Raw genomic sequence first — 127,517 nt, forward strand, 5'->3', positions numbered from 1 at the left:
AATCTGGCAATAAAAACGACATTAACAATTACAGACCCATTTCAATCTTACCAGCTCTTAGTAAGGTCTTTGAAAAAATTATATTAAATCAACTTTTGAATCACTTCAATGTAAATAACTTACTACATCCGGAGCAGTACGGTTTTACTAAAGGTCGTAGCACCACGGATGCAGGCGCTAAACTTTTAAAACATGTGTACGATGCCTGGGAACGTTCGCAGAATGCCATTGGTGTTTTTTGTGATCTATCCAAAGCATTCGATTGTGTCGATCATAAAACCTTGCTTCTTAAACTAGCCCATTATGGTATCAAAAACGTTGCACTAAATTTGGTTGCCTCTTATCTCAGTGACAGAACCCAAAGGGTTTGCATAAAAGACATTAAGTCGCAGGGGTCGGCTACGTCAATGGGTGTCCCACAGGGTTCAATCTTGGGTCCCTTTCTATTTTTGGTGTATATAAATGATCTACCACACCATGTCAGTGAAACCTGTGACATTGTACTGTTTGCTGATGATACATCTCTAATTTTTAAAACTGATAGAGGTAGAGACAACTCTGACGATGTAAGCCGTGCTATGTCGCATGTGTCGCACTGGTTTACTGTCAATAATTTACTTTTAAATGCAAAAAAAACTAAGTGTGTGGAATTTATTTTACCAAATGTAAAGAAAGTTAATAAAAATATAATAATAAATGGAGAATCACTAAAAATGGAAGATTCCACGGTTTTTCTGGGCATGACCTTGGATTGTAAGCTTCAGTGGGGTACCCATATAGATACACTAGCAGGTAAACTAAGCTCGGCTGCCTACGCCGTCAGGAAAATTAGACAGATTACTGACGTAGAAACAGCAAGACTTGTTTACTTCGCGTACTTTCATAGTGTGATGTCTTACGGGATCTTATTATGGGGCAAAGCTGCTGATATTGAAACTATATTCATATTGCAGAAAAGAGCTGTACGGTCAATATATAAACTTAAATCACGTGAATCGCTCCGTGAAAAATTTAAAGAAATTGGTATACTTACGGTAGCCTCACAATACATTTATAACAATATAGTATTTGTAAGACAACATATTAGTCTTTATAAACAAAAAGTGGATATAAACAGTCGACTTACAAGAAATGGTCATAAATTGGTGACATCTGCATATCGTCTGCGAAAGGTGCAGAAGTCATTTGTGGGATTGAGTATACGCTTTTATAATATGATTCCTAAGGTAATTTTGGACCTACCAATCCATAAGTTTAAAGAATGTGTTAAAACACATTTATTACAGCGAGGTTATTATACAATTGATGAGTTTCTTAATGACAAGGTTGCTTGGAAGCACCCGGCTCCGCTTTCATCTCTCACAAGATAGAAAAATGAATGTTAAAATATAAAATGTAAATTTTTGATGTTGGAAAAGAGCAACTGCTGAGTTTCTTGCCGGCTTCTTCTCGGTAGAATCTGCCTTCCGAACCGGTGGTAGAGTCACTACACACGGACAGACTTGACGTTTCAAAAGTGCTTGTATTAGGCCTACTTGAAATAAATGAATTTTGAATTTTGAATTTTGAAAACAAAGAGAAAAAAATCAAGAGCTTTTTTGTTTTGGGACGTCACCACCCACCCCTGTTTCATTCTCCTTTTACCTCATGTCATCGCCTTACTTAGGAATAATACTTTTCAGCGCCTGTTAAAGCGTAGTACATTATATTTTCTATTCGAATATATCTTATGAATAAATTATTTATTATTTAAGTAGATTTTTATATAAATATATTTTAAATTCTAAAGAATATCTTATTTAAACAAAACATTATACAACAAAAGCGGATTTTACCTCAATCGTAATCTCACAACTTCAGATTAGACTACTTACTTATTTTTTTACTACTTATACATTATAAAGATTATTTCCGAACGGTTCAAAAAGTAAAAAAAAAATATCGAGACACTCAAAATAAAGTTGACCCTTTTTTTAAGGTTCGAGTTATTTTGAACTTTTACATCGACCGCTCCTACAGTGGAAAGTATTTTGGATAAATATCAATAGTAAGTATGATATTCTAAACCGAGGATCATTAAACAGAGAAATATTAAATATGCTTGAGAAAGGATAAAGGCGTCGATGAATATTAAGGTGAGATGGATTGTTTGCCTGAAAGAGAATCTGCATTTTAAAATGGACGTCTGATAGAAATGAGTGTAAGAAGACATTGTTTCGACGATGTAATTCTTAGTATAAATAAACGATTACGATCTCGTATAGCGGGTACACTACTGCAATCCATCTTAATATTATACAAAACTGACGTTTAGTAGTTATACTTCTTTAGAGGCGTTAGGAAAAAACTTTTTTTAACTGACAGGGCAGCAGTTTTATTAAAAAAAAACAAATATCCCACGATGTTGGCAACTTCGATTACTTGTGGAATGTAAAGGAATTATCCAAAAATAAGTCTCTACCTATAATAAAATAGCAACTTTTTTTCTCTATGCCAAATCAATAAAGGTCAGTAAACAGGCAAAGGCAGACTGACACATTTCTGGATGTGTTCCGGAAACCTTACAAATAAATATTTTTACTTATTGAGCAGATTGTTCGGTGTAGAGATGATCCCAATGTTCGGGACAGTGTAAGAAGTACTTCCGGCAGGCATTACAGAAACGACGCTTGTACTGTTCTGGTGACACCACGGTGGGTTGACCAGAGCCGAGGTTCTTCTTCACAAGATGCTCCAGTTTTTTGTCCCACGTGAATGTGCGTATGTAATCTGTGAACAATGAACCTGGTGATCAAAAGGTTGGCAACTTCCGCTGCGCCGATTCAGGATGTTTGCAGATGTCCAATGCAAACATTTAAAAAATGTGTAAAAACGCATCTAGTACAGCGAGGTTACTTTACATTTGATAAATTCCTCAATGACAAGGTAGATTGGAAGCAGCCAGCCTCGCTCTCATCTCCCGCAAGATAGCAAAATGATTGTAAATGTTGATGTTGGAAAAGAGCAACTACTGAGTTTCTTGCCGGCACTTCTCGGAAGAATCTGCTTTCCGAACCGGTGGTAGAGTCACTACAAACATACATACTTGACGTTTCAAAAGTGCTTATAAAGTAGGCCTACTTGAAATAAATTAATTTTAAATTTGTCGGACTAACTCCAACGGCCTTTTCGAGGTCTTTTAACCGCTGTTTTTAAATTCTTGTTTTTTTTTTATTCCTTGTTATCTAGTTAAAGTTAGCCCTTCACTGCAATTTCTCTTGGTGCTAAGTGATGCAGTCTAAGATGGTAGCGGGCTAACCTGTTAGGGAGTATGGTAGTCATACCCTAATCGGTTTCTACGCAACATCGCACCGGAACACGAAATCGCTTAGCGGCACGGTGTCGGTAACTAGCCATGGCCAAAGCCAGACCAGACCAAATACATTAAAAACGCACACATACAGTAAACTTGAATTTACACAAACATTGTTATGCAAAGGCGGTCTTATTGCTGAAGCAATTTCTTCCAGAACCCTTGGGGAAAGTAAATCAGATGATAGCAAACCATAGATACATAAATAATTTTTCCTGCGGTGAAAGCGCATAGGGTAGGAGCTCGACTTCCCTTTCGGAGGCCCGAGTTTTAATCCCAGCAAGCTTCTCTAATTTTTCTTAGTTATTTGCCTTTTAAGTAATTAAAAATGTCGTGAGGAAACCTGCATGCCTACAGCCTGATAGTTCTACATAATGTTCTCAAAGGTGTGTGGAGTCACCAATCCGCACTGGGCCAGCGTGGTGGACTACGGCCTTAACCCCTTGTCATTGCTGATCTAGGTAAATAGGTTTTACAGGAAAAAAAAAATATATGCAAATCTTAACTGTACCACGCCATATTGGCATGCAAGTTGTTGTCAGGGTAGTGTTTAAAATTTGATTTTGTTACTACTAGGTACAATTAAGATATTGGCAATTACACTACCAATAATAACGCGCAGTATGTCAAACGCCCAACTCATTATTCCCCAAAGTAACAATCTGTACGGAAGGCAGACCCTGGATTGTCTAGTGCCGACTTTGCTTAACAGCTTGCCTTATAAACTAAAGCAGGAAATAAACGCTAAAAACATAAAGGAGAAACTTAAAACATTTTTCTTTCAAACTAATAAATGTAATAATAAATAGCTGGAACATCCTGTGTAAAGTTTACTCAAACGATAAAGTGCGATATGTGGAACTGGTTGAAACGCGATCATTATTTTTTATATTTTTTTAGAACTACCCGTCATATTTTGTATGTAGCTTTAAAATACTTTACCTACTTATAATTCCGAGCGCTTAACGATGAATACCGGTGTACGGATAAACCCGACTGGGTTTTTATTACGCCGTAACAGATATTGTTATGTTAACATAAAAAATGTATATTTTTCATTAAATAAATGACAATGTTTATAATAACATAATACAATTAATAAAATAATAAATTTCAATTAAGTTTGTATGGGCACAAGTCAAAGAATACAAATAAATTAATAATTACTAACAAATGTCATTTTAAATATTCATCAATAGTATAAAAAGAATGTCTATTTAAATATTGAAATAACTTATCTTTTAAACATTTCATGTAACTTATTAGTGGCTTCATTTCGTCAGGTAATTTATTGAATATTTTTATCGCCATAATATCAAAAACTATTGTTATACAGAGCGGTTTTATGTGCGGGGTATCTTAATCTATTTGTATGACGTTTATACGTCTAAAGAATTATTATTTAACACTGTAAGTTTTATTATTATATTCCACATTTTCTTTCTTTCCGGATAACATTATTATATATACTTTTAATATTAGTTATTTTACCATATAGTATTTTATTTTATTTTATGTATGTACTGTTTTTGTAATTTTTGTAATTATTAATATGTATGTATATTCTTAGAGTTTTGCGCACTACTATAAGGATTCATATGTGAGCCAATTCATGGTTGCCTGGAAGAAATTACTATAAGTGATAAGGCCGCCTTTGTTACACAAATTTAATTGTACCTTTGTTGTTTTTGTCTCTTTTTTTTTTTTCTTGTGTGCAATAAAGTATTTTTGATTGATTTATTTTCAAATTCGGTAAACATTATTTTGTTGGCGGCCACAAATAAGGCTGATGTACTTCCGTAATCGAGGATTCAACTCACCAATAATGCCAAGCACGAGCGTGCGTCCGCGTATGCCCAGCAGCAGCGAGTAGTCCATAACCGCATTGTCCGCCAGGAAACGCGTGTCCCGCTCCACGCCCGCCCACAGTGCGCGAGCGCCCTTTCCCCCTATGTGCAACTGTTGCTCCCAACGCACTGCAAAGTCAAAGTCAAAGTCAAAAATTATCTTAATTCAAGTAGGCCCATAGATTAAAATTATAGGTTTAAACACATTTATTCCGATGAAAAGACCTAAGTCATAGGAAAGTTAATTTACTATAATAAATTAATACACTTCGCCATTAGACTAAGCTAAATTCAATTTTACCATTATCTACTCATTCAATGTATTCGTCTTTGAATTTATTAGTATTACTTAATATATATACGAGTTTACATTTTTTATAGTTATAGGTATTTTATTATAAAATTTGGCGCCTCCAAAGGTAAGGTACAATTATAATGCGTACATTGCATGAGAAAAGTGTAGTGAGATGTTGGCGATAACCATATTCGTGAACTTAAAACTAAATCTACCAAGGGTTCCAAACGCGTCCCGGTCTAAATAGAAGCCCACAACAAAATTAGCCGGGTGTTCTTTTTTGTTATCACCATCACACAGTGGCTTTTCAAATTATTGGAAGAGCAACCTGGTTAGTGTAATAGCTCACACAAAAACTTTTTTATTGTTCTTTATATTATAATAAGAATTTTCAATTAGCTTACGTTTAATACAAACTTTTGAGCAAGATGCAAATAAGTAGTTTATTGTAAAATTGTATGCGATTTTACTTTAAACGAATTATATTATAGTATGTGGAGGATATCAGAAGTAAGAATAAACTTGCACTGCAAAGTTTATTCTTATTTCTAATGTTCACATTATTGTAGTCACTGAATAAATAAATAAATATACTACGACAATACACACATCGCCATCTAGCCCCAAAGTAAGCATAGCTTGTGTTATGGGTACTAAGATGACTGATGAATAATTATAATATGAATAATATACATAAATACTTAGAATATACACATAAACACCCAGACACTGAAAAACATTCATGTTCATCACACTTGTGGGAATCGAACCCACGGCCTTGGCTCAGAAAGCAGGGTCGCTGCCCACTGCGCCAATCGGTCGTCAAAATGCATGACAATACATGGCTGTACGGTGATACACCTTTGCCTTTTTCCTATGGGAAAAGAAAAGTTAATTTTTATTTAAATTTCGAAATAGCTTGCGAATAGACTCTTTATGTAAAAATAACAAATGGACACGCGGGGAAAATGATTGTTGATCGTTCTTAGTCATTGATCGCGGCAATATCAACCCGTGCGAAGTCGGGGCGGGTCGCTGGTGTGTGGGGTGCGAGTGGGGTTTTACTCACGCCTCAGCAAGTTCTCGTCGACGAGCACGGCGGTGGTGGGCGGTGCCGCGGCCGCGCCGGCGGCGAGGCGCTGTCGGCTGGCACCCTTGAGGTCGAATCGCTGCTCAACCGCAGCGCCACCCGACCCGTACCTGCCGCCACAGAAGCAACATCGCAGTCCCAAAACGACATTGACGTGTGTGTGTGTGTTTTTTTTTGTGTCGCGTTTATCACTCAAATCACCAAATTGTACTCTCTTGCTATGTATTTATATCTCTTTAACAACTTTTTTTCTTTAGTGTACAATCAAAGTTTATCCATTCATTCATTTATCATGCAATCAGTCGGTGGACTATGAGCAGATGTTTTGTAAGTGGCTATGGCGATAAGGTAAGATTGCTTGCCCATTGGGAAGATCCCCCATATGGTTATCTAATATATGCCGTATTTTTAATCTGCGACACACACACACATAAAACATGTCTTTGTCATATGGAGGGTAGAGGTAAGGAGAGTCATCTGTGTATATGAAAAAGTGTCGTCAAAATGTCTTAAATTAGGATGGCGCCACATTTGCATCAGGGTAACTCTTAAAAGAAGCGCCAAATATAAATATTGTTAGAGTAGGCTTGAAAAATAAACAAGGAAGTATGGAGATACAAGGAAGTAAGGTTATATTTACCACAATATTTTGTACAACGTAAGTTGTTGAAATTCTCAATAATTTAGTCGATAATGACATTAAATTTTTTAACTCGGCATACTTCAATTCATCTACGATTGCTACATTCATACCATACCCTGTGCATCCACCAGCGCCATTGTGGAGGATTTTTGAACTGTTATTTAGCGCAACAACTGGACACTTTTTCAACTTTTCTCCCATATAAGATGACTCTCCTTACCTCTACCCTCCATACTTTGTCATCGTATTTCCCGAACGGATGCCATTTTGATTTAGACGATGATGGCCGCCGCCACAAAATGGCGGATTACATATTTTTTCACAACACCCTCAATATGGGTATTAATTGGTAGAATACACTGACAAACTTCTATTGCCACCATCCCAGAAAATATCAAAATAGAAAAAGTGAATTATAACGTGTTTATATAAATCCTTAAAAAAATATTTAAATTACAAAACTTATAACACTGTTAACGATGTTTTAAAATATTTAAATTCTAACAGCGTTTTAAACACAATTGCTTTTGATACTTTATTATGAACAATGTATGAGTAATATAATGTGAAATGCAAATAAATTAATAATCATAATAAATATACTACGATACTTCGGTGACCGGATATACTTCGGTGAGTGTGCTCAGGAACTTCACAATCTTGTTCCCCCTTCCCCGTTTTACCACAGAACAGCGAGACACCGAGAGCGGTGGCATCCTTATGTGGTTGATATCCCATCAACACGCACGAAACGTTTTTTATCCACGTTTCTGATACGTGCCGCTAAGATGTAGAACGCCCTCCCGGTAACTGTGTTTCCTGCCACGTATAATTTAAGTACCTTCAAGGCTAGAGTGAATAGGCTTTTTCTAGGCCATCGTGCTCCAACCTAGACCTCATCATTGCTTTCTAACGGGCATGATTGTCGTCAAACGCTGGCCTATCGTTAATAAAAAAAAAAAAAAAAGACAATACACACATCACCATCTAGTCCCAAAATTAGCGTAGCTTGTGTTATGGGTACTAAGATGACTGTTATTGATTGACTGATTATTGATGAATATTATTATGAATAATACACATAAATACTTATAATATACATATCAACACCCAGACAGAAAAACATTCACGTTCATCACACGAAAGTTTTTCAGTTGCTCTTTATAAACGAAAAGTGGATATAAACAACCGCCTTACTCTTAATAGAATTAAGTTATTGACATCTATATTATCGTTTGGGAAAGGTGCAAAAGTAATTTGTGGGATTGAGTGTTAGCTTTTATAATCTGATTCCCAAGGTAATTTTGAACCTGCCAATGCATAAGTTTAAAAAATGTGTTAAAACTGTTACTATACGATTGATGAATTTCTTTACGTCAAGCACTTGGAAGCAGGCTCCGCTCTCATCTCTCACAAGATAGATTTTCTATATATATATTTTTTTCATTGTAAACTGTAAAATGATTTTGGAAAAGAGCAATCTGCTGAGTTTCTTGCCGGAGGTGGTAGAGTCACTACAATCAGACTGACTTGACGTTTCAAAAGAGCTTATAAACTGGGCCTACTTGAAATAAATGATTTTTTAATTTTTGAGTTGTGGGAATCGAACACACGGCCTTGGACTCAGAAAGCAGGGTCGCTGCCCACTGCGCCAATCGGCCATCAAATTGAAATTGAAAATTGATAAGAGAAGCACGGTAATTAACTCACCACACATTCTCCATAACTAAAACCCCGCTTCCCGCGCCGCCCACGCTGAACACACCCAGGATGCGTGCTAGAAATAAAGAACGAATAAACTTTCATTACTTAAAACGCACATAACTTAGAAAAGTTAGAGGTGCGTGCTGAGTTCGAACCATTAATGTACTGAATTCAATTATTATAACACGCATTTGTTTTTTTTCGATCCCTTCTGCGCAAAGGGTTTACTCAACAGACAGCCACATTCTTACTGCTGTAAGAAATTAAAAAAAAAGAACAAGTCCTACTGAACGCTGAAGGTATCCTTTTACAAATATATAGTTGGATGAGATGGGCGGTTCTCAGGTTCCCTCTCCGAAAATTTTATCTTACTGACTACTGACTTAACTGTGCAGTCGGTAACTTATCCGAGAAATAAGTGATCGGCGCGCCTGGTAGTGTCAAAGTCAAATATCTCTTTATTTGAATAAAGAGGTATTTAGGCATAGGCACATATATGACACTTTTGATGCGTACATTACATGTAAAATAAAACATAGAATTGAGTTGATGGCGATAACTAAATTCGTCAACTTAAAACTAAAGCTACGAGGGTTCCAAACGCGCCCTGGTCCAAGAAGAAGCCTTACAAAAAATATTAAATTAAAATGAATGTTTAAAATGAAATAAAAAAATGTTTAAAATATTAAATTGTCATCGAGTCAATCCGACGTTTTGAAGGTCAAAATCCTGTTCAAAGATTCCGTTACATACTAACATACATATGCTGAAGCTAATAAAAACTATCGAGGTAGAAAATCTTACACTTGGCACTCTGACCGGCTCGTATAGTGTATAGGTCGTATATTTGAAACCATACTAAACTAAATTTACTCGGACGCGAGATGGCCGCCTGTGTTTGGTTTTGCCTTAAGTGTACAGATATAAATTGGACTGACAGTCCTGTTGATTCGGTTGTACAAACAATCCTACATGGACGGCACATGAAGTACCATCCTTATCCAACAGTTTAGTCGAATGTGAATTGGCACCAATGTTTGCAATTCAATTAACACTGCAAAAGGGAAAAGTATCGTCGGCCACAAATACTCTCTAGTCTGTACTCGTTAAAAAAGTATGTCCTTACATCCGTTCACTTACGTAAATGAAATTAAATATAATTAAAGTTTTACATACCAAGCAAACTGGGCGATCTTCTGTGTCGACAATTTGTGACGTAGTGGAAATAGTGTGGTGCGAACTCCAAAAACTGTTGCCATTCCGGTTTTGTCATCTCTTTTAATACGTATCTGTCATCTGGGAACCGTAAAAGATCATTTTACACAGAAGCCTATGCCTGAAGGAGTGATGCCCGTTTTCACTAAACCAGGGCATCGCCTAAATTGAATGCCTAATGTGGTGATGAAGGGACTTCGGAGAGGACGAAGACCCAGAAATTTCTAGGACTGACCTTCACGCGTCCCTACGATGTTTCGGCAGCCTTTTTCAATCCTCTACACATTTTATTAGGTTAAGAATAGGTAGGATTTAGGAGTATTATTTACGATAATTATTTTAATATTTTAATAATTTTTTTTTATTTATATAAAAAAAAAATATTAACATCGTGTCCCAAATATTGGTCTCGACGTCTGGTGACCCAAGAGCTGGCGCTTATTTAGCCCAACGGCTAAGTCTAGCCATTCAAAGGGGCAATAGCGCCAGCATTTTGGGTACCATGCCCATAAGTGAACAGTTAGACGGCTTATATTTATTGTAAATATTAATTTTAGTTTGTAATTATTATTAATTATAGCTTAAAGTCTGATTTTGAATTAAATTGCTTAAATCGAAATAATTCTTATGTTTTAAGTTGATGAATTCTAATATTTTTCTTTTTTTTTAGTTTTAAGTTGACATATTTTAGTATTTAAATCAATTGCAAAAAAAAATATATTAAATTTAGTAAAGGAATATAAATAATTGTGACAAATTTTATTGGAATGCCCCGGCGCGGCGGGGCGTCATGTCTCCTTTGTATGTACATGATGCAATTACAACAAACAATAAACAATATTTGCGTGGGTCGACCCGAATAAGGCGGTTTAGCGGAACAAGTGATAAGCGAGCGGCGTTTTTCTATCAACGGCGGCGGCGACGGGCGATTAGTCTTCTTCACTGCTTATGTGAGAGAGGGACAGGCAGTTTGGAAGGATATACATACCATGTTATCGCATGTGCGTGTATGACCATATTAATAAATTAAATGGCGTAAACATAATGTAATATATCATGGATTTCCGCAAAGTAACGCCTGCTTCTATACAATATGTAAACAAAATGATTTGGGCGATGTCAATAGGAAAAAAACGTTTCACCAACTCTTAGGTGATAACTATTGGTGAAAGGCTTATGTATGCCTAGGAATCTCCTTTGATTAGGAGTAACTTATAACGGCATTGCCTTGTTCCTCGTTCGTAAAATCGGGGATTTTTTTCCTAGGAACAGTATTTTGTCAACCATAGGAAGTACTGGATAGAAGCGACTTGATGACTTTTATTGATAATTTTTGTCTGATGGGCTTCGGTCGTGGCCAGTCACCACCTCAAGCGATTAAGAGTTCCGGTACGATTTCTCTTACAGGTTAGCCCGCTTCCATCTTAGCATCATGAATTACCACCAGTAGCTTTAGTGCAAGATTTGCTCGCTCACAATAGAGGGGTCGTTTTTGCGTATCAAAATCTGTGTCGTCATAGTGAAATGGACCTAATATCACTCGAATTAGAGTCGCAAATCCTGTGTGTGTGTGTTTCCCAACAGTTCTGTCGAAAGACCGAGCTAAATAATTGTAGGGAAATTAGAACTTTAATGCATTTAAAAATAAGACCAATTTTACTTCGATGTTCAAGTGTTTCCATACTTGAAAACGACTAATCTATTCAGTGGTTGAAGGGTCACTTACCATTAGTTTTGCAGAAAGTGGAGCCAGATTTTCCACCTCTAGCTGCCCATGGTACGCAGTGTGCCAATGACCTTATGAATCCTTCTTCTATCTCACACAAGCCTTTGTCTGAAAACATATTCGTTATAATGCAATGACAGGTTTAAAATTACTTACAAGTTTATGATTACAAAAGCGTTTACTCAAAAGATTTCCGTTCTTTTTGGAAAATATATGGCAGACATTATTAAATAATAAATAAATATACTACGACAATACACACATCGCCATCTAGACCCAAAGTAGCTTGTGTTATGGGTACTAAGGTGACTGATGGATATTTTTTTGAATAATCTATATAAATACTTATAAAATACAGATAATACACATAGACACTAAAAACATTCATGTGCATAACACAAACATTTACTAGTCGTGGGAATCGAACCCACGGCCTTGGAATCAGAAAGCAGGGCCGTCAATATTAATAGTTATTTATGCAACTGTTGTATAATATGGGGTATTAAAACACGAGTTTGGGTTCACCACGTGTGACTATAATAGTTTCACACAAGTGTTTTAAAATCTAATTATCAACAGTACACAAGATATTACCTTCTCCCATAGGATAAAACCTCTATAAGAGATTCTGAAACGATAAGCTAACAATTAAAGATTTTAAACTAAGATTTTAGTGGTTAATAAACATTTCTTCGCGGATCGTGGTCACGACGGGACTACGATCCATGCAACTGGATCGAAATATCGACAAATCCAAAATATTATCGTGGTATGTACCCGTTGGACTATACTTAAGAAAAGTAAGCTAACACTAAAATAGCCAGTTAGGGTAGTACGCTAATCCATTACTGAGTATTTACAAATTAAGTGAGTGTTATCGAAAGAATTGGTAGTGAACACACATTTTGGTATAGTGCAATTATTAAAATTCACTGCCGATGTACTCGGCGGAACATTTATATTTAATCTTCATCACCGTCATCATCATCCTATTAAATTCAAATTTCATTTATTCCAATAGGCCTATTTAATAAGCACTTTAGGAACGTCAAGTCAGTCTGTTTGTAGTGACTCTACCACCGGTTCGGAAGGCAGATTCCACTGAGAAGAGCCGGCAAGAAACTCAGATCAGATAAGGCCTTTAGCGATAAGGCCGCCAAATTGTACGTTCTACCTTATTGTGCTGTTGTATTTGTATCTCTGTAAATTTTCTCTGTGGTGTACAATAAAAGTGTGTTCATTCATTCATTCATTCATTCATTCTTTCATTCATTCATTCATTCATTCATCAGATATCAACCCATTAGTGGCCCCCTTCAGGGTCTCCTCCCAGGTCGGACTGGCGGACTCCAAATACCTTTGAGAACACTCAGGCATGCAGGTTTACTCACGATGTTTTCCTTCACCGTTGATGCAAGTGATGTTTTAATGACTTAAAAACGCACATAACTCAGAAAAGTCACGGATGCGTGCTGGGATTCGAACTCGGCCACACCGAAAGTGAAGTCGAGCTCCCTCCCACTCTGCTATTACCGCTTTTGTATTTACTAATTGTTTTCTCGATGTAAGTGAACTATTGTGTTCTTTTTGAGAAATAAATGCCTCCAAACCGAAAACAGCCAGTCACCTAATAATATCCATCACTGATTATATACAAATAAACTGACTGTTATTGAAATAATTGTTTATTTTAGAAGTACACACAAAAGTTCACATTTTCATCATATGAACGATACATAAACTTAAATGTTGGAAGGTTCCGATCCCGATGTACTCGGCGGAATATTTCGATTTTTATTTTCAACCACTTCACTATTTTTATTTTCTACATTAACACAGTTGCATAAAGTATTAAAAACAACCAAAAGCACTCACTGTCCTTGTCTTTGAGATCGTCACAGCATTTGGCGTCCTCCCAGAACTGCTTGTTCTCTTCATCACAGTCCAGCGGCGATAGCAGCATGTGACGTAGCTTGTGGAACTGACACGCGTAGTACACGCGGCATAGCAAGCCATCCTGTCATAAACAGCGCTTAGTCATTAAGAAGCGGTGACAGCCTGGTGGGTAAGGCTTCGGCTTTCCTTTCGTAGAGACCGAGTTTGAGCCCCGGCACGCACCACTGACTTTTCGGAGTTATGTGCGTTTTTAATTTAATAAATAAATAAATATAGTACGACAATACACACATCGTCATACAGCCCCAAAGTAAGCGTAGCTTAGCTAATATAAGAATAATAAACATAAATACTTATAAAATACAGATAAACATCCAGACACTAAAAAACATTCATGTTCATCACACAAACATTTTCCAGTTGTGGGAATCGAACCCACGGCCTTGGACTCAGAAAGCAGGGTCACTGACTATACGCCAATCGGCCGTCAATTTAGTCCATTTAAATATCACTTGATTTAAACGGTGAAGGACAACATCGTGAGGAAACCTGCATGCCTGATTTTGGACCTGTCAATGCATAAGTTTAAACAATGTGTTAAAACAGATTCAATAAATCGTGGTTACTATACGATTGATGAATTTCTTTACGTCAAGGCTGCTTGGAAGCAGGCTCCGCCCACATCTATCACAAAGTATTATTATTATTAAACTCTTTATTTGTATACATACGTATAACATTAACATATATAAAATATAACAAAAACAGAAACATATAGAAAGAAGTAGTAATACAAAAGGCGGCCTTATCGCTTAATAGCGATCTCTGCCAGGCAACCTTTGAATTAGGAAAAAAACAGAAGAGGAAAATAGACTGCTGGTGGTACAACTATTAAAATACATACATGCGAACATGCTAATACATAAACTAGTGTACACAAATAGATCAAAAGCAAATAATATATGTAATTAATAAATAAATATAAAAATAAACTAATATATATAATAACAACACTTACATATTTATATATTTTAACATACAATAATTGAGTAAGTAACAAAGTAGTGAATTTAAAAGATTGTAAGCGGCAAGAAACTTAGACGGTCGCACTTTTTCAACATCATTATGTTGAAAAAGAGTGACCGTCTGAGTTTCTTGCCGGCTCTTCTCGGTGGAATCTGCCTTCCGAACCGGTGGTAGAGTCACCACAAACAGACTGACTTGACGTTTCAAAGGTGCTTATAAACTGGGCCTACTTGAAATAAATGAATGTTGAATTATGAATTTTAAATTTGAGAGTCCTCCATAATTTTCTCAATAGTGTGGTAAGTCTGCCAATCCGCTCATGGCCAGCGTGGTGGAATAGAAGCACTAGTTGTCAGAGATGAAAGCGGAGCCGGATGTTTCTGCAACCTTGTCATTAAGAAATTTATCAATTGTATATATTGTTATGCATTGGTAGGTCCAAAATTACTTTAGGAATCATATTACCCAATCCCACAGATGACTTCTGTAGTGACAATTATTTCTGATCGTCTGCGAAAGGTCACAGACGATATGCAGATGTCACTAATTTATGACCATTTCTTGTAAGTCTACTGTTTATATCCACTTTTTGTTTATATAGACTAATATGTTGTCTTACAAATACTATATTATTAATATAGTGTACTATAAAGATACTCTGCTTAAATCAAATGCCTTTCAATATTCTAAGAACACCTCAACAATTCACGGAACAATGCAATTGAATGACGTCAATGAACGCGGTATGGGTGTCATGATATGATATTAGCTGATGCACACCACGACACACCTATTATCTTCAACTAAAGGATCCTACAAATCTCATACCTTTAACAGAACTTCGATATGTTCGTTTGCTTTAGCTTTGGCTTTGTCCGTCTCGCTTTTCTCTTTGACGGAACTCGTATTCTCTCCATCCTCGAATTCATTTTGACTTCTGAAATATTATTCATAATTTGTACAAGTTCTACTCATAATAACGAGAATTTCTTCCTTTTCACAACAGGTAACTTTCAAAACAGAGCTGTGAACATAGAGTCCCTCAGGGGCCTTTATTAGCACCTTTTTTATTTCTTACTTACATTAATGACCCTTCTTGCGTTTTTGACTACAATAGCAGTTTAGTTTCTTGTTCTTGTTTGCTAAAGATACATAACCGATCGATATCATGTTCAAACTTTTACTCATGAAAGATAGAATTTCTTCGTTTACACAGCTGGAAACTGGAATTATAGGAGTTACCACATGGTAACTCTCATAATAGAGCTGTGAAAATAGAGTCCCTCAGGGACCTTTATTAGCACCTTTTCTATTTCTTACTTCCATTAATGACCCTTCTTGCGTTTTTGACTACAATTGCAGCTTAGTCTTGTTTGCTAAAGATACATAAACTCAGCTTCATAGATGCAACTAAGATAATACGCACGTGTGTCGTTGTTGCTGCAGAGATTTTTGATATGTAACTGACGCAAGTGTGGCCGCTATGACGGAGCCTATTTCACCAGCTTTCACCACCACGGGAACCAGTCCGCTAGATATTATCATACCGCCCTACGAAATAAAATCACTTTTATAAGCTTTGTACAACAAAACTCGTCGCCATTATCACAACACAACATATTGGGTAATCCAGAATCAAAATATGATTGTTAGAAAAGACGAATAAAAGTTAATTAAAGTGAGAAATGGATATGATTCATTCGATTAAAAAAAAATAAGAGCTTTTAAATTTGATACAGCAATTTAATCTGAAACATCTAAGATCTTTCTTTTTAATTGGATATGTCTGGATATAGACTACTTGGTAAAATTCTCATTTGTTGAAGAGTTTGTCCAACAAAAGAAATCGAGACGGAGGACCGACCAAAGGTAATTACTAGATTTCATAGCTCTAAATTAATAATAATAATTACTTTTATTCATTATTTAAGTTTTATTAATCGTTAAGTAAACTATAACTTTTAGAAATTCAAGTAAGTGAGTCGTGTTATCACCTGATTTGAAGGTTGATTATTGGAAAGCAATTGCGACAGTATTTGTTTGACAGTTTTTTTATCCCCCTTTTCTTCGTCTTCTTCAGCTCCTGCAAAGATATTATTATCTAGGTATTAGCTTAGTTGTACTGGTTAGATTAAACTATTTGCCTAGCTTCGCATTTAATATATTCTTTCTGTTGTCGTAGCCTGAAGAAATGCCCTTTTTAACCTTGGCACCATAAAATCACTAAATCCCTGAGAACAGCTAGCCTAACTGGTTTTTGGCAGAGTTCCGATCCTTCATCAAAAACTCTCCTGGCGTCCAAACTAATTAAGCTTTTAGTATATAGGCATAAGTCATAACGTAGGATTAGTTTTAGCTTGTGATTAGCTGTAGTTAGTTTGTAATGTCTCTGTAATTAAATGTTTTATAGATGAAGTGTCTCAGTGTCTCATTTTAAGTAAACCCGTAACAATATGATAGCTTAAATTTACCTGCATTAAGCTTAACTTGCTTTAAACCAAGACAACCGGATGAAACAGAACGGTGTAGTTTACAACTTCTTTATTTTTATATGCCGCACCAATTGATCAGAACACGTCAGTTTTATAGTGATTTCAAATTGCAAAAGCACCGCGTTTATTCCCACAAGACTATTCTAATTAATTCCGAGTTCCTTTAAGCCCATTTTCGTCAGAACGTTGTATTTTCTTTGTTGGTCCGTTTCAGTATTTTTAAATAAAAATGTGAGATAGTGATATCAAAAATAACACCCGGCTTAGTTTTTTTGTAGGCTTCTGAGACCTGGGCCCGTTTGGAATCCTCGTAGCTTTAGTTTAAAGATAAACAATGAAGTTTTCACCCTCATCTCACTAACATGCACAATTTTTTTCTGTAACGCATTCAAAGTGCCCTTTATACTTATATTTGAATAAATAAATATTTGACTTTGACTTTAAGTATGAGGCGATCATTCCGGAAATACTATACGCACCTGCATGTTCCTTATCAGAATCCCTGATGAGAGTTTCTGTAAATGAAATATTAAATGATATGTTATGTATATGGTAAAAATAAATGTATTAGTGGTATAATATTAAATATATCAATGGAAAACATATCAAGCAATTAATTTCTACTGACCTGTAAGATCGTTGTTCGCATCAACTGTCTCTTCCAAATCCGCTTTATCATCCGCTGTAATGAGAAATATATGTTAACGAGCGCGATTTGATCAGATTCGATTAGAGAAACGTTACGCTCGAGCGTATCACCATAGCTCCCGTACATTGAGGACCCCGACGTAGTTTTTGAAAACTGTAAAAATCTTAATAGATATAAAGAAAAAAATATTTAATCCTTACTATTGAGAAATGAGAAAAGTTTTAAGCACAGAAGCAACGCCACACGGTGCACCTCTGTACAGATAGAAATATAGATGGAAAGTATTTATTGCACATACAGAAAAAAAAAGTTCATCATTAGATTATATGCGCAAAAGGGGGCCTTATCGCCTTTGATTGATGAAGCGTGTCTAATTGCGCGAATCTACACTCGCAGCTAACTTCCGCGACGACATCAAGTATGAATCGAAATATACTTTCTACGGCGCCCCGGGATACCGCGGTGCCCAGGTGTGAAAGGCCTGATACAGTGAGTTAAAAGGTCGGAGAGCAACAAAGGCTACGTTTCATCCCGAATAAAAACGTTTCCCACGAGATTTGTAAAAGAAACCTTAATAAACGCGGACTAAAACGACAATTTTCTATTTGTTGCACATATGTACCTACTTATTTTTAATTATAAAACCCTTAAACTATATTTGTAATATTATAGTAATGATCTACATTTACCTTTATTTTATTTAGTTATTTTTTATTACACAAACTACTAAAATTATTATTCTTCGCATCCTGAAACTTACATGAGTTTATTTGGACGCTGCACATTCCTCTTAAATCTCATAAGTTTAAATATATACAATATCATATATTAACCATTAAAAAGCAATAAAGTATACAGCAGGTAGTACACTAATAAATCCAGTGTAGGTAATTCTGTACTGCGAGCCATCGCGTCGCTTAGTAGATACGAGCGACCGGTTTGGCGCTGCCCCGAATACCTAAGTTCATATATTAAAACACATTGAATCAATCGTGGTAACTACCCGATTGATGAATTCCTTCACGACAGAGCTGCTTGGAAGCATTTCGCTTTCATCTCTCACAAGATAGAAAAATTCTAAAGATTGTTAAACAATAAAGTGATGTTGGAAAAGAGCAATCTGCTGAGTTTCTTGCCGGCTCTTCTCGGTAGAATATCCTTTCCGAACCGGTGCTAGACTCACTACAAACAGACTAGCTTAACGTTTCGAAAGTGCTTATAAACGAGGCCTGCCTACTTGAAATAAATGAATTATTTTTTTTTACTTGAATTTTGCATTTATGCTTAGATATTGGATAAAAGCAGGCGTTTACTTTGCGGAAATCCATGATATATTATGAAATTTAAGCTTAATTTGATATACTCCGCGCAAAGCAGAAGAATCTGTATGGTGTAATTCATAATTTCTCCAATCCTTATACTTCACACCAAACAGATCCTCGGCAATATACCCTCTACGCACGTGTCGCTCTGAAACCGGAGCATCCTCAGGAGATGTTGATTTGACAATGAATAATTGTTAAGACAACATCTCCGGGATACTACACATTAAAATTAATGGATATAAAATTGTTATGAATGCGAAAGTTACTGCGTGAAAGGACCAAAAGTTTATATGTTACGTATGACTTACATGTGGTGTCAGTTTGCGGGCGAGGTTTGTGAGTGGCGCGTATATCGTGCGCGTCCCGTAGCATCTTCTCTCCGGTTATGATATTGTCGTATACGCTCCACAGTTTGCGCACGCGCTCTGCCGAGGTACATAATAAAAAGATATCGGAATAGGTAGAGCAATTTGGCCATCATAAACCCATACCGGCCCACTATACAATTGATGAATTTCTTAATGACAAGGTCGCTTGGAAGCATCCGGCTACGCTTTCATCATCACAAGATAGAAATAAATAAAATAAATATACTACGACTATACACACATCGCCATCTAGCCCCAAAGTAAGCGTAGTTTGTGTTATGGGAACTAAGATGACTGATAAATATTTTTATTGAATAATATACATAAATACTTATAATATACATATACTAACATTTTCCAGTTGTGAGAATCGAACCAACGGCCTTGGACTCAAAAAACAGGGTCGCTGCCCACTGCGCCAATCGACCTTCAAAACTGAATGTTAAAATGTAAATAGTTGATGCTGGAGAAGAGTATCTGCCGAGTTTCTTGCCGGCTCCTTCTCGGTAGAATCTGCCTACCGAACCGGTGGTAGAGTCACTACACACAGACATACTTGACGTTTGACGTTTCACTGCTTATATTAGGCCTACTTGAAATAAATGAATTGCTAAATTTTGAATTTAATATCATGTCTTTTATAATGTCCATCTTTTATCTTATAGTTATCCATGGAGTTTGTATAAGTGGCCCTGCCGTACTAACAAAATGTAAAATAAATAAATAAATAAATAATGATGCTAAATTGAATTTTGAAATAAATAAATGCTCACCGGCCAGCGAGGCTTGCTCGTGGGTAGAGGTGAGTGCTAGATGTATCAGCTCCATGTGCTGTTTGAACGCCGCGTACTCCTTCTCCATATCCACTTCCGTTGCGTTGCTGAATGTCTCGTGACCTGGTGGATGGGGATGGGACGGCCGTCATCAAGAGAGTCAAGAGAGTCATCTTGGCCCCAGGGACTCGGGCAGACCTTGTCCAGCATAAAGCGGCACAATACCGTGCACGTTTAAAATCTCCACATAACACATAATATACAACGTGTAACAGAACAACGAAATAATGTTGAAGGATGCATAAGTATGTTATAAGTATATTAGTATTTGTTACTAACATTTATTTTATATTTATTTTAATACTTGTTTCGTATTGTTATTATTTTTAATTTAATTTGTGCTTCTTTTTATGTTATTTTTTTTAAATGTTAAGTGCACTGCATATGGGCTATGCGTGAAATAAAATTTGTTATTATTATTATATTACATAAGGAATCACCCTATAATTTTTTTAAATCAAAATAAGCATACAAATTTGTCCAAACAAAATTATTCATAACATTCCAAGTGTTTACTTATGACAACCCTATTGAAGATAAAAGACCGACACGCGCATAGTACCTACGCTACGCGACGCGTACCTAATAAAGTGATTGGAGTCACTTGATTTTAATGCTGTGATGTTAGTGCTGTATCTGATTTCTTTCAGTAAAAACGAATGCAGTGATCCTCTCCTAAGATTTTTACAACTACAAATGTCTTCCTGCTTTATACATACTCAAAAGCTTTGTACACGCTGCCGTCTATGGGACTGTTGAATAAAAAAATATTTGACTTTGACTTTGAGTACCTTTGAGCATGAGTTCGTTGAGATGCGCAATAAGGGCGTCTCGCATTTTCTTGGTGTCGTAGTTGATAGCGATCACATCGGGTGGCAGTTGGATCTCGTACATCGGGATTTTATTGTATCTGGCAAGAAAAATAATATTCAAACTTCAAACATTTTGAATGATACTTTCATTCAATCCTTCACGAAATGTTTGAATGAATGAGTGAAGTTATGAGTGTATGAATTAACCTATAACGTGAGCTCTCTATTGGTCCTGCTCTCGACCGTACTTCGACCGGAACATCTCGAATTGTACATTGCTTATTACACTCTCGGCTTCCTTATTGCCTAATACCGCCTCGACTGGAAGCTGCCATGTTCCGAACAAGTGCGTACATACCTAAAACAGGCAGTGGTGAGCCTGCTGACGAAGGCGTGCGAGTGCGCGTTGAGCGCGTGCGCACACTGCGCGCGCGCGTACCGCGGCGCGGACAGTCGCGTGCGCACGTACTGTGCTAGCGACAGCGACAGCGCCGTCCGCGACAGGCGCGACCCGCGCGACACCGCGCCGCACTGCTCGCAGCGCGACCAGAACATCACCTGGCGACACGGACGGCGGACGGCAGATAAGAATACTGCTGTACCCACACCTCCTCTTCCCGCGGTTGGCGAAGAGGCCTATGGCAAAAACGGGCAGCAGAGTCCCCTGTGCTACTACTGCTTTACTGCGATCAGCAAACCATCTTTATTTTTCGGATTGTGTATGATTTTAACAGTCTAACGCGGGCTAATTGGCGTATTTTTTTTTGTTTTTCTTCCTTTTTTCCTCTCACATGGTGATCGGACAGTGCCTTAGGTCAGCACTATAGTTGCCTTTTTATACCTGTTTATTCTTTATCTTTTGGACTACATGATACTTACTATATTTAGTGCAGTGCGTCCGGGCCATCAGGGTTATTTATTAATTACCATCATTTATCGTTACAAATAACATCTGCTAGATAACATAAGTTTTCTTTGTTTTTTTGTTTCTTTTCTCTCCTTTTCGCATTTTTTCCCCTAGGGCTCGAAGAAGCGTAGGAATCGTAGGCCTGCGTGTGCCGCATGTGAGACCGAACCTCGATTCGAATGCGTTCTCGATCGGAGTGAAAGACGAAGACATTTATTGCATTTAGCGTAATTCAACACCACTACCGATATAGATATGATATGAAAAAGATCTTTGATATTCAATAAAGGTATGAGACTTCCTATCACTACCTACTAGTTTTATAGCTTTTATGTCGCCCAGTTTTAGATTTCTACAGACATAGTATTTTCCGTAGTCGGTTATCAATTTTATGAACTGCATGTTATTGAGTGCTCATGTGTTCATTCTATCTCGTTTATTATTGCTATCTCACTTCGGCGAATGATTGTGATGAATCTCTTTCACTCTCCAGTCGGGCTGGGATGCGAGAGAATTTTGCCTATGGATTATCTCGTCAAACTCTATAGAAAAAATACTAGTTACTAGTAGAGATAAGTATCTCGTGGTGCACATGCTAGCCATATAGAACCAAAATAATAGATAGATAGATAGACACTTTATTGCATACAAATTACAAAAACACACACATACAACAAAATTTGGTGCTCGATGGCGATGTGTGTATTGTTGTAGTATATTTATTTATTTAACATACAGTAAACTAAAAATTCTGGAAACATTGGTATGCAAAGGCGGTCTTATTGCTAAAGCAATGTCTTCCAGACAAACCTTGGGGAAAATAAATCTAATTTTAAAGGGTAGGGTCGCAAAATACAAAATATACTGTAATCATAATATAACTACTACTATTAATATGATATTTAGATACTAATTTATTATACATACAAAAATACTTTATATGTATACACTATACACTAATCTATATATATAAAAGAAAGTTGTGTTAGTTACACCATTTATAACTCAAGAACGGTTGGACCAATTTTTATGATATTTGATTTTTTGGATTCCTCTTAGACCGAAATAGGATAATAAGTATTAAAATATAACATTCAACAAAAAAAAAAATGTTCCGCGGTACGAAGTTCGCCGGGACAGCTGGTATGTAATAAAATAATTTATAACAATATAAATAAAATGGGTTATGTACCTGTTTGTTCTGTTCCTCTTTGGCCTTATCCACGCTGCTATGGCCGATCGTATTGCAGGTGATCGTGATGCAGACGTCATCGTGTACGAATCTAAACAGATTATTTATTTTTGGCTAAAGTTTTTATCAACATATTATGTCTTCGTCATCTTAAGAGTCTTGCTTGGCACAAACATAAATACTTGATGTTGTTATGTTTATTATGTCCATTTCTTTAATTATGTACACCGACCTACGTCAGTGATCATGTAGAAATATTTTTTTTGATATTTAAATAAACTTTATTTAACTAGATAGTAAAACTTTATGGGTATTTAATATATTGAAAGTTATATCTAGTTAACTAGATAAAACTTTCAATGTATTAACCTATATACCTCTTTTCTATTGCTGGTGTCGTTTTTTTCTACAACCGTAGTAAGGCGAAAGATAGAATTTTTGAAAAGATTTTTATTCTGTATGTATAACTTCTAACGTGTGTACATAAATACACACACTTTTTTTTTCTCTACATATCACCCAAATAATTGGACATCCGATTTAAGCGTTTCCTAGGTTTCGTGAAAACGGAAAAATTCATTACACTTTAGTTTAGGAGGCGACGGTATAAAAATACTAACTTCCTGATATGCTGGTTCATCGGTATATGGCAGTTGGACGCGGGGCACTTGTGTTCGCTGTTAAAGCAGTACTTCTCCAGGAAACCACCCAGAGAAATGTCGTGACGGCCGTACATCTCCATTGTCACTATCCTGGAAACAACACTCTATTACAAAACCTATACTAATACCCTTCCAAACTCCATGAAAATTTACATCTTGGAGATGTCTCTTAAAAAGTTCAAAGTTTGTATTAAACGTAAGCTTATAGAAAAGTCCTATTATAGTATAAAGGACTACGTAAACGATAAAAAAGCTTGGGTGTAAATTATTGCTCTAACCAGGTTGCTCTTCTAATATTTTAAAATGGCATTGTGAGATGGTGATAACAAAAAAATAGAAACACCCGGCTAAGTTTGTTGTGGGCTTCTTCTTAGACCGGGACGCGTTTGGAACCCTCGTAGCTTTAGTTTTAAGTTTACGAATGTGGTTATCGCCATCATCTCACTACCGTGTAATTCTTATGTACGCATCAAAAGTGCCACCTGTGGGCCTACTTGAATAAAGATATTTTTGACTTTGACTTTGACATCCTGAGTGACCTCAAGAAATTCCACACTACTTAGTAGATTAAAATTTTCAGTAATAATTATTAAAAGTGTGTAAATTTTATAGTTTTAGTTTATCTATGTGTATAGGAAGAACAGCCTGGCCGATGTATCAAATCACAGCAGGGCTGTACTTTTCTTTTTCAAAAATTCTATCTTACGAAACTGTTAATTATAAGCATATAAAATAAGATAATGTAAGAAAACTAAATCAATAAAAAAAAAACCTTACCACATATCTATATGTATTAAAATCTACTTTTATATATTACGTATATTTATTTAAATTATCTATGTATAAGTATCTATATATTTTAGTATTTATCTATATATTACAACACTCTTAGCACTATCCCGTTCTTTTGCTCTAAGTCCTTTCTACAAAGGTTGCCTGTAAGAGATTGCTTGCAGCAATAAGGCCGCTTTTGCATGACTACATTGTTTACTGTTTCATTAATGTTGCTTTTCCTATATAAATGTTTACAATAAAGTGTTTCTTCTTCTTCTATATTCTAAACATGTATTTTTACATCATTGGTTGCCTGAAAGAGATCGCTTGTAGCGATAAAGCCGCCAAATTGTATACGTAGTGTTGAGACTGATTTTCCTGTTTCATAAATGAATGTATGGAATGAATGAATGAATGAATACACTTTTATAGTGCCCCATAGAGAAAATAGTGGTCAGAACTTCGACTTCACTTTCGGGGTGCCGAGTTCGAATCCCAGCACGAACATCTAATTTTTCTAAGCTATGTGCGTGCAAGTAATTAAAATATCACTTGCTTCAACGGTGAAGGAAAATATCGCGAGTAAACCTGAGAGTTCTACATAATGCTCCCAAAAGACGTGGTGGAGCCTTAACCCTTTCTCACTGTGGGAGGACACCCATGGCCTGTAGCGGGTGGATATAATACGATAAATAATTGGATTTACGCTTTTATAATATGATTCCTAAGGTAATTTTGGACCTACCAATGCATAAGTTTAAAGAATGTGTTAAAACACATTTATTACAGCGAGGTTATTATACAATTGATGAGTTTCTTAATGACAAGGTTGCTTGGAAGCATCCGGCTCCGCTTTCATCTCTTACAAGATAGAAAAATGAATGTTAAAATATAAAATGTAAATTTTTGATGTTGGAAAAGAGCAACTGCTGAGTTTCTCGCCGGCTTCTTCTCGGTAGAATCTGCCTTCCGAACCGGTGGTAGAGTCACTACACACGGACAGACTTGACGTTTCAAAAGTGCTTGTATTAGGCCTACTTGAAATAAATGAATTTTGAATTTTGAATTTTTTTTGAATTTTGATACTGTTTCTCACCAGGGGTTTACACAGAAGTCCGGGACGTTGGGAGATTTATTGCAGTAACTGTACAGTAAGAGACTCAGTCGCTGGTGATTCTCCGGTGACAGCACATCTAGGGGCTCCGTCTCCGTGGGCTTGTTCGTATCAGCTTCTGGTTCCGTACATTTGATTACGGACACTTTATAGCGTGGGCATTCCGCTGAAAGACAAATGGGTTTTAGCTTTTCACTTCTATTGCCCCCCGCTTTTAATTGCGATACCGAGGATACAATAATGTTAACTTAATAATAAATTTGTGAGATGGTGATAGCAAAAAAAAAACCCGGCGCGTTTGGAACTCTACTGGCTTTAAGTTTAAGTAAACGAACGTAGTTATCACCATCACGTGATAAAGACGCGCCGCTTAAGGATTTAGCGTTCCGGTACGATTTAATTGCGATACCGAGGAAACAATAAACTTAACTTAATAATAATTTTGTGAGATGGTGATAGCAAAAATAAAACCCGGCTAAGTTTGTTGTGGGCTCTTCTTAAACCAGGATGCGTTTGGAACTCTACTAGCTTTAAGTTTAAGTTAACGAACGTAGTTATCACCATCACGTGATCAAGACGCGCCGCTTAGGGATTTAGCGTTCCAGTACGATTTAATTGCGATACCGAGGAAACAATAAACTTAACTTAATAATAATTTTGTGAGATGGTGATAGCAAAAATAAAACCCAGCTAAGTTTGTTGTGGGCTCTTCTTATACCAGGACGCGTTTGAAACTTTACTAGCTTTAAGTTTAAGTTAACCAACGTAGTTATCACCAGCACGTGATCAAGGCGCGCCGCTTAGGGATTGAGCGTTCCGGTACGATTTACCTGCCATACTCCTAAAAGTTTGGCTCGTTACCATCTTAGACTGCATCAGGTGAGATTGCAGTCAGGGTTAAACTTTTAGTGTAATTAATAAAAATATATACGTACGTTTATGTTTATTAGTGGGCAGCTGGCAGCCAACGGCGCGGAAGTTGGCGAGGGACGCTCTTAATGCACCATCATCTATCGGTGCTGTTATCGGATCGCGAACGAAAGGATGATGGTTCTGATGAAATAAATAAAGAAAAAATAACAATAAAATAGGAAAAACTTTGTGAGCAACATTCAGCGAGAGTAAAGTAAGACGTACGCGGGGCGTTCTCACTGGACACAACGCACTCAGCACTGTATGCAATAATGGCTGAATGTGGATTCTGTATATTCTTAATTCTGTACTCCTAACTTAAACAATTAAACAACAGTTGTTATTTTACTTGCCTGAACCTTCACATTCTTCGAAGGTGCCTTAGGAGACTCCTTACGTAGAGCCCTTGGCGTATGGGGGGTTTGAGGAGTTTGTAGAGGCAGAAGGTTTAATGATGGCGCCGGTATTACTATGTTAGGAGACATTGATAACACCACGTCGTCGGTACACCATCTACAATATTACAATTTTAAGACAAGGGGTTATATCGTGTTATTTGTTAGGGTAGTTTTTGCGCGTCTGGGAAGTATACAACGGGTTCCCCGGACGTCCAATAAAGCCAACGAGAGGGACATGCCGTGGTGGTTTCTAGTTCGGGTAAACGAGTCCCACATAACCTCTGTACTGCCCAAAAGGACAGAGGTAGCCATAAAGCTTTTCCACCACGACAAAAAAAAAATGGTAGTTTATGCGCAATCAAACAATACAGCGAAGGTGTTCGGGCATCACGTGAAATCTACTGAACGGATTTAAATAATATTTGGTATTGTGGTAGCTGATATTCCGGGTCAACATATAGGATACCTTTTATCCCGATAAACAAAAAGCTTCCCCCGGGAAATGAGATGAAAATTTTTATCAATTTTTCTTCATAGATCCGTTAAATTTGAAACGATTTAAATAATTCTTTTTTTTTTTGAAAGTGTATACTATCAAGCATGTGTTGTGTAATTTTAATGAAGATCTGATAAATATTTTCGGAGATAAAGGACATCAATCTTCACAGATAACAGCGAGTCGCAAGGCATATGGTACAACGATCGAATGCATGCATACCATCTTACTTATATTATAAACTAGCGGACCCGCGCGACTTCGTATGCGAATGAGTCAACTTCAAAAAGTAGTCGTATGTTCACACGCACTCAAAAAAGATATTTATTGCAGTTTTTGCAACATTTCTCATTAAAAAATATCATTTATTTATTAGGAAGCCAACGTTTATTTAAATCCGTTCAGTAGTTTTCACGTGATGCCCGAGCAGACAGATAGGCACACAGACAGACGGACAAAAATTCAATAAAAATCTGTTTCTGACTCAGTATCGATTAAAAAACATCCCCCCGTCAAAATTTTCAAAATATATTAAATGTACAGAAATCATACAGTTACAGATTTATTATAAGTAGGTATAGATAGTCTTTGAGAGACAAAATAATATTCTCTTTATAAATAAAAAGCTGATATTAAGAATCAACTTAACAGAAACGGACATAAATGAGTGATATCTGCATATCGTCTGCGAAAGGCGCAGAACTGAGTATACGCTATTACAACATGGTTCTAATTCTAGGCCTACAGATGCATAATTTTAAAAATGTGTAAAAACACATCAACGTCATCATCAATACAGCGAGATTACATTTGATGAATTTCTTATTGAAATCATATTAAAAACAATTTGCTTTAATCGAAGGATTTCCAATATTAAATGACCGCATGAATGACATAACAACATGCTGATACTGTCAACACTGAAAAAAGTTCCAATTTGACAGCACAATCCCCATCTGAAATTTAAATTTGTCAATTTTCCCCCATTTATTGAATATATAAGTTACAAAAAATGTGTTAAATGAAGAACCGCTCAACCGATTTTGTGCAAACTTCACATAAACCATCATATAATAGTCCGAACAAAGCACATTTGGTTTGGATAGGTGAGCCCGTTCTTGAGTTATAAAATTACAACGAAAAGTTGCATTGATTTAGATGCGAAAGTTTGTGAGTATGGAGGTATGGATGGATAGATGGATGTATGTATGTATGGATCGATGGGCATGTTTAAAGTAATCTTTATTACTTAAAAAAAGTCCGGGAGGCTAAATGCCTAACTGTTAGAAACAATAACCGCTTTTTGTTATAATTTGTCAATCAAAACAAACTTAAGATGGTGACGTTCCTATCAGATCTTTATCCAAATAAATAATTTTATAGTTAAAATTGATTATGTACCTGCAAATTCCTCTTTAAATTATTCAAATTGGACTATCGTTTAGACGTTACGACGGGTATAGAAATGCTTAAAAATATATCAAACAAAAATGGACCCAAACTTGTGCCATGAGGGACACCAAAACAATCCGGCGACGGTACCTTTTCACGTCGAACTTCTACAATTTATGTAAGAAATATAACAGCCACAGCTTTTTAGTTACTTTCCGAAATAAAATTTGAAGATTAAAAAGTCAAAAGCCTGAATAATATCATAATATAAACTAAAACCAAATTGTTCAATATAGAATATTTTATGAAAGTAAAACTGAGTTAACTTTATCAAAGAATTTGCCACATGAATAAAATTAAGGTACCTATTATTTTTACTATGGTTTATTTAATTGTCAGACATAAATAGAGGTTATAAAGACACTGACCTTTCACTATGACTATCAGCTTTCAATTTGGCTTCTTCCTTTGGTAAAAACACATCATCATCCACAGAGAGTCTTGATTGTAATGGGTCACTGAAATCCTTGATGGGTACACCGCAACTGAGATTTTTATCACTGTCAGTCTTACGAGAAAACTGCTTCGATTTTTGTAATGGGTCATCTACTTCCATTGATTTATTCATTTCACTATTTTCTTCTGGTTTATCTTGTTTTAATTCATTTACAGTCGCTTTGTTAGTAACATTTTCATTAAATTTTACGTCAGATCCAATGTTACGAGATTCACTGATTGCACTTTTCGTACTTTGTGGAGTATTATCAGTCTGTTTGGCATCAACCAGCATATTACTCGTGTTACCAAATATCTTATCACTCCCTTCAGACATGTCATTCGTATCATCATTATCGTCTTGTATGTTAAACTGATCTTTTGTATCGTCATAATTTTCAATTTTGTTGTTTCTGTCATATTGTTCAACGTCATCATCAACAAAAGTACCGGGTTCGGGTAATACGGCTTCTATGTCACCCAGGAATGCTTTTTCTAGTTTCCAATTATAGCACGCTAGAAGCATGAATTTGACTATTTTCTTTACACGAACTAGTTCCTGTAGGGATCCGCCGCGGAGTAGTATACAGCAGCCTAGTTGTGGTTCCGCACAGCCTTCTAACACCATTAGCGTTTTACTTGAAACTGGCAACAATATAGGGAATGTTACTGTTGATATTTAACGAAACTTACATAAATAATTGTATTACGATATCTGCCTCTTCGGGTTAGCTGGTTAGCTTCGACCGGTGATCGAAAGCTAATAGATTCGATTTCGTGTAAAAAAATTTAGCTATAGTGTTTTTTTTATAAAGGTATCCAAGTACCACCCAGGTGTGAAGATTCTGACGTCTACCTTGATGAGCATATTATGCTTACGGACCCAGTAATTATTACTAACATGATATAGTAACTTTACTAGAGTTATAGCGGTGATAGCCTAGCGGGTAAGGCTTCGGCTTTCCTTTCGTGGGGACAGAGTTCGAGCCCCGGCACGCACTACTGACTTTTCGGAGTTAAGTGCGTTTTTAATTTAAGCAATTTAAATATCAGTTGCTTTAAATTGTGAAGGAGAACATCGTGAGAAAACCTGCCGGAGAGTTCTCCGTGGCGTGAGAAGTCCACCAATCCGCACTTGGCCAGCGTGGTAGACTACGGCCTAAACCCTTCTCATTTGACGGCCGAGTGGCGCAGCAGGCAGCGACCCTGCTTTCTGAGTCTAAGGTCGTGGGTTCGATTCCCACAACTGGAAAATGTTTGTGTGATGAACATGAATGTTTTTCAGTGTCTGGGTGTTTATTTGTATGTTATAAGTATTTATGTGTATTATATTCATAAAAAAAATATTCATCAGCTATCTTAGTACCCATAACACAAGCTACGCTTACTTTGGGACTAGATGGCGATGTGTGTATTGTCGTAGTATATTTATTAATTTATTTATTTATTCTGAGAGGAAACCCGTGGCTTGTAGTGAGAAATGGGTTGATATTGAGGAGTTACTTTACTATCATCATTAAAGCCCATCAAATCGCATTGAAGCAGCGCAGAGGGTTTAACCCTTCACCCCTGTAAGAGAGGCCTACGCTCAGCAGTGGAATGCAGTAGTAGTACTACAAATGTATTAGTAGTAGTACTACAAATGTATTAGCAGTAGTACTACAAATGTATTAGTAGTAGTACTACAAATGTATTAGCAGTAGTACTACAAATGTATTAGTAGTAGTACTACAAATGTATTAGTAGTAGTACTACAAAAGTTAGTGTCATATGCATATCGTCTGCGGAAAGTACCGAAGTCATTAGTGGGATTGAGTATACGCTTTTATAATATGATTCCTAAGGTAATTTTGGACCTGCCAAAGTTTAAAGGATATGTCAAAACACATTTATTACAGCGAGGTTACTATATAATTGATGAATTGTTTAATGACAAGGTTGCTTGGAAGCATCCGGCTCCGCTTTCACAGAAGATAGAAAAATGAAGATTGAAATGTAAAATGTAAATAGTTGATGCTGAGTTTATTGCCAGCTTCTTCTCGGTAGAATCTGCCTTCCGAACCGGTGGTAGAGTCACTACATACAGGTAGACTTGACGTTTCAAAAGTTCTTATATTAGGCCTAATATTATTAAATTTAGAAATTAAATTTAAAGAATAATTAATTTTAGAATTTTGCACTAAAAGGCTGAAAAACGTGATGATAAATAAATCACAACGAGAGAAGTCACTGGAATTACAAAAAAACTTACAATTTTTAACATAGAAGTTCCTGCAAGTCCCCAGCCGCGGCATTCCGATCCTGGCATCGATAGAGGCCACTAGATCAGCTCGAGCGCACCTAGCGCTTCGCCTCAGGGCTCTGTCTCTGACCCCGACGGCTAGGGCTACGCCCTCGGCGCGTAGGGCGTCTTGGACGGCCCGGGCTGCACTTCCCCGCACTAGGACCACTTTGGGGCGGAGCGCTGATATTCGAGCGGCGCATCGGACTAGATATTCTTGTTCCTATTAAATTGAAAACCAATTGCATTGTTAATGCAAGTGGCGTAAAGTCGGAATAGTTAAGCAGTGATTTGCCACACTTCAACCAAATGAACCTTTCAAATGTCAACGTAAAACACTGCATAACAATTCCAACCGCTATGCCACTTTTATTAATAAGGCACCATGGAATCCATTAGGGTATTAATAAAATTCCTGACGTATTGCCATAGTATATTTATTTATTTATTTAATTCAACAAACATTCGCATTTATAATTTTAGTATGATACATGGAGCAGAGCACAAGAAGGGGCTATTTATTTAGTAGTGGTAGAGGTTTTGGTCACAGGGCTCGTCCGGGGAAGTATTATCGTCATGCTCAATTGTGCCGCTAAGCAGCATTTTTCCAATGCTGAGTTGCGGGTTGAGGGGTTGCCGGTGGGATTACAGGCACATGTGACTTAACACCTACGCCTCAAATTGATGGTCACAGGGCGGCATGTTGCAGGACGTGCTCCTGGCATGCCCTTTGAAGTGTCGCTCTGTTTATAGGTTAACATATATTTTTAAGAAATTGTAAAAGACATTTTTTAGCTAATAGTTCAAAAATGCCACTGTTTGATTAAGATTGTCTAAATATTTTTACATTAAGATTAAGTAGTTGAATAAATTTTTTTTTTTTTTTTTTTTTTAAGATATAAACTTGCGAACCTGCCATCCCCACCATGAACGCATAGTTTCTAAGGGGATTGATAATTATGTTGGAAAAATATTTGTTACTTTTATTTTGAACAATAAATTAAAAAAAAAATGGCGACGATTTTCCACTTACCATCAAGTGGGCCATCTGCTTGGTTCGTCAATTATTACTATATAATAAAAATAAAAAAAAATAAAAAAGTTTTTTGTAGTTATTATGTATTCGAAAGGAATCAAAATTCATGTAGACCTTATTACAGGCACTTACGAAGCGTTCATATATTTAACACGTTCTGTAATGTTAGTGATGGTGATAATTGCATTCGCTAACTTAAAACTGAAGCTAGGAGGGTTCCAAACGCGTCCTGTAAAATATAGTATGTATGTACATGCTCGCTCAGGTTGTCTTTGAAAGATCACTTTTAGTGATAAGGCCGCCTTTGCACCCTAGCACTAAGTACTATTAGTATAAGTAGATACCTTGTAAATTTTGGGTAGGCATTGCATTTGTGCCTGTATGAAGTGCGCGCCACTGCCATCAGTGGTCATATATCAATTTCATTCTCACCTGCATGAGAAGTGGCTCCAACGACGTGAGCTTCCCCTCCACTCTTTGGTACGCAATCGAACAATCCAGAAGTAAAACCGTAGGATTTGATATGTGTTTTGGCATACCTCTGTAAGAAAACCGTTTTCTATAATATTATTCACCATATCTACCGGCCCACTATAATATCCTACCCTCACGGGTCTCCTCCCACAATGAGAAGGGGTTAAGGCCGTAGTCCACCACGCTGGCCCAGTGCGGATTGGTGGTATATCTATTAAAACACTGTTTTTACCGCGACTTCTCTTTTGGTAGGCCGAGTTCGAATCCTAAAACATCGTGAGGAAACCTGCATGCCTGAGAGTTCTACATAATGTTCTCAAAGGTATGTGGAATCCACCAATCCGCACTGGACCAGCGTGGTGGACTACGGCCTTAACCCCTTGTCATTAAGGCAGGCAACCCGTACCCTGTAGTGGGCCGTTAATGGGTTTATACGCGACATCGTACCGGAACGCTAAATCGCTTAGCGGCACGTCTTACTTAGTTATTTACTTATCTTACTAATATTGTTTGGAACGTCTTTTTTACAAGCCCATGCCTGCAATCTCACGTGGTGGTAAGAGTGAGTCTAAGATGGTAGCGGGCTAACCTATTAGGAAGTATGGAAGTCATACCCCTAATCGGCTTCGACGCGTCTTCGCACCGGAACACTGAATCGCTTAGAAGCCCGTCCTTGTCGGTAGGGTGGTATCTAGCCACGGCCAAAGCCTCCCTGGTGGGGACCAGACTAGAGAAAATTCAGAAATTATAAATTTGTTTTTGGAATTTGCCGGAAATCGTACCCGGAACCTGTTACTCCTACTTAAAAAATCTCTGTTATTACGATATAAATTTATCTTACTAGACCTTATAAATAAACGTGACAAAGTGACGAAATTGTGCTTAGACTAAGCGAATATAACAGAGTTTGTATTAAACGTAAGCTTATAGAAAAGTCCTATTATAGTATAAAGGACTACGTAAACGATAAAAAAGCTTAGGTGTAAATTATTGCTCTAACCAGGTTGCTCTTCTAATGATTAAAAATGACATTGTGAGATGGTGATAACAAAAAAAAAACACCCGGCTAAGTTTGTTGTTGGCTTCTTCTTAGACCGGGACGCGTTTGGGACCCTCGTAGCTTTAGTTTTAAGTTTACGAATGTGGTTATCGCCATCATCTCACTACCGTGTAATTCTTATGTACGCATCAAAAGTGCCACCTATGGGCCTACTTGAATAAAGATATTTTTGACTTTGACTTTGACTTTGAGAGCGGACAGCAGCGTCCTCTGTACTAGTACTACCTAGGTGGTAGTAGTACTACAATCAACCCGTCTGCCCGGCGCGGTATTATGAAACTCGCCCTGTGCCCTTTAGATTCATAAGCATTTAAAACGAGCTGTGTCACGTTTATAAATAAGACTCATGATATCAAAAAAAGATTCAAACCTGTGAGCAACATTTTTAGTCATAACGACTCCCTGTATAACGCAACTGTCTGACATGTTCCCACCGGGTACCTTTTTGACTTGGACGTAGTTTCGCACGTCTATATCGTTGCTTAGCATGTCTGAAAATTTAAATGATTATATTATAAGGTTGAGAAAGCATCTTAAAAGGTCGCTTTCCCAACGTCCGCTGTCTAACAGCGGTGTTTGTAGTGCAAATGATTTTGATAATATATTTGTAAACTTTACGTTATTAACTTATACGGACATTCAATTATATTAGTCTATATTTTTTACCATGTTACCTTCAATTTGCTTAAACAAGAACAATGGATCCATAATTGAACCTTGGGACACACTATTTCAAACAAAAAAAATATAATCTCAATTTAATATTCCAATATTTCAAATAAACTATGTAGGTATTTATTTTGTTATAATTAAAATTCTTAATAACCAAAATATAAAGTACTGGACGTCGTGAACTATAGAATCAAAGGCTTTTGATAAATCTTTACAAAGACAATCGCTTACCGGGCGCTGTGATATCTGCCGCGTGTACACACAATGGGTATAGAGCATCGAGCCACGCGGCTGGTAAAGCCTCTCTCGCCAACCATTGTCGCATTAACAGTTTAAGATGCTCTTCACCAGATTCTTCGATCGCTTTACAAACTTGTTTTGTATCACTGCCGGCTACAATGAAGAAACGAATAAAGACACAACAAACAACATATTATTCTTAAGAGTCTCTCTTCAAACGAAATTCTATGAAAATTCTGGCAGACTGAACTTTAGGCAGCTCTTAATAGTGACCGGGTGTTTTACTAAACTTCTGGCGCACCTATACGGATAGTAATAACAATAATTGTTTAATTCCGGTACTTTTTTAACGTGTATATCTCAATATACACGTTAAAAAAGTAGCACAGTATTTTGAACGATGTCAAAAATAAGACATGAAAACAATAAAAAACAAATACAAATAAAATATTATAAATGACCCCAAAAGAGGGTTCGTACCCGTATAACCTACTATTTACGGTTTCCGTCGCAATGCACGGCGAGCCAGCTCTTTACGATAGAATTCTCCGGATACTCGATGCATACACCGAGGATTTCGTTCTTAGTATTGCGTATACGGAACCAGAAGACCAGATCTAATAAGCGCGAAATAGTCTGGTATTCTGGCATCGGCATACATCGGCAAACATGAGATGTTCTTCTCATTTGATAATTTAACATTGTGCGGGAAGGCTGCTTGAGAGTATACAAGTAACATGGGACGTAGAACCTTGAATATAAAAAATTCAAATATCTTTTGGGTAATAAAATGATACTAACTTTCATTATGGTCCAAAATAGGTTGGTCATCTTCACTGGTAGGTGTCGATTTTGGTTCTAAAAATATAATATAATTCATGAGAGCAAACTTCAGGCAGTCAAGTAAGATTGTGCGATCGTAAAGTTTAAAAAAATAACTGTTTCGGATATTCTACCGACAGACTCCAAGGATTAAAATTTTCAAAATATGTTTGTTCGTATAACTATAAAATTAAGATCTGTTATGTTTAGTATAACTATAAAATTAAGATCTGTTATGTTTAGTTTAACTATAAAATCAAGATCTGTTATGTTTAGTATAACTATAAAATCAAGATCTTTTATGTTTAGTATAGCTATAAAATCAAGATCTGTTGTTTAGTATAACTATAAAATCAAGATCTGTTATGTTTAGTATAACTATAAAATTAAGATCTGTTATATTAGTATAACTATAAAATCAAGATCTGTTATGTTTACTATAACTATAAAATCAAGATCTGTTATGTTTAGTATAACTAAAAAATCAAGATCTGTTATGTTTAGTATAACTATAAAATCAAGATCTGTTATGTTTAGTTTAACTATAAAAGCAAGATCTGTTATGTTTAGTATAATTATAAAATCAAGATCTGTTATGTTTAGTATAACTATAAAATTAAGATCTGTTATGTTTAGTTTAACTATAAAATCAAGATATGTTATGTTTAGTATAACTATAAAATTAAGATATGTTATATTAGTATAACTATAAAATTAAGATTTTGTAACATCATACCGGTTTTCGTTGCTTTGATTAATCTCGCTGAACTGTTTCCAAGGTTTAGATCTAGGCAGTACGAAGACACGCTCTCCACAAGTCTGTTATTGCATTCCTCTGCTGAAATAAATACACACGTTTTTGTTTTCTACTAGACGTTAGCCCTTGATTGCAATCTCATGGTAGCGGGCTAACCTGTTCGGGAGTACGTATTACTTTCATTCTTAATTTATTATTGGTATTTTAAGTATAGGAAAGAAATTATATTACATACAATTATGAACATATTTTTGTCTAAAGGCTCTGTACACGATTAAGATTAATTTTTCCAAGCAATCAGGTAAAATTTTCTGGACAGTATCAAATGTCTAATATAAGTCTGTTAATTTTATATGGACATCTTAATATTGAACAGAAAAAATGGAAATTAAAGATCACGCAAAATTTTAGGGTCGCGTTTTCCTTGGCAACGTTCTTTCTAAAATTAAATCAGAGTGCAAAGGGAGAGATTTTCTAGAAACGTTTACTTATTCGATTGCGTGAAAGTTACCTACGATTTATATGGTATCGAAGAAGCGATCTAGTTGGCAGTAATGTTTTCCAGTATAGCAATTTATTTAATTAAACACCCAAGGTAATCGTTACAGATAGGCACCGAGTACAAATCTCTGCGGTTTTTTCGGTGCTTTTATACTAACAATTTTGATGTGTTTGTTTTATTTGATAAATAAAATAAAAATAAAACTTTATGGCGCTACTACTGTCCCATATAAATAGTAGATAACTTTCACGCGAATAAGTAAGCGGCTGCAGAAAGTCTCACTGTGGTCATTTCACTTTGAGGATATGACTGTAAGATATGTTGAAAACTTTAATCGTTAACTTAAAACCAAAGCTAGGCGGTTTCCATACGCGCCCCGGTCTATAGTCGCCCAGAATAAATTTAGTCAGGATTTTTTTGTTATCACCATCACACAGTCAATTAATACGTAGCTACAAAAGCTAAGATAGGTAAAAAAGGGGGTATATATTGTTCTAACTTTATGTTAGAGCAATATATTTTATCGTTCATGCAATCCTTAACATTAGGATTTAAATAGGATTTTTCTATTAGCTTGCGTTTTATATAAACTTCAGAGACATCAAGATATACCTGGTGTATCAGTGGAATCGCTCTCTCGCCGCAGTTGTATGGGGCGGTAGAGTGCGTAATCGGCGAATTGCACCGGCTCCGTCATCCGCTCTATATACCCGTTGCTCAACAGGCTTTGACATAAGATCGTTGCCTGCGCCCTGCCGTTTTTATTAATGCGAAAATAAACACCATATTCATCGGAAATATCCATTTTTCGGCGTATCCATACTAGATATATTTGTCATTACTTCACGACTCCATCTTAGCGACCAATCGAACTTGACAATTCCCACGGGATTTGTAAGAAACCGCAATGAACGCAGACTCAGAACGCGGGCGACCGTATACAGCGTTAAATAAAAGCAGAGCACCGGTAAAATATCCTCAATGTTTCGATGATCTCACGGGTTTAAAAAACATATAAAAATCCCACAACCAAAAAAGATAGAACACCGGAAAAATATTCTCAATGTTTCGATGAGCTCACAACGAATGCAATTCGCATAGATAAGAGCTCCTAAAAATATCTGATAACTCCTAATCTAATTAAATTCATAGGAATTATCAGTCCAATGAACAATATCTGGACCCACCTGGTTTTCTGTGACGTGTTCTCCATGATCCACTGCATAACGTCGTAACCACGCCACACGCTGTTGTATCTCATAAGGCGATACCTAAAGTAAGAAGTATGCAGTAGTACAGGATCATAAATATATAATAGGGTTGGTTTTGCCCATAATCACCATTTCAAAATTCAAAATTCATTTATTTCAAGTAGGCCTACTTTATAAGCACTTTTGAAACGTCAAGTATGTTTGTTTGTAGTGACCCAACCAGTGGCGTGCACTACATACATGCCCAAAAGCACTGCATACCCTATACTTTATATATAACTCGTATAGGAGCAGGATTTTTGCCGTTTCATGCAATCTTCCTGATGTATGCATAAAATAAATAAATAAGCCATTTAATCCCAAGTAACATATTAAACATCGAATTACAAAAAAATGAAGAAATAAACAAAATAAAGAGAATCTAAGTAATAAACATGCATTAGTTAGTAACTTGGGCTTTAACAAAAAAAGTTTTAAATAAAATTCAGATTTTTCAAAGAGCGACTGAGCGAAGTATGCTTGGCTTAAGATTAAGTGACCGCCAAAGAAACGCAGCAATAAGAAAGAAAACACAGTTAGTTGACGCCGCAGAACTGGCGTGCAAACTGAAATGGCGATGGGCGGGTCATGTGGCGCGCTCAAGAAACTCAGTAGAGGGTAGTAGTACCACAGATCACGCTGCTGCCCGTTCTCAGTTATATTTACATAGTCGTCTCGTACAACACTCGCAGGAAGAGGAGGGGTGGGCGACAATTATGTTCGTCATCACACGGCAATACAGGATAAAAAAAAATATTTTTTTTTATTCATTAATTGATGACACGATGAACTTTGAAGTTATCTAAAATGTCATCAGAACATTTTTTTCTGTCTTAAGCCCTTAACTGAAATCTCGCCTTATGTAATTATGTGTGATGTCTAAGATGTTTACGGGTTAACCTGTTATAGGTATGGTAGTTATATTAAACCTATACCCCTAATCTGTTTCTAAATCTCTTGGCGGCATGTCTTTGTCAACAGGGTGGTGGTAACTTGCCATAGATAAAACCTCCTACAAGATAATATTATGGCTGTTCCTCTTTTTAAGTATTTAAAAAAATAAAACTGACAGAGGCTGTATTGTCAATCAGCTTTGCCTGTCCAGGAGGGGATCAATTAAAAAGCAACAACAATCAAATTGACAGATACGGAATGTGACTTTGTTTTATTCAATGTAGAGAAGAGATAAACATCTTAATAATCTGCAGTTTCTGAATAATTAAAATCAAAGATATCATGTTTATTATGAGTTTTATCTTATTTTGTGATACATTTTTCAAGCAAATTAAAAGCAAAGGGCCTAATGTGGCTAAAACTTTGAATTTAAAAAAAAAGTGTGTGTCAGCTCCGACGCACGACTGGAGTTTACTCCTTAAGTACCATTGTCGAAACATACACAAAAAGTATTTAGCTGAATAAAGAGTAATACCATATGAAAGGGTAAATTAAAAATCCTGTGCAATTTATTGACACACGGCGGAAGTGTAACTTCTTAAAAGTAGCCTACGAGAGATTGAGGTGGATGTAGAGTATCAGAACTATTAGGATAAATATAATGTTAATTATTTAGTTTCCATGGTAACAAGAATAGGAAAAAAAATGTATAATGTTTTCTATCTCACTCTGTCCCATATATTTATGTGTTTGTTTCTTTACCTAGATAATATTCGGTTTCCTTGGTAACTTAAATAGGAAAAATAAGTTAATTAAACGAAAGCGACGTTGCATGTTTGCGCATCACAGTTGCCGGGCATGCAACGTCGCAAAGCGAAAACTTAACGAGGTCATTCATCATTAGATTTTACTCACATTTTTCTCATACCGGGAGCCTTATATATGAAAATCGATTCTTAAGGAGTAAACTCCAATAATGCAAGACACGTTTAAATAGCTCACCTGTGTTGTTGAGTTGGCAGTGCATAGTACAACTGTCGGAATACATCGTGTAAAGCCTCTTTAGTAGAACTCCGTACTTCACACGGCTCTTGCTCCCGAGCGAACATGAAGTCCCTGTTCTTGTTTTGCTGAGCTTTGTTTTCGGGGAATTTGACCTGCAAAAAAATCATTATCATCTTATCATAATCATAAAAGTCCCAATACTCACAAGTGACAACCTACATCTGGGACTCTTAGATGGAAAGAGTTCTAAATGACAAGGGCTCTTGTAATTGTTTTGTTATGCATGTATTTAATAAAATTGTGACACATTGGGTGGGTATGGATGAAGAAACCTACTTTAAGAGAAATGAACAATGGAGCAAAATGAATAAAGGTTTAAGTTTTATTTGACATAGGGACTTCCAGTAAAACTGGGGCCTTACTTCCTTCGAAAGTAAAACTATTAAAATAATACTATTTTAATATTTTTTGATCCTCTTGGTCCAGAAAAATAATTCTTATTTTAGGGACATCAATGCATCTCATATAAAACTGTAATTTTAAAATAATATTGCTTTAAGAGATGGCATTAAGTAGTGGTATGCTTGGTGTTTTTGACCAGGGTAGGCATAAAGCAGGAACATTGCATAAAACCACAGCTTCACTAGGAGACTACTGAATAGTAGGCTTTATTTTATTGAACAGCTGCTACCCTAGGACCGAATTAATCAGAAATCAGAAAATGGTTTTACCTGTAAACTCTCTTGCAGGCTTCTGAGATCGGGTGAGATATCGCCGGTCATGTCGTTCTCGCGCAAGTACGTGAGTACTACGTTGCAGCAGTACGTGCACACGCGCAGACCTCCGGCACAGCCGAATATTTGCCCTGAAGATAGAATAAGAAAGTCGGTGGTATTTTCCCGGACTATTTCTGTCACAAAAAGCATGTTTATGTTAGTTAAAAAAAAGCATTTACTGAATTGTCTTCACAAGCTAAAAAATTCAAAACTTAGATAAGGTATGAAGAGTTATAATGTTACATGAATTATCATAATTAAACTATTGACGCCCACAGCTAAACATGGGTATTTTGTAGAGTTCACAAAATTCGAGTTCATTGGGGGTCGAGCAACACTGCCCGTAACTATATTCCGTAATTCCAGCAATTTGAGACCCAAATGTTCATTAGCTTTGTGAACAATGTTTCCCACCCATTGAGACTTCAGCTTTGAGACTTTTTGAACTATGTCTGTAACTTTGTTTCTTCTACGAATCAACTGGATCATGTACAAGAGATACTTCAAGCATAGATCTTTCTATTGGCGTAGTGACATAGTAAGTGGCAAAATTAATGTTCGAAGTCTACGAGCCCTATCTAACAAATACATTTAATTTTACCTGGTACACGCTGGCTGCAACAGCGTGAACAAAATATCTGTCCGCACACTCTACAATGGTGCCTCCTCCTCAAGGCACTAAATCTTGCAGCACATTCATAACACTCTCTTGATATGTCATCAGGCATCCAATAACGAGCTAGTTCTGTATCAGCATATCTGGTGCCTCCCTGAAAAAAACCCCATTTTGGTTTCATCTTCTTTAAATTGAAGTTTTCTGGTCCACAATTTCAAAAGCCTTCGTGACATGTGCCACTTTCTTTAGATCTAGGTAATGGTTGGACAATGAAAAGTCCGGTCCACTGACTATACATTGTCCAACCAAAGCTTCTTTTCTGCGCAAATTCGTGGACATTAGTTCTCTGCCATTTGTTTAGGTTTATTTGAATAAAGAAAGTATACTTTGCATAAGATAATAAGTATTGTAAAATATTCTTAAAAATAGTAAATACTATTATTATCAGATAGCAAAACAAAACCAGATTTTATAATAGACAATCAATTCTCATTAAACCACGTATGGATTAATAGAACTTTTTTTTTCTAATACATGATGAAACACGTTTACTAATTTAAAAACTATATCCACCAGATAAGGATGTATGTAATCTATGAGTATGCAGTGCCTTATTGGTGCTTAAAGTAACAAACCTCTAATGAAAAAAATGTTAGGTTCCTTACCCCTGAACCCAAAGCAGCAAGACCGCTAATCCTTTTCAAAACATTTGGCAAACTCCTGCCTTCATATTCCACCACATAACTCCCTGTTTCTGTTCTAGAATCATCAAAATCCTTATCCTGATCATCGACCAATTCATCAACTTTCTCATCGCCTTTTTCCTGGTTTTCATCAGGTTCACTTGGTGTAAAGATAGGAAACTTCCACAGTTTGTTCAGAAAAGTTGTAACACCACTCTGACTCGATTCTGACTCGAAACGAGGAAACTCTGTGAGTTGAGAGGTATCGTACTTCTCCATTGTTAAGAGAATACAATACTTTCAGCAAAAAAAATTAGAAAATCCTTTGCGGAAACCATAGGAAATTGCCAATTTTAAAATAAAGGAGATCAGATTTATGATACTTTGTTTTTTGTTGTGAATAGTATTCATAGATCACCTGACAATGACATTTGTCAGTTGTTAACTTGACAATCTCATCAACTATCGCACTTTATAAACATATTTTTTTTGCCTTGTTTTGCTTGTTATACAACTGCCACCAAGATCACAATATACCTGCTTCTAAAAATCATGGGGTATTTTCATATTAAATTATTTAAATTTTATTGACTTATTCAAATTAAACAGATTTATATTCTATGTGACTTTAGCGTAATTTTATACTGTTTGCTACAATCCACAGACCCTACAATACTGACAAAAGCTAAAGTTGCTTATGTCTATGTCTCTAAGATAATTTGACAGATTTAATCGCAATCATTGACGTTTCAATTAAAAAACCAAAACTGCCATTTACGATTTATTTCCCAAAATTGTCTATAATTTTTTCACTTAAAATATAACTTAAGTAGTGAAGCTATGGGTGAAGTGTCTTTAGAAACATCGGCTTACGCCAAAATTATACTACACGCTGCAAAGTACCCACATTGTGCTGTGAACGGGGTACTCCTTGCGGACGGGTCCAAAGTAAAATCTGGGAATAAAAATCAGGAGCTGGATATCGTGGATTCCATACCATTGTTCCACCATAGCCATTACGTGTCCCCTATGGCGGAAATTGCTTTGACTCAGGTACCGCCAATGTTATTTGTAACAATAAAATTAGGATAGCTAATATCCTAATTTTATTTAAAACTAGCGGTGTCTTGCAATTTGGTTTATACAAAGGTGTTTTAGTTGTTCACGAATTTTGAAAATAACTAAACCCCACCCCTTTTAAAAGATATAACTGAATTTATACTTAGTTATTAAAAGATATATTATTTTTGAGATAGACCCCAGGAATGTTTTTAAAGCACATAATTTATTTACATGTTACAGATAGAATTACAGGCACAGTCAGATAATAGAGTGATAGCAGGTTACTATGCAGCCTGTGAGAACTTCAGAGACAATACAGTGGAGAAATGCCCAGGGCAGAAGATTGCTGAAAAGATAGTTGAATATTTCCCTTCTGCTGTGTTCATAGTGGTAAGAATAATGTGAATTTATTTACTACATTTACTTATTGATCTTGGGATAGCGGCTATGAAGGACTTGAAGTCAAGGAATAAATGTCATATCTAAAGCCTTAGAAAGCCCCTGGATGTTTACATAATCATTTTCCTATTGTACTTTTACAATAAAGCTACGAGGGTTTCAAGCAGGCCTTGTAGTTGGTTTTCCCGTTCTATGTCTATGTACTAAAAGTCTAAGAACTAATCAAGTAAATTAACTTAACATTTTATATGATATTTATGACCAAAAGGGTACAGAAGGTACTTTGTGTGTACATTAATTCATTTAACAGCACTGCTTCATAATGTTAGATGTGCAAAATATAACATGTACTATGAAAAATTTGGATTGCTTAGTTTCATAGTTTATGGACCATTTATTGTTGGAAAAGAGCAAGTGCCACTTTTTTTAGCTTCATATAAGTATAATCTACCATCCAAACTGGTGGTAGAGTCACTACTTCTGTGTGTGTGAGAGACTTCACATTTTAAGTGTTTCTAACGTAAGCCTAATTGAAATAAATGTTTTATTAAAAAAACCAATTGCATAACATATTATTACTGCCACAAAACTCTAATTTTGTTGGAAATGGGAAATAAGAGAAATACTTAACGGTAACATTTTTGTCTAAATTTAGGTGGACAATAAGAGGATGGTACAGCACCTCGACACTCCAGCCATCAAGATACATAAGTATAGCGAAGGAAAATGGAAGCCCAAAGATGCTAACAAGGTGCTATTCCGTAAGTGTCAATAGATTATAATCATCATAATGCTTGGTCTTAATTGCTGCACAACTAGGCAAAGACCTTTTTACTTACTCTTACCACCCATCAAACCTTTTGAACTGCCTTAATCTATGAAATCCTCCATTGTGCTTATTTACATACATTTTGCTCTACACACTTGGGAGGTTAATGCAATTATTAGTCACAAGAACCAAGATTGAATGCCTAACATGTTTTCTTAAGTCAGGGGGGTAGAGAACCCAAATTTCTTCAGGCTAGTCCTGAAAACTGATCCAGGGTGAGCAGTGTGTTTACAGTTTGCGCGAGGTTTTATGCGTACCCTGTTAATAATCTATTATTAACTAGCTCTCCCGGCGAACTGCGTACCGCGAAATTTTTTTTTTGACGAATGTTATATTTTAATACTTATTATACTATTCTGGCACCCTACAGCAAATTGGTCCCGGCGTTCTTGAGTTATAAATGGTGTAACTAACACAACTTTCTTATATATATATAAATGTCCAGTTTAAATTGGAAAGCAGAACAAATAGATTTTAATCTGCCAGAGATAATCATCAAGTCACCACATAATGTCAAAATCTAGGGTGCAATACTTTGCAATAATTTCTTTTGTTAGAATTTGAAAGATTAGCCTGTTTTTTCCTCGCAAATATGATGTAAAACATAATTAGAAACACATATCCATTGGTCATTATACCATTGCATTCCTTAGTGCTCTAAAATTCGATTTACCATAACATGTCATATAATGTACTATTATTACTGCCTTATGCAAGTGGTAAGACTTAGCAAATTAAGGCCAAATATTTAAAATTAATGAATGTGTATCTATTTCAGAGACTCCATACGTACTTGAGACAGTGTCTCATTTACTGCAAAGGCGGGTTCAAAAGGACCTGGTAGACTTTGACAACTACCTGGATGACTCCACACAAGATTGGTCTAACTTAGGCATTGAGAAACTCATTGCTAGTATAAATGCTTCGAATACCATTGAGAAGGAGAAAGATTCTGAATAAAGTACCAATCTCTGGGCATTACCCAGAAGACCTATACTTCGGGATTTAAAAAACTCTTATTTTCAAACAGTTTGTAAGATGAACAAATACAGGGGGTTTTTGATCATCTTATAATCTGTTTGCAATACTATTAAAATACTTAGTATAACATTAGAATAGTTTGCAGTGTTCTCACACTCAAACACACAAAACTCTGATGACTATTCCGAAGGGGAAGTCAATTTAACTGATAATAATTCAAAAGATAATTTTTCATCAACCACCTTTCTGGGACTGCAAGAGATTTTTATACTTCTGCCACATAAGGTGAGCTTACATTTACTTTAAATGGCAGTTTAACTAGACAAATGAGAATTTGAATGGGTTATGCAATTATCACATTTAATTAAGTTTGATTATATTTTGGTGGTTTAATCTGTTTTTAAGTATGGAGAAGGATTCCAAAATTTTCCTATACTATATTATTTAAGTATGGTTTCAATGAAATATATTTTCACTTCGCGAAGATCGCCTATTAGTAAATTTTTTTTACGTACATACAAAATAACAGGTTGATTTATTTGTTTTTGAAAACGCGATACTTTTATCGTGTTGCCCTTTTTTTCGAATATGACCAGAGCTTCTTCAGGGGTTTCTGACGCATCAAATTATACAATTTTATTTTATTTTCATATTCTTTATTTAGTGTTCCTTTTTAAATAATGATTGCTGGTGTAAGGCGAAGTTTTAAGATTCCATTGAAGGCGTATATAAATCTATGAATACGAATTGTAAGAGAAAATGTTATTAATATTATTTTAACCTAATTTATTTAAAACGGCATTTATGTATAAAGTAAAATAAACCAAAATATTATGTTACATTATATTGTGTACTTTTTATTGTGTATTACTAAAGTAATCTTCTATTAACTTCTTGCATTTATTTACACCGCCCAAATCGCCGGCTTTGCCTTGAAATTTGCCGTTCTGGAATGCACCTTTGCCTTTAAGCAGTTCAGTTATTCTAAAAAAAAAAACCGTTATCAAGCATAGAACATTCAAAGGCTGCCGAAATACTTACGTCCCTGCTTTATGGTTTGCTAGACGTAATTTCTACGATTTTGTTTTTAGGAACCGTTGATTTTCAGGATAAAATCTACTGTTTTGTCAAGATTGGTTTAAATGTACCACAGGGATGTACGCCTCCGAAAGGAAGGCCGAAAGCCTAACAAATACATTATTACTGCATTGACTAATTTTAAAATTTCGAAAAAAAATATCCATGACATGTTACTATTAGAGATGCGCCAAATATTCGTTCGGTATTTGGCTAAATTATTCGGTTATGTTGCTGAATATATTCGGTTCAATAATTTCTGATAAGTTAATGTTATCAATATTTACGTAATTATAAGCGACTTTGTTTTCTTGTTTGTAACTCAATCGTGCGATGTTTGGAAACAAACAGATGACGCGGCCAGCCATAAGTGTAGCCTACATATTAGAACCTGTTTACGCGGCAAAACAATTTAATGGTAAACCGAATGATTCGGCCGAATATCCGGTTCGATAAACGGTAAACCGAATAATATTCGGTATTCGGTGAAACGACTATTCGTCACATCTCTAGTAACTATTTATCGAGTCATTCTTAAGGAACACTCTAAAATATAATTTTTATAATTTTTTATAGTGCTTTTAACTACACTTGGTGGAATTATCAATCAACAGTCGCTATAAGACTGATGTAAAAGGCATATCCTTATTTTCGCCATCGACGGTAGGAGGAGCTCGGACCGCCATTGCCAGAGTTAGTCGCAGGGACCTGTCGGTTCCGAAAATTTGTATATGCTTGTTAAATGTATAAAATACTCCAAAATATATTTTATAAAAGACTTACTGCTGTCCCAATGCATTACAATGAATTTCTGGCCCTTGTATTATTATCTGCCCTTCTTTAGGTTTGTCTGGCTCCTCAGATACAAGACACATAAACAGTCCTTCATTCTCCAGCCCCTTACAGATTGCTCTATTGAATTCAGGGGTGGCTTCTTTCTTATATATGAACACGTATTTTGGTTTAGGACTGGCGGATTTCACTTTATTTATTGCATGCTCTGCCAATTCCAATAGCACGTTTTGGAGGTTTTTGTTTGCAGTTTTTAAGTTTTTCTGCAACTTTGAGACCAGCTCCTCGTGTTTGGACGGTTCGTTTCTGAAATAATGATAGCTAGTTGAAACTTTTAAACTAAGATTTTCGTGGTTGATCAACATTTCTTAAAATTCAAAAAATTCAAAATTCATTTATTTCAAGTAGGGCTAATATAAGCACTTTTGAAACGTCAAGTCTGTCTGTTTGTAGTGACTCTACCACCGGTTCGGAAGGCAGATTCTACCGAGAAGAAGCCGGCAAGAAACTCAGCAGTTGCTCTTTTCCAACATCAACAATTTACATTTTACATTTTAACATTCATTTTTCTATCTTGTGAGAGCTGAAAGCGGAGCCGGATGCTTCCAAGCAACCTTGTCATTAAAAAAATCATCAATTGTATAGTAAACTCGCTGTAATAAATGTGTTTTAACAAATTCTTTAAACTTGTGCATTGGCAGGTCCAAAATCACCTTAGGAATCATATTATATTGCAAGGATCGTGGTCACGAACATTTTTTCGTATTAGTTTTACATAACTACTCTACGGCTACGGCCTAAACCCTACTCACTGCGAGGAGACCCGGGCCATGTACTGGACCGGTAGAGGACTGATGTGATGAAGGATGAATACCACTTACTTCAAAAGCGCGACTAGGGCCTTCTCCCGCTGTAACATTCGTCGTAAGGTGCCTGTGACTCGATTGCCCACTAGGAATTTTAAGTTGGTCTTGCCTTTTTTCCCAGGCTCCACTCCGATTAACTTTATTGTTTGGAGTTGACTGCAAAGAACGTATGTATGACAAAATCGCATTTCTTACTTGTGTTCATAATCAATTCTAAATAGGATATTATAAAATCGAGCAAATCAAAAGTTATGTGGCGAGCGCTAATGCGATGAGGAGAGAATACTTAAACAATGACCATTAAATTATGAATGAATGAATACACAAATGTTTGCAGATGATATGAAAATTTATAAAACAATAAATAGCCAAGCTGATGTAGACATTTTGCAAAATGATATTGATAACGTTTATTCATGGTGCCTTAGAAATGGCATGTTCTTGAATATAGAAAAATGTTTTCATATAAAGTTCACCAGGAAAAAAAACATCGTTCAGTGGTGTCTATAAGATTAATAATATTACCCTTAAAGAAGTCACGTTCATAAAGGATCTAGGTGTTATAATAGATTCTGCACTAAGTTTTCGCGAACACGTAGAACACATAACCTCAAAAGCATCTAAGATATCAGGACTAGTTTTCAGACAAATGAAAATATTCAGAGACCCCAGTTTATCAATTCTTGTCTTCAACAGTGTTGTTCGCAGTATTCTTGAATATTGTAGCACGGTATGGAGCCCAGGGTATCAAGTGCATTCAGATAAAATTGAACGCATCCAAAGAAGATTCTTGTATCACTTGTCATACATGGATTTAAATTGTAAGAAATTATACACATACGACTTGCAACTTGAGTTCTATAAAATGTTTTCACTGAAGGAGCGTAGAAAGATTACAGATGTCATTTTTCTTGCAAAATTAATGAAAGGCCTAATTGATGCGCCTGAGTTGCTTGAGCGTTTAAAATTCGTAGTTCCACGTGAAAGTAGCCGCCTCCAAAACCGTAAGACTTTTTGCTTGCCAAAAACCAGAACTAATCTTGGCCAACATAGTCCTATGTATCGAATGCAATTTCTTGCAAATTGCTTTCGTGATAGTATAGATATCTTCAGCGATAACATACCTAGTATTAAGCTTAAGTTAAGAAAAGGGTTATGACTTAGGTAATTTTATTTCCACAATATTTTGTTTTTCTTTTCTTAGTAATTTATATATTTTTTTTTTGTTGTATTATTCTAAATTGGTTTTTGTAGCTGTTTGCAGCAGCCTTATGTACCCAACGGATTTGCATGCTATGTTCGCATCGAGAAGGCACAATTGTATACACATGCCAAATGTCCTATAGTTTATATTAGAGTAAGCAGTTGATTGTCAGTTTTGCGAACTAAATAAAAAAAAAAAAATAAATACACTTTTATTGTAAGTATACCACATAAAAATACAGGAAAAATTATAAAAAATAATTTACACGATGTACACAAATAGGTGGCCTTCACAATAATAAAGAATATATAAAATATATATTTAAATATATCATCAGATATAAAAATATACATTAATACCTCAAATTAGTCACGTGTGTGCCGCAACACATATTCTCGTCAATTTCGCCGATCCGTATAATGCGTATTGTGTCCATGCAGTCTTTGGGGAGGCCCCGAGTGTGTGCCTGAAATAATTATAAGATACTTAGTATACTTAATAGGACAGTGAGGCGAAACTGTCCTGCTAAGTATGAATAAATAAATATACAACGACAATACACACATCGCCATCTAGCCCCAAAGTAAGTATCCCTACTATTATTATAAATGTGAATGTAAGTTTCTTTGTTACGCTTTCACCCAAAAACTACAAAACCGATCTTTGTGAAAATTTGTACACATATTTCTGAAGGTATTAGAATTAATATAGGATGTTTTTTATCCCGAAATTAAGCTCGTTCTTTTGGGAGAGGGGTAGAAGGTGTTTGACGATTTTACACCATAACGCCGTCAAATGATAACCGATTTAAATAATTACTTTTGTACTTTAGAGGTTATAATGTCTGTTTAATTTTGCCCAAATTTCGTGTAGATCTGATGAATGTGATTAGAGATAGAGGACACAACTCCTCAGCGGACTGCAGCCAACCCGTCGTTTAAGGCATAGCTATCCTAAATACATAAAGTGCGTAGAATTACACCTATATCGAACTCGACATGTCTTTCGAAAAACAAACGCAGACGAAGTCGCGGGCAACAGTTAGTATCGAATAATTATGCGCTAACAACGTAACGTCTGTCGGATGCCTTTTGGGTACTTGTTAACAGGAGAGTTCACATGTGTTCGCAAACACATTTGCACACCCTAATATCTCCTGCGTCTTTGGAAAATCTATCTGGAGATTGACTCGTTAAGATTACTTTTTCCAAGCTGTAAATAATGAACCAAATTCCACTGACCTCGTCTAAATCTGGATCATTAGCCTTGCAGAACTTCACGGTGACGGGTATAGCCATACGTATTAGTTCATTGCAGCGCTCTTCAACTAATTTTATAGAATCCCCCTTGATGCTGGTTGAGTCGAGTTCAATATAAGACTCTTCAGCACCCAACCACCAACTAGTCGTGGGCAAATTATGCTCTTTCTCAATAATCGCTGACAGTAAATGTTGACCTGAAAAGGTTATTTTAGAGTAAATCCCTACTAATATTATAAATGTCAATGTAAGTTTGTTAGTTACGCTTTCACGCAAAAACTACTATACCGATCCTCATGAAACTTTGTACACATATTCTTGGAATTGTTAGAAGTAATATAGGATACTTTTTATCCCGACATTAAGCTCGGTTCCTTTGGGAGAGGGGATGAAATTGTTTGACGATTTTACACCATAACTCCGACAAATTATAACAGATTTAAATAATTATTTTTGTTATAATTTGTGTTTAATTTTCCCCAAACTTTGTGTAGATCTGAATGTGGTTGGAGATCGAGGACAGAACTCCTCATTTAAGGCTTAGCGATATATAGCGAATACTTAACATTTTTTTAGAACTACAACTAAATTGAATGCCACATCAAAAAACAAAATCAAACGCAGACGAAGTCGCGGGCAACAGCTAGTAATCTATTTAAAAAAAAAACAAAATATGATGTATTCAAAGTATTCACATAAAAATTTTCAAGTTTTCATCAAAGTTTTCAATAAGTGTTATTATTCTGTAAAATAATTCTTTGCTACGAAACATTAATTCAGATTTTTTTTTATTTTTCTTATTTTTTATTATGACATACAGCTAATACACCTTATAGTTCTAACATAGTGTACATATGAAATTCTTATACTTAATTAAAAAAATTTATTATTTATTTAAATTTTTTGTTATTTAAATTTTTTGTTATTTAATAAAGTGCTTTAAAATATAAATATAACCTAAAATAAACTAAATAAAATCTAAAACGTCCTCGAAACCACCGCAGCGAGGCACAGTTCCTAAGACGCTGGCAGCATTGCCCCTTTGGATGGCCAAACTAATTCGTTGGCCAAGGTAACTGCCCGCTCTAGGATCACCGGTAGACTCGATAACCCTTTTCGATAATTCTTTGAAAAGGGCTCTTGCCTCCGGACCCCACGGTCCCAAAGTCTCTACTCCAAAAGGCACAAAAATGAAGCTGCTATCCAGGTTTTCATATTTACGCCTCTTGGCCTGTTCGGCACTGGAAGCAGCCGCACCTACCATTGACGAAGTGGCCTGGATGTGTGATGCAGCTAGGGTATCAACACAAGTTGCATCCACAATTTTTTATTGATTTTAATATATTTGCAATTGGGTGGTGAATTGTAGTAAATTAAGATTTGCATGTCGTAGACTGTTACTAAACATGTATCATATTTGGTTATGTTTTAAGCAAATAAATGGATTTGAATTTGAATGCTCTCTGTGGAAAAAGATAGCACTATTTTTAAATCTGTCTATTTAGTTTGGTTTACAGATATAGCATCTTTGAATTGAAGTGGCTTAATCAAAAATTTATAGCGGTGATAGCCCAGTGGGAGAGAGCTCGACTTTACTTCCGGGTTGCCGGGCACGCAATTCTAACTTTTCTAATTTATATGCGTTTCAAAGTGCTTCAACGGCGAAAATCGTGATGAAACCTGTATGCCTGAGTTGTCTCGAGAGATGTGTGAAGTCCACCAATCCACATTGGGCCAGCGTGGTGGACTACGACCTTAATCCGTTCTCATTTTTGGAGGAGACCCGTGCCCTGCAGTGGGCCGGTAATGGGTTGATATGATGATGATGATGAATCCAAATTCTAGTTTTTGATAAACGCCATAAATGTATTTGAAGAATTGTTTTTTTTATTATAATATTTTAAGCTAAGCATTTCATTTCACAATTTTTATAATTAAACGTAGGGTAGGCGATGTTTCAATCAGACAACGAACGCTTCTGTCAGACAAGCATTTAATATTGTTTGCTTTTTTTGACTTGGTGTATATTTTTAACAATTATTTAAAAAAGAAGCGATTAATTTCTGATGCCATATTTTTGCTTGGTGACTAATTTTTGAACATGCTACTTAAATAACTGATAATTACAGTTAATATCGCTTGTGGAGCAACCGCGCGGGGCCGAATGGTACCCACGCATCAAAGAATACCAAGGGACCTTTTAAGTTACGTAAAAATTTACGTAAAATACCATTAAAAGACACACGAATCTGGAGTAAAGCAATCTGTGAATTTTTAATAAACTAATATAAAACACGATGCATAAAAGTGGTTTGATGTTTGAAATCATTTTGGTTAATTGTTTTAGTTATTCCACTTCAATTCTAAATGTGCGATGTGTTAACAAAAGAATCTGCACCCTTTTTGTCGGGTATGTTGTACATAAATCTCTACACTGAACTAAATTGACACATCTATAAATAGTGCCATCCCTTTCATTAAAAGGAAAAGGACAGCACTATTTTAGACCTGTCAATTTAGTGTGAAAAGTATGGATATAATCAATATATATGATGTCTCTTAATAAGTTCAAATTTTATATAAAACGTAAGCTTATAAAAAAACCTATTATAATATAAAGGATTACATGTATGATAAAAAAGCTTGGTTATGAATTGCTCTAACTTCATAGCTAAACATTAACGACTGTGAGATGGTGATAACAAAAAAAACCTGGCTAAGTTTGTTGTGGGCTCTTCTTAGACCAGGGCGCGTTTGGAACCTTAGTTTTAAGTTAACGTTTGACGGCCGATTGGCGCAGGCCATGGGTTCGATTCCCACTACTGGACAATATTTGTGTGATGAACATTAATGTTTTTCAGTGTCCGGGGATATATCTATATATTATAAGTATTTACGTATATAATTCATATAAAATATTCATCAGTCATCTTAGTACCCATAACACAAGCTGCGCTTACTTTGGGGCTAGATGGCGATGTGTGTATTATCGTAGTATATTTATTTGTTATTTAACAAATGCAGTTATCACCATCACTAACATTAGTGTTACCATGTTAAATGTATGAACGCTTCAGAAATGCCTGTGATGACATGAATAAAACATTTTTGAATTTGAATTTGAATTTGATGCATGGCCGTGCAGTTAAGATAAAAAAAAAATTAAAGGTGAGTTGCATAGCCAAATTTGGATAGTAATTAATACATTGTTTCAAAATCAACTGACCTACCTGAATGCTGCTGCATATGATCGAACCGTCTTGCCCAGTCTATCTTCTGGGCAACTTCTGTGCCCACATCCAGAGGTTCTCGGGTGAAATGAAGAGCTTCATCACCTTTACGTAACACTTGGAGCACCTCTGTGTTGTTCAACCAACCAATGTCATGCGGCTAAAGAAGAAATTCAATATCAATAAACAGTTGGGTTAGCTTGTACCTTCAAAAAATAAATTACTGGACACTTTATCAGCTATTTTGTTTGCAGAAAAAGAGCATTGATTTTATTTTACTAATCGTTATCTTTAGAGGATTAAAAAAAAATATGTTCAATGACAAATTAATAAAACAAGATTTTTCTATAGTTTCTTTTTCAATAGCAAACAAATTTGGTTGGTAAAAAAGACAGCATTTGATAAGGATAATGTTAATTTAAAATAAGATATTTCATACCTGGCCACCCCCCGCAGGGAAGAGGATAGTATTCTCCAACGTCACTTGGTAACCTTGGAAAGTTAATACCTTTCCATACTCCACAATTGGTTCCTTTGTTTCTTCACATTTTACAACTTTCGAAGTAAACTTGAACAAAACAATAGTCATCATATTAACCCATTACTGGCCCACTAGAGGGAACAGGTCTCCTTTCACAAAGAAAAGATATATTTCTAATATAGAATAGATATATTTCTATAGAAAAACTTTAGCAAATTATAATTAATTACATACAGTTTGGTTGAAAACATTATTGTTTAAGTAACATGACAATGTTTGGTAACATTTGCTATAATTTGCGACCAAATTTTATCATTAAGTATAAGCATTTAATAACTGTAGTGTACCAGCAACTTATAAGCTTTTCTTGTGGTGGGACCAAACTTTATATCTCAGCACAACCCCAGAAGCCAGAAGTTTATTTATTAGCGTAATAAGAAATATGTTAATAAAAAGATGAGTTGAAGAATAAGGTCCGTATTAGTTTATATTTAAATAATCAGCTATAAGTAGCTCATTCACTACATCATATTATCTAGCAAGATACATAATAATATTAATAGGTTTTATAATTCAGGGAATTACCTCCTTTAAGAAACTGTCCTCTTGACATTTAAAAACCATTATATACTATATTTTTATACAGACTAAGTGGCGATTGCCGACTGGACCTAATATAATGAATAGATATTTATAGTAATTTATACAATAGGACGAAATACAAATATTTTCATCTGTGATAAAACAAGTGCGCCAAATTAGAATAAAAAATAATTCGCGATTGATGACAATAGTACTCGACTGGTGAGGTTAAGCTTCAGGATCAGGATTCAGCATGAGCTTAGGATGTTTACTTTTAAAACTGTGATAGAAATTAGAAATAGAATTAATGCGCGACTGACAGTTATTCTGATGGATTATTGATTCAGATTTTTTTTCTTTATTCTTTCCCGTAGGGAAAAGGCAGAGGTATATCACCGTACAGCCATGTCAGTGTATGTGACAGTGTTGATTGATTGATTCTGATGTCACTGTCACTATTCATCACCATCAGTGACACACTTTGCAAGGGACCACTGCACAGACTACTGAGGATAAGACAACTGCAATGCTCAGCAATCATCCAATGCTGCACACTGAGCCTGAGAGGCCGCAAAGTGGCTGTAAAGCCTCAGAGGTAGGGTGGGTGTAGGGTAGGTGTCAGTCGCTTTTGACGCTAATGTTGAAGGTAAAATTAGCGTTTTTTTACTACACACGAACAATATTCTTAAAAACGGGCCTATGTTTTTTTTAAATAGGTTAAGTGAGAAAACAGAAAAAATAAATAAACTATTGTTATTTTATTAGTCAACTTGCATTTAATTAGGTATCAAAATATTTTTTTAATTGAATTAATTAACATTTTTTTTATTATTAGAATAGGAATTTAGGGATTGGTCCAAAACTGACATGGCGAAGTTAACGTCGTCCTTATTGATGCACATCGGTGGTTTTATTCTGAGAACCTGCAAAATGAAAATGAGAATTTTATTAGTAATAATTGTAATACTTACGAATAAAACTAATGTATCGGCTCAGATCTTTAATATTTCCACACTATTAAAAAGTAGTTAAAACATTTGACAACAAATGTTTTAACGATTGACAACAGAATCGAAGAGAGAAGAAAACAGAATAGAATAGAATTGATTAGAACAGCACATAATAGAATATTAGAGTTTTATTGTTCACTGTTTACACACGCAAAGGCAGTTGACTAGGCCTAGAAAAGCATTCAAAACATTATACCCACATCCTGGCGTACAATTATAGTATTAAATAAGTATAAAAAAATCTAAGTATAATCGCAATGTAGAATAAATCTTGCTTAAAAGGCAATTAAATTAAATATTCCGATTTACGTAACGTTAGTTTCCGATACGTAAGTTTATTTGGTGTATGAATAATTAATGGGTACTGGACTTTTCTTCCGAAGATTCTAAATTGAGTTAGGAACTAGCCGTGGCAGGCCACGAAGATAATGACGCAGTTTATGCAAGTGCTAAAAAAATCTTACGTTGCCCCACCGTCCGCCTGTACCAATAAGAACACCGGAATCCTTTATCATCTCAAGAATGTTGGCAAAGTCGGGTTTGTTTAATGGATCTTTTGTCCCCGGCTCTACCATTTCTATGGCCAGCATCAATCCTTTCCCACGCACATCTCCGATTACGGGATAAACCTTTTGCAATGCCATTAGCTGTTCTATAAAGTATTTGCCGGTTTCCTTGCAGTTTTGTTGTAGATTCTCCTCGTCTATTACCTGTAATTTGTAATAATTTACTATTAATAAGTACTACTAAATCAATTTTAAAAAAAAACTTTACATTACGCTTTGCAACGTTCTTATTGACGTTTTTCAATCGTTGTGGCTGTAGTGAGGCTACGGTTATTCAGTACGAAAAAAAAAGTATAAAAGTACAAATTTTTATAGGTACGTGTATTTCTTTCATTTGTTTTTAGTGTAATGTCCGTGAATGTATATATTTGTAGAAATAACATGTTAAAATAAATAAAAACAGATAAAATTAACAATGGTTAACAGTGGTTTACAGTACGTATGTTACTAAAACATTGAATACTTTTAAGAAAGGTAATAAAAAAAAAACTTTTTGGCTTCGTGGAAGTTCAGCACTGGGTATCAACAGACTAAGTGATGACAATTTTTAGATCTCTTTTTTGGGAAACTTGGTTGTTGTGTGTACCCAAATAAACCATCAAGATAAATTGTTTTAAAAAACCACACAAACGGCAAGAGACAACTGATCGTCGATAATATAAAAATTACAACGGGTACAAGTTAAGCTTGAAACTAAGAATAAAATATGTCTTAAATTTTTTACAAATCTTTTACTAACTTTACTGATTAACTTACTTCTAGAACCGCTTTTCCCACTGCTGAAGCCATCGGGTTTCCTCCAAATGTATTAAAATACGTGGCTTTAGCATGCGCTTGGGCTATTTCCTTGGTGGTGACCACCGCTGCAAGCGGGAAGCCGTTACCAATCCCTTTCGCCAATGTAACTATATCCGGCACAACCCCATGGCTTTCGAAACCCCAAAATGCATCGCCGGTACGACCGAAACCTGTTTGTACCTAGAGGAAAATCATCAGCTTACATAAGTGCCGGTTAGACTACACGATATATATAGCACTAATTCAGTTAGAGCCATATTAGTGGAGTGTGAATACAGCGGTTATAGCCCAGTGTGTAGGACTTCGACTTAACTTTCGGTGGGCCGAGTTCGAATCCCAGCACACACCTCTAACTTTTGAGGTCATGTGTGTTTTAATGAATAAAAACCACTTGTTTAAACTGTGAAGGAAAAGATTGTGAGAAAACTTGTATGCCTGAGAGTTCTCCATAATGTTCTCGGAGGTGTGTGTAGGACACCAAACGCACTGGGCCAGCGTGGTGGACTTCGGCCTTAACGCCCCTTTTCATTGTGAGAGGAGATCCATGCCCTGTATTGGGCCGCAGTGACGTGCATTGAGGGTATGCACAGGGAATCTCCGGTACGAGCTATAAATACTTATAACTCTTACAATGTCTATTCTTAAGTTTTTTATAACTCCAACTGGAAACTTTCTTCATTTTATGTCCTCTATGCACGCCACTGGTGGGCCGGTAAAGATGATGATGAATACAGTTAGTCTACCCAGAGACAGAAGAAGAAGCTCAGTATTAAGCGTAGTACTTCCAAACACAAGATGTCACAAAAATCTAAAAAAATATAAAATACTAGCCGTTGCCCGCGACTTCGTCTGCGTTTGTTTTTGTTTTTTTGATGTGGCATTAAATTTAGTTGTAGTTCTAAAAAAATTAAAAGTATTCAGTATCGCTAAGCCTTAAATGAGGGGTTTGCTGCTGTCCGCTGAGGAGTTCTCTCCTCTATCTCTAACCACAGTTTAGGCAAAATTAACCTCTATAGTACATAAATAATTATTTAAATCGGTTATAATTTGTCGGAGTTATGGTGTAAAATCGTCAAACACTCATCCCCTCTCCCAAAGGAACCGAGCTCATCAAGATAAAAAGTATCCTATATTACTTCTAACACATCCGCGAATATGTGTACGAAGTTTCATGAGGATCGGTTAAGTAGTTTTTGCTTGAAAAAGTAACAAACAAACTTTCATTGACATTTATAATATTGGTAGGGATAGGGATTTAAGTTATTACCTCATCAGCGACGTAAAGTCCACCATATGTTCGTATTAGTTCTCTGGCCTTTTTTATATATCCTTTCGTAAACTGCACGCCCCCGTTCACTCCTTGTATCGACTCCGCGAAGAATGCCGCCACTCTACCAGCTGGCATAGAATTCTCTAAAAGCTAAAATAATTCCCTCGTTACATTAGTATTTGAAGACGCCGACGCGAAGTTACGCATATATTTTACATTTTCTGTATACTACAAATTTCAATTTGTTTTCAGCGTTCTGGATCTCATAATGGAAAAACTTAAAACCTAACCTAACCTTCCTATAGTTCGCTTCGTTATCTATCTATACATGTGCTCTTCGTCAGTCCGTCCAACGGTTTGTCCGTCCGCCAAGGGAATAAACCGTAGTACGGGCTGTACCATTAGCGTTCTCTGTTCGATAACTAAGAACCATATACTGCGATCACCAAACCGTCTGCGTGGTGATTTTGGGCAAACCGAGTCCAGCATTTTTATAGGTCGCCCGACCACCTACGCCTATCTCCAGCAAAAATTAATTTGCAACCCCTATTTCACTCTTTCTTTCTTCTTTTATTTTATTAATTTTTAATTAAGTATTTATAGTAGCGTATTTGTATGTTTATATGTTTGTATATATGTATGGAATATATTTTATATTTTTGTACATATCTTTAATATGTTATGTTTAGTATATACTATGTTTTATGTTTTTTTTTTTTATTATTTTTTTTTTTATGTTAATTTAGTTTTAAGTCCTAATATTTAATTTTGTTTGTTGTACCACCTACTTATTTCTTATAACATTTTCTTGTATGCCTTTGGTTGCCTGGAAGAGATCGCTATTTAGCGATAAGGCCGCCAAATTGTACGTTCTACCTTATTGTGCTGTTGTATTTGTATCTCTGTAAATTTTCTCTGTGGTGTACAATAAAAGTGTATTCATTCATTCATTCATTCATTCACTCCTTTAGGGGGTTAATTTCTCAAAACCGTATCTCAACACGTATCTCTGACACCGACTGTCTAGATGGAGAATTTCAAGTTTGTAAGCTTTATATTTCCTGAAATTTCGTGGTTAGACAGTGAGTCAGTGGGTTTCTCTTTTAAATATTTAGATTTATGATGTGTGTGTATTCCTGCTTTGAAGAGTTACGTATTGAAGTGAACATGGAAATACTGAATACTAAAGTATTTCTAATATAAACGTAGCAACACTTATTAAATTAATCTGAAAATACTACCCACCTCTTTAAGTTGGTGAACGTATTTGTCAGAAGTGTCACAGTCGCCATCGCAAGAACACGAGCCAGGCACTTGTGAGATTGAGTCTCTGCAGCCACCCCAAATACCTCTGTAGGGGTCTGGTAGCATTGTCTGTTGAATTTTCGATATTATGTTAAGGAAGTTATTAATAAGTAAAATAATGGTGAAAAATCTGTTTCACGCAAATCTCTAAACTAAATTAACAAGTCTAAAAAAGTTTCTCCTGTTCTTATCGACAAGAAAATTTCATAACTTTTTTACGACCGCTCATTTCGAGGACGTTTTTTTGAAATTTTACCTAGTACAGAATAATTTCATTAAATCATTTAATCGAATGTAGTACAGTTGTTAGAACCATTCATTTAAAATGTTACTACTGGTTTGAACTAAGACGGTATTCGACATCTAATACTAGACTCCACTACACCCAATATTCAAAATCTGTGATTAAGAAGTCGTACGAGTCTACGCTCTTTTGTGAAACCCGACGACTGGAGTTCGGCGCCGACTCTGTACTGAATGAGGTAATTTTAAACAACACAAGCTAAACTTTCTCGATTCACACACACACATATAACCTCGTACGGTACAGTGCCACCGTAGGAGCCTTCTCAGGTGAACACATGTACTTTGGCAGTCATATTAACTGAGTCTGTAAAGAAGGAGGGCCCACAATACAGGTAGCTGTTTCACAACTCTGAGATCTTGCTATGGGCCCCGGGAAATCCTGGAAGCTTGCGGATATTAGCAGTGGCCACAACAATCAAATTTACACTTACTAATGAACGTGGAAGCTTGAAGTATCGTCACCAAAAAATAAAATATTTAGTAAACTACTACAAAATTACTAATTATTATTCAAAACTTTAAAAGTTTCCAATTTAGTTATTCAAAAATATATCACATTTCAAAGTTTTCATACTTACACGACCTCCCACTTTGCGGGAATTGAAGCACAACGAATGAGAGGGTATTTCAATTATCCTAAATAGTATTTAATTTTGGCCGCGTATCCTATGTTACACTAAGGAAAATTCACTCAGTTAAGAACTCGAGAGGATGGTCAAATATCTTTACAACGCTTGCTTAATTACTAGAATCTTCCTTACATGATGAATTCCAGCAGGTACTGGTAACGGTGTCCGATACAACTGCTGGGCCGTTAGACCTATCATGACACTGGAGTAGCCGTGGTAACTACTTTGCAAGGAAATGACGTCATGGTTTCCGGTATACGATTTCGCTAAGAGTATGGCCAGGTCGTTTGCTTCTGTACCACTGTTAACTAGGTACACCACCTACGGAATTAGAATAAAGTTTAAAAATTGTTTTTACCTACTACTCAATTGAATCTCAAAATCCATAATTCAGAACATAGGTACAGAAACCGTGTCGTCATCATCATCACATCAACCCATTTCCGGGCACCACTACAGAGCACGGGTCTCCTCCCACAATTAGAAGAGGTTAAGGCCGTAGTCCACCAATCCGCACTGGGCGCTGGCCAACATTATGTAGAACTCTCAGAAATGCAGGTTTCCTCACGTTGTATTCCTTCACCGTTAAAGCAAGTGATATATTAATTACTTTAAACACACAACTTAGAAGAGTTAGAGGTTCGAACTCTACCCTCCGAAAGTGAAGTTGAGCTCCCAAAGCGCTATCACCGTTTACACCGTGTACACGACTTTGAAGCATCAAAAACCACTCCAGTTTAGTACTGTTTTCCGAACAAGCGGTTAGTCACTTCTTTCCATTTAGCGGTTGGCAGGACATTCTACCTCTAACTAAATGTTCTAAACGTTTACTATGAAACGGGGAAAATTGGAAAAATTCGTGAGCTAGCAACTTTCTGCTGGTGTGAAGTGAGACGGGCATTTACAATGTTTTTGGACACAATGCCATGTTCTTAATTCTGTGTCTCCAAATAAGGATACCACCAGTCCACCAATAATTGAGGAACCAAGTAGAACCCTGAAGAATACCCAGAACCTGTAAAAAAGTTGTCGCCTATTAACAGAGCACACACATACTTCTCAGGGCATGAAAGGAACGTTAAGCAGGTGAAGGTGTTAAGACTCGTGTGCCTTTAATTACACCGGCAACGTCCTTCAGACTGTAATTGCATTGCAACAATGCTGCTTTGCGGCAGAAATAAGCATGGCGCTTATTACCCGGACCCCGGACGAGTTTTGTCTTAAAAGGCTCTGCTACTACTAAAACAATCAATATAGTATATTGTTTGTTACTATACTATACTACGACAATACACATACAATACGCCATCTAGCCCCAAAATTAAGCGTAGCTTGTGTTATGGGTATTAAGATGATTGATGACTATTTTTATTAATAATATACATAAATACTTGTAAAATAGAGATAAACACCCAAACACTGAAAAAATTCATCACACAAACATTTTTCGGGAATCGAACCCAACTGGAGAATGTAAGTGTGGCCTTGGATTCTGAACTGGATTCTGTACTGCGCCAATCGGCCGTCAAATGGAGATAAAAAAATGTGAAATTACTGGGCACACTTATTACAGTAAAATACCACAACAAGTTTGCACCAGTGCTGTAAACTAAACAGCTATATTCAGTGGATTGGATGGATTACAGCATCGGGCTAAGAAGTGGTTTAACTTAAAACCTAAAGCCTTTATCATTGAGGCATTATGGACAGCATTAGATGGTAAAATAGCTCGGATTACCTTTAAGTCTCCTGGAAATTTGGCCGTTAATTTCTCAACGTATTCATATATCTGTGGATGTCTGTATATATTTGTAGTGTGCCAGAGAGTATCAATTTGTTTATGCAGAGCTGCTGTCACTTTCCTAGAACAATAGGTTTTATTCGTTTACTTCCCAGAATTCCAAACGCCATAATAAGTATCATATCCAAGTTCAAAAGCGTGACTGAGAGGATAAACGGAGCTAGAGAAGTTAAAGTAACCACTTAGAACTCTTTGAAACCGATCTAACTAACGTGGAGCCCAGCGGCCAATAGCTTTTGGTACTTCGGGGATTATCTTGATAAGATGGGTATTTATTATGGCAGTGAACTAATTTTGCTACGCACACCAATGTGTTTCAATACCGGATACACTCAATGTACCGGAACACTCTATACACTAGCGGTATCTGCGTTAACACACAGTAATGCAATATGTATCTGTGGAACACCTGTGCTTGCAGACAGGGTGTCTATTTAAGCAGCTGATAGCTAGAGAGTCGCAAGTCAAAAGGTGAAAAAAAATCTGCTTATTTTAATAAACTTTGGCTCGCATCTCGAAGAACATGTTATTTATTTCCCGGGAAAATAAAGGGTTCCTGCGGCACATACAATAACATTTATTTTTTATTTAAGTAGTAGTACCGACAAATACGTGGCACTAGAAACTGAATAAAGCTATGGGTATAATATAACACGGCACGTTACCATCTTAGACTGCATCATCACACATCATTAGGAGAATAAAATAAGATGACAAGGGATTAAACTAACCTGTTCACCTGCCAAAGCACGGCAACAGGGCATACGAGAAGTTCACCCCCGTTTATTATTTGGATGTTATTTCAACTTGTGCGACGATGAAAAATGTCTAAACAATTATTAATTCTAAAGTCAAAATTCCTAAAGATGCCCTAGTGTCGGAGCTGTCGTAGAGACTACATTTCCGAAGATGTGTTTGGTGTGGAGTATAAAAGTTCAAGAAATTATAAATTACACAACACAGATTCTCCTGCTTTTCGCGGAGTATGTGAAATTAAGCTTTATTTTCGTTGTAGGTATACCATGGAATTCCACAAATTTTGTGCCCATACGATCAGTGGAGCTAGTTAGTTAAATAAATAGTTTCTCACGGATGACAATGCCCTACAGAAACAGTGACGATGCCACCAAACAGGTCGAGATACCGCCGGCCTTCATGGTCGAACAACCATTGCATGTGTCCCTGGTGCACGACCACTGGCCGCTTGAACACGTTGAACATCACTGGTGGCAAGTTCTCGGACTTTATCCTGTTCGTTTCTGCGAATGATGGTCCCTGGAAGTTTAAAAAAATGCTTTTTTTGTATCTTCTGTCACAACCAACAAAAACTTATAGCTCAGAGGCACCGTTTTAGCGTTCGATACCCAAAGGGTTCAACTGGACCCTAAGACTCCGCTGTCCGTGAGTCTGTCTGCCCGTTTGTCACCAGGCTGTATCTCATGAACTCATATGTAGATATTATTTTGCAGATATAACAAAAGATACTAAATTACCGAATAAATATATATTTAAGGGGGCTGCAATACAACAGACATGATTTTGTTTAGCCTTTTTTAGAGGTAGATATGGTACAGAATCTTTCTTGCGCGAGTCCGTCTCGCACTTTTTTTTTTTAACTGACGGACCATACATATTATCCACCTGATCGTTAGTGGAAAACTGTCACTGAAGAGTCATGTTTTTAATTAACACACAATTGCAAATGGGCGAAAATAAAATGGGACAGATATAGTAAATATCCCGTATAAGAACATACTTGCACCGGTTTTGTATAAAACCAAAAGTAAATAACATGCAAGCCTGCTCCACCATATAAATAAATAATAAATAAATATACTACGACAATACACACATCGCCATCTAGTCCAAAGTAAGCGTAGCTTGTGTTATGGGTACTAAGATAACTGATGAATATTTTTTATGATATCATATATAGATAAACACCCAGACACTGAAAAACATTCACGTTCATCACACAAATATTGTCCAGTCGTGGGAATCGAACCCACGGCGTTGGACTCAGAAAGCAGGGTCGCTGCCCACTGCGCCAATCGGCCGTCAATATATTGCATGCCCACTTACCAAATAAACAGATTAAATTATCTTACATCGTACTTGTTCGGAATGAAGTCGCATTTTGGCAACACACTTGCGTATCTCCTACTTAATATATTGTAGCAATGCCGCGAAACTGTAAAACAACATATCGTAATATAAATTAATGTTTAAAGCATTAAATTAAAAAACTTTTACACTCTACTTCACATTTTTACAGCCCACTAGAGGGCATGGGTCGAACAATGATAAGGGTCTTTTCTTTCTTTTCCTGGGCCTCCGTCTCCGTACTTGGTTGGTCTGAACTGTCCGTTGTACGGTATGAGAAGGGCAATGATCAAGTACGGATTGGTAGACTTCACACGTTGTAGGTACGACAGAAAATTAAAAGTTATTCAGTGAACTGAGATAATTTACTATTATTATTATTATTAAATTATTTATTGCATAGACAAAAATAAAATAAAAAGATTAAAAAAAGTAAATAAGAATAAAATACAATAGATAAAATAATAATAAAAAAACTAGTATAGGTGTGCAATGGTGGTCTTATCGCTAAAGCGATCTCTCCAAGACAACCTTTGCATAAGCTTAAATATTTAATGAATTTATAAGTATAGTATCTATGTAAGGCATAATTTATGATAAAAATCAGATATAGCAATTTTCCCAAAATATAATAATACATTAATAATAACAGTACCTTTAACCGCCATTAAATTACGTAAAATATTTTTTATCAAGTTTACAGGGCGACAACGCGAATGCTACTGAATTAAATTTAAAGTATAAATCACAAATCTTGACATCTTGACACCAGAATGTGTTTATGATAACAAAAGTCGCTTAGCATATGGTGTTAAGTAGAATTTACATTGTTTTAATATACTTACTTTTATAAAATAATTAAAATTCGGTTGTATTTTGCATTTTAAATTAATGTTGTCACAGCTATAACGTAGTCAAGACATTAACAAAACTATAGGTATGCTTTACTACGATTTTGGTAACGGTACTTTTATATAAAAAGTAACTAACAGGGCTCTGGCACCCTAGGCAACATAATGAAAGCTAAACCGCGAACGAATCGCTCAGGCTAAACCCAATAAAAAATTGGTTTTACTTGTTAAAATATAAATTGAACGCATAACTTAATAGCGACGGTTGTCAACTCATCACATATTTTGTATAGGGATAACAGATCGCAACCAACATCTGAACGCCGAAGAACTATAAAAAAGGAGTACACAAAGCATATACCTAGGTACTTTTAACTTCTAATGAGCGTATAAGACATACGCTCATTCATAGTAGGTAAAATACAAAACAAAATAAGAACTTTTACAATTAATTCACAAATTAAAGCTTACGATGATAAACGCTTTGTTTGTGTTACATTATTTTTTTATCAATTGTTTTAGTTATAGTGATAAGATAGTAGGTAATACAAATGACTATATTTAGGTGTCTTATTAAAGAAAAAAATAAGCAATTGTCTTTGTTAAAAAACTTTATTATTCCTACCTATTTTATTCAGTATTATTTGTTGCTCTAAGTTATCGAAACGAAAATAAGTCAAAAATAAAATTAAAAAGTGTAAACCTGGCTTAAGATGGCTTAACCTTAACTCTTGAGTTCTTGACTAGAATCTCAAGATCTTGAGTAATCATTACTAATGGTAATGCGCACTATTTAAATTAATACTAGTTAACTTAAATAGTCACCTATAATTATTAAATTCATTAAATATTACATCTATCGCTTTATCTAGGTACTTAATAACAAGAATTTGGAGTAGGTAGTTGGTTAAAGATCATTAATAATTTACAGTGAATTAAAAACCAAACCGGCCAAGTATGAATTAGACAACGTGGGAGCCGTTCCTTGAGAGTATTTAATGTAACAGTTTGATTATATACACTCTAAATAGTCAAAGATGTAACTATTAAATGAACCAGCATATATTTGCCTTAAACTTTAAATAAATAGGTCGAAACGTGCGAATAAATAGGTTTCAATTTTGTCAGCTCAAAAGCAATGAAACTCAAAACCAAGTTATTTCTAAAAATTTTAAAATAAACTATTTGAAAATCTTTTGAGTTTTTTTCTCCCCCTAAGTTAGCGCATCCACGAAGTAGTCAGAAATTTAGATTCTACTTCACCTACCTTACCTTCTTAACGAAAATATTATTAACTTCAGAATACTGTAGAAAGAAATAGAATTATGAAAATATTAGCGATAACTATATACTTTATTATATTATAAATAATTTATAATATTTATTGCGACAACCTTAGCGGCAGAAATAAGCATGGTCACAAAAAACTCTACTACTACAAAATCAAGACCCTACAAGATTTGCCACTAGCGTATTCTTATAGATGAAAATTTAATAATTGTTCAACATATTTCTTCCAGGCAATGTTCACTTCAACAATCTCTCCCTTCAACTGCTGCACAATGAATTTCGTTCCGTGAAAAACATTTACATCGTCGGACTGTTGTGTTTCCTGGGATTCACTCTATCGCTAATATTATCATAATTATATTTATGGAGGGTAGAGGTAAGGAGAGTCATCGTATATGGGAGAAAAGTTGAAAAAGTGTCCAGTGTATGCGCTAAATAACAGTTCAAAAATCCTCCACAATGGCGCTGGTGGATGCACAGGGTATGGTATGAATGCAGCAATCGTAGATGAATTGAAGTATGCCGAGTTAGAAAATTTAATGTCATTATCGACTAAAGTAGTTAATTATTGAGAATTTCAACAACTTACGTTGTACAAAATATTGTGGTGAATATAACCTTACTTCCTTGTATCTCCATACTTTCTTGTTTATTTTTCAAGCCTACTCTAACAATATTTATATTTGGCGCTTCTTTTAAGAGTTACCCTGATGCAAATTTGGCGCCATCCTAATTTAATACATTTTGACGACACTTTTTCATATACACAGATGACTCTCCTTACCTCTTCTTCTTCTTTTGATTTATGGCTTTTCGTAGTGCCAAAACAGCACAATGTACTTTGCCAGTGTCAAGTAGCTTGGAAAAGGCACGAACTAGAGTGGTCAGTAAAGAAAAAGAAATGTCTATTTCATAACTTCGACCTGCAATAGTAGTTGTTAGTTAAATGAACTAAGTACGCATGAATTTAAAAATCATTTGAAGATAAAATAGAATTCAAATTTTATTCCAAAATATAAAAATCATAGTTTTAATTTGTTAATTTTAATAAATTTGCATAGATATTTAACATACCGACTATACACTGACATTAACACACACTCGACATTTAAGGGACGAGGAATTTTAGAAGGAAGTATATCATACAGATTAAAGGGCAATTTCGGGCAGGAAAAAAGTATATGTGAGACTGATCCTTCGTCCAGGCCACACTCACACAGAGAATGATCTCGAACTCTTATTTTTGTCAAATGTACTGGGGTACAAGCATGTCCAATCCGTAGACGACTGATAGTTGACGTGACCCAGCGAACAGATTTTTTATGAATAAAGAACCAAGGTTTTCGGGGGATATTAGGCTGGATTGAAGCATATTGTTTTCCTTTAACCGATTTTGATTCGACCCACACTGAGTTCCAAGATTTCTCCAAGTCAGATTTTGCTAAGCAACGAAGGTCTTGCGGGTGGATTTTAAAATAGGTCATAGAACCCGATTCGGTTGCAAGTTTAGCCCAAGCGTCAGCTGTCTCATTACCAATGATGCCTGAGTGACCTGGAACCCATCCTAACACAACGGTAAGGCCTTTCTGCTGACATGTTTGCAATACCTCTCTTATCCTTAATATGATGGAGATTCTCATCTTAGAGCGAAACGGATTATCCTTTAGTGCTAATAAGCAGCTTAAGGAGTCAGTTAGTACTATTGTTCGTTTTATGTTATGGGCTTCCACAAAGAGGATTGCTTCCAATATACCTATAGACTCTCCAGTAAATACTGAAGATTGTGGGGGACACTTGAATTGAATACCAATTTTGTATTTTGGTATCCAACATGCTACGCCAACGCAACCAGACAGAGATAATTTTGAGGCATCCGTATAGATGGTAAGGTACTCGGGCCAGTTACTATGAATAATTTCATTGAACCTTTGGTTGGCCTCAATTGTATCGTTATGTATATTTAAATTAACAATGGATGGTTTATAAGTCAAACTTTTGAATGGTGTAGAAAAAAGGGATATCATTGGAGATGACTGAATTGGATGAGGAAGAGATGTGAATTTACGAAAACTATTTAAAAGAAAAGGGAGGTCTTGGTTTGTTTTGACAACAGAAGATAGCCGTCGAAGGCTATCAAATAACGGATGCGAAGAAAGTTGTAAAACTTTACAGATAAAGCGGTCACATAAATACTGGCTTCTTATCTGAACTGGGGGATCAACGCATTCCACTTGCAGTGCATTGGTGGGAGATGACTTCATGGCACCAAGTATTATTCTTAGACATCTGTATTGTATTTTGTTTAGCTTTTCAGTTGCCAGTTTGTTAATGGGGTCAAGAACAAATAGGCCATAGTCCATGTGGCTGCGGATTATTGCATTATAAAGAAGTTTTTGGGAGTAGGGGTGAGCACCCCACCACACCCCTGACAATGCACGGAGGATGTTAATGCCACTTTCACATTTTTTACTGACGTGTAGAACATGAGACGCGCCATTGAGTCTCGAGTCAAGTACAACACCTAAAAATTTGGCCTTATTTTCGAGGGTAATGCGTTGACCATTATACATAATATTAGCATCTGGAATGATTCTTTTCCGAGTAAAGACTACTGCCTTGCACTTATCGATAGAAAGAGACATACCATGATCTAATAACCACTGGCCTAAATAGTACAATGCAGAGTTTAAGTTACTTGTGATATTTTCCATGCAATTGGAGCTAACGTACAGAGCGATATCGTCAGCATATTGTAGAACATTGCAAAAGCTTACGACAGACAGTTCGAGATCATAGGAGTAAATACTATAAAGCAATGGACTTAAGACAGACCCTTGAGGGAGACCTCTCCAGATGGTTCTGGGGGGAAGAAAAGAAGAAGGTGTTTTCACCAGAATATTTCGGGTTGATAGAAGATTTAATATGATTTGAGTTAACCTCGGCGGAATATTCAGCTGATGCAGTTTATGTCTCAGAAGCGGAAGGAGAACACTATCATATGCTGATTCTATGTCAAGAAATACACCCACAAGATACTCTCCTTTAGCCAGGGCTGTTCGAATATCTGTCGTAATGACTCCAAGACTATCCATTGTTCCGAGTCCCTTTCGGAAGCCAAATTGGGACTTGGCCAATAAACCTCTACTTTCTACTATCCATTCCAATCTGATTTTTATCAAGTGCTCCATAATTTTGGCTAACGTGGAGGAAAGAGCTATGGGACGGTAAGAGTTTGGATCCATGGGGTCTTTACCATGTTTTCGTATTGGGATTATGACTTGAGTTCTCCAAGATTCCGGGACTATTCCTGTTAAAAAAAAACTGTTGATCAAATCAAGGTAAAAATGCTTTGCTTTTTCGTTAAGTTTTACCAAAAAGGAATACGGTATGCCATCGGCCCCAGGGGCTGAATCTTTAAGACTTGAAAGAACTCCTTGAAGTTCATCAAACGAAAATGGGGCATCCATTTCATTGCCAGATAATAAAGATGAGGAAGGAGTAAAGCTACTTCCACAAGGGACATACGGAGGAGCAAGTTTATCTGCAAAGGCTTCAAGCCAGATATTTGTATCGTTCGATGAAGGATCTGTAGATGTAACAGAGTTCCGGAAACGCTTAATTTTATTCCAGACTGAGGACGAGGGAGAACGGGGATCTAACGATTCACAGTAATCTACCCAACCGTTTTTTTTCTTTTTAGACATAAGTCTCCTAGTTATACCATTAGTACGCTGGTAATCAAGAAAATTGCTACGAGTCATATTCATTGTATAAGAGGACTCAGCTTCCTTGCGTTTTTTAATCATGTTTGTACACTCGTCATCCCACCAAGGTGGAGATGAGTAAAAGTCACGTTCAGTTTTTTTTATAGGAATATGGAGGTTAGCTGATGATTTCAGAATTTTAACAAATTGCTCATAGTAAATTAAACAATCACCACCACCTCCAGCAGCTGAGAGAGAATCAATAAACCTATCAACGGAATCTGCGTACGCAGGCCATTGTGCTTTTGTTAGCTTATACTTAAGTAGCGGGTTAGGCACTTTGAACGGAATCGACCTTTGGGCCAAAGTGAGAAGAATAGGGAAATGATCGCTGCCATGCGAGCTTGGGAGGGTTTGCCAAGACATAAGTGAGGCTAAAAAAGGAGAACAAAGAGATAGGTCTAAAGCAGACTTAGGGTTCTGATCTGGGTATACTCTTCTTGTCGGAGATCCATTATTGAGAATACATATGTCAAGCTCATCAAAGAGTTCCATCAAAAGAATCGCAAACCCGTCACATGAGTGGGAACCCCAGGCTGTGTGGTGAGAGTTAAAATCTCCCATTACCACAATAGGGGAATTTAGTGATAGAAGTATAGATTTCAACTCTGGGATAAGTGATGAATGTGGGTGTGGAATATACACAGAGAGGAAATATATATTAAGTACTTTAACAGCTACAGCATTGAACTTTTTACTGTGGGAGGGAAGAGGAACGGAGGAATAGATGAGAGAGCGTCTGACTAGGATAGCGCTTCCCGCATACCCATCATCCCTGTCATCCCTCAGACAAGCAAAGCCCGGGACCCTAAAATGGGAAACTGGCTTAAGCCAAGACTCAGAGATGGCAAGAATGGCAGGTTTATATTCGTTTATTAGTAAAGATAATTCATGTTTTTTACTACGTAGACTTTTACAGTTCCATTGTAGAATTGTGACTAAGTCCATTATGAAGAAGAGAGATGATTTTTATCAATATATTTGCAACGTTGGACGGTAATGATTGGGTAGTAATCTTTTCTAAAAGATCAATTAGGGATGTTTTTAAAACAGGGACATCATTGTCACTAGAATTAGTAAAGTAGGAGTGATCATGGTTGGGATTAATGGCACAGCCATTGCCTAGGGAAGATGAACAGTTGCCAATGATATTTTTATGAGCTTTTTGGTCGTATCCCTTTCCTGGGCTAGGTCTAGGACGAGGACTGCTAATAACCGTTTTTCGGTATGATCGTGTAGGAATTGATTTAAACTGGGTATTTTCATGACCAGAGTCATGATTATTAGATGAAGCAAACATTTGCTTAGATATTTCGGCATAAGAAGGGTGGCTAGGCGGGAAACGGGAAGAAGCTTCAATATAGGATATATTATCTTGAGACATAGCCTGCTTAATAGACTGTTGGCGTGTATGTTCAGAACAGTTTTTGTCAGTAGCTAAATGCCCTCCTGAACAAAGTATGCATAATGCATCATCCATAGTTATGTTGCAAGTATCTCCGGTATGTTGCTGTGAACACTTGTAGCACCTAGGTTTTGAGCGGCATTGGATTTTTGTATGACCAAATCTACAACAATTCACACATTGTATGGAAGGGAAATAGTACGTTTCTACTGGAAGAGATGTATGATATGAGTAAATTTTATTGGGAAGAACTTGTCCTCTAAATGTGACGACTACCGATTGGGTTGGAACCCAAGTCACAATTCCTTCTGTTATTTGCTTACGGTTAAGTCTTCTGGCTTTGAGCACCTCTCCACAGCCGGAAGGGAGATCAAGAGACTCAACAAATTCGTCCAGGTGCCATTCAACAGGAACTCCTCTTACTAGACCCATTCGAGTTATATTAAACGTAGGGATGTATGCCTTAAATTCTGCATTTTCTAAAATAGGGTTAGTAAGAAAGCTATTAGCTGCTTCCCCGCACTTAAATTCCACAGAGATCTTATTTCTACCTACGCTCTTAACACCGTCATTAACAATAGATTTAATTTTATTCTTATATAAAAATTGTCCGAATTTTATTGCCCTGATAGAAGAGCCGGCCGAGGGATCAGTCACTTCGCGTGATACGTAAACAACAAAAGGGCCTGAATCCGTGTCCAAGTATTTTTTAGATGCAACTTCTAGGGATGGATGGATATAAATTAACTGAATAGAGGGATTTGCAGATGCAGGATCACTGATAGATTTTTTAAATGAGGCGTGGATTTTCTCTTCTAGTGGTCGCTTGCGACCAGAGGAAGTCGGCGTACGCTGTGGGATTTCCACATGCTCCCCTGGATCAGGGGGCATGGGAGGATCTGCCTCCATGTTCCCCCAGCTTGGTACTTCGGCGGACGAATACAATAAGCAAGCACTTACCAACAACAAATATTGCACAAAATATTAACACCTAACTATAATATACTTTACACCAAAGTCTCTCTGACCCGTGCGTTAACCACAGCTATTAAAAAGACACTCAAAACAGTTATTATTTTTGTAACCGAAAATTTTATATTTGGCGGCATAAAAATTCAACGTTGTTTCGCGCCATCTTTTTTCCGAGTCACGCAAATTATTTTCCTCCTTACCTCTACCCTCCATATTATATTATCGCTGTCTCTTAGTATTGTAAGTCAGAGATTTCTTAATGGTTTTTTTTTTGTTCTCTGTATAATAAAAGTTTGCTAATTGTCTTATTATAAATGCGAGAGTGTGTCTGTTTTTTTGTTCGTTTTATGGTTTGCTTGTTAACTATTACTGATTCTGTTGAAATTGGACACAATTAAAAATAATAATTCATATTCTGTTCATTTTCTATACTAAGTAGAACTTATGACAGTAGTAACTGAGAACTTGATAAATCATCGGCATGACCATGATCACATACGATTGTTAAAAACTTATATTAAGAGTATATTAAGTTAACGTGCTTCATCACACACGACCAAATATTATAAAATTACAAATTACAGAGAAGTTATATTTTTACATAAAGAGATCAAGGAAACTGTCATTAGATGGAAAAATCATGGAGTAATATTATCATTACTTAATTATCCCAATTTATATTTTTCTGGTTTACTCTATTTACAAATAACCGGTACTTATTAGAGTTTTTTGGACCTCACTAGTGACAAGTGTTCCTTCCACGTCAATCGAGTTGGAAATAAAATTGGCGTTGTCAAAAAACGAGTGTACGCAGAGGTGGCCGCATATCGTACCTATTCGTGTAGTATCGTAAAGTGAACGGTTCCGCACTTCGAGATTTCATTAATCCTTTACAATATTTAGAATATAATTCAAAATGAAACTAATTTATCTCATGCTATTAGTTTTGCCTGCGGCGTTGCTTTGTTTCCAAAATGGTGAGTTATTTTTAATTGTAGAAAGTAGTGTCCACTGTACGTGGCAAACATTCGATTTGTGTAATTTTTGAGAGAAAGTACCTATTTATAGTACAAAAATCTGTTGTCCAGGCTAAATAAGTAAGAAGTTTAAAGACTGTTACATTTAGTAGACTTGAATAAGCCCTATTGTCCCATCTGACTAATCCTGTATCTGTTACAGGTAACAGGTATTTATTTGCTGTATTGGCAGAGTATCATATTATGGCATCTTTGCCATTGGCATTTATCAGTTTCCATATGAATTTGTTTATATATTATATTGGCATACTTTTAGTGTCTTGCCCTTGGATATTACACTACATAAATCAAGGCTTATATTAACTTCATTTAGAAGTGGCGATAGCTCAGATAGACTAGAATCTGGGTAGTTACAGGCGCACACCTGTAACTTTTCAGTTATGTGCCTTAAACTATTTATGTAATCAAATGTCTTAAAACAGTCATCAGTCTGTTTGAAATATTTTTAACTAGCCAGCGACTTTGTCTGTGTGGACTTCAGAATTGAGTCTAAAGCTTTGCTTTGCTACCACATGAACTATTCGAGAGATTGTTTTAGAAAGTACATGTCCTTTTCCATAGCATACCAAATTTCAAAGCTGTCTGCCCTTGCCTTAGCTAGTAAACAATTTTCAATTTTCCCTCATGAACTATTTAAGGAATCAAGATAAAAGATAGCCTATGTTCTTTTCCACATCAAAGGCTACATGCATGCCAAATTTCATCTGTTTAGCCCTTTTTGCATGATTGAGTAACAAACATCCACACTTTCACATTTATAATATTACTAGGATTTTAAGTCTTTTGTTTTACTAATATGTAGTTGCAAATATTTTCACTTACAGCCAACACCATTCTAGTGAGAGGAGATGAGGATGAACTTGATGATGTAGTAGATATTGAGGGTGAAGACAACCAGGTGGTGGGTGAAGATGCACTGGGCGATGAAGATGATGATTCAGTCAAATCCTCGCAAGATGTTGACACTACAATTATGTTCATAAAGCCTCAGCCGAGTTATGGTGATGCAACATTTGGTTAGTAGCTGAAAATTATTTATGTCAAAAAAATAGTTAAAACCAAAATTATTGATCCATCAGTAATAGCATTGGATTGTGTACTGTTCGAATCAGTCAGTTGTAAAGTTTTATTAAGAAGATTTGAAAAATAGATAATAAACCAATTAAGCCCAATTTTGAAGGAAAATAGCTACCCAACTTCACTGTTTAATGGCACTTGGTCTCAAAATGCTAAAATCCACTCATTTCTGCCCTCAGATATACAAGCTGGCTTCCCCGTCGAGTTTCTAGTTGGTTTCACCAACAAAGGTTCAGAAGACTATGTTGTTGAGACCATGGAAGCATCATTCCGGTACCCCATGGACTATACATACTACATCCAGAACTTCACAGCAATGCCTTACTTCAGACAAGTGAAGCCAAAGCAGGAAGCCACTTTTGCTTATTCGTTCATCCCAAATGAAGCTTTCGCTGGCAGACCTTTTGGATTGAACGTTCAGTTGAACTACAAGGATGCAAGTGGAAACACTTATCAGGTTTGTCATAATATATTTTATCATTATCAAATATTATACAGATATTTTATTTACATATTTATTTGCCTATATAAAATACTATACACAAACAAAATATAAATATATAGGAAAACACAGATAAATGTGTAGGGAACACATTTATCCCACACATCAGTCTGTTATAGTTTTATTCATACAATGATGTTACCCTGTATGGTATAGGCACTGCCTTCAAACAAATGGACTGGCTGGGCTCAACAGTGCAACTGTGATGGGCAATATTTCCTCAGAGCAGTAATTATAGTCATAATTTCTAATGAGTAGTTGCACAATCATCATCACAGGCTTTTAACATCCCACAGTTAGCTATAGGTAGTTACCTCTTACAGGAGAGGCGGTTTTAGCGCCTAGACTCACCACATTGGAGTTCGAGCGCGAACCCGGATTTGAGTGTGGTGTTTGGCACAACTCTGTATTGAAGAACTACATAAGACCTCTGAACAACAGTGGATGTCTAAATGCCGAAAATATGAAAGAATACTATGCTTTATGTAAATAGTTACAGTTGAAACCCCCATACTACGGTGCTCTTATATTATCTTTCATTTATCTTTTCAACAAATGCTTACATAAACAAAATATGTTTATTTCATAAATAACCTTGCGTTATATATATATAATGCGAGTCAAACTTTATGTCGTCTGCGAGTGTAGCTTCACAAATATCATTAAAACAAACAAAATTCAAGAAGTCATAAAGTTTGAATCTGACTATACTAAAAATTACTTACAATGGAAAAAACTTATAATATTATTTTCCAAAACTACAGGAGGCTGTATACAACCAGACGCTGAACATTGTTGAAGTATCAGAAGGTCTTGACGGAGAGACATTCTTCCTCTACGTGTTCCTTGGTGCAGCCTGCGTACTAGCCCTAGTGTTGGGCCAACAAGGCTTATCATCCCTCGCACGTCGCAGATCACCTAGATCTGCGCCCAAACCACTTGAGACTGGAACAGCTAACGATGTTGATTACGATTGGCTGCCAAAGGAAGTCGTTAACCAGCTTAGTAAGTACTATATTTTCGTCTTTGGTTTGACAGTAGGGATTTGTTGAACGTTTTGTAAAGATTTTACCTCCCATTGACAAATTCAATGTGTGTCTTTAGCAATGCCACTTTTGAACCATACTGCTGCTGAGGATTTTAAACTTCTTTTATAACATCAATTTTAAAATCAGCTCTGGCCGTTTGTGATGGATTATTTTGTACCAAAATCGCTAATTTTAACAAGACAAGTAGTCTATAATCTTTACATAGGATAAAATAATGTAATTTCTGCTCTTTGTACGCCTAGTTCTAAACTTAGCAACAGGTTTTAATGCCGTTTTCGGGAGTAAATAGAGTGATTCAAGAGGAATGTATATATGTAGTAATTACGCATATACTAGTTCATAACAGCACAGAAATCAAAGATTTTTGTAATGTGATGATTGTAAACAACACAAAAAAATTGTACTACAGAATTCTATTAATAATCACTCCAAACTGCCTAGCATTCGTATTAGTATCTAAATAGCCTATGGAAAACTAGGGCACTAGTATCTAATATTCCATAGATGCCTGTAAAAAGCATTCACATATTTATGTACAACAGAATAATTTGCACCATTTTCTATATCCAACATGTTTACAAACAATAATAAGTAATAAAAAATTAAACCAATAATAATCCATGTTTTTTTTTTCTTACAGAAAAGTCACCTAAAACGCCGAAGCAGTCGCCACGACTAAGGAAAGCGAAAAGATCTGCGGGCGACGATTAAGTTTAGCATCGAATTATTAGTTTAGGAACACCAAGCGATGCCTGAATCTAGGCTATGAGTGATTGTTGGCAAGTGAAATAGGACAAGGTCTAACGCAGCACACCGATTTGTTAATCGATTCCGATAAAGTTCGCACATTCGTAATTAGATTTATAGATTTTTTGATGGACCGATTTATTGTAGTATAGTATTCGAATCCGTTTAAACGTACACAATCGGTTTATATTACCTATTCTTTGTAATATAAACCGATTGTGCGGTAAACGTTTGTTCACTTTTGTACGGTGGTTAAATACAGCTTATAAAAATTGGATTTGGAGTTAGTTAAAAGTAATTTTTTTCACGACAGACGTTGTGTAGTAACATAGTCATTTAATCAATGTAGTATTTTCCCTAATAAGGTACAAGAAAACTTCTATAGTTGAATATTTTATTTGTATAGATGCAGATTGGTGTATAATAAAATTGGTTTAAATGCTGTTTGTGTTGGCTTGTGCTAGGCCTTTATAAGATCTCTAATTTTTATGACATTACAAGACTGAAGTGAGTAAATAATTGTACTCTTATGGACTCAATTGACTGGTCATGTCATCCACCTATTCCTATTTCAAGTTGTCAAAAGTGAAAAAGTGTTTTTTAGTTGCTGAACGTTTTAAGTTATGGAACAAAATGTGTGGAAAGCTTTGTAATGACGTGCGTTTATGAGAAGACATTATTTAATTAAAAATGTTACATTTTTATATTGTGTTTCTTTTATAATTAATTGATGACTAAGGTTAACATATAATTGTAGATTGTGCTACGAGGACATAGGACAATCTATTTTATGGCTATCAACCGAGCCGAAGGCGTGGGCTTATATTTCAGTCTAAGATGAAATGGGTTTTATGACATAGTTACTCATCATGTTTTTCACTTCGATTTCGAGGAATTTTTTTGAGTACTAGTATTCGACTTCTGGGTCAGATCAAAAATTAAAGTTATACTCAACCTCATCAGAGGTGTTAAATTAATGCTATGTTAGCATTGATTAAGAGAATTAATGAATTGTATAAAAATATAGAATTTTTAACATTACTACCACCGGTATCGCCTAGGTTTCGAAATTACCGATCTTACGTTTAATTTGTTCATTATTATCATTACGGAATGTTAGTATCCTCTCTGCACCAAAGTCAAGAATCAATTCTGAAATTTCGTCAATAAATTTATAATTATAAAGAGAATGGGTAATAAAAACCTCCCAAAATTTTTCAACCTGTAAATGCTATCTGTATATAATAACAATTATAATATAGCCAATTTTAAAGTACCTTAACGGGTCAATGGAAGAAAATTACCGATAAATGCAATTCGGTACATCACTAAATCGTTAATAATAAACGTCATAGTTTTTTATCTGTCATCCATTTCTTTTTCGTACACGCTTGTTGCGTTGCACGTGTATTTAGAGTTTTGCTCGATATCTAATAAAAAATGGATAAGCCCAACGTTCTCGCCCGTGTGATAAAGGTCCTGGGCCGTACCGGCTCCCAGGGACAATGTACCCAAGTCAAAGTTGAGTTCATAGGAGAGACGAGTCGCCAAATCATTAGGAACGTGAAGGGACCGATTCGTGAAGGCGATATTCTTACACTCCTGGAGTCTGAGCGCGAAGCTAGAAGACTAAGATAAACGGTAAGGAGCAATGTATAACGTTACTTTTACGTAAAAACATGATACCGTTTTGAAGTCAATAATATAACCTCAATGTAAACATTTTTCTTATGCTCTTTTTTTGAGCATATAGGTGTTTTTAGAGGTTTTGGTCGACTCGTTTTCTATTAGTATTTTAACCCTGGAAACATGCGACCCTAGAAATTCATTTAGTTAAAATCATTTATCCTCATAATCATAGTTCAGAAATTCAAATACTAATTTGTACTGGTTCTTGAATACTAAAATAAAATGGCCTAGATAACAGTTTACACTCAGGATTGGTTAATTAGAAAATCTACATCTTAATACGAAATAAAGAAAAGTTTTATAAATACTCTAAAAGCATTTTTTGAAAATTCATTATTAGTCCTAAAATTTTTTTTTGAATATACATATTTAACTGCAACCTGTTTGTGCATTTATGATAATTTGTTTCTTCTTTTTCAGGGTTGGGCGAATCTACATTAGGTTAAGTTGCTTTATAATGTATCGTCTATTATCTAAAGTTTAATGTGAACATCAAAACCGTCAAAGATTACTTATAACTATGTATCCAGCTAATAAATGACACAAAAAAAAGCGATTTTTATTCTTAGCATTCCCACTCTTTATAATAGGATTTTCAATAATTTTTCTTTAATATACTTGAGTTCTAGTGTTTCCAGTGATAATACCTTAAAAAATGCCAATGGTGCCAATTGTATTGTTTACAAACCTTTCAATTTATTTTGGCGTGTCAAAATAATATAAGGCTTCCTTTACTAAGGGAAATGAGAAAAGGAAAGCACGAAATGTTGAAATCTGTTATGACCACCTTATGAAATCTGCTAATTAGAATTTAATCCAATAATAAAAATTAAAGTTTATAATTGGACATAAGTTAAATTTCACAAAATTAAATATTGTTACAAAAATGGTCCAATTAGTAGACTTTCATGTAGCCAAAGGTTTGAGGCTAATCTATGTCCAATTTATAAGCAGACAAACAAAATAACATCAAATAGAAATAAGCATTCATGTTTTACAAGTGTTGTTGTTTTGCTGTAAATTGTAACAGCTTTATAACCTACCTTAAAAAAATTGAGATACTAAGAATCTCTGCTGCTGAATCTAGGTAGTTTTCGTAGACTGGATAAAAAGATTTAACGGAAAATTTAATTAATATTAACGGTAGTGTTGTTATACAATTTAGGGGATGACTTTTGTCCTGAACTGCAATTGAATAAGGTACCTAATTAAATTTACTGAACTAGGCTATTTATACAAACACCAATAATTATTATACTACAAGAGATATCACATCTGGTGTAAAGGGTTGTATCATAAAGGAAAGTTGTCTTGTTACAGTTTGAAACTTTATTCACAATATTATTTATAATAATAATTACTGTACAATCAATAATCACATAGGTAGGTATAATTAACACAGTGCTTTATGAACTTTCTGAAGAAAGAATTGGTGGCCCTGTATTATGTATATTGAAAGTGGGAAAGGTACGAAGCAACCCATGGCTCCCCACTCCTACCTACTCACATTGCACTTCCCACCTGCTAACATCTTGTAGCACCTTAGTCCGTTTATTAAATTATACAACGCATGGTACCATATTCTAGATTTCATTCAGAGAGTTCATAAAGAAAAGTGTGAGTTAATAATTAAACATAAAAAACAAGATAATATAAGTACATCAGCACATCCACAACTCTGTCCATATTCTTAATGAATGTATATGACATCGGAATTTGTAAACAATAATAATAATTCTCTATTTACAAAAATATATTATAGTTACATTCATTGGATAAAATGATTGCACGACCACTTTCCTGGGTGATACGCGTTTTTGTTTACAAGGTACACTTGGCTTGCACTTGAGCACGGGGCGTTGTGTGTAAGGGATACCTAGGTATCATACTTCTCGCATTCGCATTGCGACCAAAACAAACAGTTACCGATACCACTATAACAGATAAGTATGACCGCCGCAAGGAATACAACACTGCACACTGTACAAGGCTTCCTCTCGAGGAAGAACCCAATGAGATACAGCACCATAAACATAACGTGTGTGTTCACCAACGCCGGGTTGACGGGTTTTGGTATCAAGAGTACGGGGATCAACCACTGCAAACAATACATTTCGGCGGCGGGGTAAACAACTTGTGAAGACTAATTTATGTCTACGGCAGCTAATGGGATGCCTCTTAGTGTCGTAATCGACATGTTTTGAATGATATCATAGTTATCCAACAATAATTAATAATGTCAAGGCAATGTACGTGCGGAATGTCTACCAAATTGTAATTTATTTTGACAGTGACATTTATTTACGCAGTCCTTTATTTGACAGTTGGTATATTAGTGTTGCCTACCCTAAACGTTACCTATCCACAAATGGACAATAATCCGTAGGTACGTACGACCTCTATTATTAATAATTATTGAAGTTATATAGGGTATTTATTTATTTAGTATTAAAATTTAAAAATTAACACGAAACGGACAGGACGTGCACAAGAACAACTTATCTCTTAAGAAATTTCTTCAAAAGCCTTCGAATGGGAAAGAAATTGAAGAGTAGAGCTGAATAGATTCTTAAAGAAATAACTATAATGTCTAAATATATACAATAATATATGAAATACAGAATGAATGATATATACTAATAAACTAATTATACAGAGAACCTAGAGTTTTGTGTCATAGAGAAAATTACGTGATTTACATTGTGAAGACTAAGTGCTATGAACTCTATTAATAACATACGTAATAAAGAAAATAAAAAATTACTTAGAGTAAACCATAGAGGATACAAACGCTTGATTACGGTTACACTAAATCCTAATAACGTCCCATTGCTAAGTAACCTTTGTTAATACCTAATCGATCTCTTAAGCTAGAGGGTCCACCGTCTAAGCTCTTAGTCCGACTGTCCGATGAGGGAAAAGACCTGATTCCAGCTCTGAAATATTAAAAGCAGATAAGGCTCGTGCTAGCCATCATTTTCATATTTCGTTAAATAAAGGCATACCTACTAAAGATAGGAACTATTCCATTTTAGTCAACAATATGTAGCATTCACCACTATTCAGTACCGCGTTCGTAATAAACTAATAACTTTTGGCATGCGGCCAAATCTAGTTGTATGAAACCAATATCTTTACCGATGTATATTTTCCGATACTTTAAAAACTCTACTCTATTACGCACTCATTATTTAAAATGAATAAATTACCTACATGATACATTATCTTTTAAAATAGCTTCTTACCTATTTATTACCAGCTGATAAAGGTCTATAAAATATCTGTATGAAATCTTTAATTATCCGGTGTAAAAAGTATCCTTGGGACCGTGGTCCAGGATGCAATCTGATACAAACATTGATTTTATGTGTTATGGTAGGCTCACTAGATAAGTAATATTCCTGTATCACCCTTTGGCGAGAACATTGTGTAAAATGTTCTGTTACAGAGCCTTTCCCATAAATTGGGCTTTATTTAAAATGCATTGAAGGATTTTCAAAGCAGACTATTAGTTTTAGAGATTACCACATTTTAAAAAAACAACTCTTGAGCTTACAGATCAACATTACCAGCCCATTACTGAACTATCCTCTCAGAATAAGAATGGTTCAGGCCGTAGTCAAACAAGGTAGGTCACACGCCTTTTGAGAACGTTAGAACTCTTAGGCATGCCGCGGCCGGTTCCACGAAATTTTTCGCAATTCGCTTAAATTAAAAACTCACATAATCATCGAAGGATAGATCGACGCGACGCCCGCCCGGCCATCACTAGACTGATTGCTAGCTAGCTTCGCCTAGTGCCTTTTTTATTAAAATAGAATGCAGTTTTAAATACTTAGTTATGAGGGAACTGTGAAACATACATACAAACATACTGCTTAGTGCTTATGCAACGTGTAAATGAAATATACTAATACCGTAATAACACTTCACAGGCATTAGAGGTACATTATGTACTGTCTCTGCGACTTATCTGTGAAACCGAAAACCTAATAATTTTTTAGTAAATTAATGTGTGAATGATTTGCCATAACATCTAGAGGTATTTCGAGGTGGGTTCTAGAAGGGTTTCCTATATATATATATACTTATCTCTATTATATAAACTTTAAGTGTGAGAAATTTCATACTCCTCCGTTTGGTCAATTTTCCTAAAAAGGAGTACAAAGTTTTTGCTGCACGTATTAATATATAGATAATATTAAAGAAAATTATTATTATTTACTTACAAACTAACTTAGTGTATATTTTTTTTCGAAAAAAAATTGATATCCAGATTGTATATGAGTAAAGTAGCGTATATCCCCTAAAAAAATATTATGATGGCGTGCGCTTAAAAAAACTATGATACTTTAAAAAATGCCTGGTGTCGGTTTCCGTGGGATTTGTAAAAAAAAAAAACCGTAACAAGCGTAGACGAAGTCGCCGACAATAGCTAACTAGTTTGATATTAATATTTTATATTTATTTACATAAAAGTTTACAAAAATATAATCATCAGAAAACCACCCAGGTTTGTAATATATGCTAACAGAGAATTAATTAGCTACGTTAACTACAGAACATGATTGCCAACTTAACATGTTTTGTAAAAAAATGATCATAAGTGACTTAAAAAGTAAGATTTCAATTTTTTCTAATATTACGAGGATTAATATCGTCTCGTACATCAGTCGCTAATTTATTAAATATGCGAGGCTCTAGGTAAACTTCCGTGCGCTCGCCATACCTATTAAACGCGCTCGAAATAATATATACTCGTAAATCGAATAAATATATAATTCAAGTCAAAGTCCAAGTCAAAAATATCTTTATTCATAGGTGGTACTTTCGATGTGTACATGAGAATTACATGGTAGTGAGAGGATGGCGATAACCATATTCGTAAACTTAAAACTAAAGCTACGAGGGTTCCAAACGCGTCCAGGTCTAAGAAGAAGCCCACAACAAACTTAGCCGAGTGTTTTTTTTTTGTTTTATTTTGAATTATAAGAAGAGCAACCTGGTTAATTCACACCCAAGCTTTTTTATCGATTACGAAGTCCTTTATACTATTATAGGACTTTTCTATAAGCTTACGTTTAATACAATTAGTCTGAACACACCCTAAATCGTACCAATTCTTCTCACGCCTCAAGAAACTTGCAACTTAGTTCAAGTTTAAACCGAATTTCAAAGTTACGGTGGGCGCTTTGTAACTAACTTCAGCTACTTAGGTAGCTTCTATGTACACAAAAGCAATTTACATAATTTTGTTATATCCTTTTTTTAAACCACAACAAGTTAACCCTTGTCTGGAATCTTACATGATAAGTGATGATGCAGTCTAAAATGGTAACGGGCAAACCTGTTAGTGGTATGGTAGTTATTTTCCCTTAATCGTTTTATACGCGACATCGCATTTTGTGGCGGCGGCGGCGGCCATCTTGGCTTTAACGACTATTACCATAATTAAGTGATAATATCCTGGATCGACTGCTTTACGTGCTCTCCGAGGCACGGGGGCTGACACCGCCAACTTCCCAATTTCGGGCAATATAAATAATTGTAAGTTTGGTGACGATCGGGTAAGTTTGGTGATGATCGGAGCACTCCTATTTTTGAACTGTCAAATACAGCTTTTATTTACTATGATGATATTCTATTGTTGGGTGTACATGGGTGTAGATAATGATCTTCATCCGCTCGAGAAGAGAATAGAAGAGAATGAATACAGAGAGAAATAAATGATTTAATATATTATGAGACTGGGTACGCTAGTAATATTATAAATGCGAAAGTGTGGATGTTTGTTACTTAATTACGCAAAAACGGCTGAATGGATTTGGATGAAATTTGACATGCTACATGCCTTTGACATAGAAAATAGCATAGGCTAGCTTTTATTCTAATTCCATAAGTATTTCCCGTGGGAAAATTGAAAATAGTGTACGAGCTTAGCCGCAGGCGTCCAGCTTTGAAATTTGGTATGCTATGCTATGGAAAAGGTCCGATCTCTCAAATCCGTTATAGTAGGTACTGTTTATTTCCCTCGAAAATCTAATAAATAATATAAATCATCGGTACGGATCTATCATCTATTGATTATCTATTGATTGAAAAAGCAGTAGGTTGGAATATTATTTGCTCTAGTTATTTCAGACACAAAACAAAACTTTCAAAGGAAGTCCTGTTAGAGTATAATATAAGTAGTTCTGTGCAATAACAAAAATCGGCTCACACACAATTGTTTTTTTTTTTTACTACATTAGTTTAAAAAGCGGTGATAGCCCAGTGGAAGCGGTGATAGCCTAGTGGATAGGAGCTCGATTTCACTATCGGGGGAACGAGTTCGGATCCCAGTACGCACCTCCAACTTTTCTAAGTTATGTGCGTTTTAAGGAAATAACATATCACTTGCTTCAACAAACGGTTCCCAGGGTATTTGTATAACCGTAATAAATACGGGCAATAGCTAGTATATCCATATAATATTTCTGCAGTTCCCATAAAAAGACGACTTTTGGTAAAACCGTAAGTAGGTAAGTTCAGTTTGAGGGGAAGCGGCTCACACAGGTATTGACTTCGACTTAACTTTCGCGGGCTTCAGCACAAATGTCTGAATTTTCTAAGTTCTGTGCGTTTTAAGTAATTAAAAAATCACTTGCTTCAACGGTGATGGAAAACATCGTGAGGAAACCTGTATGCCTACGTAATGTTCTCAAAAGTGAAGGAGTCCACTAATCCGCACTGCGGCCTTAACCCCTTCTCATTGTGGGAGAAGACCTGTGCCCTGTGGACCGGTGTTTCGTTGATATGATGCTGACAGAGTGTACAAAAATGGAAATTAAGGCGCTGAATAGTTCACTTTATTAAATGCCAGGAACGAATCCAATTTTGCATGAATGCTCGGATATTTTCCGATAATTAATGAACATGTATAATATTGGTTGTACGAATTTCAAGAGGATTAATTAATATCGTCGTTAACGTTCTCGTGAATGTCTGGATTAACTCATTCTCGTTGTATTCTTTAATTTATTACGAGTAGGTATACGTTTAATGAATAGAAGTTAAGGTATTGATTTAACCGTTTAAAAATACGTTTTTTTTACTAGTCCAGGATAATAGTACTGTGTAACATTAATGTAAAACAATGTGTATAACAGTATTAAACTTTAAATAGATGTTGTAAAAGAGAAATCTGCTGAGTTTCTTGCCGGCTCTAATTCCTAAGGTAATTTTGGACCAACCAATGCATAAGTTTAAAGAATATGTTAAAAAAACATTTATAACAGCGAGTTTACTGTACAATTGATGAATTTCTTAATGACAAGGTCGCTTGGAAGCATCCGACTCCGCTTTCATCGCTCACAAGATAGAAAACAGAATGGTTAAATGTAAAATGTAAATTGTTCATGTTGGAAACCGCCGGCTTCTTCTCGCCTATTATAAATACTAACTTAACTAATTATGGCAGTAAAACTATACAGGTTGAGGGAGCACTACTATACAATAGTCTACCCAAAGAGATTTATTGCATGAAAACTTTTAAATCATTTTAAAATTATTTTACTACTAAAACCTGCTATTAGTTTAAGCTGCTAGATTTGTATCACACTAACTTCTCATTAAATGCTGTTGCTTTAGATAATGTTTCTTTTGATAATAAATGTCTTTAAACCTAATAAATATGTAAACTAGTATTTAATAAAATCGATCACCTGTGTTAGTCGGTCTTAAGCTCTTCTATAATAAGTCAAAGTCAAAGTCAAAGTCAAATATTTTTTTATTCAAATAGGCACATAGATGGCACTTTTGATGCGTTATTATATACAAAATGTGTACATAGCAGTGAGTAGTGATGGCGATAACTACAATCGTAAACTTAAAACTAAAGCTACGAGGGTTCCAATCGCGCCCTGGTCTAAGAAGAAGCCCACAACAAACTTAGCCGGGTGTTCTTTTTGTTATCACCATCTTACATTGTTATTAGAAAATATTTAAGAAGCATCCTGGTTAGAGCAATAAAATGAGGTAAGTACTTCTGTTTGTGCATACGATTGATAATAATGAAGACTATTTAGAATGAAATATATTTTAGGTGGTACTCTACATAATAGATAGTAACACAAAGTAGCTTGTCGCGTCTGTCTGTTTTTCCGCTAACCTTCTTTTTCAACCCCAGATGCAAAAACGACAGTTTGTTATGTGTTTGACGGATCTGTGGCGGATGAACCGATTTCGATTCTGTTTTTTTTGGTTTAAAAGGTTAGAATCGGTCGGGGGTGTTCTTAGCTATGTTTAATGAAAATCGTTCCAATATGGCCGCCGCTACAAAAAGGCAGGCTACATATTTTTTCACGGTTCCCCCAATATGGGTATCAAATGACAGGGCTTGACTAGTGAAATAATACACTATGAAAAAAATCAATACCAAGATGGCCAACATCACGAAATGGCGAATTACATTTTTTCACAACTCTCTTAATATCAAATGAAAGGTCTTCACTAGTAAAATAATGTATGCAATTCGAAAGTTTTTTTTAAAATTTTAATTCATATATTCTGATTTGAACCCGTGCGAAACCGGGCGGGTCGCTAGTTTTAAATAGGGCTAAGTTACTAGTACTCAATTTTCTTATAAACTAGGCGGTGTTAAGAAAATCCTGAAAAATGAAATAGGTACACCACCTACACAGTGAATAGCCTTCTTTTTAAAGTCGTAGTAAAAATGTATTTCAAAAGATAGAATTATACTGAGCTGCTTACTGAGCTGCTTACTTACTTAATGTGATTTTAAACCTACTTACCACTATTTTAAAGGTTACATATGTTACCGAACGGGATTTATGGCCGAAGGAATACAAAAAAGCTTTCGTTCTTGGCTACCTATTTCATAAAAGCTTCTAGTTGCGCGCATGCGTGGCGAATAAAGGGTTTTCACTTTTCCCATCCCCATGTTTCCAGAATTTCCCGCCAGTGACGCCAGACACCCGCGTCGGTCGGCACATCAATCCAAATCGAGCAAAAAAACCCCCATTAAAACCAGTTAACACCCAAAACTATAGTTGAAGTGGACAAAATCCCGAACAGTTCGCGATAATAAAACTAACAAAGCATGGCACGGATTCAGTTGAAATCAATACACGGACAGTTTGGGCAAACAATAAGGGAATCCGTTTTAATCGTTTGCCATGTGCTATTCTCGATTATATTGTGTCACGACAGCGATAAAGAAACCTATTGAGAATTTAAACATTATGACTATAAAGATTCAATAAATAGAGTGCCTGTCTACATTAATATTTATAGATTATTATAAAATTGCATTTGGAATTGATATTGTAATTAACGAAAATGGCGAATACAGCGCATTTGATGAGACGCCAGAGCTCCCGGGATCTGTATGCCCAGCGTTCGCTAGATCGGATGGAAATGAAGGAATTGAGGGGACGTTTGGTGACGCTAGAGAACGGGCATCAAATACATCGCGCCCACGTCATGTACGGCGCCACAAACCAGGCATTTGAGGACACCAGCCCGAACCGACGGTCTTCCGAAACTCCGACAAGCAAAGCCAGTTCGGAAACCGAAAGAGCTGGCATGAAACCTGAAGGGGTTGAGAGGGAATCTTGGGACAGCAAGCTCACTTTCCTCTTAGCGACGGTTGGATACGCTGTCGGTTTGGGAAACGTATGGAGGTTCCCATATTTAGCTCAAAAGAATGGCGGTGGAGCTTTCTTGATTCCGTATTTTGTGATGCTGGCGATTGAAGGCATTCCGATCTTTTATCTGGAACTCGCGATCGGCCAGCGTTTACGGAAGGGTGCTATCGGGGTTTGGCACCAGGTCTCGCCGTATTTGGGCGGAATAGGGATAAGTTCCGCCGTTGTTTCCTTTAACGTGGCGTTGTACTATAACTCTATAATCGCGTGGTGTCTATTCTACTTCGTGCAGAGCTTCCAAGCGGAGCTGCCGTGGTCGGAGTGCCCGAAGAAGTACTTCAGCAATGGATCGTACACTACTGAACCTGAATGTGCTGTAAGTATACCTGAAATATTGGTTGTTCTTGTTTTTGAAGTTATACTTCTTTTGGTGCGTTAGGGAAAAATGGTGAGACTAAATTTTTACGATGCGCGCGCACACCGTCACAAAAAACCGACACCATGAAGTTAGATGTTAGCAATAGTCAACATTTTTGAATTTCTAAAAAAGTTTGACAGTTGACTTTTTTTTTTAATTAATTTTTAACGTAATTTATCTTTTTTTATTGTTAGTGTAGTTTTTTCTACAAACGTAGAATAAGGCGAAAGATAAAATTTTTGAAAAGATTTTTATCTTGTTACGCCTAAGAAATATAACTTCTAACGCGTGTACATAAGTACACACACGCTTTTTTTTTTATACACCCTGCCTTTTTTTTCGTGCTACAACAGATACCCAGTTTATCTGAAGAAATAATACATTGGTAAAAAATAATAACCAAAACAGTAATAGCTTGGAGTTTAAAGAAGCATCCTATGAAAAGTGTTAGCGGTGATATCAATACAATCAATCGCGGTCGTTCCCTGAAGCAGAAAAAATATTAGGATAGGATCTTACTTTGATTCGCTGCTTCCCAATTTCTAAATGCAGGATTAAAGATTTTTTTTTAAACTACAACTATTTTTAATTGTGCTTAGAGTTTATGTGTATGTAAATTGTAATAGATTGTATATATAGCTATATATGTTAGAAGATAAAAAGTGTGTATAGAATCACACGAAAAATTTCATTACAGTCGTGTCCCGGCGAACAGATTCTATAAACTTTAAAAACAGAGGCAGATTCTAACTCTAACAACAGAGGCAATGGTGTCCGTCTGGTACCTAACAGTTACCTTAATGGTCTCTTTGGGCGAAATGTTAGTGTTTTTCGAGTTAAATATTTATGTACTGATATTGTTAAGTACTCACTAATCTGTCCGTCACTATGTGCATTCTCAGATACATTTTGCGCTTTAAAATTGAATCGGTATCTCAAAGGTTACTATGGTAAAATGGCATGTATATGTATCTTTAGGGATCAACTTGCTGGTTTATATGAGTACGTACTCGAAATAGTATCAAACGCGCATTAAATTAATTCAAGTAAACTATTAAGTTGCTTTGAGTTGTGAGTTCTGACCTCATTAGAACCAGTTGTAAACTAGTATATCCCTACTAATATTATAAATGTCAATTTAAGTTTGTTTGTTACGCTTTCACGTAAAAACTACTCAACCGATCCTCATGAAACTTTGCACACATATTTTTGGAAGTGTTAGAAGTAATATAGAATAATTTTTATCCCGACATTAAGTTCGGTTCCTTTGGGAGAGGGGATGAAAGTTATTGACGATTTGACACCATAACTCCGACAAATTATAACCGATTTAAATAATTATTTTTGTACTATAGAGGTTATAATATGTTTAATTTTGCCCAAACTGTGGTAGGAGATAGAGGACAGAACTTCTCAGCGGACAGCAGCAAACCCCTCATTCAAGGCTAAGCGATACTGAATACTTTAAATTTTTTTAGATCTAAAACTAAATTTAGAATAGAATAGAATAGAATTTGTTTATTTACCAGAACAACACAAACAGACTTACATACGGAGTAACTTAAAAATTTTGTACTTAATTATTAATACTTTAAATCTATGATGTGTCGTGCCAATAAAAAGGTTCTGACTCAGCTTAATGTTCCGGATACTAATGTACCCACAACGCTGGTATTCTGTCAGTACCTATTTAGTTGAGGGAAGTCCAGTTATGAAATCACATATAAAAACAATAAAAAAAAATAAAAAATATATATAAACTTTATAAAAGAAAGTAAACTTCATTATGGAAAGAAGATGAAAATTCATTTTTGTTTAAGTAGTAATGGAAAAGTATGTTAGTCAGATAATATTTTTTAGTTTTTAGTAGTTATTATTGTAAGATAGTGCCACATTAGATTTTTGAATGTTCAGTAGATAACAGCGATATAATTTTTTAAAGCAAAACTTTGATTTGACATTTCTAAAAGGCGGTGGGATGTCGTTCCAGCATTTGGTGGCAAGATTTAAAACTGCCACGAAATGCTCCAGACCTGTGGCGTGGCATCGATAGTGGTGGCGCTGTAATTTAATGCCACATCAAAAAACAAAATCAAACGCAGACGAAGTCGCGGGCAACAGCTAGTGATTTATATTGCATGGCAATATATGCTAAAGTTTTATGTACGATGATCGCTTTGGTTTTAAGTGGGAGATCCCGGGATCCCTAGCAGGGGCAGATTGGGAATTTATTACTTCCCAATTGTCTCTACTCTGATCTGCTGGGAAGCTTCGGCCTTGGCTAGTTACCCTACAGTCAAAGACCTGCCGCTAAGAAATTTAGCGTTCCAGTACGATTTCGCATAGAACCTAATCGATTTCTACGCGAAATCATGTACAGTTTAACGTTTCTGCCATACCCCTGACGGGTAAGCCAGTTACCATTTTAACCTGCATCGTCACTTAACAGCAGGTGATTTTGCAGTAAATCGCTGACTTGTAGTGGAAAGAAAAGAAAACAACACACCTTTAAGAATATTATGGAGATCTTTACGACATGTAGATTCCCTCACGATATTTCCCTTGGCCGTAAAATTAAGTTATAAAGTCAAAGTCAAAGTCAAAAATATCTTTATTCAAGTAGGCCTATAGATGGCACTTTTGATGCGTACATGAGAATTACACGGTAGTGAGATGAGGGCGATAACGATATTCGTAAACTTACTCGTAAAACTAAAGCTACGAGGGTTCCGAACGCGTGGTCTAAGAAGAAGCCCACAACAAATTAAGACGGGTGTTTTTGTTTTTTGTTATCACCATCTCACATTGTCATTTATAATTATTAGAAGAGCAACCTGGTTAGAACAATAGTTCACACCCAAGCTTTTTTATCGATTACGTAGTCCTCTATACTATAATAGGACTTTTCTATAAGCTTACGCTCAATACAAACTTTTAACTTTTTAAGAGATATCTCCAAGATGTCAATGGGTAGTTATTGTCTAGTCACGAGTAATAGCCGTAAACGCTGTACTGTTATTAAATAGCTACCAACTTTATGACGTCACAACTATGGCGACCAATCATGGCGCGTTTCATAGATTGGAAAAAGTTTTTTGCATTAAATATCAATATTATTAATAATAAAGTTTTAAAATACATAAAAAAATCAATAATTTTTTTTTGTACTCTCTTGCTCTATGTTTATATCTTTGTAACTACTTTTCTTCGGTGTACAATAAAGTTTATTCATTCAATCTTCTATTCATTCTTTCTTTCATTCATTAATTTATTCATTCATTCATTCATTTATGTACTTCAACATATTATCTTATTCTTGCTCTCATCGCACGGTATGCATTCATCATTCGCAGCCTAAAAATGTCTTTGCGCTAGGCACAGACCTTCTCTTTAATAGCAGACACGGTTTTGAAGCATAAACCCACCACTCCGCTCCAATGCAATGGTGGGCTATGTGTTGTCAGCCAATCTCCTTCAAACTATAAAACACTTGTTGTTTTAGTTTCGCCATATTTTTATGAGCGACCACCCGTCGTTAGCCCTAAGTCTCTTATATCAACATATAATAATATAGAGATGGAAATATTTGTGGAAACGCAAAAAATAAAAAGTTGGTAGGTGACTACTTAATAAAACGGAAGGTCTCCATTCTGTTCCCTATTGTTTCCCTTTTCCTCCCGTTTTTCCTTCCTTTGGGCTTCCTTTCAATCTCTACTCCAGAAAAATTGCGTCTCATATTTAATATTCTACGGGGATGATTCCGGTTACGCAACATTTGGTTCCCTCGTTTTTACATCGATGGTAACCTTTTGGTCCTTTATATATAATAAATCACAAATTATTATCTCATGATAAATATAAAACACGTGACACGGGATAGCGTGCTCTCCGAAGCACGGGAGTGGGCACCGCCAATATGCCTAACTTCACGCTGATACCGAGAATCGTAACAGAAAAATTATCATAAAATTATCTAATATACCTTGATCAAACCCATGACTTCGTAATCCGAAGTTCAACACGCTTTAGACAAACGGGGCAGTCATTTTTTATTTAGGTGAGTTTTATCTTTATATATATATTTCTTGTGTGCGTGTGTATGTCACTGAACTCATCCTAGACGGCTGGACCGATTTGAATAATTTTTTTGGTATGCGTTTGGGTGGCACCCTGGATGGTTTAGATTCACAAATCAGCCCGACAGATGGCGCTGGGGTCAGCTAGTAATATTATAAACAAGAAAATCTGATCTATTGACGCCCTGGCAGAAAAATAAACCCATATGCCATCACGGCAAATGGCATGACGCTCCTTAGGCCGTCACGTTATCTCTCACGAGTTCCTCGTGTGCGTGCATGCGTAAATTCTGATATACTACCATTTCACTCCTTATGATCTTTATCATTTAGTTTATTTTTATATTTATTAATTACATATATTATGTTTGATGTTTCTGTGTAATTACTATATATTCGCATGTATGTATGTATGTAACAATTGTACCACCAGCAGCCTATCCTTCACCCCTTTTTTTTCCTGATTCAAAGGTTGCCTGGCAGAGATAGCTATTAAGCGATAAGGCCACCTCTAGTATTCTACTTCTTTCTTAATATGTTCTTATTTTATGTTCGTATAATATGTTAATGATGTGGTATAGAAATAAAGAGTTAAATAAATAATAATTATCTTGATGTTTCACCATCTTCATGTCAACATATGGGCGGCCACTGCTTTCCACTGTCCACTTGATATTATCCGCCCACCTCGTCGGGGATCTACCAACGCTGCGTTTACCCGCTTGAGGTCGCAATTCCGGCACCTTTTGGTCCCAACGTCTATAGGTTTTCCGAGCTATGTGACCCGCCCATTGCCACTTTAGCTACGCGACACTTTGAGCTGTCATAGCTCAAGCTGACGTAACTCTGGTTCTTCGGAGATTTTCTGGATCGCGTCGGAGCGATACTCCAAGCATAGCTCTCTCCATCGCCCACTGATTGACCCTGGGCCTTCTTATGAGGCCCATAGTTAGCGAACACGTTTCAGAGCCATGGTTTATTACTGCACTATTCTTGATTATCCTACAATGATGATAAATCCTTAAACTAACTGAAAGTTTCTCATTTGCGTGATGGACAACTTTTTTTTGCATGGAAAAGTATAGCGTAAGAGATATTTATCTCTTGTATTCAATTCAATCTCGTAATTGCTTCGAGATAAGTAAATAATGCGCCAGTGACGTAATACTTTCTAGGATTTTAAAATGAGATTTGGCTCTTTCGTAACCCTTTGCTGAGATAAAAATCCTAAAAATTCAATTTAAAAGCCACTGTGCACTTATGTTGAGGTTTGGTCAAATAAAGATTACCCGGATTCAATATTTGATTATCTTTTTATCTTTATTTGATGTTCTACAAAGGGTACCTAAAGCAAAGTGTTATGTTATGGGCGCCGGGATAAATCCCAAGCAAACGAGGGGTTTTAGAGTAACTTCTGAGCGTAGCGAGGGCGATGCATAGAATCCTGCGTGTAGCGATGGTTTTAGGGACGCCCAAAACGAGAGAGATTCTTTTACAATCCATTGAATATATAGTTCGCGCTTCATAAGCTCTGGTGAGTAACAGGGACGACATCATACGTAAGAGCGAGATGGCAATATTAGAATGAACAGATTTTATTTAGGTATACCGTGCGCGATATTCCTTATTCAAATAAAAAATCCCTATAGGTTGTATTGACGTACTTGACCTTTCAATACTATGCAATAAGGCATTGTTGAGTGAGTGGTGTGAAAAATATAAAGGTAGCTGTTGCTCGCGACTTCGTCCGCGTTTCTTTTGTTTTTTTAGGTCCCCCTGGTCCGTTTCAATAAATCTTAACGGTTTATTATTTTTGGTTCATTTCTTTAATTTTTTATAATATTAGCTGTAAAACTGCGCGTGTGAGTGTGTGTGTGTGTGTTTGTGCGTGTGTGTGTGTGTTTGTGCATATTTGTGACTGTGTGTATGTTACAATACAATGGTGCAATTAATAATGTCTTTTGGATTTGGAACAAACTGAACATTGTTGATGCCGGTATAATTATAGGCACATGAGACTTAACATGTACGCTTCAGATTGATAGACACAGGGCGGCACCTCAGTGGTGTTTCTTTTAAGCCCAGCGAAGTTTTGCTCTGTTCTCTGAAAAAAATATTAAATGTTCGCGCAACGAAAGCTCGCAACACGAAGTTTGAAAAGGTACAGGTACCGTGGCTGTGTCTGAACTTGAAAAGAAAAAGTTATTCAAAGGTAAAAGTTGAAAGTTATTACTGATTACATATACGACCTTTAGCATAGGAACTCTTTTGAACTGAGATTAACGGAAAGGTACCAGTTTGAGCTTCTAAGTTATTTTCCGCTACTTTCTGCACGGGATTTAGTCCGCGTATAGAGATTTCATTTTGACGGCCGACTGGCGCAGTGAGCAGCGACCCTGCTTTCTGAGTCCAAGGCCGTGGGTTCGATTCCCACAACTGGAAAATGTTTGTGTGATGAGCATTAAGTGTTTTTCAGTGTCTGGGTGTTTATATGTATTTTCTAAGTATTTATGTATATATAATTCATAAAAATATTCATCAGTCATCTTAGTACCCATAACACAAGCTACGCTTACTTTGGGGCTAGGTGGCGATGTGTGTATTGTCGTAGTATATTTATTTATTTATTTATTTTATTACAATGTTAATATAACGGAAAGCTACCGCCTACGTACTGCGATCACCAACCCGTCTGCCCAGCGTGGTGATTATAACTAAGATCAGGCGAATCCCTTCGTGCGAAATTTAAAGAAATAGGTCTCGGTATTTACAATAGCATCGCAATGAATTTATAATAGTATAATCTTTATGAAACAAAACACTAGTAACAAAACAAAACACAAAAACGTTAGTAATTATAAACAAAAAAAGTGTGTGTCAGCTCCGACGCACGACTGGAGTTTACTCCTTAAGTACGATTGTCGAAACATACACAAAAAGAGTTTATTTAACTGAATAAAGATTAATACCATATGAAAGGGTAAATTAAAAATCCTGTGCAATTTATTCACACACGGCGGAAGTGTAAATTCTTAAAAGTAGCCTACGAGAGATTGAGGTGGATGTAGAGTATCTGAACTATTAGGATAAGTGTAATCTTTATTATTTAGTTTCCATGGTAACTAGAATAGGTAAATAAAATTATTATGTTTTCTATCTCACTCTGTCTTATACATTTATGTGTTTGTTTCTTTATCTAGATATTATTCGGTTTCCTTGGTAACTTAAATAGGTAAAATAAGTTAATTAAACGAAAGCGACGTTGCAAGCGCGTCACGGTTGCCGGGCATGCAACGTCGCAAAGCGAAAACGTAACGAGGCCATTCATTAGCAGATTTTACTCCTCACATTTTTCTCATACCGGGCGCCTTATATATGAAAATCGATTCTTAAGGAGTAAACTCCATAAAATCGATATAAGCAATCGACTTACAAGAACGGGGACATTCTAATCATATCAACCGATAGAAGTCCGACGACTGCTGGACATAGGTCTTTTGAAGGGAGTTCCGAATTCCATGGTTTTATGCCGCTTGTGTCCAGCGGCTCCCCGCGCTGGATGTCGTCTGTCCACCTCGTTGGCGGTATTTGGACATAAATTAGTGATGTAACTCTGAGAAAAGTACGGCAATCCTGGGGATACCCATCCTTACACAGTTTTTATATCATGATACCGAAGGCTTTATTAGATTCAGCTTTACCTAAGTTAAAACAAAAGATTAAAACGCATTTAATTGATCGTGGTTGCTACACCACGATTGATGAATTCCTTAACAACGAGGCTACTTGGAAGCAGGGCGCTCCGCTCTCATCTCAGTTTGTGAGACTATAAAATGATGCTGAAAAACAGCAATCTGCTGAGTTTCTTCCGGCTCTTCTCAGTGGAATCTGTCTTCCCAACCGGTGGTAGAGTCACTACAAACAGACTGCCTTGACGTTTCAAAAGTGCTTATAAACTAGGCTTACTCTAGAAAAAAATGAATTTTAAATTTTGAATTTTTCGGAAATTCATGGGCATCTTAACAGCCCAGCTGTGGGCTGTTAATGATGAAGTTAGTGGGTTTTATCTTAATTTGATGGTAAGTACCTACTTACAGTTAATTGGTTTCTAACCTATTCCTATCGAAAAGCTAAATAGCTTTTCATACCTTCATACTTTCTCATTCCAACCTTCGATGCCGCCTTGGTAACCGTCTGGTACTCCCATTATGTAAAAAGAAAGTTCTTCGGTAATTCTTTCACCTTTAAGGCAATTATGCTCTGGAACAATCTGCCTGCTGAATATATTCTTAATTATTGTTTTAAATTATGTATTAAAATCTATTTATATATATTACTAGCGTACCCAACCCGTTTCGTCGGGCTAGATTTTGCTTTATTTTATTTAAACAATAAACTTACATCATATTTTTTTTTAATAAAAGCTGTATTTGCCAGTTCAAAAATAGGAGTGCTCCGATCGTCACCAAACTTTACAGGATTACTCGCCAGGTCAATCCGGAGATTGCCTGAAAGTTTCATTGTAATCGGTCCAGCCGTTTCGGAGCCTATACGGAACATACCCACACACTTTCTCTTTTATATATATAGATGTTTGTTTTATATTTATATATAATATTATGTATATTTAAATTTTTTATCTATTCTTTAAAATAATTATTTAATAAATATAACCTAAAATAAACTAATAAATAATAAATGCTGGCAGCATTGCCCCTTTGGATGGCCAAACTAATTCGTTGGCCAAGGTAACTGCCCGCTCTAGGATCACCGGAAGACTCGATAACCCTTTTCGATAATTCTTTGAAAACGGCTCTTGCCTCCGGACCCCACGGTCCCAAAGACTCTACTCCAAAAGGCACAAAAATGAAGCTGCTATCCAGGTTAAAAAACTATAAATCAATTATGTATATTTTATATTTATATATTACGTATATTTATTTAATATATCTATGTATTTGTATCTATACATTTTGGTATTTATGTATATCTATCAACACTCTTGCCACTATCCCGTTCTCTTGCTTTAAGACCTGTCTGCAAAGGTTGCCTGTAAGAGATTGCTTGCAGCAATAAGGTCGCCTTTGCAAGTCTACATTGTGTACTGTATACTCCTTACTGTTTCTTTTCCTGTATGTTATACGTGCAATAAAGTGTTTGTTCTTCTTCTGCTTCAAGGCTTTGGCCGTCGCTTATTACCATCGTACCGACAAAGACATGCCACAGGAGCAGGTAGAGCAGGTATAACTGCCATACCCCTAATAGGTTAGCCCGCTACCATATCAGACGGCGTCATCACTTACCAGTTTATTAATTTTATTTGTAGTGCAATATATAGGCTAGTCAATATATTTAATACCAATCCGTTTTTCATTGTTGTTATGGAGCACGTTCTCAGTTAATCTCTAGTTTGCCATCAAATGTTAAAAATTAAACAATTTATAATACCTTCTTATATGTCTATGCTATTCAAATGAAGGTCGCAAAATATCACTGAACAGTTTAGGGCTATAAAATCTTTGCGAAGTCTGCTAGTGAGACTTTCAAATAATTAATACTTTCAGTTTGGAATGTTAATTTTGGTAAAATGAGTCATAAACTTAGACTGAAATATTGTCTTGAAGACTGTCTGAAATATTGTCTTGAATGACTTTGAAGTTAGTGCTCCAAATTGCTTGAGATGAAAAGGTAGTGAAGTGAAACGGGTCGCCGTTAAATACTAACAGAAGAATAGACGGGTGGCTAAAATATTCAATTTATCAAATACCACAGAATTAAGATCATACAGAACCCTCATTCAGCATTAAGTTGTGGAAACTTCATTGGTTAAAAAATTCAAAATTCATTTATTTCAAGTAGGCCTAATATAAGCACTTTTGAAACGTCAAGTCTGTTTGTTTGTAGTGATTCTACCACCGGTTCGGAAGGCAGATTCTACCGAGAAGAGCCGGCAAGAAATATGTTATACAAATATACGACATTACTTTTATGTGTAACAGTATTGTTGGCGAAAACATTTTCCCCGTCTTATGGTAATCGTTTAGAACATTAGAAGTAAAATAATTACTGTCTACTGATAAATAGTATAAAGTGACTATTCGAGAAACAACTAAAGTGATGGTTTTATATGCGTCAATATTAGTCGTATCCACGGATTCTGAATGTTCTTAATTCTTTGTTAAATACTTAATTTGTCTTTCAATAGAAAGCTAATCTAAATGATTTACCCAACAGGCTTAGTTCTGCTGCCTATGCGGTAAAGAAGATATGACATAGGCACAAAAACTAGGCTTGTCTATTTTAGTGACTTTCATAGTTACTATGCCATAAGGTACTTTAATATTTTCACCCTTCAGAAAAGGGTTGTTTATGCGGTCTATAAAATGATTCTGTGAGAGACATTGAGAGATAAATTTGAAGATTTTAAAAAAACAGTCCTATACATTTTCTATAATTCAATGTGTTCTCATTAAAATAGTACCATCAATTCAATACCATGTACACATGTTTTATGTAACATCTTCCTCTTCGCCGTCAACTTTCGCCCGCATTCATCCCCCAAGACAATCTATGACAGCATTCAATTGCACTTCCGTCATACAATTGACTATTTTTGGTTTTTAAATAATGATGATTATTACGAGTGAAGTAGAATTGAAACCTTTTTTACTTCTCTGTGATTTAAACAAACCAAGCGGCTACATATAACTCGCTTTCAGTAAGATGAGTGTAAATAAACACAAAGACAAAAGAAAGACGCTTTTTCCTCTTCAGTGCAGGGCCCTAAGGCTGAGCGTTGAGAGGGATTAAAACAAACGGGTCGATTACAAGGTTCACCACGCGTTCTACTTTTGGGGGACAGTCCTTTTGATAACGAGAGAAAAAAACGTTATCATGGCATATAGAAGAAAGCGTTACTTCACGAGAGCCCATAATATGATTGTATACAAATTACATTCCAGTTCTTCCGAGGATATTTTTAAAACCGGGCGTTGATGGTATATTTGGTTGGACCTGTATCGTGTAAATTAATCAATCAATCATTTATGAATCGTTTAACTATTATTAGCATTGTAAATCATACCCATGTTCGTAACTTAAAAATAAGTTATTAGTCCTAATTTACCAGGCAAACGATTCTCATCATCTTAAACATACAATATCGAAGTGAAAATTTAGTATAATTTGATGTGATTAAAATAAATATATATAAATATATATAATATATAAATACATAAAAAATATAATTTTTAGAGTCTGCTCATGTGATATTAATTTGCTTGAAAAAAAAAATTGGTTGTCTGTAAAGTCGGCTTACTGACGACAGTTGAACGTGACAACGTCGTAAGAAAATACTGGAATGGTTGCATTTTTAAAAAGAAAATTTTAATTTTATTTGTTTGATAGATATTATCGTTGCTATAAACAATTGACACCACATTCACTTTTCACTGCACTTCATCCTTGCCGAAAACATGTAAATGTATTATTGTATAGAAGCTGTCCACGCGGACGCATCGCTCACTCAAGTAGGAGAGAGACAGATGTCGAACGCGGAGGCCGACTGTGCCTCTTTGCACTCGTTCAGCGCTCTCGCTTGCACTTCAAGCCTTGAATGGAACGCCTCAGAGCGAGGTAACGCCGCATGCGTCATGTTTTTTCGTGCGTGCAGCCAGCTCCATCGAATTATAAGACGTTGTCACGTCAAAAAACAAAAAGCTCAGAATACGCTTCTTTTTGACGTTTACAATTGTATTTATTTTAAGACCTGAAAGTAGGTACAGAAGTAATCCACATTTATATGAATCTAATCTTTTATATCCTATGTCGAGTAAATATTGCTTGGTTTCGAGTATCGAAACGCCGTAAGGATGAAGTATAAAATTAATCAAATGACCCCAGACACAAGCTACAAATGAAAGAGCTGATGATCAGCATCATCATCATATCAACCCATTACCGGCCCATTTCATAGCACGGGTCTCCTCCCACAATGGGGTTAAGGCCGAAGTCCACCAAGCTTGCATTGGTGGACTCCACATACCTTTGAGAACATCATGAACTCTCAGGCATGCAGGTTTTCTCCCGATGTTTTTCGTCACCGTTGAAGCAAGTGACATTTTAATTACTTAAAACGCACATAACTTACAAAAGTTAGAGGTGCGTGCTAGGATTCGAACTCGGCCCACCGTAAATGAAGTCGAGATCCTACCCACTGGGCTATCACCGTTTCGAGCTCTCTTATACTTCTACTCTATGGGCCTTCAATCAATATGTGTCTAACTGCGCTTTGCTGCCATCATACTTGACGTAATGTATAATAATATAACGTATGTTGCAATAAAGCTGGTCACATACAAGTCTGGTTCGAATAGTAAGTTTTAAAAAATCCCGTTTATTTTTAACTAAATCATGGGAGTCCTAGCGGAGAATGAAGATACGCTACAAAACCCACTTTCAGAGATAACGCGTTAATTTCTCTTCTAAAGACAAGTAGTTACTTAGGTACAATGTACATGTTGAGTTTATACTATGTACTCCGTTTGTACAAGCTAGTCACACACACATGGAAATGCAATCACAACATTCACATAGAGATGGACGCACAGACACATATACACACAAACATAAGCACACACACGCATACACATAAACACACATATACACGCGTTTCAGTCAACATGCTATTCTCACTTAACCGTTAGAGAACTGAACACTCCTTTGCAAAGTTTCCTTTGTTAAAGTGCACTAGATATTATCTCAACGATACAATCAATGTCTGGGAAGGCACTGCCAGTAGCTAGCACTTCATACATGCACAAAAGCACTGCATACCCAAATTATTTTATATAACCCGTATTGTAGGGGAAATTGTCGATTTTATGCCATGTACCTGCTTTATGTATATCCTGGTCACATACCCTGTGCACGCCACTGGGCACTGGCCCTTAAGATGCGGGATTTCCTAGTTTCGGGGGTCAGGATTCCAAAGATTTATTGTACTGAGTTTTTCTAATAAATATTTTCTATTTCTATTTCAAGTTTTGTATGTACGAGCTTTATTAACTTTAACTTGATGTGACGGTAACTTAGACCACAACACTAAAGTGGCTGTACTCGTTCTAACGCGACTAAGGGAATATAACGTAGAATGGGCATCAGCATTCTCTGTACTAATACTACAATCTACTGCAATCTCCAAACCGTCTAACCAGCGTGGTGATTACAGCCCCCCCCCCCTCTTTTAGTCCAGCAGTGGACTATAATGATGATGATCATGAAGAAATACAGTAATTCGACGCGTTTAATGTCGTGTTAAATGCCGACATCGCCTGGACAGCGTTACCAGCTACGTGTAGGTACTACTGAGGCTAGTACGGGTCCTTATCTCGCCCTGCACTTTTGTTGACGTACTCTCTGGTGCAGTGGTGAGCGCTGTGGTCTTGATTGAGGGTTCGGGGTTACATTTCCGGCGGGGAAATTTCTAAATTTTTCTGGTCTGGTCTAATGGGAGGCCTTGGCTAGTTACCACGTACCGAACAGTCGTATCGTACCGCGAAGTAAATTAGCTTTCTGGTACGATGCCGCGTTGCGAATCGATTCTGTATCATAACTTGCAACCAAATGAAATTGCAGTCTAGGGATAAAAAAAAAAATGATTGTTTGCTATATAATCTACCTACACGGCTTCGCCGGACCTCTATTTGATTGTCTCTACATGTCGTATTAATGTTGTAAGAAGCAAAATACGTGTTGCCCACAGAATTAAGAACATACAGAAACCGTGTACACGCCCAATATTGAAACAAGAACAACCACTCCACCTTAGTAGTGTTTCTAGTCATTTCATTCCATTTAGCAGTTGACAGTAATTATTTTACCTGTTCATGTTCATATTCTAAAGGTTACCATAAAACGGGAAAAATGGGAAAAGTTTGTGAGCTAGCATCATTCCGCGGGTGTGAAGTGAGATGTCCGCGGGGCGTTTTCCTTTTTTCTGTGGCTCAATACACTGCAATCTAACCACTTAATGTATTTAGGATAGCTGAGCCTGGTGTAAAATCGTCAAACATTTTCTTCCCCTCTGCCAAGAAAAATGAGCTTAATTTCGGAATTAAAAGTACCTACATTACTTCTAATACCTTCAGGAATATGTGTACAAAGTTTCGTGATGATCGGTTTAGTAGATTTTGCATGAAAGCGTAACAAACAAACTTACATTCACATTTATAATTATAAATAAATAAATATTAGTAGGGAAATACATATGCAATAATAACTGAATAAGGGTTTTGTATGCTTTTAGTTCTGCGGTATTTCCATTCAAACGATCAAAATACCTTACGGACTTGGAGCGAGTTCCAGATTGAGTGATATTCAAGAGAGATAAGAAGCTCTATAGAGTTAACTAACAAAAGTCGAAAGATTTAATTTGAAAACCCCGAGCGCAGCGTTCTCCCATTACTATAAAATCGATAGTTCGACAAAAGTTCACCTCAGCTTTTGCAGTCGGAGTAATTTTTCATGAAAATCGGGTTACAGATCTCGCCATTCTCTTTTATACGGCGCGGTACTAAGCAACTGTTATTTGATATAAATGATGTAAAGTTGCTAAGTAACTAGAAATTTCTTAACTGGAAAACCATTTTTTTGACGGGCTGGCGCAGTGGGCAGCGACCCTGCTTTCCGAGTCCAAGGCCGTGGCTTCGATTCCCACAACTGAATATATACATAACTGGTGTTTGTGTGATGAACATGAATGTGCAGCGTCTGGGTGTTTATCTGTATATTATAAGTATTTATGTATATTATTCATAAAACACGTGCGTATCACATTTATATCAATTAAATAGAAAGTATTAAAAAGAAATTTATCAGATTCCTTAAGCACAAATTTCACCTTCCTAAAACTTCCTACGAAACATGAATATCAATTAATGTTCGGATTTACGTTCGTCGCAACTTAGTAGATAAACTGTTGCATATTAGGTAAACTTAACACTTAGTTATAGTTTGCTGCGTTTTTGCTGGGTTCTATCAGGTACCCTTGTTTATATAAGACTTATCTGAGGAAACCTGTTATTAGTTTAAGTCAACCAATTTGTTAACCATTTAGTATCTACAACTGTTGGTTTTCCAATTGAACAAAAATATAAATAAATAAATAAAATAAAAATATTCTTCAGTCTTCTTAGTACCCATGTCACAAGCTAAGCTTTGGGACTAGATGGCGATGTGTGTATTGTCGTAGTATCTATATTTATTTATTTTATTTTTGTTGGGAATGGAACTAACATCTGCTTGGTCCTTCAATTATTACTATTAAAAAAAAAAATATTGAGACAATGAGACATATGAATATAACAAAAAGAAAACCCGCTTATTGTCTTCTTCTTAAACTCAAAGCTTACGTTTTAATTTTTAAAATGTTATTGTAAATAAAAATAACTTTTATGGGCTGCCTAACTGAATACAATCGAAACAGGCAATGCTTAAATAAGAACAGCCTAATTTATGGAGATTCGAAGGCATAAATCAACCGCTCACCAATAGTTAAAACGGAAAAGTTGGTGAAACATTATTTCTCTATTGACATATGTTTTAAAAACGGGCATCCATCAATGAGGCAGTTTGTCAAAGCAACAAAAATGGTCATACAACCTGCCCAAGCGTTGGAGGTAGAAATAAAGCTTTTCCACCACTCCAAAAAAAAGGGTTAAAGCAGTTATTTTTAAACCCTAATCGATTTCTACGCAACATCGTACCGGAACGCTAAATCGCTTAGCGGCAAGTTTTTTCGGTAGGGTGGTAACCACAGCCAGACCAAAATATAACAAAAAGGACTTTTTTACTTCGGACTAGTAATTTCTAAGATCATAAAGTACAAAAAACTAAGTATTTGGTTTTATGATATTAGTAGGTATACATTAGCATGATTTATGTAAATGTCAAAGTGAATTTATTATGTGAGAGCAAAAAAGGGGGAAACCATAAATCAAAAAGAAAAATTATTTCGTTTCGAACAGCAAAATAATACTTAGTTTAGATTTTTTTGAAGTTTTCGTACAAAACAGACTAACAGGAATTTGTAGTGCCAAAATAAATAAATAAATATACTACGACAATACACACATCGCAATCTAGCCCCAAAGTAAGCGTAGTGTTATGGGTACTAAGATAACTGATGAATATTTTTATAAATAATATACATAAAATACTTATTATATACAGATAAACACCCAGACACTGAAAAACTTTCATGTTCATTACACAAACATTTTCCAGTCGTGGGAATCGAACCCACGGCCTTTGACTCAGAAAGCAGGGTCGCTGCAAACTGCGCCAATGGGCCGTCAAATTGACATACAGAGAGGCACCTTCGCCCAGCGAATCATCTCATAAAATAGCGATTAAAGAAAATAAAAGTATTTTGTACTCTCATTGCTAACGAAGACGGCTTAAGAGCGAAAACGTGTCCGACATTACTTTTTATGTTATAAAATAACATTGGTACTCGCGTGACCTTTAGAAAGAACGGACAAAGTATCCGTAAAGTATCGAATAACAGGTCACGCCCTGTTGGCAGAAATGACATTTACTAAGATTAATTTTATTTGTCGGCTCGTCAATAGCTATCGATGACTAGCTGAAAAAACTGTAGTAATGTAGGCTCCTTAATAGATTGAGGGTAAAAGTAAAATTAATTAGCCGAGAAAAAATGTCGGGCCAAATGGGAAAAGGTGTATGTATTTTTTTCATACTAGGGCCGTGGAGTCGTAATGTTGACTAATAATTATTCATTGTAAAGTCCTTTCAGGAAATGTTGACTAATAATTATTCATTGTAAAGTCCTTTCAGGAAATGTTGACTAATAATTATTCATTGTAAAGTCCTTTCAGGAAATGTTGACTAATAATTATTCATTGTAAAGTCAACATCTCCTGAGGATGCTCCGGTTTCGGAGCAAAACGCGCGTAGAGGGTACATTGCCGAGGATCTGTTTGGTGTGGAGTATCCGATTGAAGAAATTATAAATTAGACCATACAGATTCTCCTGCTGTTCGCGGAGTAAAACAAATCAAGCTTAATTTTTATACTAGATTATGGATTTCCCCAAAGTAACGCCTGCTTCTATCCAATATTCTGTGATAATTTTAACTTTACTTACTACGTTGTATGAGATACCGCTGATACATGGAAGGACGAACAGACAGGCAGGAGAAATTTAGTTATAGGATCCCATTGGCACGGGAATTGGTGATTGCGGACCCCTATAAAGGCGCTGAGTAAATAAAACATCTTCGATGTACATAAACTCGATTTTATAAATTCCACGAGGTCGAATATAATTTTTTACCTTCGTCCGGGCAAAATCGTAAAATTGATATTCAAGTATAATTGGAACTTTCTTGCGAAGGGCAAATGGGAAATCGTTTAGGGCTCAGAGTAATGGAACATGATAGATGCAACTAACAAAAAAAAAATACTTACCAAAGTTATACATACACAAATTACTTTTAAAACTAAATCACAGTATAATCAGTCACACAATCAATACAGCTGTGAATTAGTTTTAAAAGTAATTTGTTTATGTATAACTTCGACAAGTATTTCTTTTTAAAGTATGGCAGTAAAACGATACAGGTTAAGGGTTAGAATAGTCTACCCAAAGAGATTTTTTGCGAGATTTTTTTTAAATCATTGTTTATAATTAGTTTAAGTTGCTAGTTTTGTCGGTCCAGGGACATTGTGGAAACCCGAAAACCTTCATATATGCAGTGTGGCTTAAGCACATCTGGTGGAAAACCGCTGGGCTTCGATTTTGGCAATAATTGTGTGAGGAAGATGCTGATGATAGATTAATGTATTATTCCTTAATGTTCTGAGTGATCCTAAAAGAGGTTAATTTTTTTTTAACTATTATTCTTCACAAATTTTAACAGATAGTAAATTTTGCTTAAATATAAGTCTATACAATATCTTTGTTTTTAATAAATTCATTCATTCAAAACTTTTTATAGGTACCTACTTGTTCCCACCAACTTTGATGGCTTTTTTACTTGGTGACGTTACCCATCTATCCTTTTTTTTACTCTATGGCAAAGGCACTCCATCTTCTGTGCCAATTTCATACTCCACTTTTACATTTTTCGAGTAAAACTTTTGTTCGCCAAAGTGAAGTAGGTAATAATATTCAGGTTCTGTTTGTTCCTTCTTTTAGAAGAAACTTTTCGTTTTTATATACTACCCGCTGTTGCGCACGTACTTCGTCTGCGTTTACTACGGTTTTTATAAATCCCGTGAGAACCGTGTGTTTCCCGGGATGAAAAGTAGCCTATGTTATTCCCGGTCTTATAAATTAACTCTATGCCAAAAATAAAATTAATCGGTTGCTAGTTGCTGTAGTGAGGGCGGGAAAAACAAACAAAAATACTTTGACATTTATAATATTAGTAAGAACTTCTTGGAATGGCAGCCCCGAACTGGTAAGCGCAGCGTTGGTCGGCCCCCAACGAGGTGGACAGACGACATTAAGCGCGTCGCAGGTAGCCGCTGATCCATGCGGCTCAGAACCGTGGAACTTGGAACTCCCTACAAAAGACCTATGTCCAGTTGTGGACGTCTATCGGTTTATGTGATGAAGGACTTCTTGTTTATCGCGGTTTCAGCTGCTTTTATTTAAGATCTATTTGATATATTGGCCACACAGATACCTTAATCATAAATAATAAATAAAATAATAATAAATAATCAATATACTACGACATTACACACATCGCCATCTAGCCCCAAAGTAGGCGTAGCTTGTGTTATGGGTACACGATGCCTGATGAAAATTTTTATGAATTATATACACAGAAATAATTATAATATACAGATAAACACCTAGACACTGGAAAACATTCATGTTCATCACACAAATATTTTCCAGTTGTGGGAATCGAACCCACGGCCACGACTCAGAAAACAGGTTCGCTGCCCACTGCGCCAGTCGGCCGTCAAACTCATAGACCCCTCTCGCACGTGCTGTAATATAAATTTCGATACCTCCAAAACTATCCTACCAAATAATATTATGTATAAGATATTCTTGATAATAAACTGATTCGTTTTTGTAGGGATTAATATTTCATGACTAGCACTGACGATTGAATTCACATTATTTTCGACACAAAATGCTTTACTGTGGCATATTTATAAGAGACGCGCTCCGCGATGAAACCCATGATGTAAACGTATTTGGAAAACTATGGCATACAAGCTCATCGATGTGAAATTCCGGTTTTCACCAAACACGCTCGAACTCAGGGTTTTTTCGGTGTAATAAGAAGCCAATATGACAATCCAGTGTATAATGTATCTCCATTTCAAATTGAAGTCAAGTCTATATGAGTTAGAAACATTAATAATATCGCATCACGTAATCCTTTCAAGTTTCAGTCACCATTCCAGCCGGGACATGAATACGTAGCAAATTCGTAGGCGCGTAGGCGGAGCGTAGGCTGCTACGAGCAGTAGTATAGTGTGTTATGTATATGTCGCAGGGAAACTAGGATGTCAGGTAGTTTACTAATTTCCTAGTGATTATAATAATAAAATTTTCATTTCCGACATGGTCCATACCCTTGTTAGTAATATATCTTAACTTAAGTTAAAATTCAACTAAATCAATCAATCAAATACACTTTGTTGAAAATTTCTTTTCGGGAAAATAGCTACTTCTGATTTTCTTGCCGGCTTCTTCTCGGTAGAAATTACCCTTAGAACCACTAGTAGAGTCATTAAAAAAGACAGACTTGACGTTTAAAAAAAGCTTATAGAGTAAGCCTACTTGAAATAAAAGAGTTTGAATATATTTTAGACAGTATATAACTCAAAGTCAAAGTCAAAAATATCTTTATTCAAGTAGGCCCATAGGTGGCACTTTTGATGTGTAGATTACATCAGTACAAGTACACAGTGATCTCTTAATCTATTAATATTAGTAAAAAAATACACAAAAGTTATTTTGGTTAGAAACCAAACTGTGTAATCGAATATGATAAATTTTATTTAAATTTGATAAATAAAAAAAAACCGAAATACCCTCTCTTGTTGTTTAAAAAATAATACTTACTGGTACAAAATGGTTGAAACTCCCGAGTTCACTTATCGTATCAATAAATAATTAATTATTATGCATCTACTCATTTACATCTTTTTTACTCTAAAAACCGTAACGTATAAAAAGTTCACTGATCTATTTACGCGTGTTCGAAATAATAAAAGGTTCTTTGAGTAGCTATGAACAATAACCACGAAGGCTATGGAAGGAGGTGGGTGGGGCAAAGACTTCTAACCTAATTACCTTTGTGCCCGTAACAACAAATAAGGTAATGACTAAATGTGTTAATCGTTGAGTGTTTCTATGATTTGCGATCTTTTTTTTTTAATAGTAATAATTGACGGACCAGGCATATGGTCACCTAATGGTAAGTGCAGAACCATTGCTTAAGCATGGCGGTAGTACTTACCCAGACGAGCTCTGTCACAATAAGCTCTACTACTACTAAAAATGTTTCACTTGTAAGGCAGACATGACACATGACATGACAGACTGACATTATAGAGGATTCTAGAACCCTCCCATTTCTCAACTAACTTCTATTTTTTCCACTCTTAACTTAAACTATTCAAATTCTAATTCAAAAATGTTTTATTCATGTAAACCTTATTACAAGCACTTATGAAGCGTTCATACATTCAACATGTTACAATAATTTTAGTGATTTGTAGTATGTGATAGTGAGTATTCTTTATTCACACGGTACCATGTGGTGAGGTCAGATCAGAATACAGTGGTCACCTTCCTTCCGGGTAACGTACCCACGGGTGGGGAAGGAGGGTGAGCCAACTGAGGGAATATATCAAAAAACGGGCAGCAGCGTCCTTCGTGCTACTACTACCACCTACTGCGATCACCAACCCGTCAGCCCAGTGTGGTGACGACCGAAGCATGTACGCGCAAACTCTCCGTCGGGAGAGATGTGTAGTCCAGCAGTGGACTGTAATGGGCTTATTGTGACGATGGTTAATTTATCTTTTCTTCTTCGTTGCGTGCCTCTAGTGATTTTACGGAATTCCTGGTATCTTCATTTATCTGCAGCACGTATACAGTCTTGTAGCGTAGGCGTAGGATACCGATGTCATTCAATTATAAATTCCATGCACCTTATAAGAAGGGCTAAAATTGTTTGCCGTGATAGTCCTATTTCTAGCAAAGTAATCATAATATTGTTTTACTTATGTAGGTCCTACGGGTTTTATTGACCAGGCTGTATATAAATGTAGTAAAAGGAAAAGGAGACTAAATAAAAAAGTAAGTAAAGTTGTAACTAAATGAAAACCCCTTTTTTCTACTTGATAACTTATTTCTTTTTTTATGTATGTACGGGCCCTCATATATAACTTAGCCTTTGACTGCAATCTTGTCTGCAATCTCAAACTAAAATGGACCTAATAAAACTCATGTTACGAGTTGCAAAGCCTGAACTTCTGATTTTTGTTTTACAAACGTTCTTTCAAAAGCCCGAGGTAAAGAATTGTAGGCAAATTTGAGCTTTAGTTTAATGTACGTAAAATCCATTTTACTCCGACGCCTAAGTATTTCAATACTCGAAAACGACTCCTCGATTACGAGAAAGCAATTCTTTTACTAATACTAATAGTTGTGAGTTATCATAGGCAGTAGCGTGCACAGGGTTTCTGTCCAGGTTATGCATAAAGAAGGAAAATGGCATAAAATGGAAAAATCCTTCCCCTTTATGAGTAATACAAAATGTATGCAGTACATTTTGTGCATGAAGTGCACGCTGATCATAGGGACTAAGATGATAGAAATCTTACCTGTAATAGCCCTTATAATTATTAATAAATTATATTTAACTCATACGGCTAATCGCGATTTCTACACGACATCGTACGCTAAATCATTTGGCAAGACGTCTGTGTTGGTAGGAAACTGGCCAGGAATTAAGCCCTGGGAGAAAGGAAGCCCCAGGAAACAAGCACCACTCCGGGGAAAGGATAAAAATGTATCTACTCTCACAACTCTGGCGCACGAGTTGAAATAATATCCAAATAATATATGTGTAATAAAAAAAAGGTGGTAAACTTCTTCTATTCCATGTTCCCATGCTTTAGCAGGTGGACACGTTAATTTTATTTCCCCTGTCAAGGGATATAATCGGGGGTTATAATTTTTGTCTCCTGACTGTGCTAGCCCTGCTGCCAGGGATAGAACTCCAGACCTCGCAGTTGTTTAACGACAATGTTACCCCTGTGCAGTGGCGTGCACAGGTTCTTCGGCCAGGGTATGCATAAAGCAGATATCCCTACTAATATTAGAAATGTCAATGTAAGTTTGTTTGTTTTCACGCAAAAACTACTTAACAGATCCTCATGAAACTTTGTACACATATTCCTGGAAGTGTTAGAAGTAATAAAGGTAACTTTGTATTGTATCCCGACATTAAGCTCGGTTCCTTTGGGAAAGGGGATGAAAGTGTTAGACGATTAACACCATAACTCCGACAAATTATAACCGATTTAAATAATTATTTTTGTATTATAGAGGTTATAATATGTGTTTAATTTTGCCCGAACTTTGTGTAGATTTGATGAATGTGGTTAGCGATACAGGTCAGAACTTCTCAGTAGTATACTGAATACTAAATTTTTTTTTAGAACTACAACTAAATTGAATGCCACATCAAAATCAAACGCAGACGAAGTTGCGGGCAACAGCTAGTATAGCATAAAATAGAAACATTCCCCTTCAATACGAGCTATATAAAATCATTTGGGTATGCAGTGCTTATGTGCTTGTATGTAATGCACGCCACTGCTCTTGTGCCAAGGAGGTCGACAAACTTTACAGAAAAGAAGCATATCTTATAAGGTTTGTGTTTAATGTGTTAAAGCAACAAACTTGGAAATAATAAAACTACTATTTTCTATGTGCGAGTCTAAGCTACCTACTAGAGCCATATATGCAAATTAAAAAATATGAAAGAACAATGGCCATTTTGGATTTAGCCAAAACAGATATTGTTACCAAGATGAGATTAACAAAAGACACGAAATGTAACATATTAAACAATGCGCTCTTTGAATTAAAAGTTGATAAAAATGTGCACAAAAGTTATAATTATACCTAGCGTTCGAACATAGAAATTTAAAAAGAAGAAACTAAAACTTATCATCATCATCTGTCATAGGCTTATTTATACTGCACTTATGGTGATAACAAAAAAAAACCGGCCAGTTTAGTTTTTAGTTGACGAATTTAGTTATCGCCATCAGCTCACTTCTATGTCATATTTTACTTGTAATGTTCATCAAAAGTGGCTATCTATGTGGCTATTTGAATAAAGAAATATTTGACTTTGGCTTTATTTGACTTTACCCTGTCTGTCTGTTAAATAATAATGAAAAAGTCATGTGGCCAATAGGGCATTCAATTAACGACAAATATTCTGCTTTTACGATGGAAATCAAAAAAGATTTTTTCAATCTCCAAATTTCAATAACAAGGGTATTTATAAAAGCGAGGGTGAAGTGGCTCGGTCACGTTTCTCACACAATCATATAATAAAGAAAGTACTTTGGGAAGTGCGGTCGGTGATGACGTCATGCGACCATATTATTCACCGATCGTCAGTTTTATACGATGGTTACGCAAGATAGCAATTTTAAGTGTCGATTATTTTTTTTTTTCAGTATAAATACTTTTAAAAAAGCTTTTCAATTGAAATAAAAAACACTTCTACTGCCGATAAGTTATTAAAATACGACTTATCGTAACACATCGCTCTTAAAGACTTTAATATTGGAATTTATGATAAATGTCTTTTAAATCCATCGTTGGCCAGTGGTTAGAATGGTTATCGATGGGTGGCGAGGCCCTGGGTACGATTTCTAGAAGAGTTTTTGGGTATGGGATTTTTCTGTTTAATTGCTAAGTTTACTTTTGACGTAATCCCCGAGGCAAGGGAATATAAGCCCCCAGCTACCGCTCTGATGACCAGAAGCAGTGGCGTGCACTCCATAAATCCACAAAAGCGCTGCCTACCCGAACAGTTTCATATAACTGGTAACGGAGGAGGATTTTGCTATTAGTTATTAAAATACGACTTATTTTAACACATAAAGACTTTAATATTGGAGTTTATGATAAAGGTGTTTAAAATCTATCGTTGGTCAGTGGTTAGCATGGTCACCGACGCGTGACGATCCCACGATTTCTAGAAGTATTTTGGGGTATTGGATTTTTCTGTTTGGTAGCTAAGTTGACTTTTGACGTAATCCCCAAGGCAACCACTTCACTTCTCCATTTCACTTCTTTAGGCCTACCTTGGACTAGGCCGAATTCCTGTGCAAGCCACTGACCGTTGGTGAGATTCCTGGAAGAATTTTGGGGGTATTGAATTTTTCTGTAATTAGTTTAATTATACTTTTCACGTAATCCCCAAATGCCTATTCTCCCACCAATGTGAATTTATTGGCAGTTCTTATACCTTATGCGAATAATTCAATTGGGAAACCGAAGTCGGACTATATCTATCTAAAAATATCTTTATTTTCAGGTAAGCAGCCCAACACAGTACTTCTGGTACCGGACTACACTTCAAATATCCGAAGACATCAACTACCCTGAGACCTTCAACTACAAGATAGCTATTGCACTCGTCGTCGCCTGGATTCTCGTCTACATGTGCATGATTAAAGGCATAGCGTCCTCCGGCAAAGTCGTCTACGTAACCGCCACGTTCCCTTACATTGTACTGGTGATATTTTTCTTCAGAGGGATAACCTTGAAAGGAATGGGTGACGGACTGATCCATCTGTTCACCCCGAAGTGGCATAAGATCTTAGACCCTGTTGTTTGGCTAGAAGCTGGCACTCAGATCTTCTTTTCCTTAGGCCTCGCCTTCGGAGGACTCATAGCATTCAGTTCATACAACCCCGTCGACAATAACTGTTACAGGGATGCAATTATGGTCTCCATGACAAACTGTCTGACATCGATGTTCGCTGGTATAGTTGTGTTCTCGATTATTGGTTTTAAAGCCACTATGGTTTATGAGAAGTGCCTTGATTTGAGGAATGCGACACTCTTAGAGGTTTTTGGTTCCGGATACAGATCCATGGTGTTCCCAGAGGCGGGGCAAAATATGACGGTGGATTTCAATGGAAACTTTACTACGGTGGTGATGCCGACTTTGCCGGAATGTGATTTGCAGAAGGAACTAGATAATGTGAGTATAATATTACGGTGCCAAGCAAGGTTTTTTTCCGTCTAACTTATCCTAGCAATTTCTGTTACTTAACGTATTTTTTTACACCATCTGGGTTTTTGACAATTTGGTAGGTATCCCTTTCTCAAGTTAGTTCGGTGACAATGCAATATTGTACCATTGTGCTGATGCTATAAGACCCAAGGAAGTCCTCAACTTAAAAAAAAATACCCAAAATGTTTCAACTAGTTGTTTTTTTACATTAACAATTCTCAGACCAAGCAGATAAGCGTCTATAAACAGTGCAATACATAGCAGAGCATGCAAGGACTAAGCGTTTTTAACCATTTATTAACTAAAAGAAAGTTAAGTTATCAGGAATTAACAAAAAGTAGATGCTATAATCTATTTGAAAACATGAATTTGAGAGGAAATTTTGCTTAAAAAATACGTTACTTAGCTACTACTCAAAACTACAGACCTATCCAGGTCTTGTCATCTAGAAGGGGGCCATTGGGACCATGAAATTGGGACATGAAATACATTTTTCATGTGATTTACGAATCAAAAGTTCCATCTGTGGGCCGGGCCTACTTGAATAAAGCTATTTTTAATTATGACTTTGCGTTTCATCATCATATCAACCCATTACCCGCCCTTTGCAGGGCACGGGTCTTGTCTAACAAGAGAAGGGTTACCTATAGGTCGTAGTTCACCACGCTGCGATAGCCAAGTACGGATCGGTACCTAGACTTCACACGCCCTTGTGAACTTTATGGGGTCTCTCAGGCAGGTTTCCTTTTGATGTTTTGCTTTACCGTTGATGCAAGTGATATTTTAATAGCTATAAAACGCACATAACTTAGAAAGTTATACCTGTTTTCACCAACGACGAACAAGGCAATTCCTATATAAGTTACGCCTAATCTAAGGATCTAGGCATACATCTACGTTTGACAATAGTTTTCACCTAAGAGTTAGATTTTTTTTTTATAGACTTCCTTTTGACGACCTCCCTGGCCCAACGGTGAGCGCTGTGCATTTAAGTAGGAGGTCCCGGGTTCGATCCCTGGCAGGGAATGTGGAAATTTATAATTTCTGAATTTTCTCTGATCTAGTCTGGTAGAAGGCTTTGGCCGTGCCTAGTTACCACCCTACCGACAATAGACGTGCTGCTAAGCGATTTAGTATTCTGGGGCGATGCTCGTTGAAACTGTTTTGGGGTATGACTACCATAATCCCTAACAGGTTAGCCCGCTGCCATTTTAAACTGCATCATCACTTTCCATCAAGTGAGATTGCAGCCAAGAGCTTATTTGTAGAGAAATAAAAAAAACATCGCGTTAATCATTAGGCATTCGATTAAGGTGATTCCTAGATTTAGTGAGAACGTGCATTGGGGACATTGACTTTGTTTTAAATAAAATTGATATTGTTTCACAGACTGCATCAGGAACCGGCTTAGCGTTCATAATATTCACCGAAGCCATCAACCAGTTCCCCGGCGCGCAGTTCTGGTCCGTCCTATTCTTCCTCATGCTGTTCACGCTTGGCATCGACTCACAATTCGGAACCCTGGAGGGCGTGGTCACATCCATCGTGGATATGAAGCTGTTCCCAAACCTTCGCAAGGAGTACCTCACTGGGGGATTATGCCTGATGTGCTGTCTATTATCCATGGGATTCGCCCACGGCGCTGGGAGCTATATTTTCCTGCTCTTCGACATGTACAGTGGAAACTTTCCGTTGCTGATCATAGCTTTCTTCGAGTGCATTGGCATCGCTTACGTCTATGGTGTGAAGAGGTGAGTGCCACATTGTACCGATTCTTTTATTACTAAATTTGTAGGTCTTTTTTCCATTACAAGTTAGCCCTAGACTACGATCTCGCCTGCTGGTAGAGATCGTTCAAATCCTGTCGGTGCAGAAAATTTTCATATGCATTCTCAATTTATAAAATTGATAATTCCTCCAAGTGTAGGTAAAAACACTAATAAAAATTATAAATATTATAAAAAGAAAAGCAATGTGTCATCTCTTGTTTCAAACGTCCTCCATTGTAATACGGACCTTTGAAGAAGTACATCGAAACTGCAACGTTTCCTGAAACTGAAACTGTAATTCGTTTAGATGAGGCTACAGTCGGCATAATTTCGGCATCGACGGTAGGAGAGCCGTAGCTTAATTGGATAAAGCGCGCAGGCCGTGATTGCCGCATTTTCAATTTATAAAATTGATAATTTCGATAAGTGTAGGTAAAAATACTAATAAAAATAATACATAATCATATTTCAATATGGACCCCTATACGGGTCAAGGCCCTCTGCATATACCATTAACTAATATGATTTGTATTACAAAATCGCAATATAAAACTCTACTGCGACACTCAATAAGCGTAAACCATGTTTCATTGTAAGCAACTGAATTACCGAGTCGTTTAAGCGCCGTAAAGCTATACGTAAAATGTTATCAATTGAATTTTATGTATCTAATACAGCTGGCAAACTGAGTCCGGATGATATAACTATGGACTCACCATTATTTGGGTTGCAATTTTAGAAAGCTTATTTTAAACGATAACGTTTTGCAATAGTAATATGCACCAGTAACTTTTTTAAGTACCTTTTTTACATAACCTACGTTTTTTCGTCATTAGATTTGCCGACGACATAGAACTCATGACCGGTCAGCGACCCGGCATTTACTGGTTGATCTGCTGGAAGTACCTCTCACCATTGGCCATGCTGTCGATCCTGGTGTCTTCGTTCGTGGAGCTGGCTACGGAAGGTTCCAGCTATGAGGCCTGGATCAGCTCAGAAGGTGATACAATCAAGAAGCCCTGGCCGGTATGGGCGGTACTATTAGTGCTTCTGTTGGTACTAGCTTCAGTGCTGTGGATTCCTGGATTAGCAATTTGCAGGTAAGATTATGCGTTATAGAAACGGTAATAGCCCAATAGGTAGGAGCTCGACTTCACTTATAGTGGGCCGGTAATCGGTCGATTTTCGATTTTTTGTGAGAAAATTCACGGAAATGTAACTCAAAGATATAATATAGAAGAATCAAATAAATAGCAGATAGATAAGTCGCAAAATTTTGGTTTTCAATGAAACTTTACCTTTAGCTTCAGATAGGTACGTCATCACATCAGAAATGAGGAGATCCATAGAAGTGGTAATAGCTGAAGCACGTTATTGGCATAAAGTTCCAAACTTCCAGAGCCGGGTATACTCGTAGCATCGGAAAACGCAGCGTTTGTAGACTACACAAAGTAAATCTGAGACAGCTGAGTAAATAGAAACCGTTGCGTGTTAAAACGCACAATCTCACAACCAGATTTGCTTCCAAAAGTCTTCTTGGGAGACTAGCTCAAGAGAATTTTGTCATTACAATCTCTTTATGGGCTTCACTTGTAACTGCATTACCTGGCACACTTGTATTAAAGAGTTAATTGACAGATCAATAAATCCTTCTTCGCATTTGAAATCACGCTTTCACCGGTAAACCCCTGGATACCGGTAAAGTCAGGTCGCCCCAAAACGAGGTGGACAGACGAAATCAAGCGGGTTGCTTGGGTGCGGCTCCCAAGCAACCGTGGCCAGGACCGTGGATTTTTGAACCCTACAGAAGACCGATATCCAGCAGTGGACTCAATAGTTTGAACTGATGATGATGATAAATATAATGATTATGGAGACAGGATATTACATCACATATCTATGAATATCTTGGCTTTTCTCTACTTAATATGATGCATACTGCATATTAACTTTCCTCTCGAAACAATCTATCTCAATAGATAAAAACTGAAAACTGCATTAAAATCTATTGCGTAGTTTTAAGATCTAAGCGTACAAATGACAGGAGCGACTCTTTTTCATACTATGTACAGAAACTGTCTTCCAGATACTTCGGTGTACCCATTATTGATGACGAGGAACGTGCTTGGTTCCCCGCGGACGACCTTCGTGACTTCCACGGGATCGAGCCTAGGCCCGTCTCCAGGATTGAAACCTTGCTGTTCTGCACCAGACCTGATGGATCCGAGGGTTGCTGCTGGCCTGGCTGCTGTGAGACTGACGATGAAGAGTAGACCCTGCCAGAAAGTACCAGATTAGTATACCGCAATGAGGTAGGCCAGGTTATAATACTTTTATATAAATTTAACTCCTTATTTGAGTTTGTCTATGATCAATATCAACGAATAAAGTTGTTATTACGCCCTCGCCATAATTTAAAATGTTATTATGAAATGAGCGACCTTACTCACCTCGTAAAAGTTAACTTTAATTTATATCTAATCGAAAGAGCGCCATCTAGTGACAGTACAGTTTTCCAGTATAATAACTAGATGGCGCTACTAAGTAAAAAATCTCACACTTGGCACTCAGGAGTCATGCCTATACAAATGAGTCTTTGAACTTTCTAAATCATATACTTTTTAAATCAATGGCTTGAAACATAGACATAAAACATTCCTACCTTAATGTAGGTATACCGATAAGGTATACAATCAATAGGTGTTTTCTTTGTATTCGTACTGACATATCAAATTAATGAAACAACCACATATCTCTGAAAACTTTCCTGACATAAGAACTGAAAGGATTTCAACCAAAAATGGGGCTAATTATTTTGGCATCAAACAAAACAAAACTTTAAAACTCAACTTCTTATAAGGTAGACCATGATGATGTATTTCAATTTACCAAAACATGATTCCTAAAAACCGATAGAACCGATACGAAATATGTTACATAATAAAGATGATTTCACCATTCCAAGTTTGCAACTTTTAAACCAAAATGATTAACCCTATAAATAATTGAATTAGAAACCTATCCACATATCTCTTATGATAGAAACTCATTCATATCTGATCTATTAAACGCATATTGAAAATGCCTTAAAAATAACTTTTCTCAAAAAAATTATATTGTAAAACCTCAACCTTGAAGGTGGTGATTTATTGATGTCTAAAAATTATAATCATAGTAATAAATAAAGATAAAATCGATTTTATACAAAAGCCATTATATACCTTAGTATGCTATTAAACAATATTTTCAATAGAGCTGCCTGAGAATTAGTAATAGCACTAGCCCGCGTGATATACCAGACAAAGGTCTGCTCGCGTCGTTAAAATTCTAAATTCAAAAATGTTTTATTCATGTAGACCTTTATCATAGGCACTTATGAAGCGTTCATACATTTAACATTTTAACACTTATGTTAGTGATGGTGATAACTGCATTCGTTAACTTAAAACTAAAGCTAGGAGGGTTCCAAACGCGCTCTGGTCTAAGAAGAGCCCACAACAAACTTAGCCAGGTTTTGTAATCTCATAGACAAGTTAATATTTGGCTATGAAGTTAGTGCCATTCCCACCCTAGCTTTTTTATCATACATGTCATCCTTAATATTATAATAGGATTTTTCTATAAGCTTACGTTTTATATAAACTTTGAACTTATTGAGAGACATGTCATGGATTTCATCTGGTAATTTGTTATAAAATGATATACTTTATATTCGATATAATTACCCTTAAATGAATTACTAATTTCATGCAGCCTAGTAAACTGCACTGCACCCGCCATCCACGCGGTACGCCTCAGACTAATGGCACCAGGGCGGCTTGCCCTCCTTAGTGTTGCCTGTTTAAAGGCGATGGTTTCCCAATTGCCATCTCTTTGGTTCTCTGCTCTGTGGTCCGTCAATTATTGACCGCTATAAAAAGCTACGAAAAAATATTACGTTTTGTTTTTTTTTTAAGATGGAATAATTTTCAAACTAATGATAGACGAAATTACTAATTCTTAGACTCGGCTTCCTTTAATTTTGAATTCATCGTCATATGGTTATCATAACAATTATACTCCAGTCGTCATATCCTGCCGTTTATATTACTCTGTTGAATCTTTGTATATTTATTGTCATAGCAGTATATATTTGTTGTTACCTATAACCTAAAGTAAAATTATATTGTTCATATACCTAGTACATAATTATTAATTGTTAAGTACCATTTTCCATTAATAGTCGATAATGATTTGATGATATAGGTAAAAAGAGAAAGATGGATAAGATTTAAATTTGGCGCGTAACAACTTAGCTAATTAGCCAACCTGAGCTTTCTAATTTTATGATGCAATGAATATAAATAAAACACAGGGTTGTGCTCATAGACTTTCCTAGAGCACAGAAATTGACCTTTTTTTTAGCCGAAAATCTGCCTCTTTTTACATTGTTCACAATATCATTGGTAGTTATCACAGTAAATAGAATATGATACCTCTTTTCGCCTATGACAATAAAATAATAATCTTGGAATTGCCTAGTGTATCTATCAAGATAAATAATTGCCTTGCGTAATAAAAAATGACAATAATAATTGAACAATGATGTACTACTTACTGGAGCAGACATTTTTGACGTTATCTATGCGCACTACGGTGGTCACCGAGGTGACAATAATATGGCTAGTAGCCCGTCCGTGTCCATTATAAAATCATCTTACTCTACACATCCTGGGGTGGCGAGAAGCGATCTCATATAGAGATAAGCTTTCCTTTGTTTACTTCATATATTTATGTTCGTAATAACAATTTCCGATTTCAAAACATGTTTTTTTTTTCGTGGTTTACATGGTTTATAATACTTTTTGTACACAGTGTATCGTCGGTCTTCAGCAAACAATGTTAAAATGTATATTTATTAATAAAACAACAAATAATAATAATAAAAACTTAAATTCTTACGTAGTCAACGTAAATGTAACGCTTTACGCGACTTAGTAGGTAAAGTAAAGTTTTTGTTCACGTTTTTTCTTAATGTAAATTAAATACCTACTCACATGCTGAAGAGCTTTTTAAAAATCAGCTTGCCTATTCAAAATATAGTATTATTTTCCAGGTAAAATCGGAAATACGGACTAATACGGACTATACGGATAATAATCGGACAACTTTAAAGCGAATATATAATATATAATGTTTCGAAATTCTCATGAATTACGAATAACAAACGGCTTTATTTCTTATGGACATTATCTAGCTAGAAGCTTCGTCAGATTCAAGACGGGCATTGGTTGGGTGTTTGAATATGTATTTTTTGAATGATTCATACAAGAATTTAATACACAGGAAGTACAGGTGACGTATTCGAGATACGTCACTTTTAATATGAACACAGCAGGCGTCTAAGTCTCTGATAAGCTTTTAACTTGCGGCCTACTAGACCACAAAGCGTAGCACAATCACGTCGTCGTCTCTAGTACGTAGTAACATAATTACTTAAAGACAATAATAAGATAATATAACTTTTTATATTGGTATATTTTATTCCCTATTTGTTGATAGTTTAATTTATTAGGAGGTTATTTAAAAAAATATTATATACCTATTCTATTTTATAACATTTATTTCAAGGTTTTGAAAGACAAGAAAGAAAAAATAAAGACAATAATAATTTGAATTCTTATTTAGTGGTATTCTTATTTGGTGGTGGTTTTTAGTAGGTACTAAAGTCGAAATCTTTTGGTGTTTAACTATAGAATCTTGAGGTTTCCAAATTTTTTAAAACCTGGAAAATAAATATTACCTAATATTTATTTAAGTATTACCTGTATTTCAAAAAATACTTTATTTAAGTAAATGTTTAAATTTAGATAAACACGTGAATATTTAAGGTATAGCTACAAGAGATGCGTTTGTACCAACGTAAAATTAAATTAATCTCTTACATACGATAATAGATTGTTATAGAATTTTAAAACTAACTATATTAACACTAACTATGTTTTACATGACAATTTTAGGTACCTACTGGATCTTATTAATTGTTTTACTATTTTAACATTACGAAAATTAAATCTATTTACAGATTATATTTCATTAAACATTGTTTTCATTATCCTTATGTTGAGGTACCTAAGTAGTTTTAAAATTAAAAAAAACCTTGAGGCTTTAATTTAATATTATTAACTTTGTTTGTTTTATACTTATTTTAAATTTAAATTGCATTACCTATCTATAGGGTTGTTTATGATAGGTGGACCTTTTACATTTTTTATATTGTATTTTTGGTATTCTTTATATATTTTAAAAGATATTACCTATATAGATTTCAATATTAAATTGTTAAACATAGAGATTGGAACTCTATCTATCTACAAGTACTCGTATTTAATAATCCTGTATCTTATGATTATATTAGGTAGATAGATGTAAACTTATACATCGAGCCAGTTACCACCGACTTAAAGGAACAGTAAAAAAATTATACTTTTTGAAGATTTTTTTAAATTGCAGATAAAAGCGCTTTTAAATTGATGTATTTTTATATGTTATGTTAAATTATTAAATTGAATTTAATTTATCATACTAAAACCTCCTGTAAAATTCGTGTTTTTTGGTTACGCATGGTGGTAATGGTGGAATTTGTTTTATATTTTTATAATGCTCTGGCGTATTATGAACATCAGATGAAAATTAATTTTACTGTGTAAAAAAAGGAGATATAACGTACAATACCTACATCAAAATTAATAAGTAACGTCAAAGAATTATAAATTATAACATACGAGTTTTTTTTTAATATTTTTGAGCTCTATACAATAAGGCCCATGTTTGCCATTTGCCTAGCGTCCTTATGTTGATTTAACGGTAGCTATTAAACTTTAGCTACTAAGTACTTGTAATCTTAGTTCTAAATTCTAGGGGGCTAACTCGTTTGTGCACAAATCTCTAAAGGCAACAAAATTTTTTTTCAAACTTCAATTTTGTATGTATTGCCTGGATTATAATTCCTAAATAACCACCATCAGCTTCAATAGCTAATATTTATCGATAAAAATGAGACAAAGATTTTTTGTCTTTTAATAATAATTAATAATTATTGATTTAATAAAAAATACCAGAAAGCTCTTGGCCTGTAATTGTTTACAATAAAACTAACAAGTTTTTGTTTTCTTCGACTTTTTGAAATTCTTGAAATTCAATATTTTACATAAATACTCTACGTGTACTCATTCCTCATTACTCTGTAATGTAACATCGTCAAAAGTTCGCGAACTACGACTCTATCGTGCGTGGTCGCAGCTGTTTGGCACAATGTACTATGGTGACTGTTTCGCTGATAACTTGTATTATTTTCACAGTGTAAGTCTTTACAGAAATAACATGATTTATTATTTTTTGTATGAAATATATTAATATTGACTTTTCAAAAGTCGTAGAACAAAAGCTATTAGTTATAATGATAGAAATTACAAGACCCAGAGCGTTTTGGTTTTTTTATTTAACCTAATTTTGACACCTTGAAATTTTACTCTTTTATAGTTGTTGATTTGTTGATTGATTCTGTTTTTTGATTTTTGTGTGGCTGCTATTTTGAAGAAAAAAGAAATGAGTTATAGAAGCCGGATAAGGTAGCTTTGATCTCGCCCGTGCTCTAAAGTGGGCCGATTGATAATGATGGAGCCAAAATATTCAAAGGCCTAAGTGTTGTTTAGAGATTTGGGAGCAACCGGATAAGAACCAATATAAGCAGTTATACCAACGTACTTATAATAATTTGTGCACGTTATATTTTGCGAATTGTGTCAATTATGCTAACTTGCTTTAAAAGAAAAATCTATGTCCAGTGCCAGTCATTCATTTGAGTTCACATAACATTTGGTTTTTCATAATGAATTTTATATATATTTCTTGTGTCAACTTGTTTTTGAGATAAATAGCTGATATGGGATTCCGCAGTCTGTATTTTATTTTTATGAATTCTTCAAGTTTATTTTGTTTTCACTGTTCGTCAAAACTATAAAAAAATGATTTAAATAATTGATTTTCGCAAAAGTGATAATTTTTGGAGTTATTAGACTTTTATAATCATGTATCTTTAATATTTGTTGTTGTTGCTAAACTTTATCTGTAGTTTGTAATAAAAAATACACCAATGCCGAATGCACAAATCTTAAAGTGTTAAAGACGTTATATATTAGTGCATTTAAAAGCCTCTTATATTCATAAGTGTTATATCTAATAAAATAAATAGGACTTATCTACCTATTTAAATATTAGATCAAGCACGGTCACCTAGTATAGGTTTACTTGCCTTTACCATTTTGCACTGAACATTAATAAATATAAACTATTAAAAAAAATCAGCGCCATCTAGATATCCAAGTATGTGCAGCACGAGAATGTGTGAATGAGACAGTAGGTTAGCGACCTCCTTTTATAAATTTATTCTTTAATGGCATGGGTTCTTACGAGCACGTATATTAAATAGCGGCAGCTGACTTTAGTTTGCGCAATGTCGTCTAGCCACGCCACGCTAGTTACTATATGTCTAGAAGAGGCCTTATGTACTCAAACCTAGTTTGCTCTATTACAACTACCTACTGGTATTCAGTAATGTGGTGGAGGGTAGTGCTATTCACCGCATACTTAACCACAATGAACAAAACAGTGGGCGTCCCTTGCTAACATTCCCACTCTATTCGTATTCAGTGACTTTTCTGACAGTTTTAACTGTCATATTAAAAAAAAAAAAAAAAAGGTGTCCTGCTAATGTTTTGCGAATCTACATAGAGGCTCTAGAGAAACTCATTATCCTTCATTGTGTTTTCTTCAAGCTACCTACTCGAGATTGGCAAAGTGAATTGCGCCGTGCAGGCATGACAAAAAGCCATTAACCCAAAAAAGAAGATATAACTGTATTGGCGAAGTACAACGTGCTGATTTTGCACACCTAAAACCCAAGAAAAGCAAAAGAAGATACAACTGCCAATATTTTTAACATATGAAATAGGATCTGGCGGTCTATGGAAGTCATACCATAGAGGGTAGGTTTTCATGAAAAATACTTTTATTCAAATTAATTATCTATCCTACCATAACATTAAGTTCGTCTTTTTTGAATGATAAATGGCTAGAACATCGGTTAAACCGATCGGTTTTGAACTTCGCAATCGCAAACATTAGGTAAAGCACTCTAATACTGCATTTGAACGCAAAGAGTTAGAAATTCACACACTTCCCTAATGATATGTGAAAAAAAATTTGACACCTACACCGTGCATTCATATTCTCTGAGAAACTACAAAGAAATGTTTGCAAATGCTGGTTTCATCTAATTATATATTTTTGTAGCTAACTTACTTCATATATGTATGTACATATTATAGATATTAAGTAGGTAAATTGTTCCGAAACGTAGACAATAAATAATTAAAAATTGCTAAACCTAATATGATACTATCACTATATACTATGAATATTATATCCCTTATGAATGTTATCTGGTTAAAACATATCTTTCTAAAAACTTGTTGTTTTTTGTGGTAATGTAAAAGTTTTGTGTAATCTATTGCGTGTTGATGGTAAATAAACGTTCAAAAAAAAGCCTGTATTAATTTTTATTTACGAAGAGACGAATTTCATCACAATCATCATCATCACATCAACCGATTGAAGTCTACTGCTGGACATAAGTCTTATGTAGGGAATCGGCCTCCAACAAGGTGGACAGATGATATCAAAAGTGTCGTTTGGAGGCGCTGGAAATAAGCGGCCCAGGACCGTTGATTTTGGAATTCACTATCTGTGAAGCATTGCAGCAGCATTGTGAGCCTGGCTGTTGTTGACATTTTGACAGGCTCAAAATGTCACTTCGATTTTTAAATTTCAAATGTTTATTTAATAGAATTAATGAGCCCCCATGAATCGCAGTAACCCTGGTGAGCGAACTACCAACCTGATGGTTAACACAATTAAACAAGTATTCATGAGTTTTTTTCTCTGCTAACGCAGTCAGGTCAATGCGGTTTTTGATAGTATCTTGATCCCGCTCTAGGATCTTTTTGTGTCATCGACGATCTATAGTATTTATTAAATCTCGTATGCTCGTATGTCACAAATTTAAGCTTTTATCTGTAAAAAGGCAGCTAGTTATGTGTCTATGTATTAGCAGTAAAAGTTAATTGTCTACGTAATATTTACGTTTATTATTATTTAACTGAGAACAAATATATATTTTTATTTATTTATACTCTTTATTTGTACACCACGCAGAAAAACGAGACAAAAAATAAAGAACAAACACATGAAGCAGGATACAAAAGGCGGCCTTATCGCTAAGTAGCGATCTCTGCCAGGCAACCTTAGGATTAGGAAAACTAAAAAGAAAACAAATAGGTGGGGTACATACATACGAATATCTACATACTAATACATAAACCAGACTACACAAATAAAAAAAAATACTATTGATAAATATAAAAAGTTAATATACTAATACATATCTTAATATACCATAAATACTTAAATATGAGTTTGAGTAGATTAATAAATAATAATAGTCGTCTTTACTGAGCGAGATAATGAGCCTTAAAGATAATGAGTTTATATAAGTTATAATTGGCGTCAGGATGGCCTAACTAATGGAAAGAAAACCGTCGCCTAAAAGCAGAGCAATAC

At 35.9% G+C, this 127,517-nt stretch overlaps 7 protein-coding genes across 8 annotated transcripts; 4 read left to right on the plus strand and 3 right to left on the minus strand.

Annotated features, from left to right (window-relative positions):
• Positions 1-2,389: 2,389 nt before the first annotated feature.
• Positions 2,390-43,071, minus strand: LOC120630373 (putative 1-phosphatidylinositol 3-phosphate 5-kinase). Of its 2 annotated transcripts, none has more exons than XM_039899587.1 (34): positions 42,666-43,071; positions 41,986-42,154; positions 41,340-41,473; positions 40,606-40,760; positions 38,647-38,730; positions 38,072-38,211; positions 36,937-37,035; positions 36,180-36,236; positions 35,370-35,531; positions 34,837-34,957; positions 33,365-33,473; positions 31,867-32,119; positions 29,549-30,260; positions 27,188-27,347; positions 26,858-26,975; positions 25,905-26,088; positions 23,993-24,124; positions 23,373-23,463; positions 21,632-21,831; positions 21,253-21,371; positions 20,402-20,524; positions 19,569-19,685; positions 17,915-17,968; positions 17,766-17,801; positions 16,789-16,877; positions 16,221-16,345; positions 15,623-15,731; positions 13,748-13,889; positions 11,873-11,980; positions 10,108-10,227; positions 8,938-9,004; positions 6,564-6,694; positions 5,173-5,328; positions 2,390-2,769 (listed from the first exon to the last, which is right to left on the minus strand). In XM_039899587.1, exons 1-34 carry the CDS (start codon positions 42,960-42,962, stop codon positions 2,582-2,584), a joined length of 5,061 nt encoding a protein of 1,686 aa, XP_039755521.1. In that variant the 5' UTR covers positions 42,963-43,071; the 3' UTR covers positions 2,390-2,581. The 2 variants fall into 2 exon arrangements, with proteins under 2 accessions (XP_039755521.1, XP_039755520.1); XM_039899586.1 differs by having other exon boundaries at positions 36,937-37,038.
• Positions 43,072-43,405: 334 nt separating this feature from the next.
• Positions 43,406-46,744, plus strand: LOC120630304 (ER membrane protein complex subunit 8/9 homolog). The gene is made up of 4 exons (XM_039899487.1): positions 43,406-43,736; positions 43,986-44,135; positions 44,800-44,905; positions 45,752-46,744. Exons 1-4 carry the CDS (start codon positions 43,524-43,526, stop codon positions 45,931-45,933), a joined length of 651 nt encoding a protein of 216 aa, XP_039755421.1. The 5' UTR covers positions 43,406-43,523; the 3' UTR covers positions 45,934-46,744.
• A 39-nt stretch (positions 46,745-46,783) lies between these two features.
• On the minus strand, positions 46,784-65,942 carry LOC120630305 (alanine--glyoxylate aminotransferase 2, mitochondrial). Its single transcript, XM_039899488.1, has 17 exons — positions 65,889-65,942; positions 65,239-65,321; positions 64,221-64,405; positions 63,068-63,191; positions 61,462-61,650; positions 60,335-60,463; positions 59,087-59,239; positions 57,778-57,999; positions 56,920-57,165; positions 56,327-56,368; positions 54,822-54,950; positions 54,383-54,542; positions 51,135-51,349; positions 50,253-50,359; positions 48,705-48,845; positions 47,815-48,129; positions 46,784-46,938 (listed from the first exon to the last, which is right to left on the minus strand). Exons 1-17 carry the CDS (start codon positions 65,899-65,901, stop codon positions 46,812-46,814), a joined length of 2,580 nt encoding a protein of 859 aa, XP_039755422.1. The 5' UTR covers positions 65,902-65,942; the 3' UTR covers positions 46,784-46,811.
• An 8,361-nt stretch (positions 65,943-74,303) lies between these two features.
• Positions 74,304-78,631, plus strand: LOC120630518 (translocon-associated protein subunit alpha). The gene is made up of 5 exons (XM_039899767.1): positions 74,304-74,492; positions 75,377-75,568; positions 75,809-76,086; positions 76,896-77,136; positions 77,821-78,631. Exons 1-5 carry the CDS (start codon positions 74,432-74,434, stop codon positions 77,889-77,891), a joined length of 843 nt encoding a protein of 280 aa, XP_039755701.1. The 5' UTR covers positions 74,304-74,431; the 3' UTR covers positions 77,892-78,631.
• Positions 78,632-79,287: 656 nt separating this feature from the next.
• LOC120630412 (40S ribosomal protein S28) lies at positions 79,288-80,168 on the plus strand. Its single transcript, XM_039899637.1, has 2 exons — positions 79,288-79,568; positions 80,037-80,168. Exon 1 carries the CDS (start codon positions 79,368-79,370, stop codon positions 79,563-79,565), a length of 198 nt encoding a protein of 65 aa, XP_039755571.1. The 5' UTR covers positions 79,288-79,367; the 3' UTR covers positions 79,566-79,568; positions 80,037-80,168.
• A 774-nt stretch (positions 80,169-80,942) lies between these two features.
• LOC120630380 (bladder cancer-associated protein) lies at positions 80,943-81,883 on the minus strand. Its single transcript, XM_039899598.1, has one exon. It carries the CDS (start codon positions 81,727-81,729, stop codon positions 81,493-81,495), a length of 237 nt encoding a protein of 78 aa, XP_039755532.1. The 5' UTR covers positions 81,730-81,883; the 3' UTR covers positions 80,943-81,492.
• Positions 81,884-88,955: 7,072 nt separating this feature from the next.
• LOC120630526 (sodium-dependent neutral amino acid transporter B(0)AT3) lies at positions 88,956-119,131 on the plus strand. Its single transcript, XM_039899777.1, has 5 exons — positions 88,956-89,639; positions 114,385-115,056; positions 116,479-116,840; positions 117,695-117,958; positions 118,945-119,131. The coding sequence occupies exons 1-5, from the start codon at positions 88,956-88,958 to the stop codon at positions 119,129-119,131; spliced, it is 2,169 nt and encodes a 722-aa protein (XP_039755711.1).
• The last annotated feature ends 8,386 nt before the right edge of the window (positions 119,132-127,517 follow it).

Source organism: Pararge aegeria, chromosome 16, assembly GCF_905163445.1.
Source record: "Pararge aegeria chromosome 16, ilParAegt1.1, whole genome shotgun sequence".
Lineage (NCBI taxonomy): Eukaryota > Metazoa > Arthropoda > Insecta > Lepidoptera > Nymphalidae > Pararge > Pararge aegeria.

What these genes read in the sequence shown, in the direction of transcription:
- LOC120630518 (XM_039899767.1), top strand. Translation starts at nt 74,432, where the DNA reads ATGAAACTAATTTATCTCATGCTATTAGTTTTGCCTGCGGCGTTGCTT. An exon ending in GTTGCTTTGTTTCCAAAATG is followed by an intron (nt 74,493 to 75,376) that starts GTGAGTTATTTT and finishes TTTCACTTACAG; the next exon opens with CCAACACCATTCTAGTGAGA. An exon ending in CAAGTGGAAACACTTATCAG is followed by an intron (nt 76,087 to 76,895) that starts GTTTGTCATAAT and finishes CCAAAACTACAG; the next exon opens with GAGGCTGTATACAACCAGAC.
- LOC120630412 (XM_039899637.1), top strand. Translation starts at nt 79,368, where the DNA reads ATGGATAAGCCCAACGTTCTCGCCCGTGTGATAAAGGTCCTGGGCCGT.
- LOC120630373 (XM_039899586.1), bottom strand. Translation starts at nt 42,962, where the DNA reads ATGGAGAAGTACGATACCTCTCAACTCACAGAGTTTCCTCGTTTCGAG. An exon ending in GGCAGATATCACAGCGCCCG is followed by an intron (nt 34,958 to 35,369) that starts GTAAGCGATTGT and finishes TTAAATTTTCAG; the next exon opens with ACATGCTAAGCAACGATATA. An exon ending in CACTTTCTGCAAAACTAATG is followed by an intron (nt 10,228 to 11,872) that starts GTAAGTGACCCT and finishes TACGGTTCCCAG; the next exon opens with ATGACAGATACGTATTAAAA.
- LOC120630305 (XM_039899488.1), bottom strand. An exon ending in TGGGAAAAGCGGTTCTAGAA is followed by an intron (nt 57,166 to 57,777) that starts GTAAGTTAATCA and finishes TACAAATTACAG; the next exon opens with GTAATAGACGAGGAGAATCT. An exon ending in TGTAATGCATTGGGACAGCA is followed by an intron (nt 46,939 to 47,814) that starts GTAAGTCTTTTA and finishes TTTTTTTTTTAG; the next exon opens with AATAACTGAACTGCTTAAAG.
- LOC120630526 (XM_039899777.1), top strand. Translation starts at nt 88,956, where the DNA reads ATGGCGAATACAGCGCATTTGATGAGACGCCAGAGCTCCCGGGATCTG. An exon ending in TGCAGAAGGAACTAGATAAT is followed by an intron (nt 115,057 to 116,478) that starts GTGAGTATAATA and finishes ATTGTTTCACAG; the next exon opens with ACTGCATCAGGAACCGGCTT. An exon ending in TACGTCTATGGTGTGAAGAG is followed by an intron (nt 116,841 to 117,694) that starts GTGAGTGCCACA and finishes TTTCGTCATTAG; the next exon opens with ATTTGCCGACGACATAGAAC.
- LOC120630380 (XM_039899598.1), bottom strand. Translation starts at nt 81,729, where the DNA reads ATGTATTGTTTGCAGTGGTTGATCCCCGTACTCTTGATACCAAAACCC.
- LOC120630304 (XM_039899487.1), top strand. Translation starts at nt 43,524, where the DNA reads ATGGGTGAAGTGTCTTTAGAAACATCGGCTTACGCCAAAATTATACTA. An exon ending in CTTCTGCTGTGTTCATAGTG is followed by an intron (nt 44,136 to 44,799) that starts GTAAGAATAATG and finishes GTCTAAATTTAG; the next exon opens with GTGGACAATAAGAGGATGGT. An exon ending in TGCTAACAAGGTGCTATTCC is followed by an intron (nt 44,906 to 45,751) that starts GTAAGTGTCAAT and finishes TATCTATTTCAG; the next exon opens with AGACTCCATACGTACTTGAG.